The sequence below is a fragment of the Jatropha curcas genome, chromosome 5, assembly GCF_041381405.1.
Source record: "Jatropha curcas cultivar XTBG-Jc1 chromosome 5, XTBG_Jcur_1.0, whole genome shotgun sequence".
Lineage (NCBI taxonomy): Eukaryota > Viridiplantae > Streptophyta > Magnoliopsida > Malpighiales > Euphorbiaceae > Jatropha > Jatropha curcas.
The window spans coordinates 5,028,929-5,154,679 of NC_143155.1; the positions used below are offsets into that span (position 1 = coordinate 5,028,929).

General features: G+C 32.7%; 4 protein-coding genes and 2 pseudogenes across 6 annotated transcripts; 4 read left to right on the forward strand and 2 right to left on the reverse strand.

The window, feature by feature from the left end:
• Nucleotides 1-26,020: 26,020 nt before the first annotated feature.
• On the reverse strand, nt 26,021-33,301 carry LOC105629001 (signal peptide peptidase). The gene is made up of 12 exons (XM_012210520.4): nt 33,129-33,301; nt 32,819-32,909; nt 31,637-31,752; nt 31,392-31,543; nt 31,184-31,269; nt 30,235-30,362; nt 29,467-29,517; nt 28,755-28,841; nt 28,549-28,618; nt 27,253-27,389; nt 27,061-27,138; nt 26,021-26,311 (listed from the first exon to the last, which is right to left on the reverse strand). Exons 2-12 carry the CDS (start codon nt 32,856-32,858, stop codon nt 26,231-26,233), a joined length of 1,026 nt encoding a protein of 341 aa, XP_012065910.1. The 5' UTR covers nt 32,859-32,909; nt 33,129-33,301; the 3' UTR covers nt 26,021-26,230.
• A 41,033-nt stretch (nt 33,302-74,334) lies between these two features.
• LOC149496104 (uncharacterized) lies at nt 74,335-77,090 on the forward strand (annotated as a pseudogene). The gene is made up of 6 exons (XR_016320830.1): nt 74,335-74,601; nt 75,247-75,436; nt 75,709-75,779; nt 75,908-76,081; nt 76,169-76,275; nt 76,637-77,090. The product of XR_016320830.1 is annotated as an uncharacterized LOC149496104 (transcript).
• Nucleotides 77,091-80,530: 3,440 nt separating this feature from the next.
• LOC149496105 (ethylene-responsive transcription factor 1-like) lies at nt 80,531-81,163 on the forward strand. Its single transcript, XM_089722031.1, has one exon. The coding sequence runs from the start codon at nt 80,531-80,533 to the stop codon at nt 81,161-81,163; it is 633 nt and encodes a 210-aa protein (XP_089578157.1).
• Nucleotides 81,164-86,665: 5,502 nt separating this feature from the next.
• On the forward strand, nt 86,666-87,145 carry LOC149496106 (putative transcription repressor OFP9 pseudogene; annotated as a pseudogene).
• A 1,624-nt stretch (nt 87,146-88,769) lies between these two features.
• On the forward strand, nt 88,770-97,350 carry LOC149496107 (Homeodomain-like superfamily protein). Of its 2 annotated transcripts, none has more exons than XM_089721606.1 (8): nt 88,770-89,138; nt 90,686-90,793; nt 90,887-91,546; nt 93,367-93,449; nt 94,948-95,418; nt 95,544-95,627; nt 95,789-95,883; nt 96,892-97,350. In XM_089721606.1, the coding sequence occupies exons 1-8, from the start codon at nt 89,132-89,134 to the stop codon at nt 96,959-96,961; spliced, it is 1,578 nt and encodes a 525-aa protein (XP_089577732.1). In that variant the 5' UTR covers nt 88,770-89,131; the 3' UTR covers nt 96,962-97,350. The 2 variants fall into 2 exon arrangements, with proteins under 2 accessions (XP_089577732.1, XP_089577733.1); XM_089721607.1 differs by having other exon boundaries at nt 93,370-93,449.
• Nucleotides 97,351-98,141: 791 nt separating this feature from the next.
• Nucleotides 98,142-99,029, reverse strand: LOC149496108 (uncharacterized). The gene has a single exon (XM_089721608.1). It carries the CDS (start codon nt 98,948-98,950, stop codon nt 98,441-98,443), a length of 510 nt encoding a protein of 169 aa, XP_089577734.1. The 5' UTR covers nt 98,951-99,029; the 3' UTR covers nt 98,142-98,440.
• Between the last annotated feature and the right edge of the window lie 26,722 nt (nt 99,030-125,751).

Here is a 125,751-nt window from a genome sequence, read left to right on the forward strand (position 1 = left end):
GTTTTGGGCTTAGGCCCAATTCGAAAATTTGGGCTCGAATTGGGACTATGTTACAATTGCAACCCACGCGGCCAAAATTTGCGATTTTTGATTTAATAAAAATTTAAAAGTTTTGAAAATAAAAATTCAGGGTGTTTCAAACCTAAACAAAAAATATAAAATGATATAAAATATAAAAGTGGTAGAATAAAATCGTGCTGATAATGTATTATAAAATAATAAAAAAACTAGAGAGAGAAATAAAGGGAGAATAGAGAGAATACGGAACCCTAATAAAGTTTTACACAAATTAGGACATCCACTAATTTCATGATAAAATTTTATTTATAAATAAATTCTACTTAAAATTCATTCACAAATAAATTCTACATCTATAGTTCTTTTGCTCTAAAGATAGTGTAAATGCAAAATAAAATTATTCATTTTACTTATTCCAAATATATGTGGGGAAGCGTGTTTATATATGTTGCAAGACAATATGAGATCAACAATGAATTTTTAAATTTTTTATTTTTGTAGTATTGAGGGGATTCGAATCCAGATTCATTGTTGTATATGCATATGCCTTGGTGTTCTGAATTTTTGAATTTTAATAATGAACAAATTACTAATCCGATATTTTCTTGCAGTGGGCTTGATGATATAAAACATGTTCATTGAAATTTTCACTCATTCAATGCTTTATTGGTGGTTGATTGCTAAAGTAATAGATAATAAAATTTTTGAATTTTAAAATTTCATATTGTTTCCTCTTAAATTTACAAATTAAAAATTGAGGACAAAATGGATAATTACCGTTGAATAATTCAAGCTTGCCATGAGTGGAAAAATCTTTTTCCATATATTATTGGCCTAATAGATCAAATATCCTGAAATTTATAAGTTTATGTAATTTAATCTTTTTGTTAATTTTATCCCAATTTCAACTTTTTTCCAGCAATAGCATTCTCAATTTCAATTAAGGATTACATTGCAAATAAAAATATATTTCCATCATTTTTAAATCATCATGTGACTTTGATCAAAAATTAAAAAACTAAAAAACTAAATCGAAAAGATTTCATTAATATGAACAAATAACGTTGCACAGGTTAAATTTCAATTTTTGAAATAAATGTGCTAAATAATAATTTAACAACACAAATTTATGTTATTAACCAAAAAATATTCAAGTATGGCATACAAATTAAATTAACAAATTGTAATTTTTAAAATTATGAATTTTATTTTATATTATTTATACTTTAAGGATGTAAAAAAAATCCTGTGTGTAGTAATATTTTGGATTAATAATATAGTCAAATTATAATTTATTTAATAAAAAATAAATTATTAATTATTTTAAGGGATATATCAGTTTTTGAAACATATTTTTAAAAATATTTTTACTTTTGTATGCTTTTTTTAGTTTGTAAGGCGTTAATTTTTTAGTATTTTAGTGTTTTAATTTCTTACTGTTTCCTTTTGTATTAATTTCCGATTTTCATTATTGTTTCTTTTTTTTTAGTTGTTTTCTTTTTTTTGCTCTGCCGTTTTTTGCAGCCGGCATTTTGTTCTTATTACTCTTTCTCCGTTCCATGTCCACGTTCTTCTAGTCGATATTTTCACAATCGATTAATTCTTCTTCTTCTTCTTCTTTCAATCCTAGAATTGAACTTTGACTCTGGCGGCAAGATCGACATGAGAAACATCATTGCATGAACGCTCGGAGTGAGAGTCCTCACCAGAAAATATATTTTTGTTCTACAATTTGATTTTCATTTTCGTTTCTGTTCTTCAATGGAACATAAATTCCTAATCTATGATATCATCTCCATAAATGTTGTTTTTATTTTGAAGAGATAAAGTAGAACTTTCGATTCTGTTTGGATTAATATTGGTACAATATATATATATATATATTTACTTGGTTCAATCGAATGCATTAATTGATGCGTGTGTGTGTGCATATATATATATATACACATGGTATACAGAGCATATATTCATAAGGCAAACCAATTAAATATATATATATATATATATATATATATAAAATTGATTTTACATATGAATATATATCTACATACATTATATCTACTGTTTAAACTAGAAAAACCTGTATATGTATATAGATCGCATTTACAGTTAAATCGGAAAATAGCTTTCGGTTGTTTATTTCTTCGATTGTGAAAATTAAATCACAAAATTATTTTGTATATATACCTAGTTTTTCTATTTTCTTTCCTAATTTGCCTGATTTTTTTGGAGGTTGTCGTGGGTTGAAGGAGAGACGGTTAGTTTTAGGGTTGATTCTGTTTTGACTTTGTTTTCAGCGTGCTTATCAAAGGTGGAAGATTGCGCCGTTAGGAGACTATTTTGGAGTACAGTTTTAGATCAAAGCTGACTGTTACTTTTGTTTTATCAGTTGTCGTTTCTCATTTAAGGTTAGTTTTGGTATTATGAGATTTATTTTGACCAAATTGGTTATTATCTTAATAAGTATTTTTTTTTTTTTTGACATTTAGTTAAATTTAAAACCTTATATCCGACATTTGTTATATTGTTCCTTATTTTAATTGCACATGTTTCAAATATCGTATTTTTATAAATCTATAAATTTATCCTTTAAATGTGAAATATAATTAGATAGTCAAAGGATATTTAAAATTTTATTCTTATTAATAATTTTTTTAAAAACTATAGAATTTTTTTATTTGCAATTGGACCCTTAAACAATTACAACTGAAAATGTTGTTCCTATAAAAAATTGAAATTAAAGTAAAATTGACAAAAATATCAAAATGGGTAAAATTACAGTACAAAAGTTTAAAATTATGTATCTATAAAGAAGTATTCATTTTTCATTAAATTAATCTACTTAATTATAAGCCATTGGATTTAAAAAACATTCGATGACTTGCTACCTATAAAATATGTCATTATTTATTATGCATGTATCTTATTATTATCATTACTGTTAAACACTAATGTAAATTTCAACAACACTAAAAATATTAATTATCCTTTTCACAAACAATTAAAATAAAAAAGAACAATTAAGCTTAATTATCTAAATAACATTTTAAAATTTTGTGATGCTCATGATTTAATTTTTATGCCTATGATATTTAGAATATAATTTATAAAAGGATATAAATAGATAAGTCCTGAATCTTTCATTGCTTCTCTGGAAGGGCCATGTTAGAATATTCCTTATATGTTTTGCAAGATTTGGGCTTGACTGGGCAGCTAAGATTTCTAAGTGTTGCATAGCAAAAGTAAAGGCTTCGTCTAAAACATCTTCTCCATGCACGCTCAAGAAACTAGCTTCATATAAGCTAAGGAGACCTTTTAAATCGTCGGTGATGGTTTTCTTGAACTCTCCATTGTTGTCTTTGAACTTGTTAAATACATCTAGTTCATAATATATAAATATTCAAAATTAATATTTTTCTATCTATACATAACAAGGAAAATAGAATCTCTAAAGATCCAATAAATTTTCAAGAACGAAGACTCTTACCACAGGACATTTTATGTCCATGTTGCCTCAGAACACGAAATAAAATGGCCGACGTGTGAAGGTCATAGTCATTGTCATCAAAAAGATTAGGAATAGAATTGAAAATATGAAGTAATTGCTTTTCAATCTCGGTCTCGAAGTGATAAGACAAACCAAGGTAGCATAGCAAATTGATGAGTTCAATATTCTCTGCTAAGTCTTTTGTAGATTGCATTAACATATCCTTCACCTTTTCTTTAAGCAATCCCACTTCTTTTGTGTACTCTTCAAATTTCTGTACAATATTAGAAGTCATATCATTGCAAATCAAACACACCTATTTCTAAATTTTTTTTTTAATTCATCTAGAATATTATTAACTTTGAGAAATTTCTTTAAAAAACAAAGTTTTAGAAAGCAAACTTTTAAGAATAAATAAATAATTGAAACTTACTGATTGTAAAGAAAATGAGTCCAAACTAGAGTCCCACAGAGATGGGGAAAAGTTTGCCGTTGAACGGATAATTTTTGACTCATCATTTGTTGGTGAAGATGTTTGGGCATGCAGGGGTAGTCATTGCAGGGAGCCTAGCAATTTTGTACTCTCCAGGAAAAGTAAACTCTGCTGGGCCTAAGATTGTTTGCCATCCTGAATGAAAACCATACTATTTATAGATAAATGCAAACCTTTCTTAATCGGGAATCTCAAAAATGGGGATGACCACAGATTGATTGAAACTGAAAAACAGAGCTAGACCAGGTTAGTTCATTTTTTTGTTTGATTATTTGGGATTTCGGATTAATTGGTTCAATTTGTTTTATGATTCTAAGTAATTTTGGTTTCGGTTTGATTGTAAAAAATAAATCAAATTTACTCAAAATTAAACTTGTTCGATTCGATATGCTTCTATATATAGTTCAGTTTAGAAAAAAAATTAATTTGGTTTTCAGTTTTATCATACAATTTGGTACCATTCACAAACGAACTAACCAAATTTCACACCTTTAATCAATAATTGTATAATGGTTTCACGCGGTGTTTTATTTATTTACTAGTCATTTTCAACGTGGGTTGCACGTGTTTATACTCGTTATTTTTACTCGTAAATTACTTTTTTTATTTACCTTTTTGTATTATAATAATATTATTTTTTAAAATCTAATCTTAATTGTCATAATTTATTATTATATTTTCTAATTTTTCGACAGTAATTTATTTGATTTAATAATTGATTGTGTTCACAAGTTTTAGCCCTTACACATATATATTTTTCATTATATATTAGTCATTTTCCTTAATTAGTTTTAAGTTGTATGTATGGAATGGTTTGAGCCAAGGTATAATTAGGGTTTTTGGAATCAATGTTAAGGTTGGATTTCGCCAAATAGTTAATCAAATGTGAAATTAATAATCAACTAGTATATAATTTATAAAATTTGGTGAAATTCGGACTAGAACTATTGCTAGCAGCAACTAGAGTGTGCCGGTTTTGAAGCCAAAATGAATCTAACTAATATATTATAATGAAATCATCGATTGATATTATGAATATTTTACCTTATTCTTAGCCAAATTTTATTTTATTAATATTTTGAATATTTAATATTATAAATAATTAAATCCATTAACTAACTTGGTATATTCAACTATTTATTTTCTTAAATTCAAAATTTGATTATTAGAGAACATAATAACTTTTTTAAAATAAAACATAAAAATAAATAGATAACAAAATATAATATTTATCACAAAATCAGCTAATATTATTTTTCTTAAAAGTTCATTCTTATAATTAACAATCTAAATACTTTATTCTTTTTGCGAGTATCATCATGTTGAATATTAATTTGATCTTTCATATCATTGTTATCTCCTAAAAAATTACTAAAAAAATAATTAAGTAGCATATGTAATTATATGTAAAATAATTATTAAGTTAATAAGAACATATTCTTGCTAGCAAAATAAAAAATTATTGAAGCAACAGTAAACAAATTCTTCATTGCCGAAAACAATTAAAACCATAGATATATATATATATACTTTGATATGATAGGATAAAATTTTCCCACGGTAGGATTCTAATTCCTAATTAGAATGGATCAAAACTTCTCAATTAATATTCCTATTATAGTGAATTTAACTCATTTATAGTATTAAAAGTAAATAATTTATAGTATATAAAATAATATGTTATCAACTTAAACTAAATAGAATTTATTTTAAAAAATATATATAAACTTTTCTTTAAGAGAAAATATTTAGGAAAAATTACAGTACGATCCTTGTAGTTTGTGAAATACAATTAGTCTATCTCTATCTTTTAGAAAATAGAATGTCTTTATAGTTTACTTCCGTCAAACTATGAGATACTTTCGTCCAATTTTTACATCTTTTCCGTTAAGTAACTTATAAAATAAGGAAAATATCCTTGTTATTTTGAAAAACACAGGGATGAACTAGTTGTATTTTTCAAACCATAGAGACTGTACTATAATTTTTCTAGTATAATATTTTAGTGTCTCTCCTTTGACCTCTGTATTTTCTTGTTGACTTAACAAAAAAAGATACAAAAATTGGTCAGGAGTACCTAATAGTGTAATGAAAGGAAAATATAGGGATAAATTAATATATTTTAAAAAAGACCGAAACGAACTAATTGTATTTCACAAATCACATGGATCGTATTATAATTTTTCCATATATTTGTTGTAAATAAATATTATTTATTTACTTATACTAATCAAACGTACCAAGAAACTATAGTAATAAAATAATATGATCAATACAAATTATAAATAGCAATGTTCTGAGAACCAGAATGGTCATTAAATCGATGAAAATAAAGTGAACTAGAAGGATTAATCGAGTTCAATATTGTTTAACCGAATTTTCATATCTAACACTTAAATATATTTTTTAAATACGATTAAAAATATAAGATTTATAAATATGAAATAATTTTTACAAAAATGGATAATTATATATGTTATATCCTTTAACTTACATAAGCAATATATAGATAAATATAAAGCCTAATTTAATAAAAACTTTTAATTAAATATAATAATACACAACACAAATTTTTTCATCCATTTTGGAAAGTAAAATAATAAAATAAAATATTCTTATTATTGTTATTATTATTATTATTATTTACAACAATTATCGTCGTCCTCGTCATCATCACTGAATACATAAATTCACCTCTGAACTTTGCAACTTTAATCTTATAGCACCCTGAACTTTGCAGATGACTTATCGTGCACTTGAACTTTGAAATTTTGATAATATTAGACACGAATATTGATAATTTTACAGTTTTTGGCTTTTATCTATGAAATATTGACTTGATATTTAGTTAGCAAGACTTTTGGAATAATAATTTTCATAATTTCAACTCTTTAATGAGTGTTTAATTTATCTAATTTTGAAAGTTGAAGTGTTCAATAAAATAATTTTGAAAATTGAAGTTTTTAATAGGTGTAATTTAATTAGTTGAAGTATTTAATGGGTTAAAATAAAAGTTAAGGGTGCCACAAAAATTTATGTATTCAGCCTTATGTCATCATTATCATTATCGTTATCATTATCAGTATCATTATCATTATCAATATCACTAGCATTATCATTATCTTTATCTTTATGATAATGATTATCATTGTCATTATCATCATACTAATATTACTATCATTATTAGTATTATTATTATTACTTTACCATTATTATTATTCCCAATTAAAAAGTAAATTAATAATATATCAAAACAATAATATGGTGGAATTGAAGAAGCCACTTGGCTATTAAAAAGCGTTTTCTTAAGCCTGAAAACATGTGATGGAAGATAAAAGATATGAGGAGTGTTCACTCGTAGAAAATTTGAGTAGTTTTCTAGAAAAGTTTTTCAAGAAAATTTGAAACAAAGTTTTATATGCAAATCAGTCAGTTTTCTACTCAGAAACTAGAAAATAATTGTCCAATTTTTCAAAATTTAACTAAGATTTAGAAAACAATTTTAAGAGTTTTTCATAATTTATCCTTTATAATAAAAAATATATTTTCTAACTATTTTACATTTTTTAAAAATGACATTTCATAATTAAAATATAATATCTATAAATAATTTTTTTCTATTAAAATATTTTCATTGAAAAAAATAAAAATATTTAAATAACATAAAAATTATATTATCCTTTAATTAATAATTAAATTTATTATTACAATTACATTATATTCTTTATTTTTAAAAAATTTACAAAATGATAAAAATGATATTATTATTATAACTAATCAATATTAAAAATTCAAAAATTTTTGCATAAAAAAATTTTTAAATTTTATAACATGTTATCTTTTAATTATGAAAACTATGAATAATGTTTGTGAAGTTAAATTAAAATGTGATTTTTTATTTTTACCAAGTGAATGCGTTTTCCATTTTTTTTATTTTTTAGTTTTCATTTTCTAAGAAAATTGTTTTCTTAGAAAACAGAAAATAGAAAATAGGAAACTATTTTCTGTAAATAAACACACTCTTAGCTTTATGTTTCACAGAAAAACAATATCCAGGAGAGATTTTCAAAATTAGAATCAAAACTTTAATCTATAAGTTGTTTAACAAATATTAACAAAATTATGCATCTTTCTTTCTTTTAACTCATTAAGATTTCATCTCTATAACAAAACCTACTCTACTAATTCAAGAAGCACATATTTAAACATCAAAATCAAACACCATTATCAAGCCAAGTTAAGAAGAGATCAAATTCAAAGAAAAGAGGAATTTTGTATACCAACTTCAATCAATGATTTCCCTTTAACAAATACCATATAATTAGTTACCAATTCATCATTCAAACCCATAACAAATCAAATATAGGTTTTCCCTAATTTGAAACAAAACTCTAATTATTACAATCCTTGAAATCAAGTTGATTGTCATATATATATATATATATAATATTAACCTTAATCAAAAGTTTTCCAAAATCCTTCTCCAACTACAACCACCATGAATGCAAATCACCATTTTTCCTCTAAGCTCTAAGATTGTCCTCTAATCCATAGGAAATCATATAGGATTTATGGATTTTTGATTGTTTGATGATTCTTTGTAAAGAGAGACAAAATGATATGAGAGAATGAAATAGAGGAGAGAAGAGAAACAATAGTAATTTGGCTTATTGTAGGTGATGAGAATGGGGTGGCTCAACTCCTAAGTTTTCATCTTATTCTCTAAATGATTGGAGGGCTAGGATTACAAGTTGGCTTTTGATCCAAAGGCCACAGCCATTTCACTTACTGTTTTCTTTATTTACACTTAGACCCCTCAACCTTATAAAATAGTAATTTTTCCTCATGATAATACATGAAAAATCTTTTAAAAAGTGGATAAAAAAGAAGGATAGAGAAAAAATTAATGAGGAACAAAATTATCAATATAATTATTAATTATCTTTAAATATTAAAATGTGGAAAATGCAATCTAGCTTACTTGATATGGATCAATTTGATCCTCAAAGTATTTCCCTTATTAAAAAGGTAGGAAAAGCTTGTACGATATTTGGTTGCTTGAGTCTCTTGAGAAAGTGGATTAAAAATGTTAGATTCTAGTGTTTTGTTAGTACTTTCTTACGTTCTGTTTGGATAGAGGTTTTTTTTTTTTTTAAATGAATTAAAATAGCTAAAGAAAATAGCTGTGGAAAGTAAGTAAATTAATTTATTTTCCTTCATATCTCACATCAATAGAATTTCTTCATTTGAGAGAGAAAATAATGGTGAAATATTGAAGTTTCTCCAATTTTTACACAATTATCCAAACTACTTTTAACTAAACTTTTTTTTTTTTTTTAATGACGTGCTTTGCACGTTGACTATTCTCCTTATATATTTGTATTCTTTTAATTTTTTTTTATATAATATTAAAGCATAAGTTTTTATTTAGATTAATTAAATACAATTGCTTAATTTATATTGGACATTGTCGTACAAACTACTTGTAATGTTACTTCTTATGTACTTAATTCTATATTTTTTTTTTATAATAAAGTGGTCTCAAAACAAAATTCAACCCAATTCTAAACCTAATCCTTCAATCGCTTAATTTATATTGGACATGTTGTACAAACTATATGTAATGTTACTTCTTATGTACTTAATTCTATAATTTTTTATAATAAAGTGGTCTCAAAATAAAATTCAACCCAATTCTAAACTTAATCCTTCAATTATTAATTTATAAATGCAGATTCCTAATTTATAAAAATCAAGTCATCACTCAATCTCCAACCACCTGCCCTCGACCGCAAATCAATATTTATACACAACTATAATTAAAAATAATAATAAATTATTTTTTAATGTTGGGTAAAGAAAAGAAAAGAGCAAATGATCTGAATTGATAATGGTAATTATTTTGGCTATAGTGACAGTATTACTTACTGAGTGCATTAGAGAAAGGAATAAATGTACATATACACAAATTCTTAAAACCTAAAAAGTAATCCAAAATAGAAATATATAATTCTAGTTTTTTTCTAATTTTATAATTATTATTTTCTTTCAAGTCAAAGAGATTTAGAATATATAGAAAAAATATTAAGAAAATTAAAAAATATTGAATCATCAACATGTCATCTATTTAGTAATGAAAAAGAAAATAATGAAAAAAATGTTTTTAAGAATAGAATTTTTTTCGGAACTCATACAACAAGAAACAAATTATATTAAAAAAATTACCAATTTGAATATCAAAAATCAGCCCCTTCTTTAAATGGAATGTTGTAATTTAATGAAATTTGGTGCTGATAGACCAAAAAAAAAAAAAAAAAAAGGATTATAGCTAAGTAAATAAATGAATATTACAAAGCAAATAATGCTAGGATCTAATTTTGTTTCTCTATTTTTTTAAGTTGCAAATTTAAAATAAATAAATAAATAAGTTAATTAATTAATTAAAAAAATTATATAAAAGAAATGTTCTATCTTTGCCAAATAAACCCTCAATCTTTCCTACAACTATACAGAAAAGGTAGAGTATACTTTTAATTCTTTTTTCATTATTTATATGTATTTATTTAAAAAATAATTTTTAGAAATTATATCCAATCAACTAATAAAAATTTTTTTTTCCTTAACCACAGGTATCCCGAATTCACTGAGCTAAAACTAAATCCTACTCGCACCAGATCGGCCGAAGAAGAAGAAAAGTGCTCCCAGCGAGTATTTGCTCCATTCATGAGAATCGAACCATTGACCTTACTTAAGGAAAAAGAGTATCAAACCATTCATCCAAACACTTGTTGGTATCAAATGTAATTTTCAAATTGGCTACGACTAAGGTTATTTAGGATATTCCAAATTTGATTAAGGGGATATCGAAAATCTCATTATTCCTCCTCCCCTATTCCCACATTTATATATAATATAAATAGATAGATAGATATATATATAGATATTGAAATTATATGATCATCAAAATCCTCTAAAAGGATAAATGGGGTTTAAATGATAAGATATCATTATCAATAATTTTTTCCTCTAAAATTTTGCCTTTTTCAAACAAAAAATATAAATTTATTTTCTTTCCTTAATAATTCATCATTATTTTCTCTCATTATTTTGATTCTTTTTTTTTTTTTTCCAAACAGAGTGTTAAAAAAATTAAATGTTTGAACATGTAGGCTTCATCTCTATTTTTTCATATACATGAGAAAGTATTTTTCCTATCTTAAAAGGTGGGAAGATTATATTCCTCTAGAAAATAAGACACTTTTAAATATATAATAACATTTATTATTACAATTATATACGCTACTTTTCCGGAAAACAAGGAAACATGATAGTTTAATTTTCCAGTAATATTACTGTTCCATAATATTTATCACATTTGAGAAAATAGTTTGTTCCATAATACTTGTCACATTTGTGGTTTCTATGAGTAATAAATAATTTTTTCAAAAAGTTTACCTTTTGTATATGATCAATAATTATTACTTCAATTTAATAATTTTCTTAGAGAATTAGTATTAAATTACGGGTAATATAGTCAATTTGCTCAATAATTTATTATAATTTAGATAAATTTAATGGCTTTCTTAAGGAACGTGAAATTCTAAATGTGACAAGTATTATGAAACAGAAGAAATAAGACAGTAATTTTCCATAGAAAAGTCGAACTCCGATAATCAAACGCAACATATAATTTGACCGTGTTAACAATGCTTTGCTTGCTTAATTTATGTAAAATCAAACTGAGCATATTTTAATTGGACAAAAGGAATAAGAAATAGTTATAAATTTAGTATGTGAATTTTCAACATTTCTTATTTTAATATATCAATTTGATATTAATTAGGAATAAAGCTCAATTTGCCCCTTAAACCTGGAAGTAAAATTTAGTTTGCACAAAAATAAATTTTTTTTTTGTACAATTTACCTTCTAAACTTACACCAAAAGAATAAAAAGCTCAATTTATTACTAAAAAAGCTTTAATTTAAATCAAAATATAATTAAAAATAACTAAATATTTCATTTAGATAAAATACAATTAAAAAATAATTAAATAAAAACAAAATAAATTTTTTAAACCAAATATTCATACAATCAAATATTTTTTAATTTTTTAATTTTTTAAATCAAATATTTTGTTTAGTTATTTTTTATAAAACATTATAATTTTTATAATTAATGTTATGTCTTTAAATAATTTTTCTTTCTTAATTTTGAACTTTATAAATAATTTTTGTTAGTTAAAAACATTAAAAAATATTTTTTTTTATGAAAATTGGTGTTTTGTTCTTTGGTGCAAGTTCAAGGGATAAATTAAATAAAAAGTTTATCTTTGGGCAAACTGAATATTGCTCTCAAGTTCATAGAGTAAATTAAGCTTTATTCCTATTAATTAAGTGTTTTAAGTAATAAATTTTTTATAACCAAGTGCATTTGAACAGAATTTTTTTATATCCATTTTCTATTTTTGAATTTGAAAAAAATGACTTCCTGTTTTTTAGATACTTCTATGAAGTGTTCCGAACTCATATCCGTTCTATGGTCCATGGTAAACCCGACTAGACTCTACCAATACAACTGATGAGAGATTATTTCAAAATTTACAGGTGGAGCACTTATATAGAGGAGATTACTTTACACTAAGACAGACACCTAATTTATGATACCCTTATCACTATGAAACAGATATAGTGTATAAAAGAAAGGCCTAATGAAAACTCATGTTATTGATAAATTGCTATGGAAATTATTTTAAAATATAAATAAAAAGTTCAATAACAATTTATATTATGGATTTTTGCTCTTGGAAATTATTTTAAGCATATTATTCATCTGAGCCACCAAGTCTCACGATCATTACCAGAACTAAAAGAACAATACTTAAACACTAAAACTTCCCTGCCATCTGGATCAGTAAAAGTCCTTCTGCGTATCAGATCACGGCAAAGGGGACAAGAGGATGATCTGTAACCAAGCCACCTGTCGAGGCAAACTCCATGGAAGACATGGCTGCATCTCAATTCTTTAGTTTCTTCTCCATTTTCAATCTTGCAAAGACAGACGGCACATTCTTTTGATTCCTCTTCCTTCTCCTCATAGCAGCAAAGGTTCAATTCTGGCATGTCAAGATGGTGATGACTGGAGAAGAAAGAGTGGTGAAGTAAGAAATCCCATGCCCATTTCAAGTAGCTAGCTACTGTGACTAAAGAGTTAAACATGATCCTGTAAGGGATTAAAGATAAGAGAATGAGGAGAGAAGAGATGTGGTGATACTTAGCAAGCAGCCAAGTGGATGTGGGTATTTATAGACTTTTGCATTTGACTCAAAGAAGTGCTTAAAATTTAGTTAGCACACCATAATTTCTATAAATTAATAATTTTTGTACAATTCTAACTTAGATTAATAAGTTAAATTAATAAATTTCAGTAACGTGCAGTTTATTTCATCTTCTCACTTACGTAAGAAATATGAGCTCTCGAGTTGGAGTCCTCTCGACAATAATTAGTTTTCACCAATTTGGTGAGTTAAAAAGGTTGTTATCATTGTTGTATAGTCTACATTGTTATTTCGACCCATTAGGACTCCTAATTAATAAAAAAAAGTTAGATTAGTAAAATAATATATATTTTGAAAGCTCTTAATTACATAATTCTTTGGGATGCCATTCAACATCTTAAATTAATAATTTCTTAAAATTACTAATATATAAATAAATTTATTAAAAAAAGACTGTTTTGAAAATTCTTAATTACATAATCATCCTTTTAACTAATCAAATTAGTGAATACTCTTTTGATCCAAAGAACTCAAATCTAAAAATTCTCACTATTCATATCGAGAAGACCAAGTAGATAATACCTAATTACTTATTAATTTGATTAATGATCCGAAATAATTCAAAAACATCTATAGTCATAAACTCAAACTTCATTAAGTAATACACTACAAGACTCGTTAAGTGCAACTCACGTAGGATAGAATTTGGTAGCTTTTTATGTAAGGCACCATGCTAGAGGATAACTATCAAGAAATGGGATTTCTTATGTAATGATTATTATCAATTGCAATTAAAATTTGTATTTTTTCATATTTAATATAATATTACAGCAGAACCCTAAACATGAACATACCCATATAATTCCAAACGCGGATGCTCCACCTGCCCCCTGTCGCCAACCTTTTTTTACTAGTCAAGTTTATTCGTTGAGAATAAACCCGTTTTCGGTTCAAAATTTGCATTTGTAACGGGTAACTCTTAGAAGTGAGAATTTGATTTAGTTAAACAGAAACCGAATTCAACCAAATTAAATTTGGTTTTAAATATTTATTTAAATGGTTTAATTAGTTTTGATAAACGAATCGTATTAAATTAAATATATTTTTTATATATATTTTTTAAATTTCAATAGTACAGCTTATTTAGTGTGATTTTATGTTTTTTTTTTTAAAACTTATATTCTCACTGATCATTGGCTTATTCGTAAAATACATTTTTTATATATTTTTAAAGCCTATTTTATTTATTTACCAAAAAAATATTTTTTATTTTATTTTATAATTTTCAGCCGTAGTAACGGGAGTCTCACGATTTCCCTATTTTTCTACGTTTAAAATCTTTTCTACTTTGAATCTTCTAATAAAAATAAAGAACAATCATTTTCATAAAACTGCATGAAAGACGTTTTCTTATATCTGTTTTGTCCCTATCCAAAAAAAGCGATCTTGTTTATAGAATAATATTCATTTTAATTTTTTTTGAATGCCAGACAGAGAGATAATATTTTTTATTGTACTATTGATTCCTACATCAAAGATTTAACATTATCTATTTGCAGTATTTTAACAATTTATTTAGTTTTTAGTACTTCAACCTACAAAATCAAACACTCAATTAAAATAAAAGTTATTTATATATTTCATCAATCTTTTTGTTTGGTTTCTTCAACTTGTAGAACTAATATATCACACAATGAAAAAATTAAATAAACTAAAATTAACCCTCATAACTCAACATATCCTCAAAAAAAAAAAAAAAAAAAAGAAACCTCTCATGATACACGTATTATATGCGAAATTATATACTTGAAAGAGATTAACTTGAAATGATATGATAAATTATATAACAGGACCGAAATGATATGATGAATTATACAGCAGGGTGAACTTCTCATTAACTTATAAAATTGATAAAAATTTTAAAAATATTTTCAACTGAACAGCAATTCAACTGAACATAAATGATTCATAATATTTTGGGGGGACTTTTGTTAAGAGCAATTGATAAAATGCGATAAGCAATTAACAGAATGAGATGAGCAACAAAATAGTTCGAACAGTCAATAGAATGTGTCGAGCACAAATAGAATGTGCCGAGCAACAAAATGTTCCGAGCAGTTAATAGAATGTGCTGAGTAATTAATATAATGGATGGAGCGTTAGTCAAATCAGTTCAAATAGAGGTAATAGTCGGTCAAAGAGATATTAAGAGTGATTTAATCATATAATTAATACACAAGAATCTCGCTCAATATTTATTACCGAAATTCTTACTAGACATTTACATCTTCAGTTACATTTCTGATTCTACTTCTGTCAGACAGTATAAAATGTAAAGTTATCGTTGCACCAATCATATATTAAATTAATATTTTTATATAAAAGTTAAAAAATCTTAAAAGCTGTTGTTGCTAGTGTAAACAAATGTTACAATGATATTTAAATTCATAATTCTAAAGGTAAAATCGGTCCTAGCAAAATTATGATACTATAAAAATTTTTTGCGAAAGTATAGTGGTGAATTTATGACCTATAATAAACTTTGCAATACTTGATTAATAAGCTAAATTTATAATTTCAATAAATTAATTAAATAATATATTTTTAAAAGTTCTTGCGTAATTCTATGGTTCCGTTCAATATTATGAATTAAAATTTTGCTAATTTTATAAGTTATGATAATTTATTAGAATAAAACTATTTGTGGTGAAAACTATCACCACCTGTTTCCTTGTTCCTTCCTGATACGCCTAATATGAACAAAATAATGGTAAAGTACTATTTAGTCCCTGAGGTATTATCAAATTCGTTACCTCGTCCTTTTATTTGAGAACCAATTATACAGTGTCTTGAGTTTAGCATCCGTCCAATTAAATAGCCTCCACCAAAAAAAAAAAAAAAAAAAAAAAAAAAAAGACTTTTAACCGTTTAAATATAATGGAAAAGACTAAAATACCCTCTGTACTAACTCTCAATAGTATCTCCTCCCCTCTCTTATTTTTTTTTTACCAATAAAAAAAATAAATTTTATTAACTTAAAACGTCTAAAAAAATTTATTTCAGTTAAGTAAAAATTTTTATAAATGAGATAAATCGAACTTAAGACCTTTCATTCTCTACACTAATAAAAGACAAATTAAACTACGTATGATAAATAAAATTATAAGCCTATAAACCTAGCATCAACTTCAACTTTTGTTATTTAATGATTATTATCAAACTATTAGGACTTTTATTATGTCTACCACCCACCCTTTTCTTTAATCTATCTGAGTTTATCACTTGTCAAATCACAAAATGCATAAGTACATCTCTCTATTTATTCTGAAAATCTTTATTCTGTTTTACCTTGACTTGAATTAATAATGGATTTTTTTTTTTTCAATTTATTAGAAGATCTAATGGGAGGGAGAATACTCTGAATTATACAATAAGGGCAACTCTCTCATTGATTCACCAAATCGGTGAAGATTCTTATCATTGAGAGAACTCAAAATCTTTCACTTTTTCAATAAATGAGAAGACCAATCAAACCACACATAATTTATATCTAATGAACAGTTTACTTGATAAAATTACATCTCTTAAGTATAGTTGAAAAGACTAAAATACCCTATGTACTAACTCTCAATAGTATCTCCTCCCCTCTCTCGTCTCTTGTATTTTTTTTATCAATAAAAAAAGTAAATTTTATTAACTTATTACGTCTAACAAAATTTATTTCAGTTAAGTACTAACTCGAGCCATAGGCTCCTCACATATAAGTAAAAAAAATCTGGTCAAAATATTAATATTTTTATTACATTTTTAGCTTCTGAAATTTTAATAGCAAATCTTATCTATCTCAAATTCTATTCTCTATTGTATTAAATACTATTCAATCTAGAAAAAGCTTTGGTCAAAATTATACAAAGAGGACAATTCAACAAAGGAGAAAAAGAAAAGAAAGGAAATTAAGGTTGTTTACTTTGTGTCTATCGATGATTGATTTGTTCATAAAATTCAAAGGAAAGGCTTTAGTGCATAGAATCTGCGATATGGGTGTTGGTAGTGATGTAGTGTGGGGCCTTTCTGTAAAAATAATAAAAGGTTAGTAGATTTTGATTTTTCTATATAAACTTGAATTATGATGGCATGATGGGTTGGATTTTATTTCTTGATTGTTTCTTTTTTTATGTTAAGATGACTATTTTTCAATTTTTATATTTTTATTATTTTGGTAAGTTTGTGGTTCAATGTATGATGCTAGTTATGTGTTTTGGATTTAATTTTGCTAAATTTGGTGTCTTTTCTCATTTGTTGATGTTTATAAATTGTTATAATATTCAATAAGGATATTTTAAAGTTTATATTTTATTCTCTCGCCTTTGAATCTATTTTATTGAGTTGCCTGACACATAAATTATGGACTATTTAATTGGATAGATACTAACGTCTCAGACTATATAATTGGTTCTCCAAAATAGAGAGAGGTAATGAATTTTAACAATAACTAAAGAATTAAAAAATACTTTACCCAATTTTGAATTTGTGATTTTAGCAAAGGATTTGAAAGAGGAAAGACTCTTTGAAAATAGGAGGCAGTAAACGATGGTAATGGTTTACTCCAATCTACTGGTCACAAAATGGATTGCTCAGTTTAGTTATTCCATTAATTCATATTGATTTGTACGTTATATATTTTTAGAATTTTAATTCCTTTATTTTCATTTAAGTTCAGTTTATCTTCATTTTTTTAAAAATATTTAGTTTGATTTGATTTTATAAAATTTAATTCGGTTTGAATTGATTGCTCACCTAATTTTCCTATTTATGTTTATTTACAAGTTTTTCTACTTAAATTTTTTTTATAAAAATCAATTAAAAATGTTGATTAGAGCACGCATGACCACAGTTTTAAAATCACTGGTTTTGAGTTTCAAAATTGCCGGTTTTAGTAAAAAAAAAAGTGAAACTGAAGATCGAATCATTTTAAGGTAGCTTTTAAGATGGTTTTAGAAATTCTGGTTTTAGTTATAAAAAGTGGAACTCAATAGTGGAATCGGAAAAATTAATTAGAGGGGGTGAAAAATTTTTTTCAACATTTAGAAGGGATGATATAAAAAATTACTATTTTATAGGTAAAAGATAGAATTTTCTATATTTTACAAAGTAAATTTCAAAAAAAAAAAATGGTGGCCCCGTTGGTGGAACTAAAAATCAAACCGTTTTTAGATGATTTTTAAGATGGTTTTGAAACCGGGTTTTAATTTTATTCTAATTTTAAACCGAAATTAGATAATTTATTTCAAGTTATTTAAATTCTTTGTTTAAATTTGTAGCTTGAATAAATAATCATACATGTTACTACTAAAAAAAACTAAAGCAATTTAATAAATATTCCTAAAAGTTATTTTTAAAAAAATAATAAAATAAAAAATAAATTGAAAAGTTTTTTTAAGAACATTTTTTTTTACAGTTTAAAATCAGAACCGTCGGTTTTAAATTAAAATCGTTAATTCTGATTTCAAAAAAATGAAGAACTAGAATCGAACTTTAAGTATACAGTTTTAGGTTACAATTGTTATCCAAAAACTATTAATTACGGTTTAGTGTCAGTTTCGACCAATTCAGTTTCAGTTTGATTTCGGTTTGAAACTGAACCTTGGTCCACCAATCATGGGAGGGCACAATTATTTTTATTTTCATTTTTTTAAAGGAGAATGGCACAATTATTTGATAAGACTGATTCAAGCACATTTCTTTTTGATCCGTGACGTTATTTAAATAATTACATTTTTTTATTTCATTTTAATTTTTATCAATGCCGGGCAAAATACAATGTATTTTTTTATTCAGAATATTTATCTTGAGTATTTTAACACGGTTTAGTTTTCAGTACTTGAACTCTACCAAATAAACACTCAATTAATAAAACTTATTTATATTTTCATCAATCTTTTATTAGAATTTTTAATATGTGATTACTTTAGTTTGTGAAAACGGATTGAATATGTACATCCAACTTACATTCATTTTGATCACTTATATAATAGATTGTACACCTTTAATATGTTAAGTCGGTTAAAGGTTACGTGGGAAGATCCTAGGATTTTCTATAAATAGGCTAATTATTTCTCTATCCTTAAATTAATTATTGGTTACTGTTGAAAAAAACTACCGGTATTCGGATTCTATTACCAGAAACCACTTAATCCGGCTTGGAGTTTAGTCACAGTTAAAGCTCTTCGTTTCTCCCTTCAGGTGCGTTTAATAGGAATTGAATCCAAACGCTCTTCTCACATGCCAGCCTACGCCGCCAACTAAGCCGCAACTCATAAATTTCTTCCATAAATTATAATTTCATTTAGTTGTGCCATTTATTGCTTTCACTTAATTAATTGTCGGTATTCTAATTTTATGTATTAGATCCATTAATTTTATTTTACATTTGACGTCCGAGATTAATTGTGCATAGATTTAGAACCTTATAATTCGTGTTCAGTATATATATATTAATCATAATTAATTAACAACTGTGATTAAACATGCTTTATGCATGTAAATTGTGTTTATGTTTTTGTTATGTTGTTCAATAAAATTGTTATGTTCAGTAGATGATAATATGATAAGAAGTTACTCTCTCAGCACATAAATATATGTCGATTCAGAGTAATTTTATTATCTACAAATATAAGTCATTTTGGAAATATTAAGAAGTAATTAATACATCAACTATTTTTACAATTTTCCTAACTCATTTTTTGTCAAATTAAGAATGTGAAACAAATGGTAATTTAGTAATATTAATAAATATTTTGTTATAATTTAGAAACATTAATTGTTTTTTAATCACAGTGTAAAAACCTTAAACGGTTTATATTTATATTTGTGTGAATCACAAAAAAATCTACAAATGAGCCTAATATTAGCAACCGACGACTTGCAGTTGCAAAATTGTGTGGGAATGCAATGGATATATATAGTTGAAAAGAATAATTTTACAATGACCAATTTGCGATGGACAACAACCAAAATAGCAACGAAATTTTAGTGACATATAAAAGTCATGTTGCTAAATGTGGCACTAATTTTTCGAGCGAATTTTTGTGACCAATATGCCATAGATTATCTTTTGTAGTTGGCGACCGATTGTTATGAGTTGCTAAATAGCTAAAACAAATTTATCAATAGCAACCGATTTTTTAAAGATTGCTATAAATATAATCGATCTCAAATTTTTAAGGCTTTAAAAACTATGGTTTTCTTCCTCATGCTGCACCACTTCTTTTACTCTTTTTTCCAAGAGTTTGTTTCGAGAAGATGAATGAAATATCTCTATTGATATTCTTGGTATAATATATATACAAATAAATGAGATATTAGCTCTTAAATTACAGGGATTTACAATAAATTGAATCAATAGGGGGATTGAACATAAAGTAATTAATGGGATTACATTGACTTGAGTAATAATGATAATCACTATAAGGATTCTTTCCTAATTAATATCCTCCTTCAAGATTGTGGGTCTGGCAAGTACACCACCCACAATCTTGGATCGTAGTTGAACAAAGGATGAAGATGATGACGGTTTAGTGAGGACATCAGCTAATTAATTAGCAGAAGAGAATGGTATGACCAGAAGTTGCTTGTTTTGAACTAGCTTGCGAACAAAATGAAAGTCGATCTCTATGTGTTTCATCCTAGAATGAAAGACTGTATTTGCACAAAGATAGGTAGTTCCCACATTATCACAGTAAATAGCAACAACTCGAGACAAAGGAGCAAGTAATTTCGATAGAAGAGAACGAAGCTAGCAAATTTCAGCACTTGTAGATGTTACCGCCCGATACTCAACTTCAGTAGAGGATCTAGCAACTAAACATTGTTTTTTGGAAAATCATGATATTGGATTGTGACCAAGGAACACAATATAAGCAGAGATGGAAGTTCTCTCATCAATATTACCTCAGCAGTCAGCATCTATGAAGGCATGCAGATGAAAAGAAGAGTGGCGATGATGCATGATTCCTGCAAACTGGTTCCTTCAAGATAGTGCAAAAGTCGTTTAACTGCTTTCTAATGATTGGAGGTTGGCTTATATATAAACCGAGACAAGCGATTGGCAGAGAATGTTAGGCCTGGTCGAGTGAAAGAAAAATATTGAAGCCGGCCTACAACTGGTCGATACTCACTTGGATCAAATAAAGGTAAGTTGTCATTCAATGAAAGCGATATAGAAGCTGATATGGCGGTTGCAACAGGCGTGGCATCAAGCATTTAGGTATCCTCAAGAATATCATGGGCATACTTTTGCTGACAAAGAAACAAACCAGAAGTAGTATGTGTAACTTCAACACCGATAAAATAATGAAGATTCACAAGATCCTTAATAGGAAATCGTTCTCCAAGTGCTTTAATAGCTCGTATAACAACATTAGAGTTGTTCTCGGTAATTACTATGTCATCGACATAAATAAGTACGTACATAATAATGTTGTGGCTTGAGAAAATAAACAAAGATGTATCAGAGAGAAAATTGATAAACCCAACAGAAACTAGATAGTCCTTGAATTCCGTGTACCATGCTCGAGGGGCCAGCTTCAAACCATAGATGGTTTTATGGAGCTTACAAACATAAAATGGATTAGCATTATCAATAAAACCATGTGGTTGTTGCATTTAAACATCTTCAGATAATGACCCATGCTGAAATTCTATATTCTTGTCTCGACAATCATGGTCGAATAAATAAACCATGTTGTTTTACTTTTACTTTCTTATTTCTAATTTTTTGAATTAAAATGAGATTTCAAAAATTTTCACAACTTATTCGAATGTATTACAATCCTTTCATGGGTTTAAGATACACGCACTATTTTTGTGGTGGGGTAACAAATATTTTGAATTAAGATAACTTAAATGTATGTATGACAGGACCTATTCCGTTTAATCATAATTTGAGTGAGAAAACCATATTTTCGTTGTGTGAAGTAAATTATTTATATTTTTCAGTTTAATAATTCAAAATTTTGTATAATTTATTTATGTTAGATTGTGTTTTAGAAATACTTGGACTATATAATTTTAATTTTTTTAAAATAGAGGTCCTAATTAATATATTTTATTACAATCAAGAGAGTCATTTTTTAATATCTCATCTTGTTTGGATAAGGGGTGAAAAGATGAGAAAACAAATAAAAGTTATTGCAACTTTTTATTATTCAAATGAAAAAAATTTATGATTTGGACAAAGTAATTAATATAATTAAAATTAAAAAAATTGAATTGCTTAGGAATTAAATGTTTTTTGTTTTATGTTTTTAAGAAAACAGTTTTTTAGAAAATAAAAAATAAAAAATAGAAAATGAAAAACGTGTTCACGTGTTAATAGTAAAAAAATAGTATTTCAATTGAAAAGTTTAAAAAAAATTTATAACTTTCATAATCATTATAAAATAAAATAAAACAATATAGAACAAATTCAAAAACTTTTTTTATTTCAAATTTTTAAATATATACATTGATTTATCTATAATAATAATAATAATAATAATAATATCAATTTTTCATCATTTAGTAAAATTTTTTTAAAAAAATGTTATCATTATACATATATTTTGTATATAATAAGAAAATTAGTTACATATTGAAGCATAATATAAAATTAAAATAATAAAATATTTAATTAAGTTATTTAAATTATTTATAATTTTCAAAAAAAATATTTCTTAAAAAAAGGTTTTACACATTATAATTTGAATCGTGAACTTTTTTTTTTTTCTAACAAAAATTTCCGAATTGATCCAAGTTCCGTCCCAAAACTTGGGTATCCGAATTTCATTTTTTCTTTAAAATTATAAGTGTCTTTTATATGAATTTCAAATCATGTCCATGAAAATTATTAAACCCTTTTTATTCTTAGTTTTTTTATGACACTAATTACTGATTAAAGTAATAATATAATATGATAAAAAAATAATTTTTATTTTTCTAAATATTAAATAAATCAATTAATTAAACATATATATTTTTCTTCTACTGTTCTATTTCATGTATTAAGTAAATATTTCCAAATATATTTTTTCTATTGAATAAAAAAATAAAAGGTTTAATAAATACAAGAGAAGATCTTAATTTTAACTAATCTGTATTATTATTTATGCTTAATGCTATCAATGTTTATTTTTCAGATAATATTTAATATTAAATTAAGTGAATATCAAATTTAACTCAGCTTAAAAGCAACAGTTGCAAAACAATGATGGTTTACATTGTAAAACAATTGCCCTTTTATATTTAAATTTGAATTGTACATAGTTTTTGAGCTATTTTATTTCATTATATTTGATGCTCATATTAACTAGAAAGTAACTACAAATAAATCTTTTATCATAACTCTAACTCTAATGGTAGATGATCAATAATTGATTACTTATTTGGTTTATTCTTTTTTTTTCCAACTCAAATTTGTATTTATAAATTTTGTTTAATTGTAATTAAGAGCACAATAATTTAGTAAGATTATGAGAAATCTTGATTAATTTTCAATCCTTTCCGAAAAAATAAGATTGGATGAATATATATTTAGTGGGATGGAATTCGGATTCCATTTTTTACGCGATATTTTAAGGGGATGGGATTAAGACTCCATTTCTTTTCCCATTGTTACTATCTAATAATTTTTGTATTATATATTTCATGTTGTAATTAAATGGAATAAATTTTTTAAAATAAAAAAATTATTTAAACTTGGTCAAATTCTCAGTACTTTTTTTTTCGTAGAAAAAAAACACAGCTTACCAAAAATAGTGAACTTCTAACTAAGAAACAAATCAAAATTTGATACAAGCTAAAACCGGCCAGGCCTAGACCAATCCTATTCTGCGCTTGTGGCCCAAACCAGCGGTCCACTAAACCAGCCGGCCATAGGATAGGAGTGGTTTCACGTGGGACCCATCTACTCCACATTTCCGAGTTGGTTTACATTCTCTTCTTCCCTTTACGCTCTTCCCGAACAGCCACTATGAATTAATAAGACACCAGAGAAAAACCAAAAGGTTCTCTTATGTTTGCCTCCGTCACTGTAAAATAGTCCCTCCGTCCACAATTTTAAAGGTTCGTCCGTTGAGTCATAGGGAAATGACGAAAACACCCTTGACCATCTTCACCACCTTCAAAGTTCCCAGAATCTGCAACTACAACCAGAAAAAGCATCACAACAAATAGTAGGGAGAGGGTCTCAAGCAAAAGACAGTGTCAAAGGCACTCAAAATATGAGCCAGTATATTGCAGAAAAGGGTTCACATGTTAAAGAATTTGTAGTTAAAGGGCCTCGAAATACATCACAACAAATCTGCATATCCAATAAGCAGTCCTCCACCGCCAGCACCAAGTCATGCCTTGCGCACGAGCGCCTCAAAGAGGCATCAAGCACCGCCACCATCATCACAAAAAGCTCAGAAAACGAACACAGCGAAGAAGATAGGGTTGGTTTTTGTGGGTATTGCTGCAATTTTGCAAATTGGGGTGGTTGGATTCTTGGTTTTCAAAAGAGTTTAAGGTACAGTAAATCTCAATATCTCCACATGAACCAAACCCCCTCGCTTCCATCCCAAAAATCAAAAAAAATAAAATAAAATAAAATAAAATAATTAGAAAGGATCTCCTTATGCAAGAATTTGAATGCAAAAAACAACTAATCCCAATCTATCGGTGACAATTGTTCCATTGTCGTTTGCTCACAGATGGAGCTGACTTTCTCGGTATTGTATTGTTCAAGTGGTCGGTTCTTTAACTTGAATTTACTTGCTATTAGCCAACAAAGAGAAATTATTTAGAAAATATAGTGGCTTTGGAGCGATTACTTCCTCTTCATTAGGACTTTTTTAATTAGCTATGCCAATTGCAATACTGGCTAAGTAATTTGACCAAATATCTACAGGTAAAGGATTTTCCATTGAAGAAAAAGAAGAGAATGATAATTTTATCAATTTCATATATTTTCTCACCTCTCTTACTTTTTCCATTGTTTAACGGAAAGAACCCTCAAAATTGATATAAGGGACTACATAGAGTGATAAAGGAAAATATCAGGGATGCTCTCTGGGTATTCATCCAAAATATGAGACTACTTAAATAATTTTATCATACCTCAAGGACTAAATATATATTTACCTCAATTTTTATTACTTTAACACTCTCAACTCTTACTTTGACATATCAAACACTTCAATTTATAAAACTACACATATCAAATGCTTTATATTTTCAAAATGATTTTATTTGCAATTCAACATATAAAATTAGATCAATTAAACACTTGTTAAAAAATTAAAATTTATAAAAATTATTATTTCAAAAGTCATACTAACTGCATATTAAATCAAAATTTTACAAATAAAAGTCAAATTCAAAAAATTATTGATATCAGTGTAAAAAATAGTGTAATATTATTAAGACTTATAAGTTCAATTGTCCGTTAAATCATCCACAAAATTCAAAATGTCACAAAATTAAAATTGTAAAATTCAAAAGTAAATTTATATATTCAGCCCCTATTATAACTTAAAAAAAATCACACAAACAATCATAGCGCCGTCCAGGCAGACATGACATGTGCATAACGTTCTCTCCTTCTGCATTTCCAATCTTATAGCTATGCATATTATGACCAAACAAGGCCACAATAATATTTTTTAATGATCTCAACATAAATAACATTCTTCATTCTCAAGAAAGAAAAACTTCATTAGGCAAATTAAATTGACAATTTCCAATATGGTCCTGCTATCAGAGGCTAATTCTTTATATTATTTTTCACTGAAATACCAAAATCTGTTACAACTGTGTGCAGCTCACATAAGTTAGCAGGATTGATCTAGAAGCTTTCAAGTCCTCAAAGAAAACAACAATATTTTTCTATCGCAAGCTACAAGAGTTTTTCTTTTTTTTTTTTTTTTTTTTTTTTGCGACTTACTCGACCTTTTTGCTAGAGTTGGTTTCACTGCTATCTTGAGATGATGCAGCACCCTTGGATTCGTCAAATTCCATCAACTGCAAAATAAAATGTTATTCAGGAAATAACGCTAAATTACATTAAGGTCGCAAAGTTTTAAGAAGCTGACATACAACCCTTTGAAATTGGTTATAAAGCTATAAAGCGCACTCCAAATTAGAATAACTAAAAATTTAACCAAAGAAAAGAAAAAATGAAATTTTATTTTCATATTTCCATTAAAGCTAGATGAGATCAGCTCTTCCCTGGGGAGTACAGGATAATTAAATACCTCCTCCTTTGCTTGCAAAAAACCCAGTTATCTTTTTATAAAGGGTGCAAAGGTTCAAATTTGACCAGCTAATAAGGGTTAAGATATCAAATCTTATTCTGCAAATATCTATACCACCGCAGATGCCTAGAGGAATTGGAGAGCCTTTATTTTTCCTTTATTTTTCTTTCTTTTTTGAATTAAGTTCTGGTCCTTTCTAAATAATAATTATATTTGCGAGGAATTGGAGAGCCTTTATTTTTCCTTTTTTTCTTTCTTTTTTGAATTGAGTTCTGGTCCTTTCTAAATAATTATATTTGCAAGGAATTGGAGAGCCTTTATTTTTCCTTTTTTTCTTTCTTTTTTGAATTAAAAATAATTATATTTGCTCATCCTATTTGTGCTTTTCTCTCTTTAGCATCCAAAAAAGAAAGGACAGCCTCTTAAAACATCAAGAATTGGGATAAGAAAAAAGAAATCACATACTATAATCAATACTAGAAAAAAAAACAAAAGATCATAAAGGTTTGAACTAACCGGTTTGACTTCACCATTCCATATGACATGAGCTGTTAAGAATCCTATTACAGCTGGTACAATGTATAAAAGTGCAGGCTGAAAGCAAACAAAGAATGCACAACAATTAGGATCAGATGTTCAAACAAATTAAGCACTACATTATGGATATTTTATACTAAGAAATAATACAAAATGAACATGTTAATTAACCTGTGCAGCTTGGAACCAGTTCATTACAATAATTGTAAGGACCAAACCAAATGTATATCCAAGAAAGGCGCTTTTAAAATATTGACTGTGTTTTCCTCTAGACACATCAAATCGCAATGCCAGCGCTACAAAAATACCTGAGAAGGAAAGGAATATATAATGAACAATTATGAACATGGAAATGCTCATTATAGAGCCTGCTTAATAATAGATGTAACAATGTATTACAACAAGCACTTGAGATCGAGAGATCAATTTCCATTTTGCAGTTGAATCTTATTCTCGAAATAAGAGAATAGCATCACAAGGTCTTGGATAGCAATTACAACTAGTGGCATAAACAAGTCGAGCCAGGCTCGAACCTGTCAGGCTTGAAGCTGAGCTTGATAGAATTAAACTTGGCTCGAGCTAGACTCAATAAAAGCTCAAGTGCAGCTAAACGTTCAACTCGAAAATATTGAGCTCGAGCTTGGCTTGAGACTCGAGTAAACCTAAAATAAATGTTATATATGTATATATAAAAGCTCGATAAGGCTCGACGAGCTTTCGAGCTAAACATCATTAGGCTCAAACTCGGCTCATTTGCTAAATGAGTTGACTTGAGCTCAAGCTTAATTCGAGCCTAACTTTTTCAAACTTTTTCCTAGCCAAGCTCGAACAGCTCACGAGCCAGCTCAGCTCATTTAAGGTAGAGGGACAAAGGGAAAGAAAGAGGGGAAAGAGAAGAGAGGGAAGGGCTGTTGTTAGTGTTGATTTTAGTTATAACTGCTCACTTAAAGTGAAAGGTAGATATACTCAGAGGTTAAAAATAAAAAATTGAGCTTCCCTCTAAAAGTAAATATATAGTGAGACTTCATCTACTAGAATATGTAAGCATACAATTTACTAAAAAACTAGCTTAAAATTTTCTTTCCAGCAGTCTACCTTGTCACTCCAGAGAGCAAACATGGGTTTTCAGAAAATCAAATGCTAAATCAGGCAATCCACCAAATAAACCAGAATTAGAGAGCAACTACTCTTATAGTTTCTACAAGGCCATGAAAAGGCATAGGGATTTAAAAATAATAATAATAATAATAATAATAATAGCAATGCTTGCCAAAAATCTAACATAACAGAAGCTCAATACAATAAACTGACAACAAAAATATGCATCAGACAGCTTGACAGTGCATAGGATACAACAGGAAAACAAACGAAGCCTGCTAATTTCATACACATTTAACTTTCACAATTGTTGAAAACTGAATGGCAGGCACCAATAGCAGACATTAACTTGAAACTTTAACAGCTTACCAGGGATAACAATGTCACCAAGCCCAAGCATGGAAAATGGTCGTGCAGCATCTGCTGTTGGGAACAAAAGCTACAGAAGAAACAAGCAGTCATGCAATTAGCATACTACAATACATCATGCTGAGTGCTACAATAAGAACCCATGAAACATCTTAAAGAAAAAAAGGCAAGGACAGGTGAAAATCACATTAAGCTGGAACACTAACCTTTATAGGAGCATCGAAAGATTTTGCCACACTAACCATCACAGGAGTGAAGAAAACCCAGAAAATATCATATACAAAAAGGCCAGCCTGTATCAAGTAGGATGAGAAAGAAAATGTCAGGAGCAATTGAAGAGTATCTGGAACAGAAAAGCACCAGAAGCAAATGTCCATAGATATTAAATATCCTTGCCAAATTTGACTATCTGATAGTGCTGGCAGCGATTGCAATTACAGGTGAATTTGCGAAATAACAAGGACAAATAATATTTCAGCAGACATGTGATGGGGCAAATGAACACACTCCCAAAACTGTCCACAAACAACTTCATAATACAAATAATAACTTGCAAAATTGACTTGCAAGGCAAGTCACGTTATTGTGCATTAGTTCGTGCTTCATTTCTAGGTTATAAGGGATTAGGGAAAAAACATAGGAAACTATAGACGATATGTTTGCCGGAGCCAAAAGGACAACACGTGGAGGGGAGAAGACAAGAAGTTTGGGGCAAATAATCCTAAGACCAAAATATTCAACAATGTTTTGCCAATTGAAAAAGAATATCAAGATAGTCTGTTATGACATAGCACTACCGCCAAACAAATAAAAACGCCAATAATTTAAACTTATCATATCTCTGAATATTAACTGTTAAGCAACAATAGGCACAAAGTAAATCAAAGAACTCCTTGGCCAGTGAATGATGCTTCTTACCAAGAGGATGGCACCAGTCTTAAAAGAACCAAGGGAAAGCATTTCAATTCCCTGCCAGAAAAAAAGAGCAAGAAATCATTCATTCATAGTAAACAAGTAGTAACCATCTCTGCCTCAGGAAAGCCCAAAAAAAAATTTTAAAAAAAGATAAATATTTCAAAAATTGCGCAAGCTAAACAGTTTATCAAGAAAATCACTTCCCAGTTCAAACAATCAACACGGCGAGTATTTTTCACATGCATATAAATGAAGATTGTATTTACAATGCCCAAGTATGATATTGTATACAAAAATAACCTACTACTAAGAACAATGCAGCATTCAATGAAATCCCTGGTGCAGACTACTATTCAAAAGAAAAGTTACCAATAGCATCAATAACACTATTTTGGCAATTCTAAGGTACTGAGAGAAAAGAATGTACATGCAAAACCCTCAAAACTTATTAAGCAAATACAGGGCATAGTTCATGTTACATGGGTTAGTTGAGGTGAAGTAGAAATTAAAAACATGAAAATGGCAATGCAAAAGTGTTAATAACCAATACTGATGATATGAGAAGCATATGGCTCTGATGCAGCTAAAGCAAAACTATCACTGAAAAGAAAAATAGAGAATTTAGAGTCATTCATCTACAGTATCATAAAATATTCTAGAAGGCTAGTTGAAAATTTCTCCAGCAACTAAAGCCACAAAAATAGAGTGAAAAGACAACTATTTACGAATGGAAATTAGCCACAAGAATGTTGCTTTAGAATGATGCCAGACCTGAATACAGAAAGCCAAGCCCAAAATATTGTTAGCCAGCCAATGCTTCTGAGAAGCATACCATGCACAAAAAAATGTTCCAGGAATTCCAGCAACAATCTGAGATCTGGTAAACTCAATCTCCAAAGCTGTGTAAGAAATGTGTAAGGAAAAACATCATTCTGCATAATGCAGGCAAGATGTCAACTGGATCAAATAAAACTCATATCTGGAAGACTGGATAAATGCATATACATACAGAAAATACTCATAGCAGGGAAAACCACTAGGTGCCACCAGATACTAAGTGCACATCACCCAAAAGGAGAAAAATAAAAGAGAATTTGCTCAAAAGAGGCGAAGGAGGACATTAAAGCATCTAATTTCTCCCTTCAAAATTCAAGTGAGACTTTGAAGTTTTGATCTCCATCAAATATAGAGATGGCTAGCTCTATCTAAAAAAACCCATATGGAAAACCAAGGTTGTTAATCAGTATTTTGTCATTTTTATCAAAATATCTTCCAAAAGTTTCCATCTTTTAATCTTCTAGGGTTTTCAACTCTGTAGCATATATTTTTCTTAATGTTTCCAGAAGTTAACAGAAACCAAAAGAATTGTATTGAAATACATGAACATAACTCCAAGAAATGAATAGGAGGGAAATGACGAAAAGCTCTAAACATACCACTCTCAAGCAACACGTGAACATTCTAATTCCTTTGAGATAACAATTAAAAAAAATAAACAAAGATAACGCAGGCTATTATAAGCAAACAAAACTGAAGCAACACCAACAACCCAATGTAAATTTCGAGAACATTTATTTTGCAGTTCAAGTTCTATGCTGCCAAAGAATAAGCACCCTAGCAGTACTGCAAGTGGTAGACCATGAACAATGCTAGAAAAAAAAATTAAATCTAAAGAAAGCTCACTTATAACAGAAACATGAAAAGATCCAATAATACATACAGCGGAAAAATGGAAAATGCCAGGTAATGACGTCATCATTCCAATGCTTTGGCATATATCGCTTTATAGCCGGTAACAATGTTGCCCTGCAAAAAGTGAAAACAATGAGTAGTCTAAAAGCACTGCAAAACAAAAGAATATATTTAAACATACAGTATCACATTTTTAATTACTAATTAGTATAATAACCCATACAGAAAGAACATACGAAAGTGCAATGATTCCAAGCACAAAAAAGTAGCACGTCAACACAGCATTAACCAAGTCTTTAGAAAGAAACTTGAAAAGTAAGAATAGCGATAATAGCATTGCACTCCCAACAAAGGGAAACCGCATTGCATGCTCGTTAGACATTGTCTCCTGCAAGATTAAACATAAAAATTTCTCAGTAAGCTTGCCGTAAAGCCAGTGTGATAATAAGGGAACAAATGATGCTGCTTTTACTATACATACTGAAGGTGGAGTTGGCTTGACAGATCGGTAGCACCCAACATAGACTGTGAGGCATGCTGTCAAGATGACATTTAAATTTGGATCTACCTTCACCAGAAGTGGTGCCAATGTTAAACCTGCATTTTAAACTTTTAGCATGCACCCAAACAAAAAAATCCAAGTTCCCAAAAATACCAGGACAAAGAAAGGCAGTATCAGAAATATAATATTTATAGAAAAAGAGATATTTTAATCTTAACAAAGAACTATCATATCAGAAACCTCATTTCCTTTCTTTTTATTTAGTTAGGTTATTATATAAGATATCAATGTCCACAAACCCCTTGATGAATATGAGATCCAACCACTCTACATGCTTTTATTATTGGAAAGGAGAAAAAGGAAAAAAAAAAAAAAAACTTGAGCAAATAGTTGCAGACTGTCATTACCATATAATGCAAACGGGACAAATGGAAAGACAAACAAAGACAGGAAGGTTGGACAGTTCTTTTTCCACATATAATGACATGAGTTGAAATGCAAGAAGAAAACAAGTTACATCTATCTAAGCTCATTCAACAGGATTTATCTGCACACCATCAATCTCTCATCAACCTTAATTTGCAACTGCTGCTTCAACCAAAAAATAAAAATAGTTATGGTGGTCATCCATAACTCACCAAAAGTTACCTAATTCAACCAAGGCTCGACCTAACACCTATTAATTAAGGCCAGTAATATCTTACATGAATCCTTTTTCCAGTTCTTTCAGATTCAGGGTGGACAATTTGACATCCAAGCCAAGAACTTCCTTATCTTCCCTTCATAGATAGAACGATATTCCTTGCCAAAACGCCAATAGCACACCTTATCCACCACCTCACCCAAATACTAAAGACTTCATTTTCCTTTCTCCTCCCTCATTACAAGAAGGAAACAGAGATATAAAATTCAACAAGAAGCTATCCACATACATATCTTGTATTGGACTTTGGACAAGTTAGCATAAATTAAGACAACAAGCCTTGACTTCATTGAAGTCAACACTAGAAAGAGAAACAAATAAACTAACAACAAAGATCAAAATGATAACCAAATGAACTCATTATACAATCAATTCTTACAACTGTAGATTAGACATAGCAATCACACCCCACAAACACACAGTTGACAGTCCATATAAAAGGAAAAAGAGAAACAAACCTGCTAAAGCAAAATTAGCAATACGTTCGTTGTTCTTCATTGTTCTCCAATAATTTAATTATGATAGGGGACTTCAATAATGAACTGAAATCTATCAAAAGATAGCAACTTTAGAGATCAAGAAGATACAACTGAATCCAAAAAATGAAAGAGAACAATCAAACCATTATAATTTTTTAAATATTGAGATCAATCACACTCTGTGAGCACATGCAGTGATCTTACTTCAGTAAACAAAAGCAAATCGAGAGATTCCTAACTCAAAATTCTCATGCACCAATATAAAATTAAGAAAATAAAAGAGATGTACCTGAGATGTGTCCCCTTTCTCTCTCTAAAAGAAACTGCACAAAACAGATCGGAGAGAGTTCGTCAACAGGGAGAAAGAAAGAGAATTTTTTTTCAGAGAGAAGACAGATTTGAGATTTGGATATGTGAGAAGAAAGAGAAAGAGATATAGGGTTTTACCCGAAGAGGATCGGGTCTACTGTAAAATTAAAATGGGGACGAAGAGTTATTATTACCATATTAACATGTCAGTGACGCAAGATACAGTCACTGCCAATAAGGTAAGAAAGCCTTGCAGAAAAAAACAACTGATGGAATATCATCATACACGCGGTATCCTTTCATTGGGTTGTGACGGTGATTGCAGTCCGTCGGTTGGTATAGATGTATGTTTTCCATGATAATTTTGCTACATTACGTATTTTCGTATCTGAAAGGAACCGTACCGGTCTTAAAAAATCAATTTTTAATGCACTTTAAGTAAAGCCACGTCCCATGAGGTATTTCGACAAATCATCTTTTGCCATGTCATCAACCGAGAAATATCTGTCTTTCCTGCTGAATATTCATAAGAATTTACACGCTAAATATTTGCGGGCTGCGCAAATATATTTTGAATATTATAATAATATTAAAAATAAAATAATTATTAGACTAATATATAGGCATGGCCACCGGTTCGGTTCTAACCGGAACCGAACCGTACTGTATACGAACCAAAACTGGTGGTTCAAAATTTTGAACCAGAACCGGCAGTTCAAGGGCCGGTTAAGGTTCATGTGAATGTTAAAAAATGAACCTGAACCGGCCCGAAACCGGCGATTTCGGTCCGGTTCGAACCGGATTCACAAACAAAATTATTTGTTGCAATAATACCTAATTTATAAAAAGTAGTGAAAAAAAACATCATCATTTCACTTATTTGGTAAAAAAAAAGGTTTAGTAGTGAAAAAAAGCATCATCATTTCACTTAATTAGCCGTTTGAACTTTCGATGTAATTATTGCAAAAAAGAATATGCATTCAAGCTTGGAGAAGGATATGGCACTCTCAATAGGCATTTAAAATCACATCATCCAAGTGAGGTAGGAATGGATGTAACTCAAACTCTATTATCGTCATCAAGGTATGGTGATCCTAACACTCCTCTATTTAAATATAGTGATGAAACTAATAAAATTGAAATGGCTAAAATGGTTTGTATGAAACTATTATCTTTTTCATTTGGTGAAAAAATTGGATTTAATAACTATTGTAAAAAAACATTAAATCCTTTAGCAAAAAAGATACCTAGGAATACACTTAAAAGGAATATTTTATCTATTTATTTAAAAGAAAAAGAAATTTTAAAAAATTTATTTGCAAATTTTAATGGTAAAATTGCCATTTGTTGTGATATTTGGTGTGATACTTGGCAAACTCATTCTTATATGGATGTTACATCCCATTGGATTGATAATGAATGGAAATTTGAAAAAAGAATTATTGCACTTAGAGTTTTTGATGACTCTCACACCGCGCATAATATTTTTACCATGTTAAATATTATTTTAGAAGAATATAGTTTGACTAAAAAAATTTTTACAATTGGTTTTGATAATACTAGTGCAAATACTGCATCAATAAATGAATTAAAAACTCTTTGTCAACCTAAATTTGGTGGACAGTTTTGTCACACTAGATGTGCATGTCATATTTTAAATTCATGTGTTCAAGATGCATTAACAACATTAAATATATTTTTACGTCCAATAAAAAATGCTTTAAATCATTTATGGACACATGGATATGTTAGAAAAGAATTTAAAAATTTTTGTCACTCTATGGGAAAAAAATATAAAAAATTTTCAAGAGATATTCCTATAAGGTGGAATTCAACTTATAAAATGTTAAATGAGTCTTATGAATATAAAGATATTCTTTCTTCATTTATGCAATTGCATGCATCACATTTTCAACTTTATCCAACCAATTGGACTATTTGTAAAAAAATATTAAATATTTTGCAAGTTTTTGAAAATTGTACGAGAATTTTTAGTGGTGTTTATTATCCTACCTCCCATTTATTTCCCATTGGACTATTTGTAAAAAAATATTAGATATTTTGCAACTTTTATCCAACCAATTGATGATGATTCTGACTCATTAACGGGGACTAGTGGCACCGATGACTAAAATTAATGTAATAATTGGGAGGTTATTTTCCAATGTAATAAAAAAAAAAAGAACTATGTGGGCTTTGATTTTCTCTAATTTTCTAGAGGATACGTAGGCAATTAAATAAAAAATTTTCAATTTTAATTTAATTCAAGCCCAAAATAAAAAAATTATAATTTTCTATATTAGTGAGTTAGCAAAATTTGTAAATTTAATGTAATAATAGTTCTAAATTAATAGAAGTTTTTGTTTTAAAATTTTATAATAATTTATTTAGTTAATAAAATTTAAACATTTTAAAATTATTATTTATTCATGAATTCGGAATCAAAATTTTATTATTTTTTAAAAAATCTGCGTAATGCCGGAACCGAATCGGAACCGTAATTTGAACCGTCGGTTTGCCGGAACCGTGTTGAACCGTGCCAGAACCGGAACCGGATGTTCAAGGGTCGGTTCCGGTTCAAAATTTTAAACATCTCGAACCGGCGGTTCAATGAAACGAAACCGGCAGTTCATTGAATCGGCCATGCCTACTAATATAATTTGTATTTTAATTTTTATGAGGAGCATGGTAGGTTGTCATTATTAGTTTTTCTTTAAACATGCGAGACCCAATGAACAACAATAATATTGTGGACTACTCAATAGGGGTAGCCCTCCTTTTTGAATAACATTCACTAAATTAGTGATAACTTTTGTGGCGGAGACCTCTCACTCCATACATCTTCTACAAGAGATAGGAAGACTAATCAGACCACACCTAATTAGCTGCTATTATTAATTTTTTACTCGTTGTTTATAATTTTTTATTAACTTTTGTACAATATTAAATATTGATTATAATTTTTCTTTTTTATTGTCTAGATTTTTCTATAATTTTAAAATATTATTTCATCATCTAATTAAAAAGAATACAATGGTTAATTGTAAAATGGTAGGCAATATATATAAACACACATTTTTCAATTTAATTTATAGATCATCATTCATTTAAAATTCACTCTAGTCGTGCATAATGTACAACATCAACTAACAAACATGTTTTTCAATATAAAACATGTACTAGATCTTTTCCTCTCTTTCTTTTAAACCTAAAATCTTAAAACTCTCTTTTCTTCTTCCGCGAGCAGCTCACAGGTAGTCACACATTTTCCTTTTTTGTTTCTGTTTTTGCAAATAATATTTAAATTTGTATACAGATCTAAGTTACTGTCGCCAAATATTGGGATTTATTATTTTCATATCTTGAGATTTTACACTCATATCTAATTTTGAGTTATTGTTGTCGCCGTTATGGTGACTTTATCTAATGTCTTTTGTCATTTGGATAGTTATGCAGAAAAAATCTCAGATTTGCTCTCTAATATAAGGAAGAAATTTCAAGATAATCAGATTGGACTTGTAGAAAGACCATAGAGTCGAACAGTGGCCATAAGTAGCCATCAATTGGAGCAAGAGATCGCCTATAGCACAAATATTATATTCTGTCAACTCGATTAGATACTTCACGTCAATATTGTGTTTTTTTATTCTTTGTATAAAGGGTTTATTATTTGACTTCTTATACAAAAATATAGAAACATACTGATATGTAGGGAAAATTATTGTTAGGTCCCCAAAATTTTACAAAATACATTACTTCGTCCTTACTGTTTGTATAAATTATTCCACACTCTCTGACATATGCTTATGTAAGACTTTTTAGTCCTTCCGTCGAAAAATTAATATTTTCTTCCGTTAATTTTATATAAAAGGACGAGAATACCCTTATTATACGACCCACAAATATAACTTTTTCACTTTTGATGATCTTTAATTATGGCATATTATTAGACTCATAAAAAGTGACCGGCGGAAAGTCGAGAAACCCATCTCTCTATTGGTCCACCTGCCATAAACCCATCTCTTTGTTATCGACAACTTAATACCATAAATCTGGACAAGACAAAGACGATGAAGGCATTGAATTGAATGGGAAAGTGGAGAAAAGAAGCTCAATCTACAACTTGTTCCATCTCCAATCACAACCACAGCCTCAATCCAATCTCCCTCCACCTCCCTAATCTCAATATTCGATCAAATCTAGATTCAATGCTAATTGTTTGGTTCACTTAATTTTTTATGTAGGAAAATGGCTCTCTTTGGGATTTTCTTTGTGGGTTTTCTTATAACGGCCTCATATGTCAATGGGTATGGTGGTGGTGGTAGTTGGTCAACCTCGAAGTCTTCTTTTTCAACTGTTGAAGTATCGAAAATATTTAAGGGATAAATCTAACAGCTTCCTTATCGACAACTTCAATAACTAGTTGCTAGAAGAGTTTTGGTGGAATTGAAGAAGGTTTTGGGATTGAATGGGAAAAGCAGAGTTAAAAGAAAAAAATGTCTTCTTAAATGTGAAAGAAAGGGTGCATGGGGTCTGTTGGGGATCTAGTGGGAATTTTAGTTGCTTAACTAAGGGTACTTCAAGTTAGATAAAGTCAAAACTATATTTTTATTTAGTTTTCTATTTATGTTTGCGGGTCCCAATAAGGGTATTTTTTGTCTTTTTTATAAAATTAATAGAAAAATATTTACTTTTTCGATGTAAGGATTAAAGAGTTCGATGTAGCCATACGTAAAGGAGTGCAGAATAATTTGTATAAAGAACAAGGATGAAGTAGTGTATTTTGTAAAACCTCAGAGACATGAAAATAATTTTTCCTTGGTTTTTATCTCATATCTGTACATAGTTTCCTCTAAATAAATTTTTAGTTTGATTTCTTCTATATATGTATATATAATATGTAGAAAATTTAATTGAATAGGAAATATTAATACTTTATTAGTTATTTTACGACATCCTTTAATTTCATAGTATTTCTGTAATAAATATTACCTATCTCCACTAAATATATTAATGTCACTATATAGAATGAATGAATGTAGCTAAATTTTTTTTTAAAAAATCTCTCTTTCCAATTTTATCCCTATTAACATGAATAGTTTGATGAAAATAACAATAAATAAATGATGTTTGAGAAAATTGAACCTTGAAATTACAAAAATTAAATGTTAGACTAATATTTTGAGAATCGGATTGGTCATTGAACCGATTAGGGCTGCATGTGGGCCGGGTTGGGTCAGATTCATTGAAAAAAAGTACCCGGTCCATGTGTTCTGGTCAATATTTTTTTACTCAACCCAACCCATTAAATGCGTGAACCCACAAGTTATGAAAGAGGTTGGGTTGGGTACGGGTTCAATATAAACCTGCAGGTCAAATAAATGATAATTAATAAAAGTAATCTTCGATAAAATACAAGTATTTTACAAAAGCAACTAGCAAATTAAAATCACTTAGAAATATTATTATACCACAAAGTACAATATATTCCATTAGCAACATGTCATTTTTTAATAATAATAATCATGATGATAAGCAATAAGTATGAAACATTACATTTTCTAATAAGAAATACAACCAATAAAATTAAAAAACACTTAATAAGGTAATTTTACAATAAGTTTCAAATTACTATATGTTGAGTAACAACATTTCAAAATAAATTTCTATTAAAAAAAAAGAAGCAACAAGATTGTAATTAAAATTGCTAATATAGAGGATCCTCAGTAGTGCTATGGTTGACACTTGAAATCTTTGTAAGGAAAAAAAAACTTAAGAATTATAAGATGGATAAACAAGATAAATTTTAAAAGAACAAATTAAATATTAAAGCCATTTGACTTACCACTTGTAATTTCTTTAAATCTCTCAATATCATCCAGAACTTGTCAAATATCTAGAGAAATTAAGTCTACTCTTAACTAATTTTGTGCACACACAAGTGGTGAAACAATTTTAGGAGCCAATGAATTCCTAAATGGATCAATGATGTGACCATTCGTGCTAAAAGTACTTTCAGAGGCTACTATAGATACTGGAATAGCCAAAACATCCTTAACTATTTGTGAAAGAATAGGATACTTGTAAGCATTAACTTTCCACGAATCTAATATGCTAAAATCACCAAAAGATTCACAAGCTTCCAACAAATAACTCCCAATTTCACACATATCCTCATAAGTTACTTTGGATTGCAATTTCCATCCAAACTTTGCATCTAAATCATCATCTCTATCATTAACATCATTGATGACATTGGAGCTAGTAACACCTGCAATACCTCCCTCAAGATTTGGTTGCATGCTTTTGTACCAATCAAATAAATTATTCAATGTCATGCGAACACTTTCAATCAACTTTGAAGCTAATGACTTGTCATATGTTTTCTTAAAACAAAATCTAAGATATTTTAATTTATAACAAGGATCTAATACAATAGCCACATACAATAAGTAATTCATCTTTGAAAGTTTTTAAATACTTATGATACTTTGCTTGCATCTTATTAGCCATTTCTCTCAAATTACTATTGCCTTTAACCATCATTGAGCTCAAATTGTGTTGCATCTTTACAATCTCTTTAAAGAACATATTTAATATAACAGATAAAGTGGCTGAAAATTTCAATGTAACATCGTAAAATAACTTTAAAAAACATATAAAAGATCTTGCATTTTCCCAATTTTTTTATTAAGAGATCCTAACATTTTTCCACCCTCAAAATGTGCAATGTACCTAGGATTATAATACTCAAGTTTACTAAATGCAGCCTCAAATTTTTTAGCCACTTCTAACATCAGATAGCTGGAATTCTACCTAGTATTTATATCTAGGTACAATAATCTCTTGCTAGTAATTTTCACCTTATCCACACATTTTCTAGACATCAATTCACTACTAGGAGAGGACTTCACAAACTTGACTGCATTTCTAATTTTCACAATCGACTCATTATACTCTTTCAACCCTTCACAGACAATATGATTCATAGTACGTGCACAACAACTCACATGCAAATAGTTATTATCTAAAACCACATCCTTCCAACTCACATGTTCTTTCAAATAATTAATGGTTTCAATATTAGAAGAAGCATTATCAACAGTTATTGTGAGAATCTTTTCAACCCCCCACTCCATCATATGACTATCATTCTACCAATTGTTTCTCCTTTATGATTAGGAATTGGATAATATTTAATACTCTTTTGTGCAATTTTCAATCACTAGAAATCCATTGAGCAGTTAAACACATATTTAGTTCATGTTTTGATTAGATGTCCAACAATCAACAGTCAAACAAACCCTTTCATCTTTAAGGAAAGATTTCGACCTCAATTTTTCATCAACATAAATTTTTATACAATCTCTTGCAACTGTCATGCGAGAAGGAACAAAAAACACAGGACACATTTTTTGACAAAAATTTCTAAATCCCACCCCTTCAACAATCCTAAATGGCAATTTATTAATTTTAATCATCTTAGTTAATGCCTCCCTGATCTGTTTAGGATCAAATCCAATTGATTGCAAGGTAGCAGTAGTATTAGATCTCTCATTTCCTCTCCCACTAGTTTTCTTTTTTTATAGCAAAACATAGAGTGTTTTGCTTTTTATCACGTGTTTGTGCATTGTATGGGTACCTTTTATATTTAAGCAAATGTCTCCACATATTTTTTGTACCATGTGCTGATGAACATGTATAAGTCACTCCACACTAATTAAATATAGCTCTACCAAGTTTAGCACAAGTTAGTTGAGTAAAATGTTGTCATACCTCTGATTTTTGCTTGTGGTCAGGTTTTACTACACTAGGAGATTGAGTTCTCTTCCTCTTTTGAGGTATTGGTATTTTCTTAGTCGAAGTATTAGCATCATCATGTACAATTACCACTTCATCTAACTCCGACTTATCTTTAAATTTATCATCTGATTCATTACCCAAATTCTGAAAAGGGAAAACTAAATTTATAAAAGAAACAAATTAGATATTATGAACTAATTTCACAAAAGCGAAAATATCTATAGGTCAACTTACTGAAATGTCAAATTCTTCATTTGGTTCAACCATTACGTGATAAAGAATTTCCTAAAAAATTTAAAAAATAAAATTCAAATAGTAATTATATATATATATATATATATATATATATATATATATATATATATATATATATATATATATATATATATATATATATATATATATAATTATGTAAATCAACAGTCAACCTTAGTTAATTCACCTGAATCACCAACAGCTTCAGCTATCACTGAAAATGTTAATGATATAAATAGAGAATTAAATGTTCTTAGTAAAATAGATATTGAGAAAAGCTTAATAAAAGAAATATCTAAAACTAAAAATTTGCTTAAAATGAAAAAGATATTAAAACTTTATCCTTTTGAAGAATTAAAATATGAATATTTAGAATATAAAATCAATAATCAAACTAAAATTAAATTCTTTGAATGGTATAAATTAATTAAAGAAAAAAGTGTAAATCCAATTACTATAAGAGATAAAAGACCAGAATGGATAGTAAATGAACAAACAATAAAAAGTGATTTTCCTCCTAAAACAATTAGTAAATTAAAACATCAAGATCATGAAATTATATGTGCACCATACAAAGTCGCTCGAGATAATGATACAAATAGTAAGATAATTGAACAAAATAACTTTAGTAATGCAAGTTTAATTTGTTTAAACTCACAATTAAAACGAATAGAACATATGTTAGAAGATAAACCTTTAGTGTTAGAAACCATAAAAGGAAAAGAAACTGTAAAAACTCACATGTTTAAACCTTATCAAATTTCTCAATCAAGTAAACAATAATTTGTAAATAAATTAAAAGATCAATTGAGTAAACTTGAGGTTCATTCAGCAACTAATCAACCTATAGCTCCTAACACTACTGAAGCCTCTAGAAATATAAACATTATAGAAGAAAACACCAACTCGGATGACAGCGAACCTAACTCAGAAGATGCTAAACAATTTGAATTAAATCCTATAAATCATCATCGAGAAATAGTAAATAGGGCACCAGACTTAGGCATTATTGATAAACCTAACACTATATCTCAATTTAAATATAATGCTTCAACAATTTATGAATGGAACATAGATGGTTTAAGTGAATATAATATATTAAGTATTTTGCAACAAATGACTATGGCTGCAAATGCTTATAAAACACAGTCAATTATTTCTGATAAAGCTATTGCAGAAATCCTTATTGCTGGATTTACTGGACAACTTAAAGGTTGGTGGGACTATCATCTCACTGAACAACAACAACTAGAAATTTTAAATTCAATTCAAGTCAATGATGAAGGTGAACCTATATATGATGAAAATGGTGAAGTAATTCAGGATGCTGTGTCATCTTTAATTCTCACTATTTCACTTCATTTTATTGGAGATCCATCTCACTTAAAAGATAAAAATGCAGAATTACTTAGTAATTTAAAATGTAAACACTTAGGAAATTTTCAGGAATATAAAACTACTTTTCTCACTAGGTTAATGTTAAGAGAAGACTCTAATCAAAGCTTTTGGAAAGAAAAGTTTTTGGCTGGACTACCTTATTTCTTAGGAGAAAAAGTTAGGAACAATATTAAACAACGATATGGTCAACCTATACCATACAGTAAATTAACTTATGGTCAATTAATTAGTATAATTCAAAAAGAAGGTTTACAAATTTGTCATGATTTAAAACTTCAACGAACAATAAAATATGAAATGCAGAAAACTAAAAAAGAATTAGGATCATTTTGTAAACAATTTGATTATACTTTAAAATCTCCACAGAAATGTGATGGGCAATGCTCGCGAACACATAAATCTAAAAAACAGTATAAAAATAAATATTATAAAAGACAATATAGGTCTACACCTAGTCAAGATAAATTTTATTCTAAAGAAAAATATAAACCCCATAGGAAGTCTAAAAGAAAGCAACAAGCTAAAAATTCAAATAAAACCTCTTATAAAGATTTAACTTGTTATAATTGTGGTAAAAAGGGACATACTTCAAAATTTTGTAAATTTAATAAAAAGTTAAATGAATTGCATTTAGATGAAGCAGTGTTAAATAAAATCCACGAATTATATCTTGATTCTGATTCTTCAGAATCTGAGATTATAGAAAGTAGAAATCAAATTGATGAATTAGGAACAACAACTAGTTCATCTGATTATTCTATAAATATGTTAACTAAAGATCAAAGTACGCTTTTAGAAGTAGTAAATTCTATAGATGACCAAGACACTAAAGCTAAACTCCTTCAAAAACTCATTAAAAGTTTTGAAAAAACCCAGATAGTAAAAGAGGATATAACTCCTAAAATTCAACATAATACTTATGATCTCACAACTATATTAAATAAAAATAAGCATAAAAAAGTAGAAGCAGAAAATTCTACTAGTAATTTAAAAAATGAAGTTAGAAATCTAAAGAAGGAAGTTAGTGAATTAAAACGACGATTTCAACTTCATGATAAACTAATAAAGGTATTAGAATCTCAACTTATTTCTAGTTCTTCTTCTGATGAAGCAGAACCAGATAAAGATGAAATAAATCAATTAGATGAAGATGTAGATAGTAATTTTCTAAACTTATTACAAGAAATAACTTCAAGAAAATATTTGGTAAAAATAAATATTCAGGTAAATGATTTTGTAATAGATGCAATTGCACTATTTGATACAGGTGCAGATTTAAATTGTATAAAATCATATTTAATCCCTAAAAGATATTGGTCAAAAACTAATGAAAAATTAAGTACTGCAAATAAATCTAAATTAGAAATTATAGGCAAAACAGATGCACAAATAGTAAACCAAGGTTTAGAAATAAACACAATATTTTTGTTATCACCTCAAATAAATTATATGGTTATATTAGGAACCCCTTTCATAAACCTAATAACGCCATATTCAGTTAAAGAGGATTGTATTAAATTTAAAATAAGAAATAGTACAGTTAAGTTAGAATTCACTGAAAAACCTAAAAAGAAGCAATTAAATCTCTTAAAAGCTCATTCAATTAAAATATTAGAGATCAATTCTTTAATTAAATCTAGAGAAGAAGATTTAAAAGATGCAAAAAATAATATGTGTTTAAACAAAATCAAACAACAATTAGAGACTAAAGAAATACAAGATAAAATCACAACATTAAAAGAATCTATGGAAAAGGAACTATGTGCTGATCATCCACATGCTTTTTGGAATCGTAAACAACACATAGTAGATTTACCATATGAAAAAGATTTTGATGAGAAAACTATTAAAACTAAAGCTAGACCAATTCAGATGAGTCCTGAATTGATAGAGCATTGTAAAAATGAAATTCAGGATTTACTCAATAAAAAATTAATATCTAAATCTAGAAGCCCATGGTCTTGTGCAGCTTTTTATGTAAATAAAAATGCTGAAATAGAACGTGGTGTTCCCAGATTAGTAATAAATTATAAACCATTAAATACAACTTTAAAATGGATAAGATATCCAATTCCTAATAAAAAAGATCTTTTAAAGAAATTATATAATGCAAATATTTTTAGTAAATTTGATATGAAATCTGGATATTGGCAGATTCAAATTGATCCTAAGGATAGATATAAAACTGCATTTACAGTTCCATTTGGTCAATACGAATGGAATGTAATGCCTTTTGGACTAAAAAATGCTCTTTCTGAATTTCAAAGGATTATGAATGATATTTTTAATCCTTATTCTAAATTTTGTATTGTATATTGATGATGTACTTATTTTTAGTACAACTCTTCATGAACATTTCACACACTTAAAAACATTTTGTATGGTCATTCGGCAAAATGGTTTGGCCTTAAGTAAAACTAAAATGGACTTGTTTAAACTAAAATCAGATTTTTGGGTCATTATATTGAGCAAGGTAAAATTCAACCCATAGAAAGAACTTTGGTATTTGGAGAAAAATTTCCAGATGAAATTACTAATAAACTCCAATTACAAAGGTTTCTTGGTTGTTTAAATTATGTTATTGATTTTTATCCTAATCTAAATTGCATGATAAAACCATTGCATGATAGATTACGAAAAAATGCTAGTCCTTGGACGGAAAAGCATACTCAATTAGTTCAAAAGATAAAATCTTTAGTAAAAGAAATACCTTATTTATATATTCCTAATCCTACAGCATTTAAAATTATTGAAACTGATGCTTCGGATATAGGATATGGTGGTATTCTAAAGCAACAACTTGATGGTAAAGAGCGTATAATCCAATACACTTCAGGCCATTGGACCCCTGCTCAACTTAACTACTCCACTATTAAAAAAGAAATTTTGAGTATAGTAATATGTATAAATAAATTTCAGTCTGATTTATTAAATCAAAAATTTTTATTACGTATTGATTGTAAATCTGCTAAAGATATTTTACACAAAGATGTTAAAAATCTTGCCTCTAAACAAATTTTTGCAAGATGGCAAGCATTATTAAGTATTTTTTATTTTGATATTGAATTTATTCCTGGTAATAAAAATAATATTCCAGACTTTCTTACTCGCGAATTCTTACAGCACAATGGGAAGGAAAAAGGACAAGGGAAAAGCCATTAAAGAAGAATCAGACTCACCCATTAAAGCTCTTTCTGAGCATTCTGAAGACCTCACTAAAACCCCAGCCTTAAACACTAAAACCTCTAAAGATCTTCAAAAATGGATTGAACAACTTAGTCAATCTCCTGAAGTTTTAAAGGCGTTGCACGGTATAGCATCTTCTTCCACAGAGGATGCAGGTATGTCTTCTAAACTTAAAACGATCGTACCCGTTCATGGTACGGCTAGTCTGTCTCAAACGGTAGACAGTAAAGACTTATCAAATCCGTTGATGGCTGTGGATTTGCCAAAAATCCAGTATACTCCTCAAAGTATACATAAATGGTTTGTTAAAAATATTTTTGATTATGAAATTGAGATCGAGGATGGGTATAATAATATTAATCCTTGGTCAATTTTAAAACACTATTACCCTGAGGATTGGTATTTTACTCCAAATGATCTTTCAAAACCTCAGGAATATTATCATAATATCTTACTTGATACTGACTCTGTAAAAATTAAACATAATTTTGATCCTAAAAATAAATCTATTATTTTGTACTCTTCCATTAAAATCCAACGGGTTATTCACCCCAAAGATTGGCCTGCACCATCTCTTTATACTCCAGTAAAATTCAAAGTTTTATATAAGCATGTGCATAGTACTACTTATAATTATTTTGACTATAAAGAAGCATGGGAAAAAGTTTTCTCTATTCAAAATCCCACTGCTACTCATTCGTGGTTAATTTATTTTGATCAGTCTTTTCGTACTGATTTAAAAATTCCAAACTGGTTTAAAAATGGTGGCAAACAAGGGGATTATCCAATGATATTCTCCCTCCCCCTATCATCTCTTTATATCAGTACTTTAAAGCCCATTATAAACCTAGACCTGAAGAAGCCCATATTCCATCCTTAATGTACTATTGTATGGCCTTCTTTACGCCCTGGGTATATCAATGGTATTTGGACACTCAGTATGCCATAGGAACTCAAATTCCTATGTTGGTAAAACGACACAAGATTAAATGGTGGGGCTCTTTCAAGAACTCTACTACTGAACTTAAAATAGATCAATGGATTCGAACTAAACTTTCTGGTACACCTGCATTAACCTATGCCACAACTCTTGCTTTAAAGGATCAACCTACATTTGGAATCCAAAAAGCACAGTGTCAAGCTAGGTTAGCAGCGGCTAAAACACCTGATGAGTATAAAAGAATTTGCCAGGAAATGTTCCAGCAGCTTTCCACAGGTTCAGATTCTCCAATAAAACCCTCATCAAGTAAACCACCAGCAGTTTCTTCAGATCAATCGTCATCTAAACCCAATCATAAATCTAAACCCAGTCATAAAGGCAAAGCCAAATGGGCAGACATGGCGTCCTCCTCTTCGTCAACATCATCATCTTCCTTTGTTTCAAGTAAAGATAGTAATGATGATATTCTTCAATCAATAATAGTAAAAAGTAAAGCTGACAAAAAAGAAAAAGGAAAAAAGTTAAAACAAAAAGCAAAGTAAAAAGAAAAGAAAAGAAAAAGAAGGACACGTCGTCCTCATCTGATTAAAAGGCAGAAGGAACCTTATTCCTTCACATGCTTCTACAGTAAAAGGTAAATGGCCGACCAAGCACTATTCCTCTACAGTAAAAATCCGTGACAGACAGAGTAATGTGTATCAACAGTAAAAGTAAACAAGAACGATTCTTTGTTTTTCTTTATAAAGGGAGCCTCTCCCCTTGTGAAGGTAGAAGTTCAGATAAGTTTAGTATTAGTTATAACCTATAATCCCCCTCTCCTTCTGTGCTCCTAGTTCAAGCTGTAAGAGTTCAAGATTGGAGAAAGTTTAAAGTAAAATTATTGTAAGTTTTAAATCTTGTATTTGTATTTTGTAATTAAATAAAGTTTGTATTTTATTATAAACTGCTACGAATATAAGTCCGTGTTTACGGCACCTTTCTCTTCTCCCTCCACACTCTGACTTAATTCTGGGGATCCCAGGTTAAGGTTGCAGGAACCCTAAACCTTTGTGCTAAATTGTTGATTAAATTTGTTATAAGTATGCTCTGTGGATGCAGCTTAGTCTGATCTTCCACATCAGAAATATTGTGTAAACTGTATGTTGATTCTGAAGTAAAATTATACTTAATGAATTATATAAGTATTCATATAAACCCAATTAATCATAGTATTTTAGTTCACAGTTATGATTTATCTTTAAATGTTTGTATCTGTATTTATTTAAATCCTAGTAATAATCTTAGCGCTCTACATATATATGACTTTGTTTAAAATCAAGTTTTAAAGTCTTTATCAACTTTAAGTTTTTGTTGGAAAGCATAAGTCTATATACGATAAACAATAAAAAGCATAAGTAAGTCTTTGTTTTTAAAAGTCTTCAAGTCTTTATCATTTTATTTTCAAAGTCTTTAGTCTTTTATTTTTAAAGTCTTTTATAAGTCTAAAGTCTTTTGTTCATTAATTAAAGTCTATAGTCATAGGTCTTTAGTATTAAAGTCTTTAGTCATAAAACAGGCTTTTCACAAAAACAAGAAAAGCCTGCGAGTTAAACAGGTAACTCGCTGAGCAAATAAAGCTCAGTGGATATCTCAACATAAAACAACACTAAGCACACATATAAGCAAAAAGCATTATGTAAGCACATATAATCACACATAGCATGCGGCTTTCATTTTACCTTAATGATCTTTCTTACTGTTTATTTTGCTGTATGATTCATGCAGTAGCAAGTTAAAATATCTGTATGGCTCCATAAGGTTATAGTGAAACCGAAGTGATAAGATAAACTGTATGAAACTGTATGAATACTGTATGCTTGGCTGCTATGGCCTGTATAATCATATCCACTCAACGGCCTGTAGCCGGAGTTCCAAACTGTATGGGGCGCAGATCTGCTATTCTATGTCACGACATAGCCTTATCTGCCTGGTTTCTACCTAACCTCAATGGAGCTTCTTATGTACATGTCAATTATAACACCATAACACATAAATGGTTGCATAACTTCATAGTTCATCATGTTGATTTGATTTCACATCATATGAATGCTTGTATGTTGTTTTAATCCATGTTCTTATGTTGTATTTTTGTTGTAAAATGATTGGATGCATGCATGTTGAGCAAAGGAATGTAATTACATAGCAAATGAAAGGCAAAAGAGTGTCACAGCATAAGTCGCGAGCGCGCCTTGCAACATCGCGAGCGCGAGAATCGCGACTGAGAGTCAGAGGGTTTCTGGCTCAAGTCGCGACCGCGTATGTGAAAGTCGCGAGCGCGACTTGTGCATCCTGAGAGTCAGTGTGTTTCTGGCTGAAGTCGCGACCGCGCAGCACAAGTCGCGAGCGCGAGATGAAGTCGCGAGCGCGCTTGTGTGATTCGCGAGCGCGAGATGCGCACACTGAGAGTCAGAGAGCTTCTGGCCAAAGTCGCGACCGCGCATGTGATCCTCGCGAGCGTGAGTTGTGCAATTGAGAGTCAGAGAGCTACCTGACTCAAGTCGCGAGCGCGCAATGGGAAGTCGCGAGCGCGACGTGCTTTCCAGCATGCGCGAGCGCGCGACGTGATTCTGTGCAGTCTGTATTCTTTTGGCCATAACTCTCAATAGCTATCTCCAAATTGAGTGATTCCAAAACGCGTGTAAAGCTAACACAAAAAGGAACAAATAACTCTTCTGTAACAATTCCTAATTCCATCATTAAATGGGTTCAAAATCAAGATGAAGTTGCTGGTAAAATTTCCAGCAAACTCTGTTTCCACTTCATATATTCATCCCCTGTTTTCACATCATGTCCACTCTTCTCACTCAACAATAAGCAACATATCATCTCACTAGCAACACACCACACAATTTACATGCAAAGAAAATAGTAAACAACATGAGATATCAAACCTTGACGTCAAAAACTTGACCTCTGTTTCAGCTTCTCTTTTCTGCACCTTTTGAACTTTCTTCTCCTATACACAAGAATTCTCATAACTCATCTCCAATAGAACTAAATGAAATAGGAAATAACATCACACTTCAAGGAATTCTACTTACTTGAAGTTGACTTAATGCTTAACTATGTCGACAATTGAAAGAAAATGGGCGGGACAAGTAAGAAGAGAAGGAGAAACGGGAAAATGGGAAAGTGAGTTGATGATAAGAACGGGTAGTCTCTAGATGAAATGACTTGGCTGTGTAAACTCCCCAATTGGTACCTCAAGTGTACAAAGGCTACAACTTAATACACAAGCTGTATATTTTAATGCAAACAAGTCCTAACCTTTATATGCAAATAAGTCCACTTCTAATCTCTTTCTACCCCGACCAGGTTTGGTTCAACTCGACTCAACTCAATGCAAGACTCGACTCAATGCAAAGACTCAACTCGGTAGGATGTCACACAAAGTGCATGAAAACACAAGTCGCGAGCGCGTACTTTAAAGTCGCGAGCGCGTAGAATGCAACATGAGAGACAGTGAGTTATCGGGCACAAGTCGCGAGCGCGTACTTGAAAGTCGCGAGCGCGTAGAGTGCAACATGAGAGACAGTGAGTTCCCAGGCCAAATACGCGAGCGCGCGATGAAGGTCGCGAGCGCTTGCAGGCCAAGGGCCAAGTACGCGAGCGCGCACTTGCAAATCGCGAGCGCGAGAAATGCCAAATGAGAGTCAGAGAGATTGCGAGCACAAGTCGCGAGCGCGCACTTGAAAGTCGCGAGCGCGAGATGTGTCAAATGAGAGACAGAGAGTTTCAGGTGGAAGTCGCGAGCGCGCATTTGCAAATCGCGAGCGCGAGGTGTGCAACGCGAACTCTTCATGCAATTCGCGTGCGCGCTTCCAGCCTGCACTGTCTGTACTCTTTTGGTCATATCTCTCAATATACAACTCCGATTTAGATGATTCAAAAACCCATGTAAAGCTAACACATAGAGGAACAAATAACTCTTCTATGACACTTCCTAATTCCATCATTAAATGGGGTCAAAATCAAGATGAAGTTACTGGTAAAATTTCCAGCAAAACCTGTTTCAACATAAACTCACTATTTACTTCATTTATTCACTTCCTCCCCTGTTTTCTCACCATTACCAGTCCTCCCACTCAACATGAAGCAATCTTGCCTCATTAGCAACACACCACACAAATTCTCATGCAAGAAAAAGATAAATAAAAAGAGATATCAAACCTTCAATCAAAAGAGCTTTAAACTTCTTCTTAGCTTCCTTGTTCTCCTACTTTGAGCTTCCCTCTCCTAAACATAATCACTCTGATAAATCATCTAAAAGATCACAAAAGTATGAACTTTAAGAAAAGCTACTTACTTGGATAGAGTTCTAGGTTGAAGTTAGTGTGTCAATTACATGAAAAGTGATGGAGAAAGGAAGGAGATGAAGAGAAAGATGAAAGAGATTCAGAGGAAGATGAAGATGAAGAAGACGTTGACGATGAAGATGAAGAAAATAAAGAAAGCAAATGAAATGGAAGTCTCGTATACTTCCCAACTATCTCTTTAAATGTATGGGACAACTACCAAATAAGACCTACAGTTTCTACATGTTACATTTTAATCCCTCAACTGTATTGTTTGAGTGCAAGTAAGTCCACTTATAATCCCATTCTACCCCAACCGGGTTTGGTTTGGTCCGACTTAACTCGACTCTATGAAAAGACTCGACTCAATAGGATGTCACAATTCTCCCCTCCTAAATAAAAACTTCGTCCCGAAGTTTACCTGTTGTAAACAACTGCGGATACTGTTGTCGCATGATTTCTTCAGATTCCCACGTTGCTTCTTCTGTCTTATGATTCCTCCAAAGCACTTTTACCAATGCTATTTTCTTATTTCGCAATTCTTTAATTTCTCTGGCTAGGATCTGAACTGGTTCTTCTTCATAAGTGAGATCTGGCTGAAGTTCAATCTCTTCTGCTGCTAACACATGTGATGGGTCTGCTCTGTATCTCCTTAACATTGATACATGGAAGACATTATGAATGCGATCTAAGGTTGAAGGTAATGCTAAGCGATAGGCTAATGGCCCTACACGTTCAAGAATCTCGTATGGACCAATGAACCTAGGACTAAGCTTACCCTTTCTTCCAAACCTTAGGATCTTTTTCCATGGTGATACTTTTAGAAATACTTTATCACCGACCGAGTATTCAATATCCTTTCTCTTTAAATCAGCATAGGACTTCTGTCGATCACTTGCTTCCTTCAGCCGTTTTCTGATGATTTCCACTTTCTCTTCTGTTTCTCTAACTAAATCTAGACCCAAAATCTTCTTCTCACTAAGTTCTGTCCAACATACAGGTGTCCTGCATCGTCTACCATACAACGCTTCATATGGTGCCATCTGGATGCTCGATTGGTAGCTGTTATTGTAAGCAAACTCCATGAGAGGTACATATTTGTCCCAACTGCCTTCAAATTCTATAACACATGATCTCATCATGTCTTCTAGGATTTGAATGACTCTCTCTGATTGGCCATCTGTTTGAGGATGAAATGCAGTGCTGAAATGTAGTTTTGTCCCTAATGCTTCCTGCAGTTTACCCCAGAACTTCGATGTAAACCTTGGATCACGATCAGATATAATGGATGATGGAACTCCATGCAGTCGAACTATTTCTCTAACATAAATTTCTGCTAACTTGTCCAGAGAATAGTCCATCCTGACTGGTAGAAAGTGCGCAGACTTGGTTAATCTGTCAACAATTACCCATACTGCATCATGCTTCCACTGCGTCTGAGGTAATCCAGTAACAAAATCCATCGTGATTTGATCCCATTTCCATGTTGGCACTGTTATAGGATGAAGCAACCCAGTTGGCAATTGATGTTCTGCTTTTACTTATTGACATGTCAAACATCTTGTTACGAAGTTTCCAATGTCTTTCTTCATTCCTGGCCACCAATAGCCTTTCTTTAGATCTTGATACATCTTAGTACTGCCTGGATGCATTGTATATGGGCTGTTGTGAGCTTCATGCAGAATCTTCTGTCTGATTTCCCCTATCTGTGGTACAACAACTCTGTCCTCAAAGAACAATACTCCACTGTTATCCAATCTGAATTTCCCACCATGGTCTTCTTGTACTTGTTTCACCCATAGTGCTGTTTGTGCATCATTCTTCTGTGCTTCTGTAACTTCCTGAACCCAAGATGGTTGTACTTGCATCTGTGCTAGAATAGCTCCCTGTTGTTGCAACTCCATGCTGATTCTCATTAATCTCAACGCATACAATGATTTTCGACTAAGGGCATCAGCTACCACATTAGCTTTCCCCGGATGGTAATTAATGACATAATCATAATTAGCCAAAATCTGCATCCACTTCCGCTGCCTGGAATTCAAGTCCTTCTGTGTCGGTAAATACTTTAAACTCTGATGGTCTGTGTAAATGTAACACTTTTCACCGTACAGATAATGCCTCCATACTTTGAACGCTAGAATAATGGCTGCCAGTTCTAAATCATGGGTTGGATAATTCAATTCATGTGGCTTCAATTGTCTGGAGACATAAGCTACCACTTTTCTGTCTTGCATGAGTACACATCCTAACCCAGTATGAGAGGCATCACTGTAAATCTCAAATTCTTTACCTGACACTGGCTGGGTCAACACTGGTGCTTCAGTCAACTTTTTCTTCAAAGTTTCAAAACTTTGCTGACACTTATCATCCCATTGGAACACAACCTCTTTCTTAAATAATCTTGTTAAAGGTGCTGCAATGATGGAGAATCCCTTTACAAACTTTCTGTAATAGCCGGCTAAACCCAAAAAACTTCGAACTTCTGTGACATTCCTGGGTGGTCTCCATTCAACGATAGCTTCAATCTTCTTAGGGTCCACTCTGATACCCTCTGATGACACCACATGTCCTAAGAAAGAAACTTCTTCCAGCCAAAACTCACACTTACTGAGCTTGGCATACAGCTGTTTATCCCTCAGTGTCTGAAGTACAATCCGCAAATGTTTATCATGTTCAACCCTGTCTCTGGAATAGACCAAAATGTCATCTATAAACACCACCACGAACTGATCCAAATATGAATGAAACACATGGTTCATGAGATCCATGAAAACCGCCGGTGCATTTGTAAGACCAAATGGCATTACCAAAAATTCATAATGACCATATCGGGTCCTGAATGCTGTCTTGGAGATATCTTCTTCCTTTATCCGCAACTGATGGTATCCTGACCTGAGATCGATCTTAGAAAACATACCTGCACCCTTTAGCTGATCAAACAAATCGTCAATTCGAGGCAATGGATACTTATTCTTGATTGTCAGCTTGTTCAGCTGTCTGTAATCAATACACAATCTGAGTGATCCATCTTTCTTCTTTACGAATAACACTGGTGCTCCCCAAGGTGATACACTGGGTCGAATAAAGCCTTTGTCTAATAACTCCTGTAGCTGAATCTTTAATTCTTTTAGCTCTACTGGTGCCATTCTGTAAGGTGCAATTGATACTGGTGCTGCTCCAGGATAGACATCTATGGTAGACTCCACTTCCCTCCTTGGTGGTAACCCTGGTAACTCTTCTGGAAATACGTCTGGATAATCACATACTGTTGGTATGTCTAGCACTTTTAACTTTTCTTTCTCTATTTGTAATGCACATACCAAGTATGCTTCACAACCCTTCTGAATTAATCTCTTTGCTGCCATAGTTGATATCACATTACCCAGAAAATCTCGTCGTTTCCCGAAGACTGTAATCTCTTCCCCTGCTGCTGTATATAATGTCACCCTTTTCTTTGCACAATCAACTATAGCCTGATGTCTGGATAGCCAATCCATACCCAGAATAACATCAAATTCTCTGAATGGTAACTCCATAAGATCTCCTGGAAACTCCTTTCCATGAATAACAATTGGACATTCTTTGACTAATGTATGGGTTTTTACTGCATCTCCTAATGGATTAGTAACCAAAATACCCTGACTCACATGTGCAACTGCTAACCCTTTAACCCAATGTTTAGGTATGCTAATGTATGAATGAGATGATCCAGGATCAATTAAAGCATAAACTGTATGGTCAAATAAAGAAAACGCACCAACTATGACATCTGGAGCTTCCTCATCTTCCTTGGCTCGCATAGCATAGACCCTGGCTGGAACTCTGGTATCAGGTCTGTCCACAGTCTCTGACTGCTGTCTCTGCCCTCCGGAGCTCTCACATCTCCCTCTGCCTGCTATGAACTGTATAGGAACTTTTGCCCTTTTAGGACAGTCTTTCTTCTGATGGTCTGATGCTCCGCATATCCAACATTTACCAGTCACCAACCAACAATCTCCACCATGTCGTCTGCCACAATGCTCACAAGGTGGAACAGTATACCCAACTGACTCTGCACCTCTACCGGTGCCTCTACCCATGCCTCTGCCTGAACCTCGACTACCACCGGCAGAACTAGCCACAACTGATGCCGCTGGGGCATAAGCACCCCTAGCTGCGCCTTGGCTAAAGGAAGGTCTAGAACTAGCTGAACTACTAGCACCTCTGAATCTCTTGCTTTCTGACTGATATGTATTGGGTGCACTCTGAGTCTGATCTCTCCTCTGCTGAGACCGCTGGCGTCTAGTACGCTGACTGGCCTGTATTCGCTCTATCTCCTGAGCTGCGTCTACCAAAGCTGAAAACTCTCTGAATCTGGAAGCTACCACTCCCATCTGAATCTCATCGTTCAGGCCTTCCTGAAACGTTTTGCACCTCTCGGCTTCTGTAGCCACTATCCCCTTACCATATTTGCTGAGCCTAGTGAATTCCCTTTCATATTCGGCAACTGACATTCTGTTCTGTCGCAGGTATAAGAATTCTTTCCTTCTCGCATCTAGATAAGCCTCTGTGATGAACTTTTTCTTGAATTCATCCAAGAAGAATTGCCATGTACGTTGCTCTACTGATACTCGCTGTTGAACAGTAGTCCACCATGTATATGCCTCATCTATGAGCAATGATGTGGCACAAACCAACTTATCCTCTGGTGTACATTGTAATTGTTCCAGAACTCTTGATGTCCCATCTAACCAATACTCAGCTCTTTCTGGACTATCATCCTTGTTGGCACTAAATTCTTTCGCACCATATTTTCGAAGCTTCTCTAGTGGGGGCCTTCTTTCTCTTTCTACTACTATTGGTGCTTGAGGCATCACCCCTGCAATCTGTCTGAAAGTATCTGCAAGTTGCTTTAACAACACCTCTTGACCTGGTGCTACTGGAGCCTCACCCTCCACTGCTCTGGAGGCGTGTGACTCGCTCTCACCTTCTTGTGACATCCTCCTAAAAGAACAACAACTGCTTAGTTCATCAGGGTAGTCATGGCATGTACACTATACTGACTTATGCATGCAAGCCCGGGGAAACTGAACCTAGGGCTCTGATACCAAAATTTGTAACACCCCTTCCCGGTCCACCCGTTAACCCGAATAAACCGAGTCGAGATGCTACAAACTGGTTGACTGTATGGCCTGACATGCTGAAATCATAATGTATACTGAATATAATCTCATTCTGATGTTGTGTATAAAAATAATGTACTTAATGTTTACAAGACATGATACTAGTTTACAAAATGAAATGGGCCCAACTGTGTGCCCTGTACATGCCATAAAAAGGGTAGACAAAAGATACACATTAAGATGATTAGCTACCCTGAAGACTGAGTCTTCTACAGATGAACTGCAGCAGTTGTACGCGGACTCTCTACGGTCCAATCTCAAAACTTGCGAGTTAAACAGGTAACTCGCTGAGCAAATAAAGCTCAGTGGATATCTCAACAGATAAAGAACCAATTAAACACATACATGTATAGAAAAAACCATGTAAACACATATGGCACATATAAGCACAAACATCATGATACTTTCATGATACCTTGATTATCTTGTGTACTGTTTATAATACTGTATAATTCATGAAATGTTATGTCAAGATATCTGTATGGCTCCATAAGGTTATAGTGAAACCGAAGTGATAAGAAAAACTGTATGAAACTGGATGAATACTGTATGCTTGGCTGCTATGGCCTGTATAATCATATCCACTCAACGGCCTGTAGCCGGAGTACCAAACTGTATGGGGCGCAGATCTGCTATCCTATGTCGCGACATAGTCTTATCTACATGGTTTCTACCTAACCTCAATGAAGCATAATGTTGGTATGTCAATAATATAACACAACATCATATTCATAGTTCATAACTTCATAATCCATAATGTTCATTTGATATCACATCATTTGTATGCTTGCATGTTGTTTTGATGCATGATTTAATGTTGTATTTTAGTGTTAAAATGATTGGAGGCATATAAGTGAAGCAAAGGAATACAATTGCATTGAAAAAGAAGTCCAAAGTGCATGAAAACACAAGTCGCGAGCGCGTACTTTAAAGTCGCGAGCGCGTAGAATGCAACATGAGAGACAGTGAGTTATCGGGCACAAGTCGCGAGCGCGTACTTGAAAGTCGCGAGCGCGTAGAGTGCAACATGAGAGACAGTGAGTTCCCAGGCCAAATACTCGAGCGCGCGATGAAGGTCGCGAGCGCTTGCAGGCCAAGGGCCAAGTACGCGAGCGCGCACTTGCAAATCGCGAGCGCGAGAAATGCCAAATGAGAGTCAGAGAGATTGCGAGCACAAGTCGCGAGCGCGCACTTGAAAGTCGCGAGCGCGAGATGTGTCAAATGAGAGATAGAGAGTTTCAGGTGGAAGTCGCGAGCGCGCATTTGCAAATCGTGAGCGCGAGGTGTGCAACGCGAACTCTTCATGCAATTCGCGCGCGCGCTTGCAGCCTGCACTGTCTGTACTCTTTTGGTCATATCTCTCAATATACAACTCCGATTTAGATGATTCAAAAACCCATGTAAAGCTAACACATAGAGGAACAAATAACTCTTCTATGACACTTCCTAATTCCATCATTAAATGGGGTCAAAATCAAGATGAATTTACTAGTAAAATTTCCAGCAAAACCTGTTTCAACATAAACTCACTATTTACTTCATTTATTCACTTCCTCCCCTGTTTTCTCACCATTACCAGTCCTCCCACTCAACATGAAGCAATCTTGCCTCATTAGCAACACACCACACAAATTCTCATGCAAGAAAAAGATAAATAAAAAGAGATATCAAACCTTCAACCAAAAGAGCTTTAAACTTCTTCTTAGCTTCCTTATTCTCCTACTTTGAGCTTCCCTCTCCTAAACATAATCACTCTGATAAATCATCTAAAAGATCACAAAAGTATGAACTTTAAGAAAAGCTACTTACTTGGATAGAGTTCTAGGTTGAAGTTAGTGTGTCAATTACATGAAAAGTGATGGAGAAAGGAAGGAGATGAAGAGAAAGATGAAAGAGATGCAGAGGAAGATGAAGATGAAGAAGACGTTGACGATGAAGATGAAGAAAATAAAGAAAGCAAATGAAATGGAAGTCTCGTATACTTCCCAACCATCTCTTTAAATGTATGGGACAACTACCAAATAAGACCTACAGTTTCTACATGTTACATTTTAATCCCTCAACTATATTGTTTGAGTGCAAGTAAGTCCACTTATAATCCCATTCTACCCCAACAGGGTTTGGTTTGGTCCGACTCAACTCGACTCTATAAAAAGACTCGACTCAATAGGATGTCACATTTACTCAATTGATCTTTTAATTTATTTACAAATTCTTGTTTACTTGATTGAGAAATTTGATAAGGTTTAAACATGTGAGTTTTTACAGTTTCTTTTCCTTTTATGGTTTCTGACACTAAAGGTTTATCTTCTAACATATGTTCTATTCGTTTTAATTGTGAGTTTAAACAAATTAAACTTGCATTACTAAAGTTATTTTGTTCAATTATCTTACTATTTGTATCATTATCTCAAGCGACTTTGTATGGTGCACATATAATTTCATGATCTTGATGTTTTAATTTACTAATTATTTTAGGAGGAAAATCACTTTTTATTGTTTGTTCATTTACTATCCATTCTGGTCTTTTATCTCTTATAGTAATTGGATTTACACTTTTTTCTTTAATTAATTTATACCATTCAAAGAATTTAATTTTAGTTTGATTATTGATTTTATATTCTAAATATTCATATTTTAATTCTTCAAAAGGATAAAGTTTTAATATCTTTTTCATTTTAAGCAAATTTTTAGTTTTAGATATTTCTTTTATTAAGCTTTTCTCAATATCTATTTTACTAAGAACATTTAATTCTCTATTTATATCATTAACATTTTCAGTGATAGCTGAAGCTGTTGGTGATTCAGGTGAATTAACTAAGGTTGACTGTTGATTTACATAATTATCTACAGGGTTATAAACTACCTGTGGTATAGGATTACTATAATCAACACCTTTCATTTTACTTGGAATATCAGAAGTTGAATATCTTGGTTTTACTATGGTTTGAATAATTGGTTTAGATTCATTATCTTTGTATTTAGCATAAATCACAGAAGGTATGGAGGAACTAGGTTTATCATTTTCATCTGTTGTAACAGAGGAAGATAACCCTGTATACCTCATACTTTGACTGCGATTAAATTTTAAAGTTACTTTACCATCTTCAAATTATTCATTTTTTTGCAAATTGACGTTTGGTTTTACCGGTTCTGGAGCAGGAGGAGGTACGACCCCTTCCAATATCCATTCATCTGGAAGTGTGATATCCTTCCACTGAATTGTTTTAGGAATTACTGTATTGGTTTTAGTTAAATCTGTTTGCAAAAATCTTGTTTCACCAATTTTAGGTTGTAATTTATATTTAGTACCAAAAGCTGAATTCATTGCCTTATAATGAATTTTATAAATTAAAGCTATAGGAATTGATCCTTGCTTCATTTTATAATTATGAGTTTTAATTTCTAAAACTATACTTTCTAAAATATTTAAATCATTTAGAGAGACAGTCATATCTGGATAGACCTCAAAGGAGATCGGTCCTTCACTTAAGCTAGTTTCAACTGATCCTAATAAAGAATCTTGAAAATTTAAAAATCTAGCATCTCTTACTACTGCAAGAATACTAGTATTTAATCCTTCTCTGGTTAAAGGTTTTATTCCTACTTGAATTAACCCTATATGAATATATTTATATTTTTTACTTTTATGATGTTGCAAAGTTTTAGAAGACAAAAGAGTTATTCTTTCAAAGGGTTTACTTAATTGAAAATCTCTTTCTTCGGTTTTAATTACATAATCTGTTTTAAATAGATTAAATTTAGAAACTTTATAAATTTGTTCTTTATCAACTTTAGGAATTTCTCATTCATCAATTGCTTTACTAAAATCTTGCAAAATTAATTCATTTCTATTTATGACTCTTTTAATTTCTGAGTTATCGGAGTCTTCAGATTTATTACTACTAGCCGATCTACATAAGAAAGGATCCATTCTATAATATACGATAAAATTTTTTGACTACCTGGTTATATCCTTCCTGGTTATACCCGTTAGATGCCACTCACATGGGACTTACTCATGGGTTCAGTAGGCGTGGGTTCAGTAGGCAAAGCCAAAACCTTTTATTATATATCATAAAATGAAGACTTTATATGTATCTCTACCACGTAGCACTAAACCGAAGGCTCTGATACCAACAAAAACAAGAAAAGCCTGTTTTATGACTAAAGACTTTAATACTAAAGACCTATGACTATAGACTTTAATTAATGAACAAAAGACTTTAGACTTATAAAAGACTTTAAAAATAAAAGACTAAAGACTTTGAAAATAAAATGATAAAGACTTGAAGACTTTTAAAAACAAAGACTTACTTATGCTTTTTATTGTTTATCGTATATAGACTTATGCTTTCCAACAAAAACTTAAAGTTGATAAAGACTTTAAAACTTGATTTTAAACAAAGTCATATATATGTAAATAATATATATATATCGATAAAAGAAACTGAGTATAGGAAGTTAATATGTTTTTAGCAATTTGAACACTTCCCTTTTAATATGAACACTTCATCAATCCACACTTCTAAAAGCAATATATTTCAACTCAAATACACGTATAACAATTAAAATATCACCATAATTGGATTATCAACTACATGACTAATCATATTAACTACTCAAAGCTCAAGAAAATAACAATAAAATAAGTGACTAATTGTTTAACTTTTAGGCTTAACAAACTACACAAGACACAAGTACAACAATCAAAATTTTAAAACTTTCTCAACCTAGATGAGAGAATATTTGATATTTTTATAGTATTTTTATTCAATGTTCATTTGATTTTTGAAACTATATACATACTAACTAAATTAAATTAGTTTTATTTTATAATTTGATTTTAATAATATAAATACTTTAAATTTAGCATATTCATAAATCTAATGGATGACATTAACAAAGATAAAACCTTATTTAAAGGACTAATAGTCTAATACAATTAACTCTAATTTAATTTTTTTTTATCCTCAAAAATCAATATTATTTATTATCTTTTAATCAATAAATTTTATAAATTTCTTTAGAATAAAAAATAAATCAAATAATCTTTGAAACAAAAATCAATTAAATAAAAGTTAAATATAGGTTAGCAAAAAATCCATCGGTTTGATTGAAAAAAAGAATCATAAAATTTGAGTTGTAAACACATGTATAGTATGAAATTGGGAGGAAGACAATCAGATGTCAAACAAAAAAAAAGGTATAATGACAAGATTGAGCATCATGCACATGTTTGTGTTTATAGGCCAATAAAAAAAAAGGAAAAAGTGAATATGTATATTCAATATATATGTTTTATCAAGAGATAGGAAATAATTTATCAAGAGATGACCCATTACAAGCAAAAGTTTGTTTCTTGATTATGAAGATGCAACAAATTAATGTATTTAGCAGTATGAACATATAATCTTTACGTTGTTTTTCAGATTCTATATTTTAATGATAGCTAATAAAAAACAATCACTAATAAAAATAGATTTAAAAAATCAAATCCCTCTAATTGAACCAGAATTATTTATCAATGGAACAAAAAATAAATCAAATCAATAGAAAGAAACACTTACTTGCTATTAAACAAGGAGAACAGAAAATCAAATCAATATATGATGAGTTAGAAGTGGTGGAGTAGAAAGGTTAGGTTGAGAACAAAGTGGAAACCTAAAAGTTCTTTTATTTTTTACTTGTATTCGTGAAATTGTCTAAAACTAAACCTAAAGTCTATATATAATTGAACCATGTAATCACTATAATTAATGGGCTATTGGATTGCTGGGCTCACTCTTTAATGGAAAAATCTTATATTACATATATAAACAATTAATATTTATATTGCTTTCAAAAAAAAAAAAACAATTAATATTTATATTTAAAAATTTCAATCCAAACTAAATTAAATTAAAAAAATTCATAATCACATACATAATATTACATGTGTGTGTATATATATATATATTTTATTGGTTGGATTGGGTCTGCAAGTTTATCTAATGAACCCGTGACTTAACCCAATCCGTGAATCATAAAGATAATCTGCCCAACCCAACCCATTATATTTTTAAACCCGTCGGGTTGGGTTGGATCGAGTTACGACGGGTCATGTGCAGCCCTACTTGTATCCGTGAAATTGCCTAAACTAAACCTAAAGTGTATGATTGAATCATTTAATCACTATAATTAATAGGCTCACTCTTTAATGGAAAAATCTTATCTTACATATATAAACAATTTAATATTTATATTTAAAAATTTTAAACCAAATTAAATAAATTAAAAAATTCATAATCACACACACACATGGACACATATATATAGTATGGACCCTTATCTAACTTTTGCAGAACTCATGCACGAGCTCATAAATACATAAAATTAGACGAAGCCTATGAAGCTTAGCATCGTAGATCACCTAAAGAGGAGAAGAACAGGCATAGAAGACACCCTTCTCCAGTAAGGAGACATTTGCCCAGGAGGAGATCACCCCTCCGATTTCAGCAAGTTAGTTATATTGTTAGACACCAAATTCAAGAGATGACAAAACGCAGTAAAATCGACAGTTTACTCCTTTGAACAGGTCTCACTTGGAGATATTGTCTTGGGCAAGAGGACATGGTGACCAGGTTCAGATCTATTACCCCAGGAAGATGAAAGAAGACACCTCGGGTTATTGAGACAAGAGCAAGTATTGTGAGTTCCATAAGGATGTTGGCCATGAGACTGAGGCCTGCTGGCAACTAAAGAAAGAGATTGAATGCCTCATATAAAAGGGGAACTAAAAGAATTTATGGGGAGAGCTCGAAAGGAAATTGAAAGGAAAGACAAGCAGGTAAAGGAGTGTCACTCCTTGGGCACAATCCACACTATAATTGGTGGTTCATCAGGACGAGATAGCAACGCAACTAAGAAAAGGAGAGCTAGGAAAATTTATTATATCTTACCTTAGTAAAACTTGAACATAAGCCCACCAATCTCATTCTCTAAGGCATATGGTGAGGATGTGCACATCCCACACAGTGACGCTCTAGTAATTGAGGGGATCTTGGAGAATTTCCTAGTAAAGAGAATTTTAGTAGATGACGGCAGTGCGATTAACCTATTGACTATGGAGGTCTTCAAGGCCTTGAAGTTAGACTAGATGAAGTTGAAACTTGTCCAAATCCCATTAGTTGGCCTAGCAGGAAAGCCTGTATAAGTTTCTGGATACATAGACGTGACCTTACAACTCGGAACTGAAGGTGCATCAAGAAGGCTCAAGCCAGAATTCATGGTAGCGGATATTCGCTTCCCATACAATTTCCATACTTCGTAGACCGACCCTGTATGAGTTAGAGGTAGCCACATGCATCAGATACACTATGAAGTTCTACTCGGATAATGATGAAGTTGTTGCTATAAGGGGAGATAAAAAAATAGCTCAGGAGGCATACACGGTAGCATTGAAAGGGTTATCTCTTACCTTACCTATTATGTGGATGCCAAAAGGAGAAACGCCTACAAGACCAGACGAGTAGCAACCTTTTGACATACCCAGACATACCTCAAATTCCAGCCCAACACTTATGGGCGAACTGATCACATGGGAAGTGGAGCTGGGGAAGCGCTTAACATTAGGAGCTAAGCTATCAGTGGAGGTGTAGAAAAATATTAGGATGGTTTTAGAGGGTAATATTAACAACTTCACCTGGACTGCTGAAGACATAATTAGGATTAACCCTGACATCATATCCCATAAGTTTAGCATTGACCCAGGGTATAAACCAGTAGAATAAAAGAAGCGAAATCACGGTCCCAAGAGATGGCGCACTATTGCAGCCGAGGTGGATAAACTGTTACAAGTAGGGTTCATAAGGGAAGTTAACTACCCTAAGTGGCTGGCGAATGTATTTTTAGTGCCTAAGCCCAATGGAAGGTGGAGGTTATATGTCAATTTTACTGATCTGAATAAGGCATGCCCTAAAGATCCTTACCCCCTGGACAACATAGACCAACTGGTAGATTCAATAGTTGGCTATGAAGTGTATAACTTTGTAGACATAGAAGCAGGATACCATCAAATAAGAATGAACGCGCTGGATGAGAAAAAGACAAGCTTCATTACAGACAGGGGAGGTTATTACTATCAGGTCATGCCTTTTGGGCTAAAAAATGCAGGAGCCACATACCAGGGATTGGTCAATAGTATGTTCCAACACCAGATCAGACGAACTGTAGAGGTCTAGGTAGATGATATGATCATCAAGAGTACTCAAGCTGCCAACCATCCCAGAGACTTACAAGAAGCATTTGAAATCTTAAATAAGTTCAATATGAAGCTCAGTCCAGACAAGTGCACATTTGGGGTTAAAGCAGGTAAATTCTTGAGTTTCATGATATCACAAAGAGGGACTGAGGCGAACCCAGAGAAGATCAAAACAATATTGGAGATGCAAGCACCTACTAATATTCATGAAGTTCAGTAGTTGAACGATCGAATCACAGTTTTAGGACATTTCATCTCATGCTCGGCTAAGAGATGCATGCTTTTCTACCGAACCCTAAAACAGTTAAAAGGGTTTTTAGTGGGATGAAAAGTGCTAGCTTGCTTTTGAAAAGATAAAAAAATTCCTATTTTCAGCTGCTCTCCTAAGCAAACCCAAAAAAGATGAGCCTTTATACTTGTACTTGGCTGCTACTGAAAACACGGTTGCCTCGATTTTAGTCAAAGAAGAGGAAGGCGAACAATACCCCATCTATTACACCAGCAAAGTCCTCAGGGTTGTTGAGCTTCGGTATCCAAATATTGAAAAATTGGCTTTCGCCATCCTTACTTCGGCGAATAGATTACGTCATCATTTTCAATCTCATGTTATATTTGTTCGAACTAACCAACCTTTGAAAAAGATTCTATACTGGGAAGAAACTTCTGGGAGATTGGTAAAATGGTCGATCAGGCTAGGAGAATTTGACATCAGATATGCACCCCGCACTACTATAAAAGCTCAAGTACTCGCAGATTTTGTGGCTGAGTTCTCAGAGAATGTGAAGAGGGCAAACTGGAAGCTAAAGTCCCGAACCTCAACGGGTAACACTTGGCAATTACACATTCATGGGGCTTTGAGAAGTTTGGGAGCTACCGCAGGGATCATACTATAAAGGCTAGGGAAGATAAAAATGCTGTACAATGTATTTCTGGACTTTGTAGCAACTAACAATGATGCCGAATATGAGGGTTTAATCACAGGGCTTAAGCTAGCCCTTGAGGTATGAACCCTAGTACTTCATACTTTCCTGGACTCACATCATATGGTCAATCAATTTATAGGTACATTCACCACCAAAGAGGTGAACCTAACCAAGTACCACTCCTTAGCTTTATCTCTCTTACACAAACTAGAAGAGGAAGGTGGTGCTTGGAAGATAACCCAAATAGAACGGGAAAACAATAAGGAAGCAATTACCATAGCCAAGACCACAGCACAAAAAGAAGAATTGCTAAGGGAAGTGATGATTGAACATCGGAGCTACTCGAGCTATGAGTTGAATGAAAACCTCATATCTCAACCTAACAGTAATTGGATGAGTCCAATTATTGACTTCATATAGAATGATGTTCGGCCTGATAATAGGCAAGAAGCGATCAAACTTTGCAGGAAAGCTGCAAACTATGCACTTGAAAAGTGGAGAACTCTAAATCACACCCTTGGGCGAGGTGCCTAACTGAAGAAGAAGGCAACTATATTATAAGAGAGACCCACGAAGGTGTTTGTGGAGCACATGAAGGCTCAAATGCAATGCTTAGGAAAATATTGCTCTTAGGGTATTACTGGCCAATAATGAAGAAAGATATTCGCCAATATGTTTGTCATTGCACTACTTGCCAGAAATATGATCGCGTACCCAGGAAACCTTTAGAGCTACAACCTTTAGGTTCAGCTTGACCCTTTGCTCAATGGGGGATAGACATACTGAGATATTTTCCTTTAACAACTGGGCAAAGAAAATTCATAGTAGTAGCAATTGATCACTTCTCCAAGTGGGTAAAAGCCGAGGCCCTTAACACCATTACTCCAAGTCAGATATTAGTTTCTTCAAGAATAATATAATATTCAGGTATGGCGTACCCCATAAGATTGTCACTGATATTAGTAAACAGTTTGATTCAGAGCCTTCAGGTCCTTTTGTGAAGATTGGCACATCGGGCTCCATTTCACTTCGGTGGCTCATCCCCAAACTAATGGCCTAACTGAAGTTACGAACAGAACCATCCTACAAGGTTTAAGAAGAGGTTATATGGGGAAAAAGCTAATTGAGCAGAAGAATTAAATAGTGTGCTATGGGCTTATAGGACCACACCTCGAAAAGCGACAAATCAAACCCCCTTCTCCCTTGTATATAGGACCGAAGCAGTGGTACCAGTAGAAATAGGTATTCCCAGCCAAAGAAAAGGCGAACATGATGAGCTTGGAAACAATGAGAGTTTGAAAATCAACCTAGAACTAGTAGAAGAGCTTAGAGAAGATGCTGCAGTCCGAGCCGAGGCATGCAGGCAAAGGATGAGAAGGTACTTCAACAGGCAAGTTCAAAGTAGACAGTTCAAAGAGGGAGATAGAGTATGGTGGAAAGCATAAATAACCAAAGGCTCAGCAAGGTAAGGTAAGCTAGGATAGAACTAGGAAGGCACCTATGAAGTCACAAAGAAGCTAGGCCCACGTACATATAAGCTTATGAAGATTGAAGGAGTCGAGCTACCTCGAACGTGGAATGCAGATAACCTAAAGATGGCATATTGTATTTCCACTCAATAAGATGTAAAGTAACTTTAAATTGCAATAATAAAGAGACCTCAGTTTTTTCACTTAATGCATCATGCCTTATAAAGGTAAGAAAGACATAATGCATTAAGTTTTTCCCAAAGGATCTTACTTAGAAACTTTTCAGCATTCTTTTTACTTCTCCTTATGACTAAGTCCATCAGTTCAGACATACTCAGTACTCCAGCTCGGACCTAAGTGGTTCATAACTAAGTCCATTAGTTCGGGCATACTGAGTTCTTTAGTTCGGACCTAAGCGGTCCATAACTAAGTCCATCAGTTTAGACATATTCAGTTCGCTAGCTCGGACTAAGCAGTCCATAACTAAGCCCATCAGTTCAAACATATTCAGTTTGCTAGCTCGGACCTAAGCAGTCCATAACTAAGCCCATCAGTTCGGACAACCTACTAGCTATGACTCAAGCAGTTCAAGAGCTCGAACTTAAGCAGTTTATCTCCTAACACAAGTCCATCAGTTCAGATATTCCACTAGCTCAGACTTAAGCAGTTACTAAGCTCAAAAACTTAAGTTTCGATAGTCTACCAACTCAGACTCAAGTAGTCCATCAACTCGAACTTATAAAGTCCATAAACTCGGACAATTAGTCAGTTCCGACATCAAATAAGCCGCTGCTTTAAGCTAAAGGCGATCCGAACTCAATATTCTCTTTAATTCGCTAAGTAGAGGCTAAAATAAAGATAGCATGCATTCACCTTATCAAAAGAATATAACATCATTCAAAGAAAGATACTCAAAATTTAGAGGATGCAAAAGATAAATAGGAATTTTTCTTTTTTCATTAAGTTAAAAAGAAAGTACAAAAAGATTTTTTCACTATATACATAAAAAAGGTTGCAAACTTCAGCTAACTCTAGACTACTCAAGCTTTTATGTCGCCAGGAGGGTCACGGTTGGAGCTCGCCACTAGAAAAGAGGGAACAACTATGAGTACCTCTGATTCCATTTGTTGATTGATGCTTAAGTTGCCTGCAAAGTCCGGAGCTCAGATTTCTTAGGGAACCCTAGTAATAAAAGGCATATCACCCACTTTAGAGTCACCAAGGGCCCATACATTCTCTTCCTCGTAATCCTCATCGGGATATATCTCATTCACCCAACTCCAATCCTCTTCTGGGTTTCGAGTTTTCGGTTCGAAAAAGATGTTCGCTCCATGACTTAGGCATGCTTTAGCCAAGTGATGCGAAACCCCAAGATCAACATGGAACTTAGAACTCTCCACCAATTTGAACTAGCAGAATTAACCCCCAAGCAATCATGATTTTGATTTGTACTTATACCTAAGAACTCAACTCAAAAGAACTTAAAGAGAAAATCCCAGAATATCCCTTTTAAACCCAATTTGAATTAGATGTTCAAAACATAAGAAATAGGTATTGAATCTGAATAGCAATTGAACAAATCAATTACAATCCAAACAACATCTTATGAATAAAGATAAAAGAAGGCTTAAACCTCACTTTCATTAATCTAAAATTATTCAAAATTCTATCTCTTCCAAAACAAAGAAAGATAATCCCTTTATATAGAGTCAAGGTGTACAAATTAAGTAAATAAAAAATTAAAACAATAATTAAAGCCACAAAGTGGAATAACTCTTTAATTTTCATAACTCCATTGACTCTTCATATTCTACCTTCTTGTCTCTTCAAGTTCTAGTGATCCAAAATAAGCCCAAATGGGCTGTCCAACCCAAATATAAGGGCCCCAAAATGAGTTTTGAGCTAAAAGCCCAAAAACTTCAAGATTGCCAAAATGGGCCTAATGATGCCATTACTCTATAAAATTTTCCATGTATAAATACAGGCCAAAAATGAACTCTAAACCAGCTCAAATGCATTTTAAATAATTTGGGAAGTATTTTAGCCCTTATTTTAATTAAAAGCCCAAACAGTCTATAAATTTCCATACCCGGACATTTTCCTGTTTCGACTCGTTTTGCCTCCATAACCTGTATTGTATCAGTCTTCTGCCATATATCCCTTTTAATCCCGAAGCTCTTGCAGCTCCTCCTTCATCTCCTCATTCTTGCTCTCGAGATTTTTATTTTTCCCTAATAGAGCCCAGTTCTCCTCCTTCGACCTCTCAAGCTCGGCATCACGAGCAGCAATCTCCACCTTGTGTTAAGTCACTTGCTCCCTCATAGTAGCATCTAGAGTCTTCAATGCGTCCGCCATCTCATTTTTTTTCACCTCAATCTCTGTGTAACCACCTTTCAGCTTGGTGTCCGACCAAAGTTAGTATTGTTGGCATTCAAAGCTTGGAACAAGCATTGATTGATGAAATCTTTCCTCCCCAAGTCGTTCATGGAATCAAAACAATAACTATCTATGGGAAAGAGATAGTGGCGAGTCACCTCTTGACTAGGCCCATCCTCTTAGAGATTGCTGTTTACCCCATACTTGCTCATAAAGTAGGCTCAGATGTCAAGAGGCTCACCAGCCTTGGTAGGAGAGGAGGAGGAAAAGGAACAAGTACCTCCCTTTGTCTTTTGATGACTTGGTGCGACAGGAGGACTCAGAGGAGTAGGTTTGTCACTAGGAGACTTTTGAGCAGTCTCTGGTTTAGGGGCTAAAGGATTTATGATTACCACAGGCCTCCCTTTTTTCGAACTATCAGTCCCAGACTTCTTCTTCATCACTTTTGCAAGTTTAGACATCTTTGAACCCTTTGCATTTTTAGGAGTCATTCCTGCATAAAAACAAAGAAAGAAAAAATAAGACATGTCAGTACAGGAACAACATTTAAAGCATTTATATGCAATATTTTCCAAAGGATGAAGAACTAGATCTTATGGGTTCTCTAAGGGGAAGAACCCGGTAACCACTAGCAATCACTAGCTTCAGGTTCACCATCCTTAACTCCTGACCTTTATCAGATCTACACAATTCAAGTCCTCAGAAGTAGGCAAAGTAAGGAGATGTCTCACAGGGTCGCTAGACCATTAGGTCGAAATACCGAACCCCCAAGCCCGACGAACAATAAAAAAATTTTGCTTCCAATTCTTCAAAGAAGATATTTTTGAAGCCTTGTAAAAAATATTGCAATCACTCTTCGCTTGGAAGAAGCAATGATCCTCATTCACCCGATGATACATACGGTAAAGCTCTCCCACTCTCTGATCCGTCAAGGTTGTTCCATCACGGCGAGCCAACTCATATATCCCACATAATAGCCTCAAATCGTTAGGATGTAACTGGATATTGGTGATCTCATAGTCATTAAACAACGACTTCAAGGGTTTGGGGAGGAAACAGAACACCAAAGCGAAAGCTCTCTCCATATAACATGATGGACTCGTTATCCAGAGAAGTGTTAGCTCGCATGTCTGTCTCGGGACAAACAACTTATAATCTGGTGCAAGATCGTACTTAGAAACTATAGTATGAAGCTCGCCCTCACTAATATCGGAAGGAACGTCGGTAACATTGATGTTCTCTAATCTACCATTCGCTTCACCCACCTCAGACTCATTTGCTTCTACAATCTCATCTTCAGAATGCTCAGCCAAAGTGTGTACGTACATCCTCGTCACTAGACAAACCCATAATAATCTCATAAAAGACAAAAGGAGGAAAGAGAAAGACAAGATAAGAAGACTTACTAAGGAATTCTAGAGAGATAAGCTCTGGAAATGAAGAACTTTAAAGAGAGAAGCTTTGAAAAACAAAAATGAAGGTGTGGGGCAAATGAGGTTAGTATGACCCCTATATGTAGAGGGGCTAGACACTGAAAGGACACCCATTAAGTAAAAAGACTCTTAAAATATCCCTCGGCAAACGAACCAATGCCTCATTTCCTTTAAAAAGGAGCTGTCTCTTTGTGACATAATCAAATGAAAAACTTCATATTGAAAAGGCGCTATAATAACAAAAGTAAAAAGTAATAATAATAAAATACACTTAATAGAACCTCTTTTTCGGACATAAATGGCCAAGAGACTGAAGGGGACTACTGATAATATATATATATATATATATATATATATATATATATATATATATATATATAGACACCTTAGGTTTATCCTCGGCAAGGGTTAATTTTACAATTACTTACTCCTCAATTTCTGAGAACCTAACAATCTCTCTCTCTCTCTCTCTCTCTCTCTCTCTCTCTCTCTCTCTCTCTCTATATATATATATATATATATATATATATATATATAAAAGTGAGTTTTATTTTTTATTTTATCCTCAAAAATAAATGTGATAGTATATTTCTTAATAAATAATAATAAATTACATGTATTTTTTAAGGAAAATTACATTTGTTTTTTGCAGAATAAATTACTAGTAGGAAATAATTATAACCAATCAAACTAAAGATTTATCAAAAATAATAACTATACATATTACCATATTTAATATTTAATTTATATAGTATAATATAATCAATTAAAATTAATTTACCTTTATTTTTTAACCAATGAAATTCAAATCCTTAAAGATATTATATTTTTAATATATGTAATATTTACCTTATATAGTATATAATATAATTTTTTATTTTATCTAATCGAATTTAGATTTAAATACAAAATTAATATAACCAATTAAAATCAAATTACCTTTATTTTTTTTTAACCAATCAAATTAAAATCCTTAATAATATTTTTGTCAATCAATAAACTTTGTAGGCATTTTTGGCAATTTTAATTTTTCCTTACCAATATTTTATATTATTGTAAGTTATAGATTATAGACTAATAGCTTATAGATTATTCGAAAATTGAATTTAATAGTCTTAAATTGTTTGATAATACTTATTTAAATATCATTTAAAAATCTTAATTAAATTAAAATTTTAAACTTCTAATTCCCAATGAGCACAAAAAGATTAAATTTTGAGCATTTAATTTTCAATTTTAACAAATATTACTATTTATTAAATATTTTAAAATTTTCACATCAATTAAATGCGAGCAAGAGTTATACACTCTCATCTACGAAAAATGTCTAGTCTCCCACTTTTGAAATACTATTATGCAATTGAAGTATTAAATTTTTAAGTTTTTAATATTATAAAACAATATTAAGATAAAATAATGATTTTACTACTAAATATAACATTAAATATAAATATGAATCTAAGGCAAATTGAAGTTGTTAATTGCATGTACAATTCAAGTATAGCAGATAAAAATTATTTTTTTTTTTCCTGCTTATTATACTTGTCATCAACTAAAGAGATGACGGTTTTTTTTTTTTTTGGAACTGAAAATGGCTCAGTTATTATTGGAATTAGAAAGTAATCTATCATATATAAGAGATGGGGAATCCATAGTCCACTCCATTAAATAAGACAAAAATGGATTGAATAGATTGATCGATGCTCTCAGCTCAAAAAATTTTTTGTCCCTTTTTATCGATTCTTAAATTGAATCCTTTATAAGTTGTATTGCTGAGTTTTTTTGTTTTTTTTGTTTTTTTTTTTTTAAATTTATTTATCTCTTTTTTTTCCACATTTTTTCCCTATCTTTTCTCTACCTCTACTGCGTTTTGTTTTTAGGAAACCTCTACGGCGTTTTTTTTATTTTTTATTTTTTATTTTTTATTTTTTATGAAACCTCTATTGCGTTTTCTTTCTTTTTCAATCCTGCATTCTTATTCTTGTTGTCCCTTTTTTCTTTTCACGTTCATATCTTTATTCTCTCCTAGTTTTTTGGCGTTTCAAATTATAAGACTTTTCCCTTTTCACTTCCCTTGAACTCAATCCTTATCTCTTCTTTGTAAGACCTCCTTTTTATTTATACTCCAATAATTACTAATTATTTTTAGAATTTTTATTTTCAAGCTATCACTAATAAATTTGGGCATTTATTAATTATCTATAAGTTTTAAATATATCCTTACTCCAATCAAAACTTCAATTAAAACGTAGCCTAAATATAGAAAAATTATAAACCAAGCAATCCAAAAAATTATCAATATTAAATTAATTAAAGAATCAAATGATTTTCATCATTAATCAAGGGGTAAAAACCGAGCATTAATAGGATTCGCATTTTCCTAACGGTGCCGTTTAGTCCCCGTAACTATTAACCTATCATTTGATTCATATAAGGAAGGTTCCACCTCCATTGATTCCTTACCATGCACGTTTCCCATATCCTTCTCCTTCCCCTTATTTTTAGTTATATCTTAGGAGTTGATTGAGGTTGAACCTCCTGATTTTTAGGAATTTCAAAATTTTTGAAAGTTTCGTTACCACCTTTAACCGCACCACCGTCCTACCTTGCTCCCTTGCTCCCTTGGGCCACAACCGTCTTGCCCCAATATAAGCATTTTTACGACTATCCACCCTCATCCATGATCCATATGCAAATTGTTCCTCGGTAACCTCTGGAATCATGAACAATTTACGGCAATAACAATCTAAATGTCCCAACATTCCACAGAAAGAACTAAATGTTGATAATCTCTCATATTTGAAAATAACCCATGTCCATTTACCGTTAGGTTTCTTCAACTGCATTCGTTGTTTTAAAGGTTTCCTAACATCCAGTCTGATACGAGTACACATTTATTCACGCATAAACTACTAAAGTTCTTCGAGTCCGACTCTAGATACTCTCCAATATAATTACCTATACTTTAGCAATTTTTTCTGACGTAAAACCTAATGAAAGATCATGCATTTGGATCCAAAAATCAACAGTTAATATTAACTCAACCTTTCGTGGATTTAGACCTCATAACAACCAGTTTCTCTGTGAAACTTCATGGCCCTTCACTAATAACCCTATCATGATTAATTTGATGGGAAATTTGAAAAAAGAAAGGAGTTATTTTCCAATTCCTTTGTCATATGCCCATAACTTGTCTCCAGATCTGCGCCATTGTCGATTTAAAAGCCATTAGTTAATCGGTTTATCAGTCAATAAACGCCCAATGATACACCATTATGAATCCTCAGACTGCACTTCCCCGGTATCGGGTTCCTCCTCTACCTCCCATATGTCTTGTACTCTTGTTCTTCTTCTAGATTTAGTTGTGCGTAAACCTCTTCAATGGGAAAAGGTTCCTCCATAGGCTTTTCTAAAATAAAGAAATAATTTAATAACAATAACTATTCAAGTACCGTATAAAATTATTTATGAGAATATAAAATAATAATTTTTAATAAAATAACAGTTGAACTTACATATTTGAAGACATAAATTATAATTTTAACATATCAATATTTCAATTTTATAAATAAATTGAATTATTGATTCAGCTCAGCCAGGTCCATTTACTAATGATCTCAATTCAACTCATTTGCAGATTCATTCTAGAACATTCTAGAATTTCAAAATGATTATAAAAGAATGCTATTTTTGTTAGCTTCTCATTTTTTCTCGGAAATATTTCGTCCTTTTCGAAGTTGCGTTTGCGGTAAAATCGATGGAGCAGCTGTCGATATCAGGAAACGAACCGACCAAGCCTGAAATGACGTCGTTGGACGAGAACAGAGCACTAGGGGCAGCGAACGTAGAGACCGTGAAAGATTCCTTGGAAGAAAATGGATCCCTCAATGACAATGAGCAATCCAAGCCATCAGAAACTTTTTCAAAAGGTACTCGTATTCTATTTTTGTTTTTGGCTTTTGAAGAAATAATTCTTTTTTTTGTTCGTAAGAAAATGAAGTAAAATAATATTAGTGCTACGAATAATACAACACCAAGCAGCTTAGCAGCTTTGACTAATATACTATTTGTTTATTTATTTATTGTCTTTTGTTCATCATCTCTTTTAATATTTTTGGTAGTCATTTTCTATATTTAATTAGTTTTTAGTTTTTTTTTTTCTCCATACGTAATGTAGCTGTGGCAAAATGACATTTTTCGAGGAAAAAAAATGGCAACAGATCAATCAATCTACTTGAGCTCCAAGAAATTGTGATTCTCTAGAAATTTGCTCACATTTTCTCGTCAGCCAAACAATTAAAAGATTAGCGTTAGGTCTTCTATATTTTTGATTATCCGGTTTCGTGGTTCCTGAAATAAGTTTTATTTTGGATCTACGTGTTGAAATTATGAGATTATGTTTAAGTTGGGAATTTATGATCTCTGTTGGTATTGGATTTTAATTAATTAGTATTAGTATGTTAATTTTTATCAAAGGTGATGTGATTGCTTCAGGGTTTCAAATTTGCAATTGATGATTGTATTGTGACATTTTATTTGCCTAAATGTTAATCGTTCTGTTGCTAAATTAGCAGTCTGTTTCGGGTGCTAATGCATTTCCTATTCTGCCTGAGCCGCTTGATGATCCCTGCCTACCCAGAGGGCCACTGAGAAACAACCCAGTCCTTTCGAACAAATTCAGAATGAAGCACTTTATAGGTGGTGCATCAACACCAGGAACCCAATACCAGACTGAAACTAATCCACATTTTCATAAGCAGGAGAGTAAGAGCTTGTTTGGTATAAAATGAGTTTTATAAAATTTCATGGGATTTATTTACAAGTCCATATTTTCATGTTTGTCGAAAATGAAAAAGCATTAGAATTTTACATTTTTAAACTCTAATCTTAATAAGAGTATGAGTCATTAAGTGAATGAATTCTAAGAACAAGTTAGTAAAAGTACATATTCATAATGAATTTGTTTAATGAAATTCATTTGCTAATGAAATGAATTCTACATGATCTGCTCCAAACACTATGTGGGACCACTACAGCTTCAGGCACTGCTGGCAAGCCCAGAGTCTCAAAAATTTCTGCCTTTATTCTAAGGATCGGAAGCTGGGAGGTATCCTTCTGTTATATGTTTATATTTTTTAATTTCATGCTTGTGTCTGTCCATTAATTTGATTTTCCCATATTTAGTTTATAGGGTTATGGCGTTGATGTAATAAGTTGGATAATTTTAATTGGCAGCATATATCAAGGAATGAAGAGGAACTGATTGCTAAGTGTCACTTTGGATATAAGGAGCTGGTCTGGGAAGTACTTGAAGGCGGTAAAAGGAGTAAGATGATAATTGAGTGGCGTGATATTATGGCTCTTAAGGCTAGCTGTCCTGATAATGAACCTGGAACACTGACCATTGTGGTAATTACATGAGTTCAACTCTCTTTCTCTTTTCATGTGAGGCTGTTTTTATATGCAGCAATGCAATGTTTTTCTTCTGTAATGCAGCTGGCTAGACAGCCTTTTTTCTATAGCTTAAGGGATACACAATACCGAAAGCATACCGTGTGGTAACCGGGACCAGATTTTACAAATGGACAGGCAAGCACACACAGGTATGATTAATTTTCCACCCTGTCACTTGTGGAGCTTTTGTCTCATTGAACCTGTTTTTGCTTTCTTTTGTATCCTTTTGAAAAGTCCCAATGTCTAAATTCCACAGCCAAGTTTTTTGTGCTGTTTATGCTTGTTTTTAACTGTACATAAACTTTTGCTTTGTGATTACTTCCCTGCGTTTGTTGTTTCCTTCACTATGCAGTTAGGTCTATCCCTTTTATTTTGGAGAGGACTTTTTAAGTAGTTAGTTCTGAATTTATTATTAACAGTTCGGATTCAAGATTCACCCCTTTTGACGATTTACTTGAGAAGATACACTTATTACTTAGCATACAAAAATCTACTATTATGGTTCTGCAGGCAACATTTTCTGCAATTTCAACAGGGGCTCTTAAATGAATATTTTGAAAGGCTCATTCAGTGTGACATGCATCTGAAGCTTTTAAGTCGACAGCCACAGATAGTTTTGGATTCACCATATTTTGAACACCTGTCATCTTTTTCTGAGGATCAAGATGAAGCAAAAGGTCAAGATATTAATCAAGTGGAGACGGATAAAGGATCTTCTATTTCTGATTTTCAAGATCTAGCATCACCATCTGCTGCTCGCTCATCTTCCCTAGAGATTGAAAAGGGCGATATTGCTGGTAAATAATCAGAGCACATATCCCAAGAAGCTCCTGCCATCTGAATTATGAAAACCTTCTGTAATTTGTTTAAAGCCATTGTGTTGCTCAAAGGTCAGGTAGTTATTATATTGCTCTTGTTTTGTTTCTCCGTATTTTTACAACAGTAAAATGATTTGTGTTGATTATTTCCAAGGGTTCCGTATTCACTTGTGTGTTAAAATAGATGGATAACTAATGTCAGTTGTCTGGATTTAGACAACATGGTAGGATTCATATCATCTCAATGCATTTTCTCAAACAGAGAACTCCTTTTCAATTGTTAATGTAATTTTTGTAGGCTAATTTAGTTCAAACAAGATGCCCAAAATTCCTCGATGCATACAAAGGCTGTGTTCACAACAGTTATTTAAATAGTTAAAATTATTTATATTTTATAGTGTTCGATAATATAATATTTAAATTAATTTTTTTATTTTTTATAAAAAGTGGACTCATGTAACGCTACTAAAATAGCTAAAGCAATCAAAACAGCCAATTTTGTAAAACAGACCCAAAAGATTTGACCCAATAATATGTTTTTGCTTGAGCTAGAACTTACGAGAATCTAGTGAAAATATTTACTCATAGACAGCTATCAAGTTACAATGCATGATTGAATACAAAAGTTCATTATCTTAATATTGCTTGTTTCTTATTATCCACAGGATCTAGTCGACTATGACATTGTGATTGGCAATCTGCCTTGAGGAGCAAAATAGAGATCATTTGCAGTCTTTTCTGTTTTTTTTTTTTTTTTTTTTTTTTTTTTTTTATTTTTTTATTTTTTCCCATTTGTGAAGGAAGACTAATATCTCATCAATTGATAATTTTTTTTTAATGCTTCTTGTAAGCAAATGACAAACGCTATGGATACCTTTTTGCTTCTAATTCAGAATTTATTCGACTTTGGTTAAGATTTCCATTTTTTTTTTTTTTGGAGCATGCCCTTTTCTTCCATTTAACAACCAGCAAGCAATCTTCACAGAATAGTTAAAAAAAAAAAAAAAGTTAAATATTATAAATTTTTTAAAATAATATTTTGTAATTATTCATTATTAAAGTTATTTGAAGATATTTTAAATTTCCCAAAAAATACATATCGAAAATCTCATTATTGCCCTTGTTTTCATATTTATCTATATATCTATATATAATTATGAAGCTAAAAAAAATCTTTAAAAAGCTTACTTGGCACCCTCTCTTTTGAACATTTCTTTTTTTTTTTTTTCTTCTATATTTTCAATATATACCTATCGCTAAAACTTCAAATAATTAAAACTTTAAAACATTTGAATTTTGAAATTAAAACTTTTAAAATTTTTATATATACACACCTGTATCTATCTATATATACTTCCCAATGATTCTTTTTTTTTTTTTTTTCACAGCGGTTTGCTTCTTATTTATTGTTGCTTTTCAATTCTGGGTTTTAATTGTGCTTTGCAATTTTTCACAATGCTGCTATAGTAATGTTTTCAGGTCAGATAACTGATATGGAATTGCCACCATATTTACCGGTGAACTGGTGTACAATTGGACTGTAGGATTAGCCATTAAGAAATGCATATTCTTCTGATCTATTAGTAGTACTTTGCTGATGTTCTTTGTCTTGCAGAATGATATTTTTTATGTTGTTCTGCAAATATAGAAATACTAAGTTTTATATGTCATGTTTCTGTGCAAAGGCACTTTTAAGTATATGCCTTCAGTTCAGACATGGTCAATCATTATAAATTTTAGTTTATAAATAAGCTCCGTTCGTTAATACGGTGTTTGAATTAGCTTTTACAAATTAAGATAATTATCATGTAACGTTTAACTTTTTGCATTTGATGAAAAGTTATTCGAACAATTAAAACAGTTAAACACTATTAAAACAGCTAAAAATTATCAAAACAACTAATTTTACGAACCGAGCCACAATATGAATATCATTAAAATGTTGTTTATGGACGGGGGGAAGGACTAAATTACATGCAAAGATCCACGCACGTAGTGATAATATAGACAAAAAATATTTGGCAAAAATAATTAAACATGTGTTAACACAATGGACAAGTGTCTCTCTAATTGAATATTTTGTCTTTACTTATTTACTTGTTAACTTGTGCATTTCCTCGTTACTTGTTAACTTGAGCCTATATGTATCATAATATTGCTAAACAAAATGGATCCATTGTCTCTTCCTCAAAATGAGGTTATTCCAAACTAAAGCTATGGACAAATCAGTTTATTTCACTGAAAAATATATTAGTAATAAAAAAATAATCATAAAGAATTTTGGATTGCTTTAATTATGTTTTTAGATTTTCTGAAACATATTCGTATAACGTGTCATTCAAGGTTTAGAAGATTAAGATACAACTCTCAAACAAAACATATTCATATAGTTACAACTATATATAAAGTTTAAGGTTGAAAGTTTATAAGGTTGAACCGTATTTTCCACAATTTTAGAATACTAATTTAATGAGTTAGAATTTATAAACTCTTTTTTAGTTTATTTTAGACATTAATAGTGTTAGATTTCAAAGAAAATTAAAAATATTATTAATATGACTATTGCTATTCTAAAATGGTAAAACTCTTTAATTTCTTTTAGACAATGATTTTTTTTTTTTTTTGTTTTTTGAGTGTTGATCTACTGTGTCTTTTAGACGATGACTTTGATTGGATGTTGATACAACATTAATGATTTAGAAATTGAGGAAGTTCGAATTAAAATAAAACTAATAATTTTATTAATTTGATTATTTTTATTTTAAAATGGTGAAACTTTTAAATTTTTATTTTCAATAATTAATAATATAAGTACTAGATTTACTGTATTCATCATTTTCAGTAATTAATAGAATTACTACAATATTACTTAGACCCGAGAAGTAGCTTTTTTTTTTTTTTTTTTTTTTTTTTTTTTTTTTTTTTTTTTTAGGAAATTTATTCCCTATAGTGGTTATGCAGGTAGTCCTATATACCAAGCTAATAAAAAAAAGATTTTCTTAAAAAATGTTACTGTTTTGTTATTATTTTCTATATAATAAATTTGTTGAATCAAAACATTGTTTGTAATTGGTTTGATATATAGAATCGTCCATACACCACGGGTAGATAAGTTTTCCTCATTTCTTAGTGTTTAAAGATAATTTAAATTATTAAACTTAATAATATTAAATATTTATTTAAACCCTTTTCAGGGTCTAATTATCAACGAAACGAATGAAAATAAAAATTTTTCATTCTATCAAGTTATAAGTGTAATAAAATTTAATTTTATAATCCTTGCAATGCACGGTTGGATCGCTAGTGAATTTCTATTCGTCTGCTAACACACATATGAAGCCCTCTTAATCCAACAAACATAACTAACAAAGAAAATTAATAAACAAATAAACCTATCACATGTACAAAATACGTCCTCAATCATGCATATTCGCAAAAAGAACTCAGGAGAAATTTCAAGAATATATATATATATATATATATATATATATATATAGTGATTATCAAACTATCACAGTCCAGACTCCGAAATAAAAAATCAAACAGAATAAAATAGAGCAATGTAAACTTGTTTAAGCCAAAGAAAATGCGTGGGGAAATTACCTCAGGTTATTCAGAGTATGATGAGATTGCTATTTTGGAGTCAATTCAACAGTATCTTCTTAACGACGATTTCCAACCCGAGGTTAATTCAAGCGAGGAATGGAGCTTCTCTAGTCTCCATCTAACTGATACCTGCATGAGCATTTGCAGTGCTTTAACCGATAATGAATGGAGCTTCCCTTGCAATCAGTTAAATCAATTTGATTCCACGGCGCTCGCTGCCAAAGAGGCGGAGCTTTATGATGCTATTGTTAGTCCAGAGGTTGTTGCTGCTGTCACTGTTCCAGAACAGGCTGCAGCGGATAAGGACAAGTTAGATTCTAGGGAATGCAAATACAAAGGGGTAAGGAGGAGGCCATGGGGAAAGTATGCAGCTGAGATTAGAAATCCAAAGAAAAATGGAGCTAGGTTGTGGCTTGGAACTTATGAGACACCTGAGGATGCTGCTCTCGCCTACGACGAAGCCGCTTTTAAAATGCGTGGTTGTAAAGCTAAGCTTAATTTTCCTCACCTGATCGGCTCTACTGATTACCAGCCTCCGGTTAGAGTGAGCCCTAAGCGGCGATCGCCAGAATCTACATTGTTTGAGGATGGCTCGCCTAAGCGGAGAAAATGAGGGATTTATTATGGTTTGGGAAGCGAGTTTCGGTAAATTACCAAGCAAGGGTCTATTTTTCTCCTTGGGCGGGCGGAGATCAGCTGGTTGGCATTCCAAGGACAATAACTGGGCATAGTATTATGTGTATTTTTACAATAAAATATGCTAAAGCTAATGAGTTTAGTATATTATATTGGATATGCCCTTTGCCTTGATAATCTTGGGATGGCCTTCTATGTTCTAAATTTGCAGCCCTAGACTTATATTTCTCATGACTTTCCTCAAGTTGGGATTCATAATCAATTCCCAACTTACTGCTACATGCTTGAAAAAATGTCCCCAGCTGGATGCTTTTAGTAAATTATCACCATTTCACCTTTCTAGCATCTCATGAAGGGGTAAAATATTCTATGCATTTAGATCTTTCATGGAATGGAACCCTATTATTATTTTGCAGTGTAACCTTGATTACAGACTTGCGGGTTTGTTGCTTGAGAATCACATCACCTCACACGTCACATGTGTCATTGCTCTGTATTCCAGTTTAGTATTCTAATGGACATTCCAAACCTCGTGGTCCATGTCGAATTTGTGGATATAAAAACCATACTACTGATACTGGTGCCGAAAACGTTACATCAACTTTTTTCCGTTCAATTCTCTGCAAGGTAACCAGCAGCAATTTTTGATTCCTGTTGCCAATTTTTCTTCAGCTGGTTCTTCGATTCTATCCACTCCGATTGCAAATTATTCTCATAGTCACTCCCTAGCTATGCTTTGGTATCCCCCAATTATCCGCCATATCACACCTGAACTTTCCACCTTAAGCATTGCCGGTGAATATCAAGGTACAAATCATCTTCATGTTGGCAATGGTCATGGTTTGGGTATAACCCACACCGGTATGACTTAATTCTCTTCTCCTTCTCGTCCTCTTTGTTTAAATAATATCATTTGTGTTCTTCAAAGCATTAAAAATCTTCTTTTTGACTCTCGAGGGATGAGATGAGATGATATCAATCCATTTTCCTTTAACCAGAGTCCTCGAATTTGAACTCCTTTAAACATTCGAAATTGAGTGCTTTGCTCTCCTTTGTGGGCCTCCCGACTTGAATTGAGCAAGTGTGCTCCCGATTAAGGATGGTTAAAAGAAAAAATCTTCTCTTTGGCCAAAAGTTTACAAAAGATAATCGTTGTTTCTTTGGGCTTTTTTTTTTTTTTTTTTTTTTTTTTTTTGTGTCAAGGATCCGGTAATAAAAAGGATTCTAATGCGAAGTCCAATTGAAGATGGAGTATACAAATTTCATCATTCAGCTACTCTCAAACACGCCATGACCTCCAATATCCCTTCTCTTAATGATTGAAATGCTGTTAATCATCAACCAGGTATTTCACAACCTCCAATATGTCATCTTTACATAAACTCATTTTTTAACTAAATAATTATCTAAAATCACATTCAATCTGATTTAAAAAAGTTTCATAACTTTGCACATTTTAGTTTATTTACTACGTACAAGTGAATTAATTTAATATATATACTATCTAAATGATATAAACTACATATTTCTTAATTCCTATAATTAAACTTGCTTAACCAGAATGGTTTGAACTAGTTGCACATTCACCTATATTCCACAGTTGCACATTGTTATTATTCATTATTTTATTCTTATATAATTCTATTAAGTATGAATGTAATTATTTTATTATATTTTCTAGATATTTACAATGTTAAAGTATGATTTTACGTGTAACAATTTTAAATTAAAATTTATCTCTATTTAAATAATATTCATATTATAAGCGAATAATGTTATTCTTAAACTAATTTTAATATAATAGGACAACATTAAAAAGCAAATATATTTAATAAAATAATTATAGATGGTAAAATAAAAAGTTATTATTAATTATAATATTACACTTCGGTTTAACAATTATTATGTTTTCGGTAAGAGTAGAAAATCTCCTTTAGCTTATATATAAGCATGCATCTGGTTAACTCATAAACTCATAATGGGAATCATTAACTATATGAAGATGAGCCTCAGGAACTTGAGAAGCCTTTATAAAAGTATCCTACCTGAAATCATGTAATATTATTAATCAAAATTCAATTGATATCCATATTACCGCCTTAATAGTTAATACCGTAACAATCATATTATATGTTATTGAATGTTTATTTGAGTTCATGAAAATCAAATAAAAGAAACAAAACTCCGGAATGTATAATTTTAAAAAAGAACTCAAATATATGTAAACCTCTAATAAATTCTGATCGGTGGAAATAAGATCCTTTTGATTTTGAATTTGATACCGGTTTAGATCAATGGTGTTAGGATCCGAACTTTGCTTTGATTAAATGTTGAGATACAGATGTATATAGATATCCTAGAGTCGTATAGTATATGCAATTTTTATGTTTATAGAAGAAATTATCCAACCGGTTTTGCAGGAATTGAATATAAATACAATATAATATAGTGACAATCAATATTTATGGAAAAAGAAAAAAAAAATTAAAATGTTGCCTTTATAAATAATAAAAATTGAAATAAAAAAATTGAAAAACTTAGATACGGATAAATAGATATTAAAAGAAAAAAATTCAAAATTTTAAAAGTGTGTGAAACAATATTTTTTTAAGATTTTTTTTAATTTTTTTGCATTATGAAAATAATCTATTTTTTGAAAAAGAATTAATATTTTAATTAATGATGATTGAAAATTTGGTTAGGATGCCAATCAGGTGGTGTTGGTCTTGTTACTTTTGAGTTCAAGTCTTCTTGATCGCAATTGTTTTTATCAATTTGGTGAGTCAAGGAAAAACTATTCTTTTTGTATATTTTTCAGTGTTATTTCGACCAATAAAGACTTTGAATGAATTAAAAAATTTGGTTAAAATAATACAATTAAATGTACAAGACAAAGTAAAAAGAAAAACTTTAATGTGTATATTTACTGTGGTTAATTGAGCGAATAATCAAAAACTCACGAGAAAGCATTTTTGATAGTTGAAAATAAATAATTTGTGGAAAAGCAAAAGAAGGGTGAAACTTAAGAGGATTACAGGAGCAAAATTATTCATTTGCTATTTCTAAGCTTTTTTCTTTTTATAAAAAGTGATTCAAATTCAAATAATAAAATATAGGACTATCCTTCAGCTAATATATATATATATATATATATATATATATATATATATATATATATATATATATATATATATATATATACATATTATGATTAAATGTCTTTTGAAGGCACTTTCTTATATATGTGTGCGTGTTTAAAAATATTATTTTTAAAATATTCTTTAATAGAGAAAATTTTTTTTTTTTTTTTAGTATTGGAGAAGGAATATGAACCCGTATTTATTGACCGATCGTATATGTACTTACCACTAAACTATATCTTAATGTGTACATAAATTCTCATTTTTAAGGAAGTATCAAAGGAGAGCTTGTAACTTTAACAATTGGATTAATCTTGATAACAAATGCCTATATATATTTTCGTCAGGCTTTTGTTTAAAATTATTTTTTATAGTAATTGGCTTTGTTGCATGCACTGTACAAAATACAAGGAGGAATCCAGAAAAGGGATCCTATCCAGCTGTGAAAAATTTAAGAATTTTTTTAAAAAAAAATAAAGAAACCAAAAGAGCTAATCCTAACTAAATTATGAATCAGAAATAGCAAAACAGGAAACATGCTTTGTCTATGACCATTTCTAATCTCCTTCAAATCAATAAATCAAATCTGGACCCTCCATCATAAACATGCCACCGACTGAAACAGATTGGTTAGATTTCTACTCAAATTTTTACCATAGAAATACACATTCATCACAAAGCTAAAAACCCATTAGTTATTTCTCCCATTGTCAAGTTTTGTTTACCCCTGTGTTGTTATTTCATTTGACGTCACTATATGACTACTAATTAGCCGTTTATCTGATTTTAATATTGGATATTTTAATTAGAGTAAGATGTATAATCTATTTAACGTGTTTTGTTAATAGATAGAAGAATATTAGAATTTCTATTTAGGATTTAGTATATGAAAATATATAACTTATTTAGGATTTGTTCGGTAAAATTAGTTCTTTTTCTAGTTGTTAATTATTTAGTAGAATTTAATTGTTCGAGTAGTTGTTTAAGTAGTTTTTCATAAAATGTTAAAAAATAAAAGTTACGGGGTTAACCTTTTATAACACGCTACTTTAAAATCTAATATTATTTCAAACGCTATATTATTGAATACTATAAAAAAATATTGTTTAGTCAAAAAGTTAAAAACTACTTAAAAAGTTGTTGCCGGAAATAGCTTTAGAGTCTGTTCGGCAAAATTAGTTGTTTTAGTAGCTGTTAGCTGTTTTAGTTGTAAGCTATTTGAGTGACTTTTCATAAAATGCTAAAAAAGCTAGATGTTACATCAGTTAACTTTTCACAAAATGCCACCATAACCTCTAAAAAAGCTAGTCCAAATGTTATATTATCGAACAACATTTTAAATAATCAAAACACTAAAAGCTATTTTATAAATTATTGCCGAACACAGACTTAGTAAAAATCATTACACATGCTTCTAAAACATAGTAGTTCAATAATAAACAACCTAAAAGGATACTAGTGTATAGAGCTTAAGTTCAATGCTCTTACCTATGAAGGCATTTTAACTGATGCAAGTGTAATGGTAAGTATTATCTCTTTTTATCAAGACACTTTAATTAAGATGAGTTATCCCTTATTTATTTATTTTAACAAAAGAGAAAAATAAGAGAACATGTGGGTCAAAAAGTAAAACACACCCGTTAATTTATTGGAGAATTACTTTAGTATGATCTTCATAATGCATGATTAGGCTCAATCCTTCAACTACGACTTATTCCCACCAAAAATTTATTTATTCTGTTGCTTTCTTTCTTAATTAGCATTCTAATTTAATATTAAAGCTTTGAATACTCTCACATTGTCCATATTAACCATACTTCCAAAAGTTTGCCACCTAACAAAAACCCTATCAAATAGAATTATTAAAGGTGTACTTGATGTCATAACTATAGCTAAGCTCATATTAATAATGCACAAAAATGTCCCTCCATTTGCATTCCTTTCTTGCTCCTTCAACCAACCAAATCTCATTACTTAATTATGTGTTTATGATATTAAACTCAAGACATAGGCTGTGTTTGACAACAACTTTTTAAGTAGCTTTTAGTGTTTTAATTGGTCAAAACACTAAACGCTGTTTTTTATAGTATTTGGTAACATAGCGTTTAAACTAGTTTGTAGAAATTAAAGTAGCGTTTTATAAAAAGTTAACTAATGTAACGTTTAACTTTTAGCGTTTTATAAAAAGTTACTAAAACAGCTATCAGCTAAACGCTACTAAAACAGCTAACAACTAATTTTGCCGAACATACCCATAATCATGTTTTAAATCTACCTCACTTGCCATTGTGTATATATGATTAAATTTTGCACAAATTTCCCTTCATTAATTCTTGAACATGAAATCCTATAGAGAATACAAGAACCAAAAGCTTCAACGAAGAAGATGCAAAGCCTTGTGTTGTAGTTGCAGGCTTAGTGTCTCTTCTTCTGAAGAAGAAACAGAGAGCTCAGACAATTCAGACCGATACGCTTCCGTTTCGAGCCTGGCTCATGCGATGGTTGAAGAAAGACTGGACCAAATGATTAGAGAAAGGCAAGAAGAGGCAAGACATAGTAAAGAGAAGAGAATGCTAAAACATGAAGGCATCAAGTTTATAATAATGGTAGCTGTGGAGAAGTGCTCTTACGATCCAAGAGAAGATTATAGAGAGTCTATGGTTGAGATGATAATGGCAAATAGATTAGAAGAGCCTAAAGATCTTCGTAGTCTATTGAATTATTACATTTCAATGAATTCTCAAGAGTATCATGGAATTCTTCTTCAGGTTTTTCCTGAGGTTTGCACTAATTTGTTTTTATATCATAAATGTCATTGATTAATATTAATTAATTTGAAGCTTTTAGATTATTATTTAGTATTTTATTAACAATCATACACATGGTATCTTGTTTTATAATTCAAGAATGATTATTATTAATTATTAGGGTATTAACTATTAGAAAAATAAAATTAGAATAAATATATATATTTATTTATTTTTTGTATTCACTTGTAGAGGACAATTTAAATTATTGAAAAGTGAGTTTTACAACACTCTCTCATGGACTCATTTCCCTTTATATTTATAAGGCAAGAAAATTTGAAGAGATTGGATTTTCAATGGAACATCTCAAAGACAAATTTGGAATTTTTACTATTTTTTTTAAGAAAAATTTGCACTATAATACTGTATTTAGAGTAGGGCTTAGTTTCAAAAAAAAGAAAAAAAAAAAAATATATATATATATATATAGGGCTAAGCAGAATATGGGAAAAGTAACCAACTTGCTTTGATTTATATTTTAATATAAAAAATAAAGAATTTTTTGGTTATACAAAACCAGATTTTTTTTTTAAATTTCTATTTCAATAAACAAGTCAGTTCGGTTTGTTTCGGTTGATTTTTGCTATTTTGATTCGGTTTTAAGTTCGGTTCATGAATTTCTATGAAATCGACTCAAACTAAATAATAAATTCCGTTTAAACCGACTGATAAACCGAACTTTTCTTGAATAACTTACCAAACCGAACCTAAATGGGTCGGTTCCTTCGCCTCTACTTCCATCTCATTAAAATTAACAAAATTTCAAATTACAATATAATTATTTATTTTTGTTTGAAGATTTGATCAATGACGATAGTAGTGTAGTTTCTTAATATATATATATATATTAGATAGGGATAGAATAGAAAATTATAAAAATTACCTCTTCTAAAAAGAGAAATAAAACCATATTTTGGTACAAGAAAAAAGAGGAATGTGAACTTTTTTTTTAAAAAAATTTATTTTAAAGGTAGAATGTGAACCTATTATTATGTAATAAAGAGAATATTAAATTATAACGATTAAAATTAAGAAATCCATCCGATGATAAAAAATAATCTACCTCTAAATTTACATGCTATCTATAACACATATATTAGAAAATATCATATGAATTAATGGATGATTTTTTTAAATATCATGAATTGAAATTTTATTTTAGTACTCATTTTTTATTTAAACGAGCGTGATATTACTGTGATATAAAAAAAAATTTACAATTATGGCAATTCTTTGGAAAAGTGTAATAATTTTCAACTATTGATTGAAACTGAAATTGCAGAATCAAGATCAAAAATTTAAAAATTGAAATCGGAATCAAATCAAATTTGCAATTCCAATTCTGGCTCTAAAAAGAAAATAAGAAAAAGAAAATATTGAATCGAGTCGAAACCTGAACTGGAGTAACCAATCCTGAAATTTTGGTTTGGGTATGGCCAGCAGCCCAATCCTAAAGGCAGGCTTTGTGAAGGATTTCTTAATGACCCAATTCAATTGAGGCCCATGAATACGATCAATCACCTAAGTAAATCAGAGTTCTTTTCGTTTTCTTTTTGCTTTTTCTGGTCTTCCGTAATATAAACTATTTCATCTTCTGGGAAAATAAACATTAAATGATATTTAAAAAGAAAATGTCAAATTTTGGATTTTAATTAAACAAACAAAACAAAATAAAACCCAACTGTAATAAAGTTAATTGAAACCGAGAAGCAAATGCAACCCAACGAAAGAAAGGAAAAAGGAAGAGAAGAATTGAATTCTTTCTTTGGCTGTCCAGTTTCCACCCATACCAAAACAATCCTTCTACCTGTGGACTTGAGGGAATTAATTAGATGTGAGGACTTTATATAATCAATCATACAAAACCCAGATTTCGTTTTCTCTAATTCAGCTTTATATAGACCATTTGGCTTAATGGGATTCTCTTTTTGAGCCAATCAAACGACCGGATTTGACACGGAGAGAGAAGAAGAGAGAATCCCCAGAAAATCACCTAACATGGAAGGTAATATTATGTACCTTTTATCAATCTAATGATCGTTTTAGAGACTTGGGTTTTTTTTTTTTTTTTTTTTTTTTTTTTTTTTTTTTAATTTTTGCAGTTTATTTTTGTTTATATGTTGCATAGAAAGGTGTGAGTATTAATTTTTCGAGCTTGTGGGGTTTCGAGAATGTGTAATTTTAAAATGGGAGAATTGGATTGCTGCTGTATTAACCAGATGCGTTGTGTGCAATGAGGAGAATAACAGTAAGAATGAGTTTTGGGTGTTTGGTTGTTGAGAGAATTGGATTTAGATTGTCAGTTTTCTGTTGGAAATAATGGAAATTTTACATTTCCATTTATTTTTCCTTCTTTGTTATTTCGTAAACAAAGTTTGATGGATAATTTTCAGGTCAACGCCCTTTTCAATGGTAATTAATACAATTCTATATTTTATTCACCTGTTATTATCAGCGAGTGGTACAACTTAGGTCTTGGAAATGTTAAGGTTTTCTGTTTCTTATGATAGTATCTGTGGTGTTCCCCTTCAAGTGTTCTTGAAATGGCTTCCTTGTGAAAACCATATGAAGAATTGTCTGAGACAGCACATTGCTGGCAAAGTGAAGTGAAGAGTTAGATTAATAGAGTTGATAACAAAGTCTGATACTTGGGCAACTTAACTTTTTGGTTGTCTAGTATTTTTTGCCCCTTCATGGCATAGGGTAGGTATAGAGAAGATAAAAGAAAGAGGGCTGCATGTTGAAAGGGTCTCTTTTCTTAACTCTGCTGGTGCCTATGCCTTCTTAGGGAGGATGTTTTCCTTGTAATTACACTGGTGTTTCAGGCTTATTTCATTGAATGGACAATACTCTGTGTCAAACGAGATCAACAAATTGCATGGTTAGACTCTTGCCAGCAATTTTTTGATGCAGACTGATTGGACATCTGATCACCTAACCATTGCCAAATACTTTGCATCTTTCTGCATATCTGAGTGCTTGATTCGCTCTAATACAATGGCTTCAGTGTTTGGATGACATAAGGAGGCATAATGGAGTTTGTCCTTTGAGTGGAGGAAACTGTTATGGAGGCCTTCTATATTTGCAATTGTATTTGGCTGGCATGGTAGATTTGTCTAGGAGATTTTTGAAAGAGTTATCTCTTCTAGTTGGATGTGCTTGCAAATATGACAAAGCTCCTAGGATCAGGGGGTTGGGGATGTGACTTGATAATATGTTTGTATCCTGATATAAAATAAATGAATATCCAGATGTTATTTGAAGAAATGTAGAAAATTTGGGGTCCTACAGCTTTGTACAAGTAATTTATTTAGTTTTCCTGATTTAAATGGAAGTTGAATAGTAACTTCTCCTTCATACTTTAATATGTGCTGGTCGCTTTTCCTATGTGGCTGTGGTATTTAATAGTGAGGAACTCTATATGCATATATGGCTCACCAATTCAACAACCTATTATTTTTTAGATGGGTTGATGTCACCACTCATATATATGTGCGTGTGTATATATATTTATATTTATATTTGTTTTTGTCTTCTGGAACCAATCTTTAGATTCAGGTGAAGTGCACTCTGAAGAGAATAGAGTTTCTCCGGAGAAAAATTCCAAAAGGATACTCAAGACGCCTGCCCAAGTTATGGCTTTAGAGAAATTTTACAATGGTACTTTTGCATCACTTGATATATTTCATTTAGCACATTAACTGAGGTTGGTCGTTATGTTCTTGAAAAGAAAAATTGTTGGTTTTTTCTCAGAACACAATTATCCAACGGAGGAAATGAAAACAGAACTTGCAGAGCAGATAGGGTTGACAGAAAAACAAATATCTAGTTGGTTTTGCCACAGAAGGTTGAAAGATAAAAAATTGTCAAGGGATGATACAGGTGCTAACGGGCGTCAAGACCGGTCTAGTGGTATTTTTCAGGACCGTGGGAGTGGTTTGCGGCAAGATTCTTGTGGAAGCACTAAACAAGGTGATTATAGGAAAGCTGACCCAAAGGAAGTTGAAAGTCAGAGACTTTATGGCCACAATCTTCCTGCTGCTGATGTCACCTATGATCGCACGAGTCGATACACAGGGAATGTTAATGGTGTGGACGATACATCCTCAGAAAGTAGCTCATCCTTGCAAGATAAGTTGTTTTCTCAAAGTGAAGATCCTCATGATCTGAAATCTTCTGGATATGTAACACAGAATGGAGCTAGCAGGCCACTAATTCCCAAGAATTCCAATAACATGGGGTATAAACCATCAGGCTATTTGAAAGTGAAGGGTGAAATTGAAAACGCTGCCATCACTGCTGTCAAAAGGCAATTGGGCAAGCACTATAGGGAGGATGGCCCTCCACTTGGTGTTGAATTCCAGCCACTTCCTCCTGGTGCATTTTCTTCCTCAATTAGGGATCCAGTCAATGGTATGTTATCAATTCATGAACCTCTTTCTGTATCGTTCCATGCAATTGTTGCAGCTAAAGGGATGCATAATAACTATTCGATTAAATATCCGTTTCTTGACCTTAATTTTATTTTTTAACTTTATTATTCCTTAGAAAAATTTGCAGTTTAAGGCATTTGATAGTTGAAGTAATTACATATATCAAAAGCTTTGTAGAGAGTGACATTGCTTAAAGGACTGTGCTTCACATGGCTTCAATAAAATTACTAACTAGGTCCAGAGTTGCGTTGGAGGTTCATGTTAAAGTCCGGTCGCAAAAACTCTTTTTTTTTTGCCTTCTAACAATATGGAGCATTTGAAGGTGAAGGAGATTATATCATAAATTTCTAGTTTGTAGTTGAAATTTGTAATTATTGGGTCAATTAGATTCATAATGGCAAGAATAAAAGCTGTATCTATAATACTGTCTTAGTTGTTTGCCTAAAGTGGCTCAGTGACTGCAGTCAAAAGTCTCAATTACTTGTAACATCATCTGAATACAGATATTTCTTGAGTGAAGTTTCCAGTGTGCCTCGCAAATAAGTGGTCCTTTTTTTTCTATATCCATTTTGAAAATGTAAAAACTGTGAAGGTACATGTGGATAAATAGTCATTTGAGATGAATATATATTGGAATTTGATATCATGTTGGCTTTTTGTGTAAATTTTCACTTGAAACACAAATCCAAATGAAACTTTACTTCGAATATACTTTATCCAAGTGAACCCTAATGTTATTTCTGGATCATTGATGCCAAAAGTGTTCCTAGGCACGCACCTGGGCCCGTTGCTCACTGAGGCTCAGTGTCTGTGCCTCAACGGCATTGAGGTGGGCCCAATCTGGCAAGGTGTGCCTAGGCCCGCCAGGACCTGTAGCGCAGCCTTGGACTTAGGTGTGCGGGTAATCTTTTTTGAATCTTTTTCCTACCGTTCTAGCAAATTTTTGGAAATGCTGCTCCTGTATGTATAAATCTTTGTTAATCTTGATTATTGATTAGATCTAAGAACCATAATTGATTTAAGGTTTGATAAATCGATTTAATTTGAATTGCTTGATAAAACACTTATACATTGCATTTTTTTTATATATTTTAAAAAATTGATGACATTTAGTAGCATTTTGTTATTCTTTTCATTATATATATGTCTAAAGTTCTTGTTTTTTAGAATTTCTATCATTAGTTTGCCTTGGAACTCTGGATTCCCAAGATAGATTGGATGTAATCTTGGGATATTTATAGTAAATTTCCTCCTTGGAGATATGTTGTCATTTTTGAAATTTATATCTATTATTTAAAATGATATTGGATGGCAGACTAATATTGGCTTTTTTTTTTTGAAATTTAAAATCTACTCCCTCCGTCCCATTTTGTTTGCTTGTTATTCTTTTTTGTATGTCCCAAAATGTTTGCAAGGTTTCTAAATTTAGATATATAAATAATTATTTTTCCTATAATATGATTGTTCATTAAATAAAGAACTTTTATTAATATTTTAATGAGTTAAGGGTAACAAAAGGCAAAATAACTTTTGTTGACTGAATTCTTAATATGCGTGTTTGGTCAAACCATGCAAACAAAATGGACGGAGGGAATATTATTTATCATAACATTGAATTCCAGATTAATTTTTGCTTCCTTGTAGTGACCATTTTCTTTTGCTCCTTATGGTGGAAGTATTGATATGTTCCTAGCTTGTCATTTATTTGGTACGGAGTCCTAGTGTTTTCTTGGCTATAAGCGTGGCATGTTGATTTCCATAAGCTTGTTTATTGTTTTTAATTTCTCTTAACTACCTCAGCAGGAGCATTCTACGTTGGAGATCTTGCTAGGAATAATTCTCCTGAGGTTTCTGGAGTTCATAAGCATACCAATATCAACAGTGTAAGTAGATTTCCTGAGTCATTCTATTAATATTTTCAGATATCTAGTTGTACTGGAATTATGCAAGCTTGTGACATGTTAGAAGGAGCAGAAAGATTGAAAAGGTCGAACTAAGCAAAATTTTGCTTTTATCTAATAATCATGGTCAGGAGCTCTCTTGAATCAATATATGTTCATTGTGGGACTTAATATTTTTAATATGAACTGAGTTCAATGGTAAGAACTCATCTCATCAAGTTACAAATAAGTTATCTACAACACCAGCTTCAAGTATTACAAGAATTTTTCTTCCTGATAGGGATAAATTGCTGCCATATGCTCCATTTCCTGGGCAAACTTTCTAAGGTATATGTCATCACAGGATACGATATTAGGCATTGTAGTTTGAGAACCCCTGAATGTCCATTTCTGCATTGCTTATGCATATGATTGCCAGCAGACAATTATGGGCTCAATTAACATGGTGAAATAATTATGTTTTGCACTTCCTTTGAGAGACAAGATTAATTCCAGGTATCCTGTTCCATCAAAATCTCCTGCCAAGGCATCCTGGTAAGATGAAGTGACTTAACCTAAGCCCTAGGTGAGCACCTAGCAGCTCACTACATATAATTGAAGCCTATATATGTAAAATATTTACCTATTACTTGATTGAAATTCACTTCTAAATCTGGGTTGAGGAGTAAATGTGGTGAAGATAGCAATTATTAGAAGCAAAAGAAATGGCATCTATTTTCTTCCTTAGCTTATGTTAGGGAAAAGACATTCAGCTTTCAAATAGGAAAGGGGAAAAAAATTTTCAATGAGTTGAACAAATGAGGAGGAGAAGAGTTGACTTTTCATCTTTTGCTTTATATCTGATTTTGATGATTTTGGAGGATGGTGAATAATTGTTTAGCAAGCTGTAAGATGTCAAATCCAAGAATAGTAACTTTCAAGGGAATTTGGAGAGGATAGATTGATAAATCTATGGATGGAAATATGGTGAATGTGGACAGAGATTAGAATATGTTATTATTCTTTCTGCTACTAACTTGAGTATATTAAATTGTGTAATTTGGTTTGAATTTTTTTCGTTTACTTAATCTGTCATAATGATCTATTGCCAATTGTTGAAGTTGTTTATATGTATGGAACTTATTATTTGAATGAATCTTTATTTTTCAGTTACATTGAATGATATTAGTCTTGATTTCTTGTTTTGATGTGAAACAATTATTTTTAGAACTAGTAACCAAATTATTTGAATGTTGACATTGGTAGCGCAAAGCTTTCATTTTTTATAACACCGTTGCATACTCAGTTGGATGTGTTTCTGTTCATATGAATTACAACAGTAAGTAATAGGATGAAGTTGTAGTTTATTTTTTTAACCCCATTGGTTCTTCATGGTCTCAGTCATTCTATTGATGCGTGAATCCCATATGGATTCATGTTTTTTTTCTTAATTATATGACCATGGTAATTTTTTTTTTTGTTCATTCTTATGACCTTGCAGAGGCAGGAACTATATAATTTCAAAATGAGTTCTCAGGATTCATTTATGGAAGGTCCGAACTTTAACCTCAAAAATACATGTGATTCTCATGACAAGAAATCTCACAACCAATTAAAACAAAAATCTGGTTCTTACAATTATTCGAATTCTAACCCTGGTGTGAAGTCTGCGATAGATAAGTATGATGATCTTGCTGCTGAAACTTCTATCCGTAATAGCAAAAGAAATTATAAGATCAGCTCTAAGCATGTTGTTGAAGGCATAAGGCCAGATATTGTTTCTAGCGATCAATATCCTAATGGTGGTAGGGTTATTAGTGAGCAGACAGACCCTTGGTTGCATGACTATGGCAATATCAGCCCTAATATTGTCCAAAGGACTGATTATATGCCAAAGCCTTCAAATTTAATTCCTGGATCCAGTAAATCTCTCGATGTGGAAGAGAGGCCACTATCTTCAAGGACGTCAAAGGTACTTTATCGCTTATACCGTTCTTAATTCATTGCACCTTTCTGCCTTTTTGTTATATTATTTTGCAATTGGCTTGATATTGACTTGTACATTGAATATATATATATATATATATATATATATAGGAGAAACTTTATGGAGAAATGAAGGGAGCAAAAGAATATAGAGATCCAGTTAGAGCAAGGATGCATTCAACTAATGACATGACGGTGAGTTCTTGATGTTGTGAAATTTTGTCAATAATTTATATGTCATATACATCGCATAATAATATCTACATTCATGTATATAAATATAACTTTATACAGATATACTGTATGGTTGTATTGTATGATTTTGACACTTCTCCATTTTTTGGATTAATATTAAGGTCTCGAAGCGATTTAGAGCTGAACTTCCACAGCAGGAACACGTGACAAAAGCATCATTTTCTAATATGCACCGAAAGACAAATTCAACTAAAGGGTTGGTACATAATTTCTGGTTTTTTACTTGTAATTTTTATATGTAAATTTGATCAATGTATATCCTATCTTATTTCTGTCAATTGTCATTAGACTTGATTGGTTGTTGAGTAAAGCCCGTAGCTTAGCTGTTCAATAACTGGGAAATCTGTATAAGCTCTTAGGATGTTTCTAGCTTGAAATTTTAGTTTCTATAACAAGTCAGTTTATTTTGGTGGAAGGCTATGGTTTAATTTTATATTTCCCAGCTGCATTGATTCGCAATGTTAAGCCAAATTCTATTTTGCTAAATGGGTGGGATAATCATCTAATTCTTTTGTTTCAGCCTCATATTGATCTGATGGTAGTGACTTCTTGTCGTGAGGGCAAATGCAAATAGGATTACTCTTAATATTAGAAGGATAGGTGAAAACATAATCCCACATAAACCCTTTAAACCCGTCTCGTGTCAAGGATAGGTGAAAACAAACTCTTGCCTCGCAACATGTTACCCCCTGTATATACTATTTGGGAAATGGGAAATTCTGTGTCTAGAAATTTAATGTCTGGTTCTGGTTTTAAGCTTCAAGATTCAGCACCCAATAAGAAACGGGAGGTTACACAGAGCTCTACCTTTCCACTACATTGTGTCTTAATTACATTTTTCATGCGTGCATAAATCAGTGATATTCTTATGTAAAAACTGACTGATTATGTAACGAGACTTCTAATCATTCCTCCTGTTACCTTGACAATATATCTGATTCTGATCACTGGAAAAAAATAGATTTATATGTTTGAAAATGACATCTCGAAATGCAAAGCAAGATGCATCATTCAGGTTGAGATGCTGACTTGCCTGTCAATGGTTATTTATGATTGTCTTTAATTTCTAATTTGTTTGCAAAATGACAAAATATTGTCATTTCATTGCTGCTGCATGCTAATTCTGCAGCATATCTTGCCCCCCAAAATTTTAAACTGATATTTCACATCTGCTAACATGTTTCTTGCTTTGTGTATTTCATAGATCCGCCATGGAGAGACCGTCTAGTTTCAGTGAGGATGAAACTGGAGAAACTAGTTCATCTGTTGATTGATAAGCCGTCAGTTGATACATGATTAGAGGTATAATGGGTTCCTGAGATGAGATGAGCATTAAGGCCGCGCCCATGTTCACCCGACGAAAATGCAATGAGCTTTGTACAGTTGAAACTTGAAAGACAGAAAAGAGGATTGTGTTTCATATCCTGACATGGAAACTGCTTGGTCTGGAGTGAAGGTTTTTAGATTTGTTTTCTGTTGGCTCATTGAAGCAACTAATTTCTGTCGTCGTCGAAGTGATCAGCTGTGTATACTTCTGTACAAATTCTTTGTTATGATGCCCTCTGGAAGAAAAATGTTCTCTGATGAATTCTGATTGTAAATCTTGATTGATTAATTGACCTGGATCTAGTTTAAGTGAATCTTGACAAACCAATTTAGTCCATTTTCATTGTACTGGCATGCCTACCTCCAGAGTACTCTTATAAGCAGTAACCTAACTTGATCAATAAAAAGAACATAATGGATGAATATACGTTTATCACTTGTCTCGGTAGAATAGAAAGAGAATCTACAATTTATGAAAAAGATGGTAAATAAAAGATTACCCTTTGTCATTATAAAAATTTACATTTCCAAAATTCAGAAAAGAAGTTTTTATCTTTTAAAATTCATAAAATTATATGGTAAAATATTATTTAATCCCTGGGGTTTAAACATAATAGGTAGTGCCCGAGGTTTGATTGGATCAAACTATTAATATTTTAATCGTTAAAAAAAATGCAAAATATTCATATCTTAACTGTTAGACGAAAAACTAATGCCTGAAATTACTCCACATATTAATGGTTAGACAGGAAACTAATGTAGGGCAGAAATTTTAACAATTAGACCGAGCTATCTTAGGTTTTCTTAATCTATATTCAAAGTATAAACACCCAAAACTCAAGTCAAAAGGATATTTAAATATCTAGAACAAGAACTCATATATATATATATATATATAAAATTTGAATTGAGGAAGAGCTCCAAGAAGAAGCTCAAGTAATCAAAAGAACTCCTAAAATATGCCCTTCAGAATTCAAACCTGTCTAGAATGCAAAAAAATGAACGCAGTCACTGATTTTCAACAGTAGCTGCAAAATAATGGGGGGAAAAGAAATCAGAGTAAATAATAATAATAATAATAATAATAATAATATACATCCAAACACAAAGAAATATTAACCAAAGCTCTTATTGAGAAGAAGAAACATCCCATTAATTCAGAGAAATTGTTTTTAAGATTGGATCATACGAAGAGAATAAGAAAGATGAAGGGGAATATGGATTTTAGATGTATTCAATTTTAATGGAGAGCAGTTTTGTATTTTTACTAATATTCAACGGCTAAAATATCATATTTCTTACAGCAAATACCATATATACTTTGACGTAACCACATCTTCGAGATTATTTACTAGGTTTACCAAAATAATGGAACTAAGTACCGAATTAGCTCAAAGCTCGGAGAGTAAATAATACTTCGTCCAAATTTATATTTGCATCTCGTATCTGCACAAAGGACAAGTCTTCTTCCTCCTAAGCCACTGCACTATACAGAAGCCATGAAACCTATGCATACACTCCATAGCTTTACCTTCTTCACCAATCTCCATCTTCAGTAGACAAACTGAACAGACATCCCCTTCTCTTTCAACAATAAAACTCTTCAAACCCTTAAGCAGCGGATCAAAAACGTTACTACCCATGGCCAAGATTTTTCCAAGTTGAAGCAAAACTTCGAGTTCCACTTCCTTTAGCACTATCTCAAATTCTCTATTCGTAGCCTTCGCTCGCTGCCTTGCTATTTCTTGTTTCGTCGTTTCCAACTTCGCTAGTTTCAGCCCGTCGGAGTCTAACTTTCCGGTGAACGTTCTCGGATCATCGGCACCATCAAAAGTAGAGTAAAGCTCCCAGTTGCTTCTTCTATGAAGAATCTCTGCTTCTTGTTTAGCAATTTGAAACACGTCCATGGCTGCCATTGATATTGATCTTAACAACATATTTGAATTTTCTGATTTGGGTTTGTTTATATAAGAATTTCGTTTTCCTGTAAAAGGAAGGATTCGCGTTTTCCTTTGCCTTGCAGGACGAGGTTTTTATCCTTTTTAAGGTCGGTGCAGTGTCGTTTTGACTAGTGTCTCAATCAGTACCAGCCACGTGGTAAATTTGTGGCTCATCACCAGAAAGTAGGGAAAAATCGGCGTAATTGCACCTGATCTGATCAGACGGCTGGAATTGAGCATATGAAAGAACACACGTTTTGAAATCACGTGGAACTGTGTTTTTTTCGTTCTCGCGTCATTCCGTTTTTATTTTCGTACTCTGATTTTTGACACATGATGTTCATATAAGCCGTTTTAAAGCATTTTAGTAGAAGTAATTACTTTAAAAACAAATTCAAAAGAAATATTTTAGTGATAAATTATTCAAAAAAAATTTAAAAGAAATAATATAATTTAACTATATAATTTAAATTTTTTAATTATATATAAGTCAAGTCAAGATATAAATTATGTAACGAAAAAGTTGTAATTTTATACAAATTTTGAAGCAAGATTATTTTTCTTGAAAAGAAAAGGCAAATAAAAAATTATTTCCTAATAAAAAAAAACAAAGTAATTACTTTAACTATATTTAATGGATTGTAATTGAATATAACGGAATATTATATTATTGTTGATTAAATAAAACTTCCTAAGTGTGTCACTGGTTGACGAAAACTCTCTTTGCTTGCTCGTCATTTTCACTGATGTAAAAATGCTACCCTCCTTTATTTGTTGTCTATACGTTACAGTGGAATTTGAGCTTTTAGAACTTCTGAAATTTTTCATCAATGAAAAATTACGATTTAAAGAAAATTAATTTGATTAATAAATTTCATAAGCTAGTCCAAGTTAGTTAAAAGTACAAGTGTATAACTAATATTTATTTTAATGACCAACGATTTAATTATCTGTGTGCTTTGCATTTTATTTGAAACTGAAACGGCAGATCAATCTCTTGACTTTTTCTTCATTTTATTTGGTTTAAATTGATTCCATATAAAAAATCGAGCTGACCCAAATCAAATTTTTAGTTCGATTCGGTTCGGCTAACCAGATATCTAATAATTCTAAAAGGATTTTTTTCTCTGATCTTTCTGCCACTAATTTCTATAGCAATTCGATCTGCAACTCAAATGAAATTTCAAACTTTCTCGATTGAGAATAAATTTTACACAATATAAAAGAATTATAGATCTTTAAATTTATCGATCTTTCATGCCAGTTTATGCTTGGGAAATAGTTAGATTTTTGTTTATTCTTCTTTCTAAATGTAAAATAGCTCTTCATACTTGTTTCTTTTATGTTTGTAATTCCAGATAGAGCATAATATTAACAGTAATCATAAAATCCTTGGTTAACAATTCTTCGTATACTCTATCTAGCTCCCTTGCAGTTGTTACTTACACGAAATTGTGTGGGGGTTTGGCTGAAAAAAGAGATTGGTGTAGGTGAGATGAGGAAAGGAAAGTCGCAAGAGCAAGGAAAATATAGAAAGAGTGAGACGGCAAAAAATGAGAGAGAGAGAGAGAGAGAGAGAGATTGAAATGAATTTAGATACAAAAAATAAAAGCTCTTTCTTTCGTATTCTAAAACAGTAGCGTTATGTATCTCAGTTCGACTTGGTTAACCACAATTTTATTTCCTAAAATTGAGTTGCACTAAAAAAACCAAAATTTTTCTAGATTACAAACCATTTTCGAATCAGATTAAAATCAAAAATTCAAACCAAATAAACGAAATGAATTTGTTCAGTGCGATATATTTTTAAATATCATTGATGGATATTGATAGAGGTGAAATAATGATACTGTAAAAATATAATAATGAAATATATTAAAACAATAATATTATATTCCTAAATAAACTCAAATTAACAAATAATATAGGATTTATAATCCTTATTTTAATACAACTACCCGAGATTCGGTATATATACCCCGAGTTTACCCCATTAAGGGTTAATTCACAATTCAATACACTCCAAATTCTGAGAGCTTAACAATTGGTGTGGTGAGCATGGAACACACCTTCAACCCTAAAAAAAATTCCCACAGTTTTTCTCGATTCCCATGGCCACCGATCCCACTGAGCGCCTCAACCTTGAAGGCCAAGACAACACCCATGGTGAGGCCAACCAATAATCCCCATTCGTCCTTCCATCAACCCTTGATCCCCAGGTAGCAGCTGTTCTAGCCCAAGCTTATTCACAATTCACTACCGTGCTGAAATGCCTCTTGGAGAACCCTTAACGTAGTGGCAAGCCAATACCACCTACTAGGCTGGTGAACCCTCCTCACCAAGAGCATAACCTACCCCCAACTTCGCCCAAACACCAAAATCACTCAGTATATGATCAATACCATGAGGCAGAATTAAAGGTGGAACCTAGTATGACTATCCCTAACAACCAAGAACTAAGTCGCACCCAGCTAATCGTGGACGGTGATAATCTCTGGGATGTTGTCAAGGAGCTAGTTCGGGAGTGTAGAGAGACAGGAGAAATAGGAGATAAGACTCACTCTTATTAGCTGATATTTTGGCCGCAGTCTTTCCAACAAAGTTCAAGCTTCCTACTTTCCAATCCTATGATGAATCTACCAATCCCCCGAGCCATCTAGTGACCTTTCGAGCTATGATGTCTTTCCAAACCAATTTGGAAGATTTAATGTGTAAGGTCTTCCCAACTACCCTGAAAAGGGCAGCTCAAAAGTGGTATCAAACACTCAAGACAGGATCCATCCGTTCCTTCTCTCAGTTAGCCATAGCATTCCAAGCCCATTTCATAACATGTGTACCATCCAAGAAAATATCATTTGACTTGGTAGATTTAAAAAGAGAGGAGGAAGAGACCCTGAGGTAGTATGTATCTAAATTTCAAAGAATGGCGATGCAAGTAGAGAACTTGAATGATGAGGTAGCCATTAGCGCCATGGCAAAAAATTGCAAGTACAACAAATTGTTTGGAAGTTTGAGTATAGACCATCCCTTGACCTTCGTGGAGCTTATAGCGTGATCCCACAAATACACAAAATTAGATGAAGCCTATGAGGCTCAACAGCATAGATCGCCCAAAGAAGAGAGGTATAGACACAAGAGACATCCATCCCCAGTAAGGAGACAACCGCCCCGAAGGAGGTCACCTATTCGGCTCCTACGAACTAGTTATTTTGTTTGAACGCCATATGCAAGAGAAGGTAAGCTAGAGCAAGATCGGGAGTTTACCCCTTTGAACAGACCACGCTCGAAAATATTTTCTTGGGTAAGAGAACATGTGATCAAATTCAGTTCTATTGACCTAGAAAGATGAAGGAGAATACCTTGAGCCATCGACATAAGAGCAAGTATTGCGAGTTCCATAAGGATGTAGGCCACGGGACTGAGGCCTGTTGGCAATTGAAGAAAAAGATAGAACACCTTGTACAAAGATGCGAATTGACGTAATTTGTTGGAAGAGCGTAGAGGGAAAGTGAATAGAATGACAAGCAGTCGAAAGAATGTCACACCCAGGGCATAATCCACACCATATTTGGTGGCTCATCGGGGGATGATAGCAACTAGAAAGAAAAATGAGAGCTAGGAAGATCTATTCCATTCTACCCCAACAAAAGCCCAGCACCAGGTTGCCCATATGATTCTCTGAAGTCGATAGTGAGCTTGTATATGCCCCACATAATGATGCCCTAATAATTGAGGGGATTTTTGGAAAACTTTCTAATAAAAAGAGTGTTGGTGGATGAAGGTAGTGCAGTGAACTTATTGACTATGGAGGTATTCAAGGCTTTGAAACTAGACTAGGCGAGGCTTAAACCTGTCTGAACCCCTTTAGTCGGCTTAACGGGCAAAACTGTGCAAGTGTCTGGGTCCATAGACATAAACCTAGAGCTCGGAATCAAAGTCTTGTCGAGGAAACTCAAATTGGAATTTATGGTGGTGGACATTCACTTTCCATACAATGCTATATTGGGTAGGCTAGCCCTATATGAACTAGAAGCAGCCACATTTATTAGATACCTCACCATGAAGTTTTACTCTGATATGGGCGAGGTCATTACTATTAGGGGAGACCAGAAGGTAGCTCGGGAAGCATACATGATAGCACTGAAAGAGTTGCCTCTTGCCCTACCAATCATGTGGATGCCAGAAGGCAAACCACTCACAAAACCAACCAAACACCAACCCTTTAATAACCCAGACATAATGTGGATTCTAGCCCAACACCTGTGGGCGAGCTGATTACATAGGAAGTGAAACAGGGGAAGAACTTGATGCTGGGAGCCGATCTATCGAGAGAGGTACAAGATAATATTAAGGTAGTTTTAGAAGATAATGTTAACAGCTTTGCATGGACTGCGGAGGACATAGTTGGTATTCATCCTGATACCATATCCCACAAGCTCAAGGTTGATCCAAATTTTAAACCGATAAAACAAAAAAAGCAAAATCATGGCCCAAAGAGACAGAGGTTATAACAAATGAGGTAGATAAACTTTTGAAAGCAAGATTTATAAGGGAGGTAAATTATCCAGAATGGCTGGCAAACGTAGTTTTGGTACCAAAGTCCAATGGAAAATAGAGGTTATGTGTTGACTTTACCGATCTGAACAAGGCATGCCCTAAAGATCCTTACCCTCTACCCAAAATAGATCAGCTAGTAGATTCAACAGATGGCTATGAAGTGTAGAGTTTTATGGATGCAATAGCTGGGTACCATCAGATAAGAATGAATAAACTGGATGAGGAAAAGACGAGCTTTATCATTGATAGGGGAATCTATTGTTATCAAGTCATGCCGTTTGGACTACAAAACGCAGGAGCCACACGCTAAAGGTTAGTCAATAGCATGTTTCAAAACCAGATTGGGCGAACCACGGAAATATAAGTAGATGATATGATAATGAAGAGCACTTGAGCTACTGACCATCCTAGAGACCTATAGGAAGCGTTTGAAATCTTGAACATGTTTAATATGAAGCTCTACCTAGACAAATGCACATTTGAAGTTAAGGCAGAGAAGTTCTTAGGTTTCATGATATCACAAAAGGGGATTAAGGAAAACCTTGAAAAGATCAAGGCAATTCTAGAGATGCAGGCACCCACCAATATCCATGAAGTTCAATAGTTGAATGGTCGAATTATAGCCTTACGACGATTTATCTCTTGCTCAGCCAAGAGGGGTATGCCCTTCTACTAAACCCTAAAATAGTTGAAGGGTTTTTAGTGGGATGAAAAATGTCAGCTCACCTTCGAAAAGTTTAAGGATTTTTTGTCTTCCGCTCCCGTTTTAAGTAGATCCAAAAAGGATGAGCCCTTATACTTATATTTGGCTGCTATTGAAAAATCTGTGGCTTCAGTATTGATTAGAGAAGAAGAGGGTGAACAGTACCCTATTTATTACATTAGCAAAGTTCTCAGGGGTTCCGAGTTGCGATATCCAAATATTGAAAAGGTAGTATTCGCCATCTTAACTTTGGTGAACTGATTGCGCCACTACTTCCAATCTCGTATTGTAATCGTTCGAACTAACCACCCTCTGAAAAAGATCCTACACCAAGCTGAAATCTCTAGAAGATTGGTGGAATGGTCGATTAGGTTAAGAGAGTTTGATATCAAGTACTCTCCTCGTACCACAATAAAACCGCAGATATTTGTAGCCGAGTTTTCTGGCGAAGATGAGAAGGGTGAACCTGAAACCGAACTTCCATAGCTCAACTATAGTACTTGGCAGTTGCACACTGATGGGGCCTTAGGGAGCTTGGGGGTGCAACAAGGCTAATCCTACAAGGGCTGAGCAAAATAAAGATACAGTATACCGTGCGTCTGAACTTTTCAACAACTAGCAATGGTTTTGAATATGAGGGTTTAGTCACAAGGCTTAAGCTAGCCCTCGAGGTACGAACTCTAGTGCTCCATATTTTTTAAGACTCACAATTAGTTGTCAATCAAATCACAGGCACATTCACCAGCAAAGAGTTGAAACTAATCAAGTATCACTCTCTAGCTTTGTCTCTCTTACACAAGTTAGAGGAAAAGGGTTGTACTTGGAAGATGACCCAAATAGAACTGGCGAACAATAAGTAGATTCCACAGCCAAGGCTACAGCACGGGAAGAAGATTTACCAAGAGAAGTGATGGTTGTACTCTAAACTTATCCGAGCTACGAGTTGAGTGAAGTCCTAGTATCCCAACTTGAAAGCAGTTGGATGAGCCCGATCATTGACTTCTTACATAAACATGAGGTGATCAAACTTAACAGGAAAGGAGCAAACTATGCAATGGAATGGAGAACTCTACAGGAGATTAAAATCACACCCTTAGGCGAAGTGTGTAACTGAAGAAGAGGGAAATTATATCATAAGGGAGACCTATGAAGGTATTTACAGGGCACATAAGGGCTCAGACACTATGCTTAGAAAGATTTTGCTATTGGAATACTACTGGCCAATAATGAAGAAAGATGTTCGCCAACACATTCGCCATTGTAATACTTGCCAAAAATATGACCGGGTTTCTAAAAAACCCTTTTCAGAATTACAACCTTTAAGTTCAGCCTGACCTTTTGCTCCATGGGGGATAGAAATTCTAGGGCCTATTACCATAACAACAGGGCAAAGAAAGTTTGTTGTAGTCGTAATTGATCACTTCTCCAAATGGGTAGAAACCGAAGCCTTCAGCACCATTACCCCAGCTTGAGCTATCAGTTTTTTCAAGAACAACGTGATATTCAAGTATGGTGTCCCCCATAAGATTGTTACCGATAATGGAAAATAATTTGATTCAGGAGCCTTCAGGTCTTTTTGTGAAGATTGGCATGTTGGACTCCATTTTACATCAGTAGCTCACCCACAAACTAATGACCTTACTGAAGTCACCAACAGAACTATCCTACAAGGCTTAAAGAAGAGGTTGGGTAGGGAAAAGGCTAACTGCGCGGATGAACTGAACAATATACTGTGGGCCTATAAAATTATGCCTCGGCAAGCAACAGGGCAAACTCCTTTCTCCCTAGTATATGGGATCGAAGCAGTGGTGCTCATAGAAATAGGCTTATCCAGCAAGAGAATAAGAGAGTATGAGGAGCTCGGCGGCAATGAGAGCCTGAAGATCAACTTAGACTTGGCAGAGGGGCTTAGAGAAGATACTGCAGTCTGAGCTAAAGCATACAAACAAAGGGTGAAGAGATACTTTAACAGGCAAGTTCAAAGCAGGCAGTTCAGAGAAGGAGACAAAGTATGGCGAAAGACAGAGATCACTAAAGGCTTAGCAGTTGAGGGTAAATTAGGCAGAACTAGGAAGGTCCTTATGAAGTTTCAAAGCGGTTAGGCCTGAGCACATACAAGCTGAGGAAGATTGAAGGAGTCGAGCTACCTCAGACATGGAACGCTGATAATCTAAAAAAGGCATATTGTATCTCCACTCAGTAATATGTAAAGCACATTATATTTGAATAACAATAAGACCTCAGGTTTTTTCACTTAATGTATCATGCCTTCCAAAGATAAAAGGGGGCATGATGCATTAAGTTTTTCTTGAAGGATCTTACTTAGCAATTTTCTTCTTTTCTAGTTCAGACATACATAGTTTTGCCAATTGGCCTAAGCAGCCCTGTTCACTAAGTCTATCAGCTTGGACATACATAGTTCCCCCAATTGGCCTAAGCGGCCCTATTCACTAAGTCCCTTAGCTCAGACATACATAGTTTCCCCATTTGGCCTAAACGGCCCTATTCATTAAATCCATTAGCTCGGACATACATAGTCCCCCATATGGCCTAAGTGACCCTGTTCACTAAGTCCATTAGCTCAGACATGCATAGTTCCCCCAATTGACCTAAGTAACCCTGTTCTCTAAGTCAATAGCTCGCCCAAGTGACCTAAGCGATCTTATTCCCTAAGTCCATAGCTTGGACATACCTAGTTCGCCCAAGTAACCTAAACTGTCCTATTAATTAAGTCCATAGCTCGAACATATCGAGTTCGCCCAAGTAACCTAAGCGGTCCTATTCATTAAGTCCAAGCTCGGATGTACATAATTCATTTATGTAAAAAGCTAAGTATAAATATTGATACAGTAAAGAAAAATGCTAAATTAATGAAACACTTATAAGAAAAAACACAACACTTGAACCAAAAGAAACAACCTCTTTACATTCCTTTGAGTCAAAAGAACTACATAAGTTGTTATAAAAAGTTCCTACAATGAGTTAAGTACAAAAAATATGAGTCTATGCTACATCATCACCTTGCCTCTTAGAAGAGATGGCATGGGTATTTGCATCCCCTTCTAGTTGAGGAGGCGAACCATCCATGTTCAGGTCCTATGGTGTGTCATCACCCCCAGCCTCCTCGCCACCACCATCCTCTTCATTATCCTCATCAGGGTAAATCTCATTCACCCAGCTCCACCCTACTCTAGGCTGCCTTGCCTTCAACTCTGTCAAAATGTTTGACCTCAAGCTCAAACACACCTTGGTTAGATCCTCCTCTTGGGTCCCTTCTTATTCCCGAAGCCCTTGTAGTTCTTTCTCCATCTCTTTCCCTTGGCTCTTAAGCTCCTTTGCTTTACCCTCGAGCTCTTTATTTTTATCAAGCAAGTCCCAGTTCTCCTCCTTTCATTTGTCTATTTCAGCTTCTCGAGCAACGATCTCTACTTTGTGTGAGCCTCCTATTCCTTCATGGAGACCTCAACACTTTTTAGGGCATCCTCTATTTGGTTTTTCTTTACCTCCATCTCAGTATAACTAGACTTTAGTTTGGATATCTGAGCAAAGTGCATATTGTTAGCTTTCACGGCTTGGAACAAACATTGGTTAAATAGGTTCCTAGTCGCCACGTCATCTAGATGCTCATCATAATGAGAATTGGCACAGAAAAGGCAGTTGCGAGTTATTTCCCAGCTAGGCCCGTCATCCTGGAGACTACAGTTTGCCCCATACTTATGCATAAAATATCATCGAATGTTTAAGGACCTCAAATGAGCAGGAGGGGCATAGGAGGTGGAGCAAGGACATTTGTTTCCCTTTGCCTTTTTCTAGGAGGCTCGACGATTGAGCTTGAGGGAGGTATCTCGGAAGGAGTAACCTTCGCTATAGTATCAACCTCTTCTATTTGAGTACCTAGCACCTCGGAAGGTACCTCTTTTCCCGACCCCTCAGCAACAATTTTCTTCTTTATTGCTTTAGCAACCTTGGCCATGTTAGAGCTATTAGATTTCTTTGGGACCATTTTTACTCAAAAACAAGAAAGGAAAATTAAGAGGTGTTAGTTTGAAGAACCAAGGGCAAAATGGCTAAGAACAAAGCTTACCATGGATGGAAGGGTTGGGCCTTATAGGTCCACTAAGTAAACAGTTTGGATAACCCTGGACTATCACATAGCTCAGGTTCACACAACCGAGCCCCTTGGCTTTTATTAACTCCACACAAGCTCGATCATAAGGAGTGGGTGAAGATGAAAGGCGAAGAGGATCCTTAGACTAATGGTTTGGTACTCCAAACCCCCTACGGTACTTAACGATGAAATATTTAGATTTCCAATTTTTCAGAGAGGAAATCTTAAACTTTTTAGCAAAAACATTAAAATTGCTCTTCTCATGGAGGAAGTAGTGGTCTTCATTTGGGCGAATGAAGAAGTGAAATAGATCCCGAACTATCCGAGCTGTCATAATATGCTCATCATGGCAAGCCAGCCTACTATACGACACAATAGCCTCAAGCCGTTGGGGTGCAATTGGCTGATGGTAATATTGTACTCACAGAAAAATGATTTCAGGGGTTCAGATAAAGGAAACCAAACCCCAAATCGAAACCTTTCCTCATACATCATAATGGAATCTTCGTCCAATGGCTGAGTTATTCTCATGCTTTTCGAAGGTATAATTAGTTTGCTCTAGTGAGAGGTTATATGTAAGACATACATTCAGTAGCTCGTTCTCATCAATATCAAATGGTACTTCAACGATCCGGACATTCTCTTTTCTTCCTCTAGCTTCGCCTACCCCTGAATCCACGTCTTCGGTAAGTTCATCACCGGACTGATCGTGTAGCACTTAGACATCCTTGTCACTAGAGGAACCCATGACCCCGACCAATAAAATGAAAAAGGAAAGAGAAGAGTAAATTGAACTTACTTGCAAGAAGGTAGACGGAGAAACAATTTTAGAGAGAGATACTCTGAGAGTCAGTTGTTGAGAAGTGAAGCAAATGAAGTAAAAGAGTGGCCTTATATAGACCGAGCGAGACACTAAAAGTTCACCCCATTTAATGAGGCAACTCTTTTAAGTAATCTCCTCTCTCAGACCGATGCCTCGTTCCCAACAAAAGAAAACTATCATAGCAGCCTTTACAACAAGCGACACAATAAAATCTTGCAACAAATAATAATAGAAAAGTATATACATAAATAATGAAATAAGTTGACAATAAAGGAGCATAAACACTACATTTGGATATAAAATGACCAAACAACTGATGGGGTATATTAAAATAATAATATTAGACTCCTAAATAAACTCAAATTAAAAAATAATATAGAATTCATAATCATTATCTTAATACAACTACCCGGGATTCAGTATATATACTCCAAGTTTGCCCCATTAAAAGGTTAATTCACAATTTACTACACTTCAAATTTTGAGAGCTTAACAGATATTAATAATATTGTTTTAGTTTTTTTATAAGAATAACTAATAAAATTAATAGTACCATTAATATTTTGAAAGCATTTCGATTTGTTTTGTTAATAATTAATAAAGCATTTCAATTTCCTTTTCAAAAATTGATGAAAGTAATAATGTCATCAATATTATCTAAACAGAATAAATTAATATCCATCTATCTATATAAATATATAATTTCTAAAGCCTAAATGCTTACGTGGCAACATGTTAGAATATGAAAGTGATGACATGACATTTTATTTTTTCATTATAATTAATATCTTTTATATTTAAATAAAATTAAATGTTCTTTATTAAATAATGAAGTTATAATTAAATTAATAAGATTTCAGTATAATTAATATATAATAAATATAAAGTTCTTATTAAATGGTTTTTATTCTATAAAAAAAACTAATGGAATTATAATGGAGTCGTAGTTAATAAAAATTAATTAAATAATATAATTAGATTAACAAATAGAATTAAAATATTAATTTCAGTTCACTAAAATTTATTTCATTAAGATTAGATATTCTTATACTTCATTTAATTTGAATATATGAGAATTTCAAAGAAAAAAAAATCAACTAAATATATCAATTGACTAATAATAATCTGCTTACAAAAATTAATTATGTTAATTAATATTTCAATTTAATATTTGAGAATTTGAAAAGAATCTACAATTTTACCTTTCATCATTTAATCAAAAGTACATAAGCAAATTATTTAAATTAAAGCAACATAAATATAAATTAAAATAATTTTCTTAAAAATTATCTTCAAATTAATTAAAAAACCAAAAAATTATACAATTCACATATCGCGCGGGTACATGACTAGTTTATATTTTTATAATACATTCCAAAGTCTTGAGATGTAAATTATTAATAACTTGTATGTATTAATTGAATTCCATAATTAATCCTATTATAAGTTTATTGTATTAATGAAAAACTCTTTAGTTTTCTTTTTTATTTCAATAATTAATAATCCAAAAAATTCGTTTATCGCATTAATGAAAAAACTTTTAAGTTTTTATGGAAATTGACGAAGGTGAAATTAAAGATGTTAATGTTATTCTTTTAGTTTTCTTATAATATTAACTAATAAAATTAATTGTTTCATTAATATTTTAAAAACGTTTCGATTTCTTTTGTTAATAAGTAATGAAATATTTTAATTTTTAATAGTTGATGAAATTAACAATGTCATTAATATTATTTCAAAAGAATAAATGAATATTCGTATAAATTATAATGCAACTACTATTGTTCTCCCATGTTGTGCAGAATATGCAATTTGATTATATTATTTTCAATAATTCAAATAACATAGTATTTTGATTTAGTATTTGTATTCTTGTCATTACTTTACAAAATCTTGAAACATAAATTTTAATAACTTGTATGCACTAATTGAATTCAATAACTAATCCTATATTGAGCTTTATTGTATTAATAAAAAACTCTTTAGTTTCTTGAGAAATTCTAGTTCTATTTATGAGGAAGTACGATTTTCAATTTTGAGGAGGTGGCTTTTTCGATTTTGGGGAAGTGCGATTTTTGATTCCAAGAAATTATGATTTTTTGACTCTGAGGAAGTATGCGTTATGATTCTTAGGAAGTATGATTTTCAAAGTATGACCTCCAAACTTATGATTTCTGAACTATCTTAGTAGAAGATTCTCCAATAATTTGCCGATTGTTAGGCAATCACTTATCCACATTGGAAAAGTGTGCATGGCAAGATTAGAAGTAGTCTCCTTAACTTACTTTATTACAATCAAGCTTAAGATTATCCATCGTTAAGAGGAAAACATTCTTCCTGATTGGGGTATGATTGGCAAAAATGTTGGGACAACTTACCAAAAGATGATAACCACTAGTAGATAATCACATGAAAGACTTTTGCCCAAATGGTCTTAAAAAAGTGCTCGTTTAGGGTATCTTTTTTGCTGTTGCTTTTACTTCTCTTATTTTGCATATTGTCATGATTCAATCTCTTGCCTTTCTTACTTCTCAAAGTTTAGCCTTTACCTCGTTTTTCAAATTAAATTTTTTTCATTGATTTAATTTGGTATACTTCTCTTACTTTCCAAATTCACATAATTTGGTTAGTAAATCTATCTTTTATTTGACTTTCTAAATCACATAATTTGGTTAGTAAACTTGCTTTTTCCTTCACTTTCCAAATTCGTATAATTTGGTTAGAAAATCTATTGTTGTTCTTGCTTTCCAAAGTGATTCTCCTTGATTTAATTTGGACAATAAATATATTTCCTTCTCTTGCAGGATTTAGAGATAATAAATCCATTTGCTTCCCTTGTAAAATTTTGGTATGATAAATCAAATTACCTACCCTTGCAGAATTTTGGATAGTATATCCACTTATTCCTTTGCTTTCCAAATTTGCATAATTTGGTTACTTCCCTTGCTTTTCAAATTAAATCTGTTTTATTTAATTTGATACTTTCCTTTTTTCTAAATTCATCCTTCTTGTCAAATGCAATCCTTTGCACATGCAATTAATAGAGAACTATGTGGACCTAATTATCTTTCAAAATTCAATTTTTTGCAAAATACAAACTTTTTCATAAAAAAGAGATATGTGGGAATCTTAATTGGGGTTCGGTCCAAAATTACCAAAATAATCATTATCATTGTACCCAGATAAGTGAGTTCATTGTCTTTGTCAAAAAAAAAAAAAAAAAGAAAGAAAAAGAAAATAAAAAAGGAGGACAAAATTTTTCATTTAAGTTAAATTTAAAAAAAATAAATTTGTTCATTTTCTCTATTTTATTCAGAAGATGAAGTCATAAAATTTAGTCCTTGTCTATTTCCCTTTATCTGTCTTTTTCAAAATTCAGAATCAATTGGATCCTAAAATTCAATCTCTTCTTTTTCTTGTTTGAGTCATCATACAAACTCTGTATATTCTTAGACCACATATCCCCTTGGATCACATACCTTCTCTAAGTTTAGCAACCTTCCTTGTAAAAGTTATGTCTCCTTCCAAGTTACAAACCTTTTTGAGTAGTCATTCAAACTTTTTTCATCTTTAGGTCTAAAAAGTTCCATTTGAATGTCAAACTCTCCTTCCATGTCAGTTCGCAAAGCTTTTATAGGCCTTCTCATCGAATCAATTTTCAAAAGTATCCTATACCACAGCCTACTTCCTTACCATGGAAATATTAGTTCAAAAGACTCTCAATCCACCATAATCTCTAAGACAAAGGATTAGAATGAAATTTAAGTAGATTTTCAAAAATCAGAAAGATAGATCTTGCAAAGTCAATCTGAACTCTTTAACCAAGATTGAGATTTGGCAATACTATAATATTCCTTCACTCAGGAGAACATCTGGTAAAGCGAGACATATACCTTAAAGTCTCTTTACTTCAAAACAGTCGATTGAATTCAAACCAATTGTAAAACAAGAGATAATTTCTCTCTACTTTTCCAAGAGATTAAACTTATATTTAACCATCATGTTCCTACCCATTTCCAAGTTAAACGACCGTTAGAATGCCCAATCTTGATGTCAAACCTTTTGGCAAAGTTATCTAGCTCACGAAACTTATTAAATGTTGGGCAATTCTAAGTACCCAAAATCATGAACCACAAAAATCCTTAAGGATTTCCAACCAACCTTTAACCCTTAGAATAGGGGAATTACTTTTAGACCTTAAAACATGGGCAATACTGTTGGGACTTGGTCAAGATACCTCAATAGTGTCAAAATCCAACTAAGGCAAACCAAGAAAGACCCTTAAAAATCTCAATCGACTTTTCATAGCTACCTTAAAGCTCATAGTCTGTAAATTACATTTTTCAACATAAAATCATCAAGACTTGCATACCGACATCATATCCTATTTAAGGTCTAACAATGCTAGTGATAAGATTAAAAGTACACCCTTACTTAGGGTCAGAATCCTCTTCAAGATAAGTTTCTCTTACTCACGAAAAAACTCTCCTCCCAGATAGAATCTCAAGACAGAATTCTAGCCTAAAGACACTAGTATGCGCAATGCAAAAGTGTCTACTAAAGGATCCTTTCCATAAGTAACCCCTTTGGAATTCATCTCCATCATGTCATAGAAGAGTAAAATATTTAATATAAAAAGTACAAATCTATTCCCAAATTATTTCTCCTTGATTTAATTTGGTGTTCAAAATATGAAGAAACCTTAAAATAAGCATCGGGTTACAAAGCTTACTAGATGGAAATAACTTCCAAATCAAATTTTCAAGAAGAAGTCTCAAGACTTTCAAGATGAAAATGACTATATATCCAAATTCTCCACAAAAGGAAGTCTTCCATAAGCTAAAGCATTTAGCAGCAAAGTAATTTAACAATTACACTTGCCATTAGTAACCTTTTAAAGATTTCCTTAAACATCCAATTCAATGGATAAACTTACAAAAGGATCAAGGATCTTTTCCATATAAAGTAATTCAAATCATTAAAATTCGACTTCCAAAAAGAAAGAAAAAATTTTGGAGACAAAATTTTCAAAGAAGAAACAAATTTGGAGATTAGGCTTTCCAAGAAGCAACAACTTCACATTTGGAAATTTCCAAAAGAGAAACACATTTGGAAACTTCCAAAGGAGAAATAATTATGGAGCAAAGATTCATTCAAAGGAGAAATAAGTAGAAACAACTTTGAAAGACAAGACTTCATAAAAAAAGAAAAGAAACATATTCAAAAACTCCTAAAGGAAAAGCAATTTTCGAACAAAATTCATTTAAATAAGAAACAGCTTTAAAAGATAAATTCCATTAAAAAAGAACCACATTTTGGAGACTTTCAAAGGAGAAATAATTTTAGATCCAAAGATTCTTTCAAAGAAGAAACCGAAAAAGATAACTCAAATCTCAAGGCAAGGAATGGAACTAGATTTGGCGTATTGAATCACTCTCAAGGCCGGACATGAACTCATAATATTAGCTTTCCTAGCTCGATGAGAGAACGCAAGACCTAATCTTTAATCTGAAGGTAGCTCCTTTGCTGACTGGAGTTCTGTAAAAAAGAAACAACTTTGAAAGATAAATTCCTTCTAAAAAGAAACCCATTTGAGGACTTTCAAAGGAGAAATAATTTTAAAGTGAAAGATTCTTTTAAAAAAGAAACAAGTTTGGAGATTAGACACCTAGGAGAAATGAATTTGGAGACAAAAATTCCTAAATTTTGGAGTTATTGAAAAAAAAAGAGGGAAAAAGAAAGAAGAAGAGAAATTAAGCCTCTAAATACACTTGGTTCACTAACCAACACTCCTGTGAAATCATTTTGGATAGTCATGATGGGGATGACTGTGAATACGTGTTTTTTACAACTTTCTACTATTAGGAAGTAATTAAAAAAGGTGCAGTTCGGATTGGTCTTCAATCGGTCGAGAACCAAAGCTAAACCTAAAAGCCAAAAGTGACTTTCGTCCACTCTTTTGATCATATCTTGAGCAACAAATAATATTTTTAAATGATTCAAGTGGCATTAGAAACTAGAATTCTTAAGCTTTCTAAAGGTATATTGCATGTCAAAATTCATCTTAAATTGAGTAAGGATAGATAGGTAAAGGTGGCTAGAAAAGTCAAAATAGGGTCAAAAGTCAAAATTGCATAAGGACCTAATTGAAGTTTTTGGGACTTCATTGGGAAGTTTTTGGATCAAATTGTAGTTCACTAGGTAGCAATTGTAATTTTAGGCACCAAAGTTTTAAGGACTAATTGTAAATTAGAAGGACTAAAGCCCTAAATTTTCTAGAGACCAAAAGTATAATTTGCCAAATCACCTCAGACTTCTGATGCACAATAATTTCCCTGCCACATGACGTAATCTAATTGGTTTTGAACTATTTTAACTTTTTTTTTTCACCTTGTTTTCACTATTAATAGGCCCTCTAGCCCTCATTCTCAGACACTATGATTTCTCTAGCTGAGTTGACACTAGAAAATCTCTCTCTTCATTGCAATCTTTTTACAATTTTAAGCCTTAAATTAAGCGCAACCATCCAAAAATTAATTAATGTCATTTAATTAATAAAATCAGCTTTTCCTAATAGAGTAATTTTCCTTAAATTAATTAATTTCTTCTTTCCAAATCAATTCTCTTTGCATTAATTGTCCCACTCCTAAGAAGAGAAGAAGGAATTGAGATCCAGATTCATCATAGGAATAGCTCCCAGAGGCTCCAATATCCGTAAAACTAAGGTATGTTTCAATAATCCTTAAAGTACGTGGAAAAATTCCGGTTTATATATACCATTATCGGTACCTGAATTTCCTCTGGAAGACATGAGCATTGATTTTTTTGTAGGCTTTTCAAATACCTAAAGAAATAAAGGCTCTGTGATGGTGGTTGTTAATCGATTTTCTAAAATGGCTCATTTTATTCAATGTAATAAGAGTTCTGATGCCTTGACATTATTGATCTCTATTTTAGAGAATTTGTACGACTCTATGGAGTTCTAAAAACAATCACTTCTAATCGTGATGTAAAGTTCTTAATCATTTCTGGAGAACCCTTTAGCGTAAAATGGATAAACAACTTCAATGTAGTTCAACAACACATCCTCAAACTGATGGTCGAATAGAATTGTAAATCAAAATTTGGAAATTTGTTAAAAAGTTTTATTGGTAAGAATATATGAGAGTGGGATTTGTTGCTAGTTCAAGCAGGTTTTATTTATAGTCATTCTCCAAGTCAAACAATTGGTCGAAGTCCTTTTAAAGTAGTACATGGACGAAATTCGATCACTTTTGATGAACTTGCTCCAAAAGCTACTTTTGAACAATTTAGTGCAAATGCTGAAGGAAGAGTTAAAAAAATCAAGAAGCAAGCACGAGGTTAGATATTGAAGAATAATGAGCAATATCAATAATAACCCAACAAGTTTCCAAGCCTAAGGTGATCTAGTATGCATTCATCTTTAGGAAAGAAAGATATCCGCAAGTTCATTATGGCAAGATAAAACCTCGATAAAATGGACCTTTTAAGATACTAGAGAGAGTTGCTGAGAATGCTTACAAAGTTGAACTTCCTGAAGATTATGGTTTATTAGTCACTTACGCAGAACAGTTACATGAATAAGAATAACGATTATACTCCATCAGGAGTTGTGATCAATGACGTTTGATCTGACGAATAAAATAGAGAACTAAGCTCTCAAAGACGTTTATTGATATGAATAATGATCAAACATCAAAGAATGTGTTCATAATAAAAAATAACCTATTTATAGGTTTAGGTTTAAAACATTAAAACCATGAAATAACACAAAAAATGTAACTAGAGAAAACCCTAATAAAGGCGGCACAGGCGTGCTTGAACTCTCAGGGGCTAGCACGGGGCGTGCCTGACTTGACACGGGCGTGTCGGAACTTGAATCTTCATGGACTCATCAGCATGGGCGTGTTAGACATGGCACGAGCCTGCTAGGAATTCCAAGGGCTAGTATGGGCAGGTTAGCTGTGGTACGGGCGTGCTTGTGCTTCTTAGTCTTGGGCGTGTCTCGCGTCCTGGACTTCCAGAGTCTAGCACGGGCATGCTGGATATAGCACAACCGTGCTCCTTCTTTTTGGATTTGCAGCGATCTAAGTCTTCCATATACTTAAATGCTAGTTGCTCCGCATCAATCCCCTCCATTTCAAAAGAACTCAACCTCGAGTGATCATCATCAGAATAGAAGGGGAATAAGTTAGCAACATTGAAAGTCCGGGAAATCCTCATGTCTTTGGGCAGATCAAGTACATAGGTATTGTCATTAATCTTCCTGAGTATCTGAAATTGGCCAATTTTTTCTGGCTCAAGCTTCTTCTGTCCTCCACCACGCTCCTTGCGAAGATAAACCATAACCCAATCACCCACAGGAAAAGATTTATAACGTTCGGTGTTTATTAGCTGCAGCTTTATATTTTTCATTGGCAGTAGTGATGAATTACTGCCCTTGCTTGAATACTTCCATGTGCTCGGTAGCCAAGTTATTAGTTGCAATGCTCTTTTCTACACCTGCTAGAAGAGAAAGAAGATCAAGCGTATGGGCTGGCACCTTTCGGTAGACAATTGCAAATGGTGACATCTTGGTGGAGCTATGGATAGCACTGTTGTAAGCAAATTCTTCTTTGGAAAGAGTAAGATCCCACATCTTCTTCTCGCTGCAAATGCACCTAAGGAGATTACCAAGAGTCTGGTTCACCACTTCAGTTTGTCCATCAGTTTGGGGGTGAGCAGTGCTACTATAGTGAAGTTGAGTGTTGAATCTCTTCCACAAAGTTGTCCAAAAGTGACCTAGAAACTTTGTGTCTCAGTCAGATGTGATGGTTTTGGGAATCCCATGCAAATGAACAATCTCCTGGAAAAATAACTTTGCTATGTGTGAGGCATCATTAGTTTGCTTGCAAGGGATAAAGTGTGCCATCTTGGAGAACCTGTCTACAATGACAAAAATAGAGTCAGCTCCGCATTGAGTTCGAGGTAAACCGAACACAAAATCCATGGATAAGTCCTCCCAAGGTTGTTCCGGTACAGTCAATAGAGTGTAAAGACTAATGTTTTAAGAATGGCCCTTTTGTGTCTAGCAAACGGAACATTTTTATAGTAGCTTTCCTGCTTCCTTCTTCAACTGTGGCCAATAGAAACGAGCCTCCAAACCCGCAATAGTTTTATCACGGCCCAGGTGTCCACTCAATCCTCCACCATGGACTTCTCTAATTAATTTTTCCCTGAGGGAAGACCAAGGGATGTGTAGTATATTTTCTTTGAAAAGGTATCCGTCATGAACTAAGAAATCGTCGGTAGGCTATTTAGCTTCAATCTTAGCCCATATGTCCGCAAAGTCTTCATCTAAGACATAGAGATTTTAAGAAATTCAAACCCCAAAATCTCTTGCTTAATTATGATCAACAAAGCTGCTCTTCTACTCAAGGTATCTGCAACCGTGTTATAAGTACCTGATTTCTGTTTGATGACATAATGAAAAGTACCAAAATAAGTTGCCCAACGTGCATGCATCTTGCTCACTCTCTTTTGAGTTTGAAAATGAGTTAAAGCCTGATGATCAGTGTAAACAATGAACTTATGCCCCAAAAAATAATGTTCCCAAGTTTTGAAGGCTCGGAAAACTGCATACAATTCTTGCTCATAATTAGACCATTTCTGTCTAGCTTCATTCAATTTCTCATTAAAAAATGCTATAGGCTTTTCGGATTATGACAACACACCACCAATTCCAATCTGACAAGCATCACAATCAACCTCAAATAATTTGTCAAAATCAGGTAAAGCATTAATAGGGGCAGAGGTAAGCTTATCTTTGATTTCTTCGAAGCTCTTATTTGCAGCTTCAGTCCATACAAACTGTCAAACTTTTTCCTTCTTCAAGCAATCTGTGATGGGAGCGACGATGCTACTAAAGTTCCTGATGAATCGCATACGGAAAGTAGCAAGACCATGAAAGCTTCGAACTTCGATGATGTTCTTGGGAATAGGCCAATTTCGAATGGCCTCAATCTTTCTATCATCAACATAAATTCCTCCTGAGCTAACAATATATCCCAGAAATAAAATCCGCTCTGTCATGAAGCTGCACTTCTTAAGGTTGATGTATAACTCATTTTTTTGCAAAGCATCCAACGCCCATCGAAGGTGTTGAAGGCGTTCTTCCTTGCTGCAACTGAAAATTAGGATGTCATCAAAGTACACAACCATAAATTTGAGCAAGAAAGGACGCAAAATCTGAGTGATAAGTCGCATGAATGTGCTCGGTTCGTTAATCAACCCAAACGGTATAACCAATCACTCATTTAATCCTTCCTTGGTCTTGAAGGTAGTCTTCCATTCATCTCCTTCCTTGATTCTAATTTGATGATACTCATTGTGAAGATCTGTTTTAGAAAACACTATAGATCCTGACAGTTGATCCAACATGTCCTCCAGACGAGAAATGAGGAATCGATACTGCACCGTGATCTTGTTGACTGCTCGACTATCAACACACATCCTCCAAGTTCCATCCTTTTTTTGGTATTAATAAAGCAGGAACCCCACAAGGACTAATGCTCTCCCGGATGTGACCCTTCTTCAATAATTCTTCTACCTGTTCTTGAAGGATCTGACCCTCATTTGGATTCATCTTATAATTTTGTAGGTTTGGTATCTTTGATCCAGGGATGAAATCAATTTGATGTCGAATGTCCCGTAAAAGTGGAAGTGTAGATGGTTCTTCAACTACGGCATGAAACTCATCTAATAACTCTTTGATTGTGTTGGTACTAGTGCCCCTTTATTAGAGCATTTCTCTAGTTTAATCAACAATGCCAATGCACCTCCTGACTTCTCAATTGCACCTGATAATTCCTGCTCATTGGAAGAAATAGCTACTATGGATTTTCCCTCCACTTTAGAAGCTTTGGTAGAAGATCTAGAAGGTAAGACAATGATTTTCTTGTTTTTCCAAGTAAACATGTATGAATTCTCTGTACCTTTATGCAATGCATCTACATCAAACTGCTATGGACGTCCCAATAGTACTCCGCAGGCATCCATATCACAACATCACAACTGACACAGTCTGAGTATGACTTTCCCATTGAGATGGGAACCTTGCAAACCCGGTTTACTTCAATTGTTGGACCCTCTTTAATCCACCCTACTTGTATGGTGAAGGATGTGGTTCTGTGGGTAAATTTAGTTTTTCAACCAATTGCTTGACTGTCAAATTCTTACAGCTACAACTGTCGATGATGAGTTGGCATACTGCTTCACCAACCTGACATTTGGCATGGAAAATTTTTCTCCGTTGAGTTTCGCTTTCTTGTCTTGGAGAGCACAAAATTTTCTAAATAACAAACGTGACCTCACCATCTTCTGAACCAGCCATGGATCCATCTTCTTCGTCTTCTACCTCTTCAACCTCAGTCACCTCATCAACTACATTTACCTGTCGATGCCCTTCATTAGCCCCCCCTGCGCTCTGGACATAGGTTAGATGTATGCCCCAGTTTTTTTGCACCGATAACAATAGTCTCCGGTTGGCTTTTGATACAGATTCGACATATTGTTTCTGTCTGCCATTAGCGCCTTTCCCCGGGAGTCTTTCTTTTCTTCTGTTGAGGGCTGTTGTGAATTCCGGTTATTAACAGGAGTTACTGAACTTGAATTCTGTCCACCGAAATTTCTATTGAACTGTTAATTTCCAGTTGAGTAGGATTGCCTAAAATTCTGATTTCGATTAGACGGTTGTTAAGGCTACTAGTTAATTCTATCTTCTACATGTTTGGCCATCTCAATTGCATCTGCCAATGTGAAAATTGCAGCTACACCCATCATACACATTATATCATGGTTCAGTCCCCTCTGATAATGAGCTACCTGCTGGGATTCGATTTCACAGTTGTCACAACGAGCCTGTAATCTCAAAAACTCTTCCGTATACTCATCAACCTTTCGGTTTCCTTAAAAACAGTCACGATACCTGTTATACAAAATTTGAGAGTGATCACTGGGAAGGAAATGTTTCTCAGTCATCTGTTTCATTAAAATCCAATCCCGCATAGGTTCAATCCTTCAACGATGGCGTTCGTTTTGAACAGAATGCCACCATGTTGCGGCTCCTCCTTTCAATTTGTAGGCCACAATGGAGACTTTACATTCATCTTCAACGTTCATGACCTCAAAGGATCGTTCGACCTCTGCTAGCCAATCAAGAGTGCTTTCAATATCTAACGATCCTGAGAAAGGTTGAAGGTCTACCTTAATTTTGTATCCATCATGAAAATTTTCACCATGGTGTGAATACCCAAATTTTGAGGCTCAAAAAGCCTGTTTTCCCGGACTGCAAACAGTCCGGTCGGACCGGAGGCCATTCAGAAAGTTCACCGAAAGTATGCCAATATGGTACTTGAAACGTCCGAAAAATTACGAGGATCGCAGAATTGGTCCCGAAATATTTTTTGGGGGTCGGGAACTCCTGAAAAAGCCTCCGGAATGAAAAGACTATCAGGTCCGCGGCCACGGCGGCGGCTACCGCCGGCCAAGGCGGCGCCGGCCGCCGAACATGGCGACGACTGCCGGTCACGGCGGCTCCGGCCGCCGGCCAAGGCGGCAGCTGCCGCCCTACGCAGCGGCCGCGGCCGCCCTTCGGCCTATTTTTTCCTATAAATACAGCCCCGGCACTCCGTTTTTACTCACTCAGTCTGTGTTGATGGACGCTCCTTCTCCCCTACGCTCCTTGCGATTCTTTTACTGCTTTTCTGCATTTAGTATAGGCTTTTATTACTCTGCTGTTGTGATATTTGGCCACTTAAATTAAATTAATTCTAATTAATATTCCCCAAACGAGGAGCTTAATCTGGAGTTTTCAAGCTGAAGCTAAGAAGCGGTCGCCGATTAACTCAGGTAATAACTAAACCCTGTCTATTTAATTTTAGCACTTCATGCATATTCTTCTTCTACTCCAATTCTGAATTAAACTGTTGCATAAATGTATCCACGTCATCAGTTTGGCAAATAAACTGCCTTAATTAAATATGATTAAGCTTAAATGCCCGGTTAATTAATAATCGTGGTATTAAAGCCTAAATCCGACAATATTGGCTAAAGTATCTAGTCAATTAATGACTAAGGTATAATCGCCTTTATTTCGAACAGTCCGGCTTAAGTCCAATTAATCAATAATTGTGGCTAAATAGCCTTAATTAAACATGTTTTCTTGGCAATAAATTGCCTATATTGCAATTCAATTGATCAGTTTTGGCAAACAAGTTGCCTATAAGTAGATTAACCATTTTTAGCGACAAATCGCTTAAAACAAGGTCTTGGCAAAATGCCTTGAATTAATCAACCTTTTGGCTAAAAGCCTTAAATCACTCACATTTGGCAAAGAAATTGCCTAAATCAACTCATTTTTGGCTAAAAGCCTTCAAATAACCAATTTTGGCGACAATCGCCTAAATCACATCGACTTTTGGCAAATTGCCTAAATCAATCCTTTTTGGCTAAAAAGCCTTAAATCAACATTTTTTGGCAACAAACGCCTAATCAAATCAATCAATTCTTTGGCAAAATGCCTAAACAAAAATGCACAAAGCATACACACACTCATGCATTAAGCATACCCATTTAAAGCCCTTTAAAAAAAGGCCTATCGAACTACGTTGACTTTGATCTTCCATTCAAACGGAAGTACGTAGGCACGTTTGGGATTTAACCCTGAGCGGCAAGTCGAAATCAGTTAAACATTTCATTGGTCCTTTTACCTTGCAAAGCATTCATTCATTGGTTAGTTAATCAGCATGACATAGTCTCGGGATCCACCTCGGGTTCGTAGATTGTGCCTTAAACATTGGGATAATTAATCTAGTAATTAGGTTAATTAAAATCGGAGTCAACTTAGGGTTTTTTCCTAGTTTACCCTAAAATAATTAAACAAGGTGGCGACTCACTCATTCACGTGCATTTCTGCCCTTAGTCATATGCATTTGTATGCCTATGTTTTCGGGAAAGGGGTCCACAGTTTGGCGACTCTGCTGGGAAAGTTATGCAATCATTTTGCATAAAGTGGATTACGATTGTTGTGTAAACTAACCTGCCCTTCTTTAGGGTATTATTTTACTATGCTTTGTTTTGCAGGGTACCCCAACAAAAATTAAGTATTCTTTCTTTAAGAATGCTTAATAAGAAGAATTTGGACCTAATTGAATTTTACTCTAAATCATTTAAATTTGATTATTTATTTGCACGAATTGAGAATCTTTTTCTCCATTGCATAAAAAATGAATTTCAAATGAATTTCTTCTCTCTCTGTTCAAACTTCTGAGTCTGGATAGCAAGTAGCGCTGATCGGCAGGTCTCTTTGATTATGTCAACGGACAGCCAGAGCGTCCTCCCTGGTACTGCAAACCATCCCTAATCCTTTTGGGGATGGCCCATGAGTATGCGTACCGTTGGACCCACGCGAAACTCTTTGTTTCACATGTGGTTAGGTATATCCATGCTCAAGGTTCAAGGGTCCCTTTATAAGCCTATTCTCTATTTGTGTCATAGCCTATAGAACCTATCCTTTAGGACTGAATGCACCCAATGATCTGAATCATATCATAAACGGATTATGATGTGATGTTGTGCGCATTCATGACATATCATCACATTAAGAGGAACATGAAATATTCTTTTTAGTCATGCACAACTGGACAAAAGAGTCGATCTACTTCAGCTACCCTGATACAGAATACTACCCACTGTACCCTAATCCAGCTACCCTTATCCTATCAGGTACCCACTGTTCGAGTGCCTATCCAAGTTCCAATCACACCTACAGTGCTATCACCAACCTCACCAGCATCACCAACCTCACCAACTGCACCAGCTTCACCAACTCCAATTGCACCAATGGCATCACTTACTGACATCCAAAACCTCATTGAACAACTGGAAGCCAGAATGGAGGCTAGAATGAATGAAGCATTGGCTGCCCAGAGGACTGCCTTAATAGCTGAACTGGGGGGTGGTAATGGAAATGGGGCTTCCGCTGGGGGAAGTGGACCTGCTACCTCCAATCAGGGTCCTGCTGCTGAACCGACAAACCCTGCCCTTAACCTGGATGACATGCCCTCCAGAACTGCTTCTGAGCTGGAAGCTCAGAAAATGAGAGAGAAACTAGAACTCTTGGAAAGGTCTATTACTACCCTTAAGACACATAAGGAAGTGGTGGACATGGACTCCTTGTCCTTGTTCCCCGAAGCAAGACTGCCAATCAAGTTCAAAATGCCCAACATGGACAAGTTTGATGGAACCACTTGTCCCAAAACGCACCTGAAAATGTATGTGGGTGCCCTAAACCCGTTCGGACTAAATAGCGAGCTCCTTGCTCAGTTATTTCAACAATCACTCACTGGTGCTGCTTTGAGGTGGTTTGTCAGCCTAGACCGGTCTAAAATGTAGACTTGGGAAGACATCTGCAATGCGTTTAATACGCAATACCACTATAATATGGAGGTTGATGTACTTGGAGAGAACTAGAAACCACCAAACAAAAAAACAATGAACCCTTTTCCTCATTCCTTACGAGGTGGAGCGCCAAGGCCGCCCAAATGATCAACCGGCCTTCTGAGCAAGAACAGGTGGACATAATTATAAAGAACCTGCTGCCTGTCGACCAGCAATAATTGCAAACTCAGTACCTGCCAATGTTCCAGTCGCTCATTGCCACTGCTACGAAGGTAGAGGACCTAATTCAAATGAGGCAACTGAAAGAAGACTCGGGAACCTCAAAATATAAGAAGCCTAGCCAAGCTAGTAAAGTCCACGAAGTGGCAAGCATCACCCCCACAAACCCTTTACGTGTGGGGAATATGAGAAACGGCAGTCAGTCGAGAAGGACATATACTGATCTCGGGATGCCAATCCTTTTTGTATTCCGAGAGGCTGTCAAGGCCAACTACATCAAGCCCTTGGAAGCAAGGCCGCCACCCAACCCATTACCAAGGAACTACAGAGCAGATGAATACTGTGAGTACCATCAGGGTAACGGGCACAAGACTAAAGCATGCTGGACGCTTAAGAATCGCATCCAAGACCTGGTGGACAACGGTTCAATTATTCCGAGGAGTAAGCCAAACATTAGCACTAACCCCTTACCAAATCATGGGGTAAATGCTATTGTTGCTGACCAGGAATTGATTGATCCTTTCGAGCTATTCCTAGAAATGAATGAAATCTGTGTCCTGGATCTGAATGACCTAACTGAAGAGGTCGATGCAATAACCAGGAGCGGAAGACAGTATGAACCACTAGTCTTGGACAAAGTCCAAAATAACCCCTACCAGAGGGCAAATGAGCCAAAGGAAGACCCGGTACTCTCACAGTTGAAGAAGACCCAGGCTAAAGTGTCAATCTGGGAACTTCTGGCATCATCCTTTCCTCATCGCCAAGCTCTTTGCAAGGCTTTGAGTCAACTGCAAACATCGGTGGAGGTTAGCCTCGAAGTGCTGGTATCCACCCTCACCCAATCATCAAAGATGCAAAGCACCGGGTTTTCTGATGATGACTTACCCAAGGAGGGAGGCAATCACAATGATGCCCTTTACGTCACTGTT

Bases quoted from the DNA above. Each gene is read 5' to 3' on its own strand.
- LOC105629001 (XM_012210520.4), bottom strand. From the start codon at position 32,858: ATGAAGAACAACGAACGTATTGCTAATTTTGCTTTAGCAG. The intron at 30,363-31,183 runs GTATGTATTATT...TTTCTTACACAG, and splicing joins GCATTTTCCATTTTTCCGCT to CTTTGGAGATTGAGTTTACC. The intron at 28,842-29,466 runs GTAAGAAGCATC...TACTTGATACAG, and splicing joins AGACTGGTGCCATCCTCTTG to GCTGGCCTTTTTGTATATGA.
- LOC149496105 (XM_089722031.1), top strand. From the start codon at position 80,531: ATGCGTGGGGAAATTACCTCAGGTTATTCAGAGTATGATGAGATTGCT.
- LOC149496107 (XM_089721606.1), top strand. The intron at 90,794-90,886 runs GTACTTTTGCAT...GTTTTTTCTCAG, and splicing joins TTTAGAGAAATTTTACAATG to AACACAATTATCCAACGGAG. The intron at 95,419-95,543 runs GTACTTTATCGC...ATATATATATAG, and splicing joins TATCTTCAAGGACGTCAAAG to GAGAAACTTTATGGAGAAAT.
- LOC149496108 (XM_089721608.1), bottom strand. From the start codon at position 98,950: ATGTTGTTAAGATCAATATCAATGGCAGCCATGGACGTGTTTCAAATT.